The following is a 144,179-nucleotide window of genomic DNA, read 5'->3' as shown; positions in this document are numbered from 1 at the left end:
GTTTCAGGATATCCCACAGGGCAGCTTGATCAACTAAGTTGAACGCTTTATGAAAACTGACAAAGGCTGCAAAGAAACTCTGCCAATATTCACATTTGCACTCCATGAGAACCCTTAGTGCCAGGGTGTGGTTGATGGTAGACTTCAACGGCATAAAACTAGACTTCTTCAGTCGCTGGTAGGTGAGCAAGTGATCATAGGTCCTATTGAGGATGACCCTAGCAAGATCTATTCCTGACACCAAGAGCAGTGTTATCCCCCTGTAGTTGTCATAATCCAGGCGATCACCCTTCCCTTTCCAGAGAGGGATGACAAGTCCCATCTTGCAATCAGTTGAGATGAAGCCTGTCTCTCAAATGGAAGCAAAAATTGTTTGCAATGCTAAGAAGACAGTCTTAACCACCAGTATGAAGAAGTTCACTTTGAATACTACAGATCCCTGCAACCTTCCCTATACTCAGCTAATTCACCACCTGATCAATCTCAGCGAGACTGGGTGGCTCACAGCTAATTCGAGGATCAGCCTCAAAAACCGTGGACCCAAATATGTCCAACATCATAGCCGGAGGATCAGCTTTATAAAGCTGCACAAAGTAGCCAGCTCAGCAGGTCATCCGTAAGGACCCGTCCTCTCCGAGGAACAGATTCGGGTGTGTGTAATGCTTGTAAGTAGGATGTGGGTCATTAGACCATAGGTGGTGTGTCACTTGCTCACAGATTCCTCTAACAAACACCTCCTTATCTGCCATCTAAGCCCTTGCAGCCGTCCTTCTCAGTTCCTGGTTCAGACCAGAGTTGATGTTAAGCCGTGCACTATGGTTCCTCTGAATGATATCTGTGGTGTCCTGTGAGATGTAACACCTCCTTTCTGGGAACACCGGCAACACCAACACAACTCTCAGCAATCTTTAGGGTCTTGTTACAGAAGGTCTCCTATGTCACATTAGGATAAGCAGTTGAACCAAAGTTTGCAAGTTCCTCACACAATTTGTGTGCAAACTCATTAGAAACAGCCTGATCTTGGAGTCTGTTCAGCCTCTGATGGTTCAGTCTCATTCTCCTAGTAGGAGGTAGCCTGCTGGACTTAAGCTGGATCTTCAGAGTAGCAACAACAAGTCTGTGGTCAGAATTTACAAACTGGGCACATCTATAGCACCTGCAGTTTTGTAGGAGCCTTCAGCATCTGCCCATGAGGATGTGATCAATCTCCTTTACATCACCACCAGTATTGGAGTACCAAGTCCAATGATGCGGCTCAGGGCACGGAACCGGCTATCCTCAGCCCTCGACCTTTTGCAAAGTCAAAGAACATGGAACCACTTTCACCATGGTTGCCAGACCCATGGTGACCAACACAATCCTCATAGTCAGCCCTGTCAGTGCCAGTGGTCGCATTGAAGTCACTCATGTTCAGAGGAGTGTCACCTTGTGGGCACCTATCAACCACCAAGCGAAGTTGTGAGTACAACGTATCCCTCACCGTGACATCACTCATTGCAGTCGGAGCATACAATAAATTAATCTGAGCCTCATAATATACTTGTTGAAAGGAGCAACATATGACATCATCAGAAGGAGGCGATCTGCCTCAACAACAGCTACTCCCTGAGTATGATAGCCATCAGAGCGACCAGACCAATTAAATGTGCACCCACCTACAGAGATCTGGCCAGTCCCAGGTCTGTGCACCACAAAGAGTGTCTCCACTGAAATGCAGAGTTTACGAGGCTCCTCCCACAGCAGAGGAAAATGATCATAATGCCAGAGAGACAAATAATTCCATGTTCCTATCCGGATGGGCCTCCTCAAATTGGGATCCAAGTGCTGCTGTACAGGGGGTGACGACTCAGAACCACACCAGGTTCAATCCCCAACAGACCTGACCCAAATGGCTCTCTGACAGTCCTAGGATGAGGCTCCTGAAGGCTTTCCCCCATCCCGTTCATAATGGAGGCATTCCTATGGGAGGCTGCAGCAGAGCTACATCTGCAGAGAGCAGAAAGGAGTCCTGTCTGCCATTTTGGAAATGCACAAAGGTTTTACGGTGCTGGAGTGTCAATCCTACCACCAACCTGCAAGATTTACCTGCAAGTTTAAGGACTGCTTGCAGGGCCAGATGCAGTTTAATGTCATACCCAGGACCCATAATCAGCCTTGGGTATGAAAGTTATACAAAGTAAATTCTAATTAACTCTTTTTTGAATGTATATATGATTGTATTGTCAATTACTTGACATTACACTATTCAATAATTCTCTGCTACCATGTGGGCTCACTAACAGCAATATGAAGGGTGAGAGCCAGGTGCAATGCCAGTTGGGTAACATTCAAGAATAGGACAGATCTCAGTGGTAATTAACCTTGAGAATAAGAACTCATAATGGAGGATGAAAAATAACATTGTGATATAGTGAGATTCTAATATAACTTCAGCTTTGCCTATGAAACTAGACTTCTCATGGAAAAGTGGTCTCTTCTCTCACGTATTCTGTAAACATGACTGTCACGCACGAGTGCTTGGGGAACAGCGGATTGACCCGGGTTGTTATGGAAAACGTGCCGCGAGGGGTCTACGGCGGAGTATTAACCTCTCTTTCATTCCTTCTTCAGAAAGCCCGAGGCCTCAGAGACATAAGCAAACGGCATGACAGCTATACGAAGCACGCACTTCCGGGTCTATTTAATCCCTCCGATGACCCTTGATGACATCAGTTCCCAGAATCCGTCACCAGTACCCAGCACCCTGCACATCAATCTCCGGTCCGCCCTCATAAAAAGCCAGTCCATTTCTCCCCTCATTTGTCTTTTTGCTTTCTATGTTTGTAAAAGCGATGGACTGCTGGTTTTTTCTGTTTCAGTATACGGGGCGGAAGACCCCAAAACTTACAACGTGTCTTGTCTTATGTTACAGTTGCGTAGTCGTTGGATGACGAGGGTCCGAACTATGGCAGAAGGACAGGATCTGAATGCGGTTCTCAACACTTTGGTCGCGGAGCTCCAGGCCGTTAAGGTGGACCAGGCTGCAACCCAGGCGGAGCCGCGGAAACAAAGAGGCGGCTGGCGGCTGTGGAAGCGGTAAGACCGGAGCCTCCCCGACCGGCACATCCTCCCTTACAGCCTCTTTCCAGGGAGGACGACATAGAGTCGTACCTCTCCATATTCGAGAGGACGGCATCCCGACAGCGGTGGCCGCGGGCGGAGTGGGCGTCCATTCTGGCCCCGTACCTAAAGGGGCCTGCGCAGCGGGCATATCATGATCTCCCTGAGGAGGAAGCCGCCCAATATGAACTCCTGAGGGCTGAAATCTATCAGCGGTACGGCGTAACCTCTGGCCAACAGGCACGCGCTTGGCGTCACTAGCGCTTCGACCCCGTACTACCGGCTCGAGCCCAGGCCTTCGAGTACTGGGGGAAGCTCGGACGCTGGCTACGGGCAGATGAAAATCAAGTTTGCCGGGTGGTGGAGCAAGTAGCGTGCGAGGGTTTGATTTACGCGATGCCGGATTATCTCGCACAACAGGTCCGGAGGCACCCGTTCGCTGATATGAACGGCCTTCTGGAGGTTCTCGAGAGACAGCTGGCGGTGTCCCAACTCAGGAGATCTGAGAGTCCAACGTGCGGGTCGCGGCAGGGACGGGCCAGCGTCCCGAGCCCACTCGCCGCCCCAGAGGCTCCGGTCAAGCCGAAGGAACGAAGGCTCGCGCTGCCGCGCTGTTTCAAGTGCGGTGAGCCGGGACATCTGCTGCCGGCCTGCCCGCTCAACCAGGAGCCGATGGACTGCAGCTGGGCGAAGGAAGAGAGGTACTGTGCACTGTCTAACCCCCTTGCGGTCACAAATACGGGAGTGGTGTTGTTAAACGGGCACTTGGTGGTGGCAATGTTCGATACCGGGAGTAACATAACCATTGTTGCTCGCCGCTATGTCCTACCGCGACAGTGGCTCCCGCACCGTATGGGAGTAAAATGTGTGCATTGGAAGACCAGAACTTATCGGTCTGCGAGATACTTCATAACTTGGGAAGGGGCTCTAAAACAGCTGGTGGTCGCTGTAATGCCGGAACCCCCCTTTCCGGTCATCTTGGAACGCGACTGGTCGAATATTAATAGCGGTAGGACCGTCACCACTCCTCCACCGAGACTAGGTCTGCTCATGGAGGGTCAGGGGCCCCTCCCTGCTGTTCCCACGCCATGCACTTCGACAACTATTGATGACGTAAACGGGTCGGGGGAGTCCTCTTCGGGGGAAGACCTCGACCCGGAAGGCGTCCCAAGAGCCGCTCCGGAGCCAGCAAACGCTCCCGCGGCCCCAGTTACAGACATACTCGCCGGCTTGGACACCCAATACCGGTCCACGCCGGCTTCCTTTAAACGTGAACAATGCAATGATGATTCCTTGAGGTTTGCCAGGAATGCTATCGTCACCGGTGACGACATATCGTCCATGGCATCCACACCACACGGGCCCTACAATGTGTCAGGGAGACAGGCCAAGAAGACCTAAACAGGCAGTGAGGGTGTGCTAGGATGGAGTAGAGGATGTATCTGCTATGTGTCCAATTTAGGTTTGGTGTACCATGCATAGATGAAAGGAAGTATATTTGTGGTCGCACCTAGAGAAATGCTGGAGGTATTATTACTTTTAAAAGAATTCTGAGATTTCTACAGGAGACACTGGAAAAGGTTAATGGGAATAGGATGGCTTTAGCATACGGCCAAAGCAAACATCAGCAGAAAAAGTGGAGAGAAAATGAAATATGATTCCCTGAATCAGTAAAGGGTTGTAGAAAGTTGTAAACTGTCCCTGTGCTATACAGTCTCGCCAGCCATCCATTTACTGAAACCATCTAGACTCACAGGGAGCCACAGTCTTGTATGACAGCATCAAATTCAAGGCTCTGGTTTCTTGCAACTCATTGTATAGAAATCTCCATCCAATTCACCCATATTTCAGTATGTCCATCGTTTGAATCTGAATGTTGAGTACAAGGATGCATAATGTGTATAAACAAAAATAAATAAAATGAGTAAGAGTATTAAGAAGAGGAAACCTATTTACAGATGACAGACAGTCTGTCAAGCATAGAGAAAATTATTAATATTTGCTTCAGGGAGGTAATTAGTTCTTGTTTTACAGGACTGTTTGGTCAGCAAAAGCTTAGAGCCAGAGTAAATAAAAGCAATATATCAGAAGATAAGACGAAAAACAAGAAAAGGCCAGTTGATCCATTAAATTACGTTATTGACAGCTCAATTTGGGCTTTTCTGTATTTCCTCAACATTGCTCAAATACTAAATTTTGTAAAGGTCTCCACATTACCGTCAACTTTCACACGTTAACATATATAAAGGATTATACAATAATTAAGCAAATATTGAATTTAACAGCAAATTTAAGGTTCTATAAAAACCTAATTTATCCTATCATTAGTTCACTAAGTGCAGAATCTCAAGGTGAAAAATAAACTAAAGCAAAACATATGAAATGAATACCTTTTACTCTGAATATTAACCTTCTTTACTGAGGCAGAAATTTATCATGCTTCTTTTTCCACCAAAACCATCACATTCCAAGGAATATTACTTATTATTCACAAAAAAATTATATCACTGAATTGTTACATTTGTTCTGGAAAATTTTCAAAATCCTTCACCTGCTTTGAACCACAAATCTTCATAGTATGCTACATTTGCAAAGCATTGTTGTTTTCAAAAATAGATTTAATTTAATAACGATGTTACTTTTTTAGCTTTTTATTTTGTGTTTGAATGTTTACCTGAAATTGTAAATGAGATTCCTAAATGAAAAGGACTTCTCTGTCTCACTGATAAGCATAGACAGAACTTTGTGTACCATATGCTGCGTATTGGAAACTAATGCAACTGTACTGACTTTGTCAGCCAAGTCTTGTTGAAAGTGTACAATTGTGATATACAAGTCTCAGATCCATTTAGGATTCAGTGCACATACAAGTACTGCATTCAAGTTCAATGTCAAAACTTATCTCTCTACTTATTCTTCCTCTGTCATTTTTCCTCAGTGCTTCGTTTATGCACAAGGTCATTAGGTCACTTGTTAATTTCATATGGTCACATTTTCTGAATTTTAAGTCAGGGAGAAAACATCTTGCCAAGAGAGCACTGGAATAAATTTGTTTTTGTTGGAAAAATAAGGACATTAGGATTCAGTGAAGTTCACCACTAGAAACAATGTAACATCATATAGCCAAAGCTCCCAGACCAAAAAATGTAAATGTAGGTCATGCTCTACGATGCATGGGGGAATTGATTGTGCTTTCTGATCATTTTGTTTTGCTCTGTAATTCACATACTCTTTCACTATATTTCACAAGACCAGAAGGGAACAATATACAGTATAAGCTCAAAAGTGGTTACCTGAACTCTTAATATTTTGTTTTTGTAGTGTGATAAATGACCAGAGGGTCACTTGAAACAAGGACAGCACTGAAAGCATTATGGCTGTGTGTGATTGTAAATATGCAAACAGTTATAGAAATACAGTATATAAAGGTTGTTGCGAAAGGTTAAGAATTGAAGTAATGAGGTCCACACATAGGGACATTTTTCAGAGGACATTACTTACTTTTTTAGTGCTATATAATCAGGGTAATCAAAAAAATCTGTACCCAAAGACCCGGAAAAGGACACATATAAAAGGAACAAGTCAGCTACCAGATAGGATTGGGGATTTTTTGACAAGACTTTTCAGTAGCTCTGGGTGATCTTTGCTCTCTGGGAAACAGCTAACAAGAAGGTACAACTGGAAATGCTAAGCAGAGAAATTAGGGTTGTTAGTCACTTTCAGAAATATAGAATTTACTCAGTTAACACGTTGACTGCTGGATCGTTTATTACACAGTAACTGCAGTATAGGTCGATGCATTTGTGATAAATAATGTACTGTAACAAAACTTGGAAAAAATGTAAAGAAATGTATTAGAAAGCAGCATTTGTTTTTATTATTTTTTATAAAAAGTAACTCAGTCAAAATGCAAAGAAACTGTTAAATACCTTTGTGGTACATGGCCAGCAGTTTATCCCGGCCAATACCCCCAGGCCGCCAGATGGAGCCCACCCTGCAGCATGGAGATGCCCCGAATTCCAGCAGGGAATCATGGACAATGGAGTCTTTATTCACAGCCCTGCTGGATACCATGGGGGCCACCAGAGGACGCTGCAGGAAGGCTTAACGAATATTTTCCCTACAGCCCGGAAGTACATCCCAGTCACGGGGACAGAAAAAAAATGATGTATTTCTGGGTTAAAGAAAAAGGAGTTTTCATCCGACCTGGAAGTGTTGCAAAGTCACATGGATAAAGAGAGAGAAACACTTCCTGGTCAAGGACTTTTAAAAGGACTGTGGGAGATCTCAGCGTTGAGCTGAGTTGGGAGAAAGGGTGACAACGCGTCTAGGAGTGAAGGATTTATTATTGTTACTGTGTATTGTTTATTGAAGGAATAGTGAAGGTGAATGTGCTTTGTGCACTTTATTGTAAAAATAAATTTATTTGGACTTTTATCTGGTGTCTGGTCTGAGGGTTCAAGGGGACAACAGTGCCCCCTATCTGTCACAACCTTATTTTGACCAACTACACAACTAAAAGTCACCATTTGAATGACAGTCCCTGAAGCATGGCACCTTGTACAGAGCTGCCTCAGAAGAACATGTGCTGCAAAAAATAAAAAACATTTCTTTCCACTGTCCACGCTTCTTGCACATAATAAATTTGACAGTTGGTGACTGGTTGTGCTCAGCTGGCAGCAGACTGTCCATGTACTGCTGTCCTAACAGTCGTGACAAGTCGGACACCTTATGATAAAGAAAACCCTTTGGGGCAACAATCCGCATAAGTGTCAAAGCCTACAGGTTTCATGTCATCCAATTGATTGTCAATCAAAATATTCATCTTACAATTAATCAAAACATCAGCAGCTTTATATGTTTTTTGCAACAACATAACTACAGACTGTCTATTTATAGCACTATTTTCCGCAAGATGTTGCCATCAAAAATAATAAAAATATATACATATATATATATACTGTATGTCTATCCACTAGATGGTAGCTCTATAGTAGATAACAAAAAAATGGCTGCGCCTATATTGGCTATATACTGACATATGGCTTCTCACATATATCTCATTTTTACTGGCTCATTGAGATATAATTTAACTTTTACCTCGCCTTCAAAGTGTTAAGTGACTGGCATGGGGCAGTCGTTAGTATTGCTCGCTTAAGACTGAGGGCCAGTTTGTCGATAACGAACAGTGACAGTCTCACTTGTGCACTTATTACTAGTCTCTCACCAAGCTCTTTTGTCAATTTCTTGAAGGTTTGCAAGAACATGGGTGAGGTGAGTGAACCTTCCCTTTAAGAGGCTACCTGACTGATTCAAAGTTCTGATACATCTTGAGTAGCTCTTTGGCCACTTCCTGACAATGTTCATGTCTCAGATAATGTGTACATTAAGGGAAGGTAATCAACCTGCCTATTTTCTAAACCTGCTCATCCAGAACAGGGTCATGGGAAAGTCACTGTCTGTCACAATCACACAGGAACAGTCCCTGGATATGATGCCAGGTCACTGCAGGGAAGGAAATACTTTTCCATAAACACAAAATCGAGGTTCATCACTAAGGGATCTAATGCCAATTCATGTATCGTCGATCCGACTTCTCAACTACATTTGAAAACCCACAAAATTGCACACAGCAAAGTTGCCAGTGTTAAAGTAAACATTTAAAGGATGACTCATATTTACACATACATTTATATAACACTATTTCACTGTGCACAAAAACATCCTTTGAAATAGGGCCATGTTATATAGTAAGGTAAGAAGTTCAATTAGCTTGATTGAGGTTAGAGGCAAAGAAAACAGACACTAGCAAAAGGTTCTCTTCAGCATTTCATTATTGCAACGGCAGGTTCACCTTTCAGCCCCCAAAAAACTCTTTTTTATTTTCTGTCTCCACTATAATCCCAATTTCCTCAGGCACTTACTACCTTATAAAAATTGCCACTATTAAGATAAATCTAGCTTCAACCTTAAAACACAAAGAACATTCAAAATATTAAGACCTGCAAATGTATAATCATGTATAGTGTGTAAATTAACAGTTTATCTGTAAAATATGTTTCTGCCCTATGGTGCTTTGGCTTTCAGTGCATTGCAAGCACTCGTAACTGAGCAAAGCACTATGGAAGTTCTCAGTCCTAGTGTATCTCCCATAGTTTTGTAAAAAGAATGGGACAGGGTGCACTGGATGTCTGTTATTTTTAACAGCATATTGTAAATGTCTTATTTTTTAGATGAAACTTTTCACTATTTCCTCTTTACTTACTTTGTAAATATTTTATAAATACTTCTTTGTCTTCCATTCACTTCTGTGGTATGTCTTTGTCTCTGTGGAGGAACATTTTAATGTCTTAAGCAGATGGCAAGTGTTAAAACAGCAGTTTCCCCTCAGTCGACATGATGAGTACCACATACATTCAACCACTCAAAAGGTTCTCACCACCTGCTCAGCCAAAGAGAGCTCACATTGATTCTCACACATATCCACAAGTATCACCCATTTGAAAAAAAGCCAGTCAACATCTCGCATGCTATTCTCACGGGAAGTCCCTTTCTCACCAGTGAAAGGTATCTGAAAAACCTGCCATGGATTTTAATCACATCTTAGTCAAGGGCTTTGTGTAATTAAAAGGGTCTCTTTACGTTCTAACTTATTCTTCTCCATCTGCTTTGGATTTCTTTCATCAACATAATTCTTCCACTCCTTGCAGTCAAGAAGCTTTGGTAAACAGAACCTGCCCAGTTTTGCTTACATCCCACCTAGTTCTATTCCAGAAGAAGCACTGATCAGTCTTGAAGACTCAAATAGCATCTCTACAATTTATAAAAAAAAAAATTAAAGTCCCTTCCTTTCAAAAATCTCAGGGTAGATTAGGGAAAGGATCTATCACTTAATATTTCAGAAAAGGAGTGGAAGGCCGCCAGGCAGAGAATACACTCTAGCTCTGTATGCACAAAGCATTTAATCATTCAACTTAAAATATTTTATCGGGTGCATTTAACTCATTAAAAATTGTCCAATATGTCTCCAAGGCAAGATTCAACCTGTGAACGTTACTATCCGGCTCCAGCCTCACTGGGCCATATGTTCTGGGACTGCCCCAAATTAACATCATTTGAACAAAAATCTTTCAATGCCTATCAGAGAGCCTTGGTGTCATAATCACTCCTAATCTGTTAACAGCAAATCGTAAATTGCCTTTACCTCACTGCTAGCATGTAGACTAATTTTGCTCAACTGGAAGAATCCCTCTCTACCACTTGTCTATTCTGTGGGTAACTGATGTTATATACTAATTGAAACTGGAAAAAATCAAATTCTCACTTAGTGGATAAGTCCAAAACTTTTTTAAAAATATGACAGGATGTAATCAATAACATTTTAGAATAAGCTTCCATTTCTGGGAAAAGGATACTCATCCTTTCATGCTGCTTTTAAAGATTAGCTTTCATTACTCTCCACTCTTTCTCTTCTCTCTTCTCCTCTAATTTTTAAGATTGACTTGATTGTATGGAATGTTATCTGCTTCTAATTAAAATCAATAAAACAAAACAAATGGTTTTCTTCAGAGGTGAACTGGTGACTATAAATTCATGTATTATTTGCTTGATATTACTCAGACCTATTCTGGCATCTACCAAATATGAAATTTAAATTAGCATTAACTTGGACTAATAACAAAGACAGATACTGTTATGGCTATGTGCTAGCACTTAAAAGATTTAATAGTGTAATTTTATAATACCTTTGCATTATTGACAAACAAGTATATGACTTAAGTATTGAAAGATGCTATATAAATTAAATATCATTTGATTAAATAATTACTCTAAGATCAGCATCATTTGAATAAGTATTCTTTTTAACTCATAGAAGAATAACCTGCTCTTTTTAACAATATTGGTTTGTAAGGTATGATCTGAACCAAGACAAAGCGTGACCTTATGATTTAGCTAGGTTTTCAATCCTATAGAATAATAGCTCACAGAAATAGCAGTAGATGCAGCATTTGGTTTAACAAGAGCAAGCACCAAGATGGTCCAAAGATAGAAGATAGTGATGTATAATGCACTGCTTTAATAAAGGCAGTTTTAATGTCACTTTCATGGCTGTGATTTTCAAAAGATAATATTAGAAGTGAGAAAATGTTTTAATTGAGCAGCTGCCCGTTTGTTTTTAAAAGAAAAGCAGATTTGAGTTCTGTAATTTTAGGACAGTCTATATTTTTTATATTTGAGGACTGCTTTATTAAAATGTATCATGAAACAAAGCAGATAAGAAGAACATTTACACAGCTTTTAATTGAAAATTTTTAATAATATGTGTTTAGACACAGGCGATTGGTGTTGCTGAATGGCTCAAGTTTCATTTGTAGCCTTGGTCTGGATCTCTCTTTCTCTGTGTAGGGCTTGCAGGGATATGATATAAATTAATGTTTAAAAATATGTTCATTCATTCGAGGGGGTTTTCTGTAGAGGAATACTATGGACAATAAATTCAGCACAGAGTTGTGACTTTTACTATTTTTATTTTACATTAAATTTTGATCTCAATTAAGTAATTTCTCCAACCACAGAAAGAAGTATTAATAGAAGCAGCAGTCTAGCAGGCAAAACTAAAAAAAGAAAAAACAAACCCACCACTCTAGAAAGAACAATGAAGCAAGAAGAACGATTAGAACCTTAAATAGTAAAGTGGTCATTTTTCTGGACTTTCAACATATATAAATTACTTGAACCACAGGATACCTTTATTTGTGCACACCTCATGCATATGTACTGATATGGTCTGTCAAAATGACATTGGACAGAAAGAGGTTGGGATGTTCACCACAGCCCTGACAAGTTTTTAAAAGTCAACAGCTTCAAGTGATACAAGAAAGAAGGAAGAACAAAGATCTGAAGCTTTATGCCATGCAGAAGCTCAAGAGCCTCAATAAATGCTGAAACACACAGAGTTTTCCAGACAGAGCTGCCTGTGACAACTACTAAAAATATCCAGAGGCCTCATGTATAAAGAAAGTTGCGTACGCACAGAAATGTTGCATAAGAACTTTTCCACGTTCAAATCGCGATGTATAAAACCTACACTTGGCGTAAAGCCAAGCACTTTTCCACGGTACCTCATACCTTGTCGTATGCAAGTTCTCCGCTCGGTTTTGCAGACTGGCGGCACCCAGCATCAAAGCAGTGTTCCTGTTCCTGTGTGGTTACACCTTATTTTCCTGATGAGGCTTTATAAATACACTGAAACTAACCGCATATTGTTTATTAGTGTAATGCATTTGATTGTAATTAACTTGTAACAATATAATGGTCAAGGGAATAGCCATAGTATTCCAAATACGATAACTGCTTTAGCGTTGTTACTCTCACTGCACCTTCTTCTTCTTCTTTCAGCTCCTCCTGTTAGGAGTTGCCACAGCGGATCATCTTTTTCCATATTACTCTCACTGCACCACTCGGAGTATTTATATCACTGTATCTGAGTGTGAATCACAGCAGCAGCTGATCGGAAAGAGAATTATTGGTATACAGTTTGAAGGACACGCTACCTCAGTCACGGCAAAACGTTTCAAAGCCTTTCCTGTACAGACCTCGCGGTTCAGAAACAGTTTCATCCCAAGAACTTTAAATGCACTTAATCTGTAAGAACCATTTTCCAAGTTCAATAAAATGTATGAATATTTACTAGATGATAATGCATAAAATATGGGAGGTTCCTAAAACCCCCGTGAATAGAATTGAGTTGGTATTTTCCTGTCATCTCTTAACAGTTTTTGAGTAAACAATGTTCTTTAGTAAGTGTTTAGCCTTACCTTGTGTAAGGTATAGAGGCATACGGTTTTTTAACCGTGTCCTTGAAAGAATTTGTTTTATGCTCGCGTTCATGCTTATGCACGGTGAGCTTGGCGCATATCTAAGTGCCAACGGCCTAAGGGTCTTTTGAGTGTAAAGTAACTCGTAAATTAAAAGATCTAAGTTTTGAACCGTATGTTTAAAGCATACAGAAGAAGAAGTAAATAACCTTTAAGTACAGAAGTAACCAAAGCTTCATAAGAAAAACTAAGTTTATAGAAGATACATTTTTCCCTTTTTTTTGCCTTTATCCTTTGTGTGTAACTATTTTTCTTTTTATTCTTGTATGGATTATTTGCCTTTAACTTTCACTAAATATTTTTAAAACGAACTTTTGGACTGAGAGATTTCTTTGACACGCGTCTTACCCGTGCCTGACTTCACCTTACGCAAAGCGGCAACATAATCAATTGCTCCTTGTAGAACTGTTTGTACTTATAAGTACAATCACCTCACTGTAAACTTGCACTACAGTTATAATATCGCACAATCTGAGACACTTTATAAAGCGCGTATTTACATGACGATATCATTTTTAAGGTGAAATGCAGCAAAATATGTTTATTATATTATACAGATAAAACTTTAACTTCATTTAAATAATCTATATTCTTCACTGGGAGTGTCGTGAAGGATAGAATAATTAAACATGTACTACAAAGATATTTCAATGTTCCTTAAACGTTTTGAAGAATCGGTGCTCTAAGCTTACATATGGCTTAACTTCTATTACAGAGCTGATTGTGTGGTGATTGGGTATTTGGGTAAAGAAAAGCAAGGACTGCAGTAGCGGCTAAGCCAATATATATTGAATATAAAACAGAAAGAGAAAATAACAACACAGCTAAAAACGCAGTGACAAATTTCGGCAAAAGTTAAATGCTTGTGTCATGAGCACGAGGTGGCTATGCAGTGTCTGCAACGGATGTGGCCATCCACCGTGCATAAGCTACCTTACTCACATTGACAGGCGAAGGAGCCACCGATTCTTCCTCTACCCAGTGCCACCACAAGCCTAGAGCCGCCCCTGAGTATTGCTGCAATAAATTATTTCATCGAAGGTTGCACACAATCACTGCACCATGAAACTCATGTTTAATAACGTGCTTTAACTCCTATCATCATAAAAATTATATCACGTATACATCTCAGTATTTTAGTTATTCAGAGAGCTGTAATATCACGAATGTAATGGATTCTGTGTCCAGTTGGAGGAAGAGAGCCGGTTTAAGAAGCAAGTAATGATTCACACACATAAAGCACATAGAAGACCAAATACAAAACAAAGCATTAAATGTGCTACTTTAATTACGATGTGATTTGAGAAACTGGTTAATTAAACGATTTTAAGATGAAGTTTATGATGTTCTACTTTAATGACAAAATAAACTACGTGATTAAAGTGGAACTGTCGAGATTGGAGTTGACATTTCGTGCTTTTTCCCCACTGTGTGCCTTTTTTTCTCTGTACCCTAATAAGCTTTCATATGACACTCAGACAGTGGGCTACAACTCGCCTTTTCACGGCGACTTTGATATGTGACTTCTTTTTTATTTCCGGCACTGTGCGATTTTGTGAATGTGAGCTTTCAAGTTTCTCCAACACGCTATGTCACTCGATCAACTTCCTTTTGTTGATTATACCACGGTTTATTTGAACAAATAGTATGTTTTTCCTTTGCCTCCACTTGGTATTCGCTGAAATTCTTATATTTTCCCATGCTTTTCCCATTGTCTTTTCACAGAAGGCTGAGCTTAAGGGTGATTTATATTCATTTGCATATTCAATGAGGCGTAATTCTGGGAGGAGTTGGGGCGTTACATAAAGCGCGTGCACGAGCGTTACTTTCACGCTGATCGGGATTTATGTAGCGGAAGAACGTGGAAGTTGGAGTACGCACAGATTCCTGCATCTGGATTTTTCTGTGCATAAGCACATTTCGGCTTTTGTGCTTACGCCATGTTATAGTGCGAATTCTATGCACGGTGTTATACATGAGGCCCCAGGTTGTGTGAAGTGATTTTGCCAGATTTATTTACCTTTTTAATTTTTTCTACTTAATGGAATATTAAGAATATTATATCTAAAATGAATGAATAAAGGTTTATTACTTGCTCCCCACGCTTGCATTTAGTATTTGCTCTGTCCCGCCATCTGGAGTATAAATGAATCAAGAGGAGACATTCCCCTAGTAGGAGAAGTGAAGCACAGTAGCAGTCATGTCTGAGTGTAGGATGAATCCATAGTCCCAGTGGTGAGTGCATTGCGGCTGTTCTGCTCTTTCTCCTTCCGTGCCACGTTAGTGCAAGGATAATAGAACAAGAGCTGTAGAGAACATATGTATAGGTCTATGTAACAAAAAATCTAGGAGTGGAATAAAAGTATCTGTCAGTCGAAAACACTTCCATGATAAAACAAGAATATTCACTTGGAAATGTATTTTCTTTCCACATTCCAGAAGCATATGTTATTATTACTGGAGTTCCTACATTGACACCTTTTAGTGGTGTGCACGTCTGTATCTTAATCCATCCAGCATTGGTTTCACACAAAGTACAGTAATCCCTCCTCGATCGCGGGGGTTGCTTTCCAGACCCCCCCGCGATAGGTGAAAATCCGCGAAGTAGAAACCATATGTTTGTATGGTTATTTTTATATATTTTAAGCCCTTATAAACTCTCCCACCCTGTTAACATTATTAGAGCCCTCTAGACATGAAATAACACCCTTTAGCCAAACATTTAAACTGTGCTCCATGACAAGACAGAGATGACAGTTCTTTCTCACAATTAAAAGAATGCAAACATATCTTATCTTCAAAAGAGCGCTGTCAGGAGCAGATAATGTCAGAGAGAGCGCTAAGAAAAGCAAACAATCAAAAAATCAATACGTGCTTTTAAGTATACAGAAGCACCGCGATAAAGCGGTATTTTGTAGATGAGCCTCCGTGTCCTCTGTGCAAACAGCCCCTCTGCTCACACCCCCTCCCGTCAGGCAGAGAGAGTGAGAAAGATAGAGAGAAGCAAACAAGCACCGCGTGGGAAGCATATCTTATATCATTGAGGAGTTTTAGTTAATATGTAATACATGCTCTGATTGGGCAGCTTCTAAGCCATCCGCCAATAGCGTCCCTTGTATGAAATCAACTGGGCAATCAAACTGAGGAAGCTTGTAACCTAAATTAAAAGACCCATTGTCCGCAGAAAGCGGCGAACCAGCGAAAAATCCATGATATATATTTAGATGTGCTTACATTTAAAAATCCGCGATAGAGTGAAGCTGCGAAAGTCGAAGAGCGATATAGCGAGGGATTACTCTACATGTGCAATGTGGCTCCGCAATGACGCATTTACTTAATTTGGACCTGCGAGGCCGTGGACTATGAAATCTACCCTTTGGGCAGAGAGGGGAGTAACAAAGAAAAATCTGTCATCTTCATATCCGCTAAAATGGAATTTTCTTGTCATTTTAATCCTTTTCACGTGATTTCTTCACCAGCGATATGAGGTGCCCTTGTTATATTTCTGAGGTACGAAACAAAGAGACCACTCTGGAGCACCCTTCCACTTTGGTATTTTGAGAAACTGTACAACATTCCTGTCTCATTTTGGAAGAAGCAGTGCGCAAGGACGGTGCTGGTAGTGAGTCAGCAGAGTTTTCCATAGCAGTTTTTTCACCTATACGGTTGTGTTGATCTACGGTACAATGCCTTCTAAAATGCCGTTGAAACGGTCATTTGACATTGCCTATAAGATTCGTTCTGTGGAATACGCAAAAGAAACTTCTGGTGAAGCGGCCGCTCGTCATTATGGTGTTGATCTGAAAAGAATCAGAAAGTAGAAGAAACAATATGAGAATTTTGTGTCTGTGAAAGTGGACAAAGGTGCAAGCAGAAAGCGGTTAGAAGGAGGAGAAACAAAGAAAGTTAGTGAAGAACTTTAAGGCCATGTATTGTCCCGGATTCTCGAGCAGCGGCAAAAATCCATCAGCGATTCTAGAAAGATGATTCGTGAACAAGCAAAACTGAAAATTTACACCAGCTGTTACAGAATCAAATCAAATGTATGTTTTTATTGTATAATATTAAAAATAAGAGCAGCTCACTACTCAAAAAGGTAAATTTAGGAAGAAGCCAGAATCGAACCAGCAACCTCTTGATTATGAGGTCGCAGTTCTTACCCTTTCCCAATTTCTTTTTCTTTGGTTTTATTCCTGAATAAAAACACACTTGTTTTGTTATACTTGTACCTTTTGTGAAAGTTTTTATTTGATATTTGGACTTCATTCTTCATACATTATACACTTCATGTCAAATTTTTGTCATTAGTACTATAACATGAAAAAGGTTTCTGTTTTAGCTATGTGTTCACCATTTCTTGCCTCACATTTCCTGTCATCCTACATTTACATACAGTAGATCATTGTAGACACAAAGCACACATGAAATGCATGTGTTCCAAATAACGATATATTATTTACCCTATACAACTCCAGGCACCTCATACCCACATAAACAGACTTGAGTGGGAAAACTTTTTTGTCTGATTTCAGCTGCAATGGTGGGGGGATGGGATAGCAGGCTGCTTGTTGCTTGTGCTGATCGACACCTTTGCAAAATAAAAGACGCTGATGGAGAGTTTCGAAGGTATTTAAGGTGGCCCGAGATTACAACTTTTTTCATAGGCTTCAGGGATTGTAGTGTTAAGAGGTACAGTTAGTGCTACCAAAATAAGTTCCAGCTGGCTTTGACTCTGTTATGAAATATGTTTTAAAAGTTTAATCAATGCCTTTTTGCTTTACTGTATTAAGGATTCATTTATTAAAAGTACATATTAGTGTGCACTATGCTACAGCTAGGGTTCTTTCCCAGGCTTATAAATATTTTCATTTTTATGGCTGTTTTGTTTTTTTTACGTCCAAATTATTATTTTTATTGTTGTATGTTTTTTCTGTTAATATTTCTTAGTACTTGTTTTTTGTGTTCTAGTATTCTAAATATATCCTCATTTTCTGTGTTTTGTGGATAGAACCCCAGGCGGTAGGGTCATCCAGACATCACTGTTGCTGGCACTGGAATCATATTCAGTCAGAAAAGACGGCCTGTGCAGTGGAGCTCTGAGTTTCGGAATAATGTTATTCCTTTGAACCACTATGTTTTTGTGATTTGTTAGCTCTGATTTCTGATTTTGTGATTTGATGCTTTGTTTTCTTGGATTCAGCCTTCAGATAGTAACTTTGGAAGCTGAGATTGCCTTAAATATATCTTTAATTTATAACAATTCTTTCTGGGACTTTCCTCTACAAATCACAGTTTGATGGTTGCTCTCTCTTCTTAGGAATTTTTGATATTTTGTGGGACTCTTTTGCTATTTTTGAACATTTAAGCCTGCTGTCCATATTTGGGGACTGTTAATAATGGGGGTCTGGCTGTCTTGGGGTAAGCCCTTTCTGGCCAGTCTAGTGGTGAACTTAGCCTGCTTTAAGGGTATCTTCGAGGGCGTACATCCATTTCGTTATGTTTGTGATTCCAATTCAGAAAAGTGTGATTGCAAAGATAAGCTGTGATTGCGTAAAACTTTGGGAGCAGATGTACTAAGAATCTAGTAAGAAAATGTAAAAGACACAACTATTAAGCACGTAAATGAAAGTTTTGGAACAGATGCATGCTTGGAGCATTTTGAAAAACTATTCTGTTTTTATTTTATAGATTATTGTTAAAATACAAACATATTGCGGTCTGCCACATACTTTTTGAATCTTAATACTTGGTAATAAGCTGATGAGTGAATTGCAGCACACCCAATATACACCCAATATACCTGTGCTACATTTAAATTAAAGCCTCTTTATAGCATGTGATGTTTGTATGTTGTACCAAAGCACATTGGCACTTTAGGAATATAGCAAAACTTTAAAGGAATACTCCTCCCCAAAAATTATATTTTTGTTTATATGTTATTTATCTCTGTAGTATTTTTAGTGTTGGCTGAGAAAAACTTTAATTCCCATGTTTTCATGGAGAAAAGTTATAACAAACTTTCCGATAGAATGAACACCTATGGAGACCAGCTCTGGACCACAGCAAAGAATACAAAAACCTCAGTGAAACAATTCCACGTTACCCATGTCACATAATTCACACATCAGATCATTTAGTGGTATGTTTACAAAGTGAGAAATGTATTTTTGCTAAAACATTGTTATTAAATATTTATAGAAAATAAGAGCCGTGCACGTAGAGGTAATACATTCACATGGGATTGAGCTTGACCTGTCTGTTCCTCTCATTAATTGGTCAAGAGTTCTGTCCTGTTTCCTCTTTTAGCACTGCTATGATTTTCAGGAAGTATATATTTACAAGTGTTTTATCAAAATTGCACATGTTTTGCATGTTGCAAGCAAATAACTGGATAAGGTGATGTGTGGAGTATGCAACTCACGGAAAGCAAGATTTTTTTCACAAACATTTTTACACTGTTGCTGTGGTCCACCATTAGTTTTGATTGACATCTAATCTATCAGAATGTTTATCTCCATTTTTTCATAAAAACATAAGATTAATTTTTCTCTCAGCAATCACTACAAACTAAATGGGATGCCTAACATACAAAAAACATATATAATATTTGGGTGCAGTGTTCATTTAAACCACTTATGTATTGCACACTAGGAATAATTATGCCTAAAACACAATCTTCCAATAACACTCTGCTTTTACTATGTGCTAGAAACCTTGTTAAAAGAAACATTCCTCCTTTTCTTAATCTTCCATGTTTAAAACAGTACGGTCTAGTAATGATCATGATACATGCAGCTTTTGCAGACTATACTAACTTACTGTATTTCAAAGAGAGTACATCTAGAAGACCTTTGGCAATTTTGGGAATGACAAATTCTAATTAGAATCAACAAGTTATACTCCTCTTCAATTTGTGCAAACTATGGTGTAAATACAGTTAAAATTATATATCACACAACTATTTTGGCTAAACTTATACAAAAAAAAAATCCGATTTTGAAAATTGTGCCTGCCTCACTAGGTCATGTGTTTTGGAAATGCTGTACATTGTGACAGTTTAGGGCTTTGTCATCCCCTTGAACCCTCAGATTATACGTCAGACACCAGGTAAAAGTCCAAAGTTTGGATTTATTATAATAATAATGTGCACAAAGCACACTCCTCTCCACAATTCTCATATAAATAAACACAATAATTAATAAACAATAATCCTCTACTCTCTCAGATGCGTTGCCACCCTGCCACCCAGCTTAGCTCTTTTGTCTGGGATTTCCCAGAGTCCTTTATAGTCCGTGACCCAGAAATGCTTCTTAACCCTCAGTCCATGTGACTTCTTAGCACCTCCGGGTCAGATCAAAAACTCTTCTTTTTCATCCCAGGAGAACGTCATTCCTTCTGTCCATGTGACTAGGACGTACTTCCGGGGTGTAGGGAAAATATATGTCCTTGTGCCTCCCTGAAGCGACTCCTGGTGGTCCCATGGTAGCCAACAGGGCTGTGCATAAAAACTTCGTTGTCCATAATTCCCTGCTGGCATTTGGGGCACCTCCATGCTGCAAGGAGGTCTCCATCTAGCGGCCTGGGGGTATTGGCTGGGATGAATGACCGGCCATATCTCACAACATACAGGTCATATTGGGAAGGAATGTTTGCTTACATTTCATATAACTTTGGATATGTAGCTGCTTCAAATCTTCTACTAGCATTAATAGGAGTACCTGCATATGGAATAACATTTTGTTATTACCACTCTGTTATGATGTTTTGAACAACTCTGCTTAATCTTTTACTAAGCTAACATACTGTAATTGGCAGACTCCTGAACCAATCTCCATAATCCAGTGGGAAAGGAAATTTGTTTTTCTTAAAACTAGAAATGGTCCAATATTTTTTTAAAAATGGGTAAAAGTTTATTCATTCTATTGCAAAATAAATGATATGCTGATACTATAGGAGAAAGTTAACAAGAAATGGAGAGCAAATTTGACAGTTTTAAAAATTCAATGTTTTATTGGGCTAACCATTATTTAACCTTGATAAATAAATTGTGTAAACTGTGATAAACTCTATTAGCTGCTTATCTGCAAACATAGAGAGATTCCTTCCATGAAACGTTTTGCCATAAGCTGCAAGTCTCACTGAGTCACCTACTCTATCTAACGTATTTGCATAGCACATGAAGGTTAAAGAGTAAGAGACTTACTGCCTTGCTAAGACATATTTATGCATTTGAGATACTTGGTAGATATCATCAGGTGTTTTTACTTACTTATTTATTTTTTTATGTGAGGTAATAGCTTTGTGGCCTCATTAACCATTAGTAAGTCTGGCCTGTTGTCCAAATGGAATCTGGCAGTCAGCCTATTGATTTTCTTTAATAGGGTGAAGAAACTCTCTTAAAATTCAAAAAAGCAAAAATGGTTAATATATATTTTATATCCAAGCCAGTACTAGGAAACACTAAGGTGTGTGCTAAGATAAGTAATCCTAGATTTGGAGACTTCTTATTTTACTATCAAAAAACTTCATAATGTTATCACTGCTTACATCAGATAGAATTAATATTGATAGGAATTATTATTAACTCTTTAGTGTTGTGATTTTTTTTAAAGGGTATACATGGGCTATTATCACTTGAGCCGTTTAAATTAAAGTAGTAGTCCTTTCATGTTATATGAAAAAAAATTAAATATTTTGAATATTCTGTATGTATACTTAAAAATATGAATTTTAAAAATCAAGTCATAATAAAATATCAGTTACATGCCATTAATAATAGTAAATATAGATATAGATATAATACATTGTCGCACATGTGCATCAGTGGATCACCCTCAGGTCTCCTCTAAAGTATGTGATGGCATTCTGAGACAAGAGAGGGCATTAGCACTCTCCCATTCCCTCCATAGCACTGGGAAGACACCCATTGAGGGCACCTGACTCAGCACCTTCCTGGTCATCCACCTATAAATCATGGATTTGGCAGAAGGAGGTGTCTCTCTATAAGAAGAGCACACCACAGGATGAAGCTCCTACATACTTAACCTTCCAGAAGGAACCTGAACTTTGAAGCCCACATTTGGCTATCTTTTATTTTCTGTTTGTTTTCTCTACCTCTGTGACATAGAGCACTTGTACTTCTTGTTGGATTTTCAGTTTGATTTAAACGGGGATGACTGGATTGGCATCCCAACGTTTATTGAACAGATTTGTGTTTCCTCACTCAACCACATGATAAATTATAATATATTGAGATAAAATTCTCAAAGGTGTTTAATCCGATTCAGCATTTGACAGGACGACTGGACGCTAGCTCTGTATGAGATATCAGTCCATTGCAGGGTCTGCTAAAGCACACACCCAGGCTTCCATTCTCCCAACATGCATGTCTCTTTGGGATGTTGGAGCAAAACCACCATAGCCAGAACACAAAAGATAAAATTAATATAACTGACAATTACACAAAGAAATTTTGCTTTGACGAAGTATCAGTGTCTTGGTCTACACTAACTTCAGCAGCCTAAAGTGACAGGGGTTGTGTGTATATGCCCAAAACACCATGACTAGCTACTCTGTCTCTGGGGAACAACAGCTCCATCCCATGATCTCAAAGATGGCAAAGCTAATTGCCCTATCATGGAAAGTGAGTGCCCCAAATGTGTCTAAGAATCTTATTTTGGACTCTTGTGCCCACAACCTTATTCCTTCTTTCTGTACTCAAACCCCATAACCATACCTGAGAATCGCTGGTACGCATGAGCTGCTCCCTGTTTCTTTAAAAAGTTGACATTTTTAAATCATTAGTTACTCTTAAGGTATACCATTATACAATTTGGCTGTGTTGTTTCATCTGTTTTTTCTTCTATTGTTATATTTTTAATAGTTACCATATCACATTTTAAGCTACAGTATATTAATACAACTAACTGTTTAATATCACAAATCAGTTTCTTAGAAATGTATGTACAGCTAAGTTAACATACTTGAACGATTATGGGAAGTCCTAATAAAAAACACAGACATTTTATAGAATTCAGGATGTATGCTTTAATTACTAAAATGAATTATCTCTAGTTTTTGATCCCTCAGAAATCCATTGTCTCAAAGAGTTTGGCTTTTGTCTTATAACACAATATTTATGAACTCCTAAAGCAGCAATTATGATATAGCACTTATGCTTGAGAATTCAGTTATACATAAAAAGGAAGAGACGTCTAGGATGTTAAATGGTTATGGTTATAATCTTTTCACCAACTATTTCCTTTCACTATTTTTGTTACTCCAACTTCTGTTCCTGTGCTATCCCTTACAGAAAGTAAACAATTACTAATACACTGAATGGAATTATTCTGGTCCCAGTGAATACAATACTGTGCAGTTAGTTTAGCTGATTTGTTGCATTTTGGATTCTAATTAATAATAGCAGATTATTTCAAGATGGCTGTGCTACCCGTCTAAAACAGGTTAGAATCTAAGTAATCATTGTAGACCTCAGTGTTAGTGTTTGCAGTGCGTGTGTCTGTTATATGTCATTTGGCAGTGGTGGATTTAGGTATGGGCAACATGGACAGCTGCCCAGGGTGGTATCTTGCTGAGGGTGGCACGAGGTGTCCGGACCAAAAAATTCAAAATGACGATTACAGCCTTAGCCAGTCAATACGTATGGGGCACTGCTTATGACAGTTAAGGAGCGCGATCCGTAAAGTCCGAGTTATGTACACAGAGTAACGACACTTATTTAACTGAAGGGATTACGGCATGCTTGCTTTGCTGCTGTTTAGTAAATAACTTTTTTTGTTATGTAATTTATTTTTTGTTTCCTAGTTCTGTTTACTTATTTAAAAAATCATTTGAACATCATGAGAATATTTATGTAAAAGTGCCATGTTTAACTGGGGAAACCTCAAACATTGATTAGGTCCTCATGAGTTCTTGTCTAGTAGAATACAAATCTCCAGTGTACCACCACAGAGGGTGGTCTAGACTGGGAGATAACACTGAAAGTTAACCAAAGGACCTCACATTTATTCTATTTTTCTCCTTCAATAAACAACGTATTTAACGTTAGAAGACTTTGGGTAAAAAGTTATTCTAATTACTGCAAGAACAACATTGAGTATCTGCTGACATCCTCCCTAATAACATAAAACAGTGGCCTGGAGATTTCATAAATAATTTAATATATGCGAAAAAAATCAATGAAGCTAGACTTACAGCACCAACATAACCTTACTTAGTATCCTGCATAGTCATTTTATGTGTCAGAGTTAAATCAAATTGAATGTTTGGGTTAAAAAAAGAGAATGTGGCTTCCACAAGATAATTTTTTTCAGTATGCCAAGTGCTTTACAGATTTAGCTTCCTGGGTTCATATTTTGTGCCCAGTCTTTGTTAGTGCATATTATCATAAATTCTATTTATAAATTGGCTCAGTGTGAAGGCAAGTATGAGTATGTGAGTATTTGAATGAGCTCTGGGAAGGACCAGCACCCTGTCCAGGTAAGTGTTCCTGAATTTTTTGTTTCCAGGAGAGGCTTCATTCCCCCAAGACTATACATTGGCTTGTGCAGTTGTGAAAATGTTATGTTAGGTTACTGTAATATACATGCAGTATAGAATTACTCTGGTCATTGTTAGTTCTGTTTTTCAATTATCGACAGAAAGATGAAGGACACACTTTTCAATAAAAATCTTTTTTAGTGCACTTGCTATTTTGCCTGTTTACCTTAAGATGATTCATATTTTAGCGGATGACATTCCAACACTCAGAAAAGGGTAGCAGAAAACAAAAACATTCACAGGCGCATAATGGTGCAACTTCTGTTCAAGAAAATGTCAAAGCTTAAAGCATTTGTGTTCTGGATGGTAAGCACCTGGAAGATGCAATCATCTTGTCATCTGAAAGCTCTCTTACATTTGCGTGCTGGTCATTGTTTTCTGGCTATCTTTTATATATTTAAGAGTGTTCATTTTTATAATATTTTCAAAGAAGACCATTTTGCACATAAAGTATAAAAACAAGAAATGCAGTATTTGTTAATCAGTTTCATTGTTATGGCATTACTCATTGGAATGATAAAAAAACAAACAATTCAGAAGCAAGCCCTGTGCTTAACACTAATTACATTCTAAGCTGAAAATGATCTGACTTTTCTGTTATGTTTAAATTTGCTGCAATATTTAAATAACTTTGCAATGACAACACTGTTACACGTTCTAAAGAACTGTGAGATACATTCTGCCTTTGTCTGAAACAATGTTTCTCTTCATGTTTCTTCAAATGCATCTTTCAGTAAAAATTATCTGAAAAGGTCTGTTCAGATTTATAGTAGTAGTCTATTCAGAGTCTAATAATCAGTTCAGGAACTGAACAGTTCCTTTCTTGTAGTCATACAAAGTAAAAATGAGCCCTTATTCATCTCAAATTCAACCCACTTAAATGGGCATTTGATTGGACTGAATGCTAAGTGCCCTTATCACCAAACTCTCATCTTCCACATCATGCTGTTTTAGACTCTTATGAACTGCTTTGCCATGATTTAAACTCAATCTAGTGTCACATTTCAATGACATAAGGGCTAATACATGCTAATAGAACTATTTCATGTCATTCACTCGACAAAAATAGAAAACTGAACTTAGGTTTTTTTGGTTATCACTTTCTGCAGTGTAATGAGGACCAGTCCCTAAATTATTATAGATATAACCATTAATCTAATTAACAAAACATAACCTACACTGCATGTATGATAAAAATAATTACACATGTTTGCAAAATTAAACTCATAAAAAATTATTTTGATTCTAAGTAGGTATTTTTATACACATTCACATCACATTTAAGTGCAAAATTGTAAAGAAGTATAATTAATATTTAACAAATTATACATTGTATCCATGTATAGAATATTGTTCTAAAACAATTTAACACAAAAATATTTAATCAATCTAATATTTTTAATCATATATGTAAAAACAAAATCTTATATATAAATGTCTATGTGTGGAAGTGTGTGTGTCTGTCCGGCCCGGAAGTGAGAGGTGGAGTCGGGGTTAGGGCTCCACCTCCAAGGAAACAGAAAACTTGCTTAGCCACTAATAACACAAGCAGGAACAGCAAGTCAGCAAAACTAAACCTCCGAAGAAAGACAAAATCGCTTAGCTGCTAACGTTGGCAAAATGGTATCCCTGTTACTTTTCCTCCCGCCACTAATACACAAGCGATGAGAGCACGTCGGCAAAATGGATCCTCCTAGGAGAGAGATGCCCAGAGTATTTTCTTTCAATTACCTGACCTCTCTACATTTCAATTTTTTTTCTGACGATTTCAATAGTTTCGAGGATCTCAGGCTTTTTACAGAATGGGCTTAAACAGATAGTTTATGTATATTCATTGACTTACATAGAACTTCCCTGGTTATTTCTTTAGTTCTTAGTTTGTTTGATCCAAAATTTCGTTTGGTTTCCTGTTGTTTGTACTCTTTTTTTTGGTGCGTCCCTGTGAATCATATAACAGCAGTCCACCATCATACTGACCTCCCATCATCCCTGGTATTTTCTTTCCACATCCTTGACATCCTTCTCTTCACCCACCCTGCTCCTAGATTTTCAAGGAAAAATTCCAAATGTGAATCCAAAAAATGAATTTTAAGACTCATGCTACAACTCAAATCCTTACACTCAACTAATATATTGTTTAAAATTTCCTTATAATTTGAGTCTTTATTGTTACATACCAACTTAGAAATTACTTCATTGAATAATAACAAAGCCCTCTCATTCCAGGTTGTTGATCACATCATCAAATTCTGCATCAGAAATCACTTTTCTAATATCAGGTCCTAATATCAGAATTAGATAAACCCAGATACTTTTAGCACAAATACATAAAACAGGTTCCATCTTCTGATGAAGCTTTGACAAACTGCTTCATTAAAATTTGTTTAAAATGAAGCAGTGGTAGCAGCACTTTATCTGGATCCACCAAGCTTCGTCTGATGCTGATTTTGGCAGCAAGGTAGGACTCTCTTCTAGCTGGTCATTCCTTCTGAACCCAATTTAGAACACTTTGCTCTTCTGCCCCACTCACCGAGAAAACTTGGGAATGTTGTATGCCCTGACTGCTGACCAGTAAGATACACATAACGTTCAGGCACCAAGGTATGAACCAACCGTGCTCACTGTTAAAATATAAAGGTTTCCTTGAAACATAGATTTTAATATTACAAAATATGAAATTTAAACAAGTAGTAAAATAAAATGTTGATATGTATTTAACTATATTGTGACAATAAAAAAAAAAATATTTGACAGCTAAAAAATTTATTTTGTAACAAAATGTTTCATAATGGAAATCATTTTTAATTCAATGGCCAAAATCATATAAAAAGCACATGAACTAATTAAAACAATTTATATCAGTATTATATAAGTGTTTTTATTTTCTTCACATCTTATAAAGTCATCTGGGGCCTCATGTACAAACGGTGCGTACGCACAGAAATGTTGCTTAAGAGCTTTTCCAAGTTCAAATCGCAATGTATAAAACCTACACTTGGCGTAAAGCCACGCACTTTTCCACGGTACCTCATACCTTGTCGTACGCAAGTTCTCTGCTCGGTTTTGCAGACTGGCGGCATCCAGCGTCAAAGCAATGCTACTGTTCCTGTGTGGTTACTCCTTATTTTCCTGACGCGGCTTTATAAATACACTGAAACTAACCGCATATTGTTTATTAGTGTAATGCATCTGATTGTAATTAACTTGTAACAATATAATGGTCCAGGGAACAGCCATAGTATTCCAAATACCATAACTGCTTTAGCGTTGTTACTCTCACTGCACCTTCTTCTTCTTCTTCTTCTTTCAGCTTCTCCCGTTAGGAGCTGCCACAGCGGATCATCTTTTTCCATATTACTCTCACTGCACCACTCGTAATATTTATATCACTGTATCTGAGTGTGAATCACAGCAGCAGCTGATCGGAAAGAGAATTATCGGTATACAGCATCAAGAACATGCTGTCTCAGCCACGGCAAAACGTTTCAAAGCCATTCCTGTATGGACCTCGCGGTTCAGAAACAGTTTCATCCCAAGAACTTTAAACGCACTCAATCAATTGCTCCTTGTAGAACTGTTTGTACTTATATGTAGAATTAACTCACTGTAAACTTGCACTACAGTTATAATATCTCACAACCTGAACCACTTTATAAAGCACGTATTTACATATGATGACGATATAATTTTTAAGATGAAATGCAGCAAAATATGTTTTTTATATTATACAAGTAAAACTTTAACTTCATTTAAATAATCTATATTCTTCACTGGGACTGGCGGGAAGGATAGAATAATTAAACATGTACTACGAAGATATTTCAATGTTCCTTAAACGTTTTTAAGAATCGGCTCTCTAAGCTTACAGATGGCTTAACGTCTATTACAGAGCTCAATGTGTGGCGATCGGTTACTTGGAGAAAGAAAAGCAAGGACTGCAGGGGTGGCCACACCAATATATACTGAATATAAAAAAGAAAGAAAATAACAACACAGCTAAAAATGCAGCAGCAAATTTCGACAAAAGTTAAACGCTTGTGTCATGAGCACGAGATGGCTATGCAGTGTCTGCAACGAACGAGGCCATCCGCCGTGCATAAGATACCATATTGATATTGGCGGACAAAGGAGCTACCGATTCTTTCTCTGCCCAGGGCGGCCAAAAGCCTAGAGCCGCTCATGAGTACTGCTGCAATAAATAATTTAATCGAAGGTCGCACACAATCACTGCGCCATTGTGTTCCCATATTTAATAAAGTGCTTTAACTCCTATCATCATGAAATTGATATCACATATACATCTCAGTATTTTAGTTATTCAGAGAGCTGTAATATCACGAATGTAATGGAGTCTGTGTCCAGTCGGAGGAAGAGAGCCGGTTTACGAAGCAAGTAGTGATTCACACACATAGAGCACATAGAAGATCACATACAAAACAAAGCATTTCACATGCTACTTTAATTACAATGTGAATTGAGAAACTGGTTAATTAAACGATTTTAAGTTGATGTTTATGATGTTCTACTTTAATGGCAAAATAAACTACATGATTAAAGTGGAAATTTCGAGATTGAAGTTGACATTTCGTGCTTTTTCCCCACTATGTGCCCTTTTTTTCTCTGTACCCTAATAAGCTTTCATACGACACTCAGACGGTGGGCTACGAATCGCCTTTTCACAGTGACTTTGATATTGAGCTTTCAAGTTTCTACAACATGCTATGTCACTTGATCAACTTCCTTTTGTTGATTACACCACGGTTTAATTAAACACATAGTATGTTTTTCCTTTGCCTCCACTATTCGCTGAAATTCTTATATTTTCCCCTGTGCTTTTCCCATTGTATTTTCTCAGAAGGCTGAGCTTAAGGGCGATTTATATTGATTTGCATATTCAAAGAGTCGTAATTCTGGGAGGAGATGGGGCGGGACATAAGGAGCATGCACGAACGTAACTTTTCACACTGACCGGGATTTATGTAGCGGAAGAACGTGGAAGTTGGAGTATGCACAGATTCCTGCATCTGGATTTTTCTGTGCGTAAACACATTTCGGCTTTTGTGCTTATGTTATGTTATAGTGCGAATTCTACGCACGGCGTTATGCATGAGGCCCCTGGACTTTTTGTTCTGATATTTTGTAGATTCTGCAAGAGCCAAACAAGAAAATGACCTAATTGTGTAATTTATTAGAAACATTAATCCATCCATCCATTATCTTACCCGCTATATCCTAACTACAGGGTCACGGGGGTCTGCTGGAGCCAATCCCAGCCAACACAGGGCGCAAGGCAGGAAACAAACCCCCAGGCAGTGCGCCAGCCCACCGCAGTTTATTAGAAACAGTAAAGTTTAATTAGTTGTTATTGTTTTCTGATTAAGGATAATTAATATAGTCATTAAATTTAAGTATGTATGTTTAAGTAATAATCATATTGATTGCTAAGTGAAAGGAAATATGAAAGATGTTAGAATATTGTATAAATGACATTATTATAAGGATATTATATGCTGTCATTGTAGCATACCTTCTTGGGTCTGCTAAGTCTTTATGAACTCCATTGAAAAGCCAGGAATATTTTTACAGCAATACTAAGATCTTTCTGGGGAATAAGGTTATCTGTAGCAATTTATTGGGAAGAACAAGGTAACATATGTGTGACATATGTTATATGTGTAATACGTTTGTTTGGCAATGGATAGAAACCCCTGCTGTAATATGATACAATATTTGATTTACTACCTTCAAAAGCAAAGGTTTAGTCATCCCGTTTTTGTATGACTATGGATATCTGTCAGTAAAGGATTCTGGAGAGCATAAGTCTTTTTTAAAATACATAAACATAATTTTATATGTCTGAGGGGCTCTAGGGATTTTAGAGAGTAGAATTCTTTTTTAATGTGTTTAACGTGGCTTCACTGAATTGTGCTTTGAAAAACACAGATTTGTACCAATTAATATAGTTAAACATTCTAATATATTTTTATAATCTAATTCACAGACTTTTATTGAATTGGACATGAGAAACACACTTTAGGTGCTACAGGAATTCAAAGTGACTATGTGTCAAAGAACTCTTCAAGTACAGAAAGCCACACCAGGAATTGTGACTAAAGTTTTAGTAAACAGGAAGAAGGTCAAAGGTGTTGATGTGAAGTATTTTGCTTTACTGTCAAGCTCAATACCTTAAAGTGTTGCGGTAAAGAACTGGCCTTTGTAGTTGTACTTTTACTTTTCAACAGATTGCTTCCTTTGACGTCTATAAAAAAGGCTTTTCATAAAAATAATAAAATTATGAAAATGGACAGATGGATCGACAGGTAATGGATGGATGAATTAATTGATCTACTAGCATATATACTGTCATGGGCGCACTCAAAGCTCAGTCACAAATACACAAAAGCAATCTGAGCAATAAAGGCCAAATTATGCTGGAGCGCTGTTTAAACTGTGCTTTACAAAAAATTCAACTAAACTTTGTTAAACTGAAGGCTGCAAACAGTTTGAAGTATATTCTTGTTTTAAAATAAAAAAAAATCCTAGAAATTGACTTGGATTATTAATAAACTTGTACCTAGTTTCATTCTTTTTGGTTTGATGAATGGACTGCAGGTAGTTTGTAGCTTCACTGACATGTATTATCATTTTCTTTAAAATGTTTATTGTGAGCTGACTGCCTTTAAATCTTAATTTGAAAAGTAAATTATGATATACAAACAAATAAGAAAGAATGCTCAAGGACAATGATGCAGGATGGTGGTGTAAAACATGCTGCAGCACCCATTTTGATTAGGATAATAATTGAGTAGTATGAGGGTGGTGGAATATCTGCATTAGCTAACCTGGACTACAGTCCAGAGCTCTGCAGGCTACAGGAGATGCAAATGTATTAACATGTACGAAAGAAATATTTGTTCTTTGTTTTTCAGAGAAATATTCCTGCTTCACTACTGACTGATCATGTTGTCTCTAACCTCATTACTGTTATTTCTGAGATAGCTCATCCACTGTTTGCTGCATGCATACCGCCAGCCCAGAGTTTACTTATCACTAGTAAACTGCAACTCTGGGGCGAAGTGGTGGCTCTGAGGCTAGGGATTTGCACTGGCAATCAGAAGTTTGCCGATTCAAATCCTGTAAACGCCAAAAAGTAACTCTACTTCATCGGGCCCTTGAGCAAGGCCCTTAACCTGCAATTGCTCCATCCTGGGTATGATGCTAATCTGCATCTAGCCCTGCATGTAGGCCCTCCGAACTGCACGGAAAACCTGGGGGTTGGTGGCAGAATTGTCACTACACCCACCATAAAAAACCTCACACTGGTCACATTCCATCTGAACTAGTATGGTGCTGAGGTGTCACCCGTTGCATGGCTGTACTCAGGTCCTAATCTGGGATCTTGAGGGGGTTTGGCATGTGAAGGGTGTGTTAATGCGTTGCATCAATGCGTGCTCCTAACCTCTCTCTCTTGACATGGCTTTGGCACTAGCAGGATGTGCAGAAAGTGGGTTGTCAGAATGTGAACCATGTGAAGAAGAAAACCATTTCTCATGTTAGTGACAGTTCTTTAGAAATAACCAGTGACTGCACTCAGCAGTAGATTCCAGTTCTAGTGATAAAGAAGACCACGAAGGGGATGACTTTGCTCAAACGGTAAACTCTGACCACCACTTCTGAATGTGCACAGAAATATCACACACGCACTGCCCAGTCTGTAGCTAAACAAAGTTTGGGAACTACTGGTCTTGCACCCCAAAACACGAGGCTGAGTCTCAGTACTTTAGCAAAACCAGCTTTATTCTACTTGAAACAGGAACAGCACAGTTATTTATTGTAGTGGGATCTACCACTCTCCTATACACAGACACAGCAAACGGACAGGGTCAGGACCAGGTCAATGGCCAAGTTATACTGTTCCCTTCATTAATAATGTTCCTTGCATCACCCATTGGCACCAGGTGCTTAAAGTGCAACTGCAATTGGCTCGTAGTTGTTTCCATGGCTCTAAGCTGCTGCGCTGCAAACCTCCAGTTGCCTCAGCAATGGACAAGCTGCCCTCCACAGATGTGGGAATCGCGTTTCGGTGTGTGTTCCTGTTGAGGTTGGTCCCAAAAGAGTTCAGAAACCTCACAATGGCTAGTCTAAACATGCTTTTTATTAATGATTCATGTTGTAATGTCCTTTATTTTTTTAAATAGCTAGCAGCCTAATAAGTATCAGGTTCAGTATATCATCACATATACATTTTTCTATTACTTCATGTGTGAACTGGCTTTTTGGTGGGCAGAGTTAGTTAGCGACTTTTTTGTTTACTTGTATCTGGGCCAGTGTTTGGGTTGTGCCGGCACTAAGCAGCGCACACTTAAAGCAAAATCCATGCAGTTCATGAGCTCTGGTGTCATGATGAGCTTCTGACTTTCTTTGCACTCTTTGTAAATAATTCAGAAGGTTAAGGTGTAGATGTACTGCTCAACAAAACAATCATCTGAAATACCTTGTGGACAGCAGATCATGACTATAAAACATTTCATCTCATCTATTTGAATTTTGTTACCCATTACTTTGCACAGTATTGAGAAATCCCTTTTGAAAACAAATCGTATTTGATGCAGTGATATAGAGATTCACTAAACTGTATATACCTAAGCAGAATGTTTTTGTTGACAAATCATTTATGGTTTGGAAATGTCATTTGTCAATGATGCAATACAAACATCATGCAATTATTGAGTTGGCACCATTTCCAGGAAAAGTGTATTGGAGATTTAACAAAAGATTTTGCAAACTGACAAAATAATTAAGCCTGCTGCGCTCATATTTTTCATTTATTTAATTTAAATTACATAAAGGCAGTTGCTGCAGTAGGGCTAGTCATAGAAATTCATTTCTCAATCATGAAATGTGTTTAAGTAGTTTAGGCCTATGTGGATAATGTATGCATACTATGTAGTTTTTGTAGTCAGCAGCACCATTTGTCAAAAAATTGACAGCCTTCAAACTCTGAAAAGAAAGACATTTCAGCAGAAAAATAAGGATCTGTGGTATAGCAGGGTCGAGGCGATTGTGCCATTTAAAATAAATAATTAAAGTGGTGTGGCTTTGCTCAAGTTTATGGGTGTGGCACTCTGTTGCATGATTGTAGTGAGTTCGGTGGGGGAGCGCCTGCGCCCACAGGTAGAAAAGGGAGCCAGGAGGAATGAGAAACATGAAAGTCAGAGGCTAAAGGGACATGAGAAAGAGAGAGGGGCTGGGAGAGCAGGATCAGGAGGAGAGCAGATATGAGAAGAATTGTAGGTGGGCAGCCAGAAAGAGAGGAGATTGTGGCCACCGCTCAAGAGGGGACTGAGGGTCACTCCTGTCGAGTGATCTAGGGAGCAGGACTGACCAACTGCTCCGGGAAGGCTCCCGCGTAAGGCTGAGGAACGCTAGGGGGAAACAAGGGAGCAAGGCCCAGTGTGGTGCCTTGCAGATGCCAATGGACTGGCATCAAGGACCCGAGTCCACTCAAAGGGTTGGCTGTGCCTATCAGAAGGACATCTCTTTGGGCTGAAGAATCAGGGTAAGTAGCGGAAACATTAGATTTTAGAAAGCTGTACCGTGGCTCATGTTTGTTTTATTGGATGACCAGATTCCTGCCATGGATTTTCATCTTGTTTTAATGTATTTATTTATTCCTATTTTTGTGGACTTTTAATCCTTGTACATCACCCGTTTTTACTGAAATTATGTATTTATTGACTTTAGTCAGAGCAGTGTACTTTTTACACTGTATTATTTTGTTATTGGAGTAAAAGCACCGAGTACTTACACCTAATCTTGCTCATTGTATGTGTCTTTATTTGCCAGGCTCATCTTTAGTTTCATTATGAACAAGCTGCCAACAACATCGGAGCCAGCCTGCACCATCACAGGACCTTGTGCACTCCTTTCCTTATGATAACATGATTCATTTTTATTTTCTCTTATGGTAATTTTAAAGAAAATGTGTTATGTTAACTGGCAAACTAATAAAAGTCCTGGTAATTCTCAAATCCACTTACTCCAATTCAGAGCAGCAGGAAAGAAAAGCCTATCCTGGCAGCACTGGGCACAGTGCAGGAAAAGGGTCTACTCCTGCTCAGGCTCACACTTGCACTGGGACCATTAAACCGAACCTGCATGGCTTTGAGAATGAAGGGAAATAACTGGAACACAAAGAAGAACAGTATAGAGACACATGAAGAACATTAAAAATCCATGCAGACAATCAGGTGCTCGATTTTAAATGGCAGTGTTAATCAATGTCCACTATGGTGCGACTTAAGCTATGTTAACTATCTCAGATTTCTCAAATTACATTCACACCTACAGCCTTATGACTACTCAACTGTCTTAAAGCTACAGAAAAGTATACTCTGGAAGGAAAAACAATATGGTATGGATGAAAAAAATTTTAAATACGTATTTTCCTTAGCATAATTTATTTTACTTTCTGTAGATTGTTTTGTATTACTCTATTGTTGCAGTTTTTCCATGGAAACTCTCGTTTTCTGTCTAAATTCGGGTGGAAATCTAAATGTGCAAAATTTAAAAAAATATTTATTTAACATTAGAATAATAGAAATAACACAATATTTGAAAGACTGGATGATAACTTTATTTAGTAAATCGAACTTTTATCTACTAAAAAAGTTATAAACAAAATTAAACATGCAATGTGCTTTAAAAAACTGTGAGTTTCTATCACCCTGCTATTTTCTCCCTAAAAACTGTGAAATCCTCACTCATGTTAAATTTAAAAGGATATTTCCCCCAATTTCACAAGTGAATGTCAGTCCCAGTATAACATATATAAAATAATATTCCAGACCACCGTTGACTTAATTTTTTAAAATTCACACTTTCTTTTTGTTTGTGTAGATTATCTCTACTTTGGTGTTCCATTTGACATCCAAAGTAATTTGTGAAAAGTATATAACAACCATGAACATCCATTCATATAATGGCCATGAGGCTAAACTGAGCAGTTGTGGGACAAGGACCATGGTAAGAGAAGTGACCAAGATTCCTGAGCTCCAGAGAAACTATATGGAGATGGGGGAAACTTCCAGAAGCACAAGCACCAGAGCAACACTCCATCAGTCTGGCCTTTATGACAGAATGACCAGACAGAAGCCTCTCCTCACTAAAAAACACATGAAACCCAGCTTGGAATTTACAAAAAGGTACCTAAATGACTTTTAAAATGTGAGAAACAAGATTCTCCAGTCTGAAGAAACCAAGATTAGAATCATATCTGGGGGAAATCATGCACTGCTGTGCAGTACCATTTCAGCTTTTAAGTACAGTGGTGTCAGAATCATGTTGTGGGGTTGTTTTTCAGTAGCTGGAAATGGGAGAATAGACACGGTTAAGAGAAAATTGAACAAAGAAAAAGTACAGAGATATCCATAATGAACCTCTGCTCCAGAGTGCTCTGGACCTCAAACTTAACCAAAGGTTCAACATCTAAGAGGACAGTGACCCTAAGTATAAAGCAAAAGCAACACAGGAATGGCATAGGGGTAACTCTGGGACTGTCCTTGAGTTGCTTAGTTAGAGCCTGGACTTGAACCCAACTGAACGTCTCTGGAGAGACCTTGAAAATAACTGTCCACCATCAATTTCCATCCAACCAGTCAGAGCTTGAGAGGGTCTGCAGAGAAGAATGGCAGAAAACCACTAAATCCAGGAGTGTGAAGCTTGTCATATCATACCCAAGAATACTTCAAGCTGTAATCACTGTCAAAGGTGCTTCAAAGAAGAACTAAGCAAAGGGTCTGAATACTTGTGTCAATAAGATATTTCAATTTTTAATTCTAAAATCCTGTTTTAGCTTTGTCATTCTGGGGTATTGAGTCTTGCTTGATGTGGTTTTAGCACAAGGTTGTAACATATAAATATAACATACCATACACAATCCAAGAAATGGTAGACTGGATTAAACACTGAATACCAAAATTCAGAGTAGTTTGAGAACACATGAGGTAATTTAAATATTTGTTTATTAGAAAATGAAAAGATTTTGGTGAACCAAAAATAATGAATTCTAAAGCCTGCTTACAGTACATTAGTAGTACTGGCATTACACTTTCATGGCAGAAGAGTGATGGACAGTCCATGCAGACAGAGCTGTCTAAATTAACTGCCTGAGATAGAGTATGAAGGGGGGCTACAGAAACAGCGGTCAAGTCAGGAGCAGATAATAGCAATGAAAGCCAAGAAAAGACAAAGATTTGCTGGTTTGAAATGACCTTGAGATTATGTCATCTTACCTCTCAAACCTCACTTAATTAAAGAAGTGAAAAAACCTTCCTGCCTCAAGTGATTTTCCCTGATCTGTCATAACCACAGTCTTTACATACTTTATATTGAGGCTGAATAATATTCTCTAAGAAAGGATTGTCTCATAGTACTTGCATATGATACTGTTTTTTTTTATTTTTTAAGGTGGTGAAAATCATTAAAATAGCATATACAAGACTTTTTATTTATTTTCTGGCCAAAGGCACTATCTTGCTTTTCTCAAATGGTGATGGGGTTTGTCAGTGGAAAAATAATTATACAAATGAAAATGGAAAAGTCTCTGCTGGTACCTCACACTTCCAGGATCCTAAATTTGAAACCTGATCCTTTGACTTTTTGTGCTGTGTTGGTACAGTCTCTCCAAGTCCAAGTGTTTAATGCATTGTCTCTGGATTCTTCTCATATCTCAAAGACACACATGTTAGGTCAGCTGTTGGCACTAATTTGCTTTGATATAAGTGAATGTCGGTGTGCGTGTGGCTGTGAATGTGACGTGTTGTGAAGCTGCAATACTACATAGGTTTGGGGACTGTCATGTCTTCCGTGTTTTGTTCTGTAATGGAAAAAGCAATTTCAGAAAAAGAATGTAATACTGTCCATGATTTCTGTCAGGAAAAACTGCAAAGTGAAGATTAATGTGTAACTAGACAGAACCAAAGGATGTCCCATCAGCGGTCAGACTAACGTAGAATAAAACCATTATATGGTGGGGAGCAGTGAACAGAGGAAGAAACAGCAGAATTGACAGAACTCCCAGACAGAAGTTTGTAGTCCTTCTAGGTCTGACTGTAAAGCAGATGGGGTGGCCATCCCACTTTCTCACCTCCTGATTAGTGATGAGGGAACCCCACAGAGTTTAGGTTGGCAAAATTGTATAAATGTTTGGTAACATTGCAAAATATATTGAAGTCCATTGGAAAGAAGGAACTGAAGCAGTTTTGAATGGATTATAATGGTGCAGAGGTCTTTCAAGAGTCCCTAAAGGCTAGGCAAGTACCTGCCATCTATGCTGAACCAACTATTATGGCCAGAAATGTGACCTGATCTGTGAAGCAACAATGCTAACCAATGTATCACCGTACCTCAAACAACAAATATATATATTTTTTTAGCGCACAAACTAGCAAACACTTTACAGACTGTCCTTTTCAATCCAAAAGGCAAAAAAATTATCACAAAGACAAGAAACACAATTTACAAGATTCCATCCAATGCATGCCCAGCAGTATACGTGGGAAAAACATCTAACATACTCACAACATGTATACACATATACTGTACATTGCAATGCTGTCAGAAGTAAAGACTCACAGTCTCTGATTTACACACATACAAGTTCTACCAGACACTTGTTTAACTGGGATGCTGTGAAAGCAAAATTCAGGGTCAATACCAAGAATGCCAGAGAGCTAGCTGAATCTTGGCTCTTTAATGAAAACGCCATTAACAGACACTTGAACATGAACCTAGCAGGCTTAAAAAGAGGAACATCCAAATAATAAGAAAGTCTTTATGACCAACAAATTCCAAACCCCACCTTAAGAATCCTCCTCGCCATTACAACCCATCCATCACTTGCTATATATTGTCTATGATTCCTGTATGTCTAATCATTTTCCGCAGGTAATGACATCTGGTAGGAATAAAAAAAACTATTTTAAGATACGTCATTCATTTTCTCCCTTTGTGGATCTCTAGTTACACATATATCATTATGCTGATAGCGGTCCAATTTTGGGGGGCGTACTGGCCATGCCATAAAGTGGTGGGACCATGGGACTGGCTTGTTTCATGTTTGAAGTCCCATTTCCACAGTTGAAACGTCTTTTTTTTGTTTCACATGAATCTCTGCAAATGTTTCCCACTCTCTTCTTTCATCAAGAAACACTAAATAGTAATACATCTTTTGCTATTATTATTTCGTAGAGTCTGGTGTGTTTTTCACAAGGGGAGTAAGAGGGCTCATTTAAACCTTGTTTTGAGCCAGTAGCGTACAGGAATCAGTGTTATAAATCCGATAGCAATACTTATAATATTCTCATTATTTTCAGAAAATGTATCACTCAAATGAAAAAAACTGCAAATTATTTGTTTTCTTCTTTTGTTTGAAGGATGAAAGTACTGATTGGGTTCTGCTCATGGCTGCTACAGCTCTTTCATATTATGGTGACATCATGGGGAGCTAGGAAAAAAGCTGACCACATAGTGAATTTCCAGGAAGATATTCAGTGAAGAAGGACATTGGCGAGTACAGCATATTTAGTGCATAAAATGTTTAAGCAAGGGCGGCATGGTGGCGCAGTGGTAGTGCAGCTGCCTCTCGGGTCCTCCCTGCGTGGAGTTTGCATGTTCTCCCCGTGTCTGCTTGGGTTTCGTCCAGGCACTCCAGTTTCCTCCCACAGTCCAAAGACATGCAGGTTAGGTGGATTGGCGATTCTAAATTGGCGCATGGGTGTGTTTTTGTGTGTCCTGCGGTGGGTTGACACCCTGCCCGGGATTGGTTCCTGCCTTGTGCCCTGGGATTGGCTCCAGCAGACCCCCATGACCCTGTGTTCGGATTCAGCAGGTTGGAATATGGATGGGTGGATGTTTAAGCAATTTTCACTGATCAACACTACTCCTGATATGGAAGTACAGTTATGCTTTTCCCTCTCCCAATAAGCCATCACCCATCTTCCTTTCAAACTCTTGTTTCAATTAAACTAAACTGCTGAGATTTACAACTTAACACTTAAGGAGTCAAAGGAGAGTCCACAAAATCATGAGGTGTCCTGGTGAGAGGGTTTTGCTGTGGCTGTTGAGGGTATTTCTGTAATGTTGAATACCTTTTATACATGTGGTTTAGTGTATTTTTTTGTAATGATGATTCCATTTCAAAGATCAATTTGTCACTTTAAGTTGATTTGACAAAGTTCATTAGTATTTTGATTTTCTTTGCTTACTTAATGCTGTTTGGAAGCATCACATGATTATGCTCATTACGCTTGGGATGTTGCAGAAGTCACAGCATTTGTGGTGGTGGTCACATCAGGCATTATTCAGATTTTCTTTTAGTGTGACTAGCTTTCTTTCAAAGTCAACCTTAGCATCACGTTTTGACTTTTGGTTTTGGCTTCATCTGGCCTTCATCTTTTGAACTATGCCTTGCCCCTTTAATTCTTGGTTGCATGGTTGTTGTAAACCTAAGGCAGTAGACAAGAAAAGGTTTTGGGGATGGCCAACTCGTATACTGAAAAATCAGCAAAATAAAAGAAGCACTAATCTGAGTTCACAACTGAACTGAACTAACAGGATGAGTCTGTTCTATAAATATGGTGGATAGGAGGTAGAGGTGGAGTAAAGGTGGCAAGAACAGGAAGATATTACATACTAAAATATTTATTTTATTTAGTACACTTCAGGACAGGGCAGCACGGTAGCATTGCAGCCTCACTGTAAGGAGACCATGGTTCATGAGCTGGGTTCTCCCTGTGTGGCATCTGCGTGGGTTTCCTCTGGGTGCTCTGATTTCCTTTCACTGTCCAAAGATATACAGGTTAGGTGAACTGGTAACACTAAACTGCCATTAGTGTATTTTTGGTGTGAGTGAATGTGTTTGCCCTGCGATGGATTGGCACTCTGTCCAGGGTTTGTTCCTGCCTCACCCCCTATGCTTGCTAGGATAGGCTCCAGAACCCTCCAAGAACCTGGGCTGGATTTAGTGGGTTAGAAAATGACATGAAATTAAAAGGATCATTCTCCCAAGCCACTCTCTGGATAATCAGTCCTTCTTCAAAAGATGCAGTTCTGATCTGTTGGGCACTTCTGCAAATGCTTTCTTAAATGAGGTAAATGGCAATGCCCCTGGCAAAGTGCAAAGTTCTTTTGCTTCACACCAGACCCTACTGACTCTCCATCTATACACCCCCTATTAAGGAAGCAAATATTTCAGTCACCAAGGGACCCTTTATTCTCTCCAGTTATGGGACTTTATGACAAACTAGAGGTGTTATATTTGCTCTTATGTTTTTTTTTTCCTTTTATTTATTTATTTTTTTGTATTTTACCTTTAGCTGTTGATTATCACATACTGCAATGACTCATTTCAACCTCCAGTGTCAATCAGCCTAGGGGCAAAAACATTTAAACCTCTGGCTAAATATAAGACTTGACAGACAGCCAGTGCTTTCATTGAAATTATTAGTTTCTACTACTTCGATGTAACTGTACTATTTTAATTGTGTAAACATATTATTTTAAACAAAGTCCTTTTTTTCATAGTGGAAACCCAAACCCAGAAACACACACCAGTGCTGCCTACTGCTAATTTTAAGCTGGTGTCTTTTTAATTGTAGGAGATAATGAACAGTACACTTACAGCAATGAGACATAACTGAAAATGTGGCTGATTTTCACTGCTTGGCTTGCTCTGTGGCTCATCTCAGAGTCAGCAGGGCACCAGCGCTTTGACTAGGAGTATTATATTAATGGCAGATCAGGGTATTGTCCTCCCTTCTTAATATAAAAACGCAGGAGCGGAGAAACATGGGAGTTGCACATTGGTATTAAATTACTCAGCTCGCTGTGCTCTTTTATATGTGTAATTTTTCGGTCTATGTTAGCATGTATCCTTTTGTGATTCTCTAACTTTAAAAGCAGTAATGAGAAGATTATTGTTGTTATTATTATTATGATTTTTTACATTTTTTGATTTTGATTAACTGTTTCTGGTGTCAGTGCCAAAATATCAAGTAATACTACTTATTCTCATAACAATTCATTTTTTTTCCTATAATGAAGAGCAGTTGTTACAGTGAAACATCTAAGGTTATTTCCCTATTTGGATTTTATAGTCTTTTTGTCACCACCATTTTCAATGCAGTACCCTTTAATTTGCAATCTGTTCAATTACAGCGTGTTCAAAATAACATGCCCAAGCATTATTTGTACAAACACAAACATATAGTTTTACAAAAAATATGTTCTTGGTGTACCTCAGTGTGAATCCTTCCTCTTTAGGAGACAATACTTTTCTGTTTAGGAGTTGCTTGGTGCCAAATTGAGACAGTATCAGGGATAAAGCAGAGACCGGTCAGAGACATGACCTCATCTCAGGGCTCATCCACTCCCACTGAGCTAATTTCAAGTTGCCAATTGTTATGTTCGTCACATTAGATTGACATTATACTTATTTATCAAACGCATTTGAAGTTACCATCCATCCTCGCTCCTTGGAGTGATACCAGTTGCAACATTATTGAGCTGAGAGCTGATTATCCTGATAATTGTTTTTTACGCTGCTAGTCTTCCATCTCATCTTGATTAAATGGAAGAGTCCTTACCCGCTTACCAACTTACAGAAGATATAGTGTACTATCTGAAGAATTTTAATTATGTTCTCTAGTCACTCCAGTTATCAAAATTATTTAAATAAATGAATATTTATTCTTAAAGGGACACATAAGAGCATAATAATTAGGACTGCTGCTTCATAAAGCTAGGGATCTCAGTTAGATTCCCAACACAGTCTTCAGTTTTTTTTTTCCTCCATTTCTCCTGTTTCCTCACACATTGATAGCATGTGAATGTTTGGTTAACTGCATGAATGGTTGGGTGTGTGCTGAATGCCTCGCCCTGTGGTATATGGTTGATTTCTTTAGAGTTGGCCTGCACCCTAATCCCAACATATAATAAAATAAGTGGGCTCAGAGAAAGGACAATTAAAAATTGTGACATCCACACTCTTCAAAATAATGGTTCTTTAATGGCATTGTATAGTTCTTAACTGGGTTGTGTAATTCCTCATAGAGCCACTGCTTGACAAAGAACCATTTTATTCTGATAAGAGTTGTTTGCATGTGAAGTTGGTCAGTTCTGCTTTGAAAAAATGTTCTAATGTAAAACTGAAATCTTTAATGTATGGTAGGTTGTAGGACACTAACAGATTGAGACACTCTCGACTGTGGTACTGGACATAGGCAGCAAGAGTCCTTTTAAAATCAGGACCTATTGGTACTTCACAAATCTGTTAGTATTTATTTATGGTTATTCACATTCTGGAGCCTGTACCAGATCTAAATAAATAAATGGTTCTTTCTGGAATCTTTATATGGAAGGGTCTTTTGGGAACCAAAAGTGGTTCCCCTAGTGATTGCTGTGAAGAACCACACTGGCACCTTTATTTTTCAAAATGCAAGCAGGGGCGTTGCATTGTGCCAATTGATGTGAGAATAGTCTTCAGTTCCCTGCACTCTGGTACTGGAAACGTCCTTCTTGTTCTTATTGTAGACATGTTATTTGATAGTTTTTCAAAATGACATTACTCTGTTTATAATTAATACAGTAATGAAACTGCTGTGTCTTGTATTGGAAGCTGTACTTTTATTTTAAATCAGTAAATAGCCATGCCACAAACTAGAGCTTGCATCAGTGAAGTAGACATAAAACATGTTTTACCCATAAATATCTTTTATCTTGGTTCCACTCTCTTTACCTTCCTTGTCTCCTTCTGCCTCTGGACACACTTCCCCCCTTCTTCTCCTTCTTCAGACAATAGTAACCCAATTTCCACCAGCACCCTGTTGGCGGCTGTTGTTAATCCGGGCCTCAAACGATCTACTATAGAAATTTGTATTGTTGTCCGCACAATGATTTGGCAAAATTTTACATTGGATACCCTTCCTGATGTAACCCTCCCCATTTATCCGGGTTTGGGACCGTCATGAAGCAACACATTAGTTTGTGCATCCTCTGTGGCTGTGTGGGTTTGTTCTGCTTTGCCTAAAAACGTCAACTGGAATGACACTTGGAACAAAACATTACCACCACGAACACAGTGATCAGTAGCAGAAACCTCTAAAAGAACATCCTTGAAACCTCGCACAATTTGAAGATCTCTTTTTAAAAGTTCTGAAGTTACAAGAAAACAAAAGAGCTTGTGAAGGAATACCTGTTTAGTCATACTGGATCATCAAGCAAGCACAGAAATCTTGAGTAGTTGTTACTCTTAGGACCTCATTCTAACTATTTACGTATACATGAGTGATAATTAAAAAAGTCAAAATTTGACCTTTGTTTATTTTTTTTAGCTTTTTTCCTTGGCTTCAAAAAATAATGGTGATGTCTTTCTGGGTTTTCAGAGGTCAAGGAATTTTAGATTTACAACATTTTTGAAGATGTTACAGCATGTCTTCCCACTGTGCCATTTTGTTTTGTTATGGGTGCCACCACTATGTGCTCTTTGTGATGCAGTGTTGTTGGGACATTGCTAGGTAGAACAAGAATGTGTGGCTTGTGACAACTTTACCACAACAGTATAAAAGTCATCATCATAGATTTTCTAACTGCCTAAGCTTGTGGATAAATCAATAAAAACAAAACACCCTTGCATTATTTTCACAGCTGTATCACAGCTTTCTGAATAAGGGGCTCCGTACCCAAAGACCAGTCATGCCAATCCCTGTCCACTGCCAAAATCGCCTACAATGGGAATGTGAGCATCAGAACTGGACCATGGAGTAATCTAAGAAAGTGGCCTGGTCTGATGAATCAAAATTTGTTTTAGATCATGTGGATGGCCAGGTGTATGTGTGTCATTTACCTGGGAAAGAGATGGTAGCAGGATGCACTATGGAAAGAAGGCAAGCTAGCAGAGGCACTGTGGTGCTCTGAGCAATATTCTGCTGGGAAACCTTGAGTCCTGACATTCATGTAGATGTTACCTTGACACAACCCACCTACCTAAAGATTGTTGTAGACCATGTACACCCCTTCATCGTAATGGTATTCCTTCATGGCAGTGGCCTCTTTCAGCAGGATAATGAGCAGGACTGGTTTGAGGAACATGACAAAGTTCAAGGTATTGACTTTGCTCTCCAAATTCTTTAGACTTCAATCCTAATGAACATCTGTGGGATGTGCTTGAAACCCATGGATGTCACACCTCATAATTTATAAGACTTAAAGGATCTGCTGCTAACATCTTGGTGCCAAATATCAGAGGTCTTGCAAAGTCCATTCGTCGATGGGTAAGAGCACAATATTAGGCTGATGGTTTTAATGTTGTGGCCAAATTGGTGGAAAACCTTTGCAGCATTTCCTATACTTAAGTTAAAATTAACATTAATCAATTTATTATGTTGTGGCTAGTTTTCAATGTTCTGCTTGCTACTGCAAGGCCAATCCGAACAGTCTGTTTCCTATCTCATGCTCAAGCCCTGTAAATACATTGTACAATGTTCTATACCCAAGAAGCAATCACAAATTTCAGGTTAACTGTTCTTCCACATGCACATTACAACACAGATCTTGTTACTTTAAGTTTACAGCTCTTAGCCCTCAAAGATGTCATCCTCATGAAAAGCTCTGAAAGTGATGACAAAGTTAATGAAGAAGTGGATGTGAGTTTACGATTCAGATTGGCACAAAGAAAGGGGTGAATATTCGTGTTTTTCACTGGCACAGCACTGTTGATATTGAAAGAACTTATGCAGAAAAATGAGAAATGCAGTAAATACATCTAGTTATCGTGTGAATTTGTTCAAACAGTTCAGTAACAAATTACTAGCAAACCTCTGTGAGCAGCCCTTGTATATGAACACATACAGTCAGGAAAATCTGTAAACTCAACTTGCACTTCAGCAGCAAGTCTGTGCAGTTTAATTAGATTATGTGTCTCATTAGATTAGCCTTGCCTTCATTTAATCAGTGTAGATTTTTTTTTTTTTTTTTTATTACTTCTAAGTGAATGCATAGACTATAAAGCACATCTTTACATTTTTTGTGGTAAATGTTTTTCATCTACACAGAGATCATGATGGAAAACCAAAATGAATAAAGCTGGTCTTAACTCCTATCCGCCCTGAGGTCTGTAATAGACAAAATGCCAAATATTATCACTGACAGCATATATCTTAATAAATGAGGCTGCATGCAAATTAGAAGAAATATCTCACACAGCATTTATCTTAATTTCACAATATTCACCTTTTAGTGTTGCTGGATCCAATCCATAGATCACCTGTGAAATATGGCCACATTAAATATACAGGTTTTGCTGATGAAATATGATCCCATGAAACACTGGCAAATTAAAACACATAAAATGATTCATGCATTGAAGCCACTATGAGAAAGCATACTTTAGTGAAGACTTGCTTCTTTACAGATTTGCTTCAAGGTCTTTATATTTTTATTTAGCACAGTATGTGACCCTGCGTTGTGCCTGAGAGCAATGACATTGTTTAAAAAACTCCATGCATGCAATGCATCCCTGGGCTGCTGAGAGCAAACAGTGTGAAATAAATAAAGGCAAATATGTTTTAAATTAATTTCTAAATGTTATAACAATTAATTGACAAAAACATTAATAAATGGACGCTTAATATGTTTTTAGACTGAGGAAGTTCCATTGAGCATCACTGAAAGGACACAAGAGCTGAGTATTCTGTATTGATCTATTTTTCCAACCATTATCCAACCCACTATATCCTAACTACAGGGTCAAGGGGGTCTGCTGGAGCCAATCCCAACCAACAAAAGGCTCAAGGCAGGAAACAAACCCTGGACAGGGTGCCAGCCAACCGCAGTGATCTGTTTTTATTAATATAAAATATTATTACACAATGGCATTCATAGCATGTCTGTGCTTTTGAAAACTGTCTTGGAGTAAGCATCTTTGGAAAATGAATGAACAAAACAATGGCTGGCACAGTGATTAGTACTTCACAGCTTTGGATGACTGGGTTTGAATCTTTACCCATTGCCGATTTGAGTGGATCAAGCAGATTCTGACTACATCAGGGTTGGGTCTATCTCTGGTTAATGTCCCTGGTGTGCAGTTTTTAGTACCTACCAAAAGTGGTCCAAGGAAGGACAACTGGTGAACTAGCAACAGTGTACCCAAGGCTCATTGATGTATGAGGTGAGCAAAGTCTAGCCTGTCTGGTCCGATACCAAAGAAGACCTACTATAGCACAAATTGCTGAAAAACCTAATGCTGGCCATGAGAGAAACATAACAGAACACACAGTTCATTGCAGCTTGATGCATATGGAGTTATGCACCCAAAGACCAGTCATGCTGACCCCTGTTCACTTCCATAATTGTCTACAATGGGCATGTGAGTGTCAGAACTGGACAATGGAGCAATGGAAGAAGGTAGCCTGCTCTGATGAATCACACACTTTGTTTTAGATTATTTGGATAGCCATGTGCATTGTTTACCTGGGAAAGAGAAGGCATCAAGATATGCTATGGGAAGAAGACAAGCTGGCTGAGGCAGTGTGATGCTCTGGGCAGTGTTCTGCTGAGGAACTTTGGGTCCTGGCATTCTTGTTACTTTGACAAGTATTACCTATCTAAAGATTCTTGCAGGCCATGTACACCCCTTGGTGGCAATAGTATTCCCTGATGTCAGTGGCCTCTTTCAGGAGGATAACATGCCCTGTCACACTGCAAAAAATGTTCACGAATGGCTTGAGGAACATTACAAAGAGTTCAAGATGTTGATTTTGGCCTCAAAATCCTCCAGATCTTAATCCGATCAAACATCTGTATATGACTGAGAAAGCTTCATTAAGCACCACTGAAAGGACATCTCTGGTTAATCATGATCACATTTCAGTTGTAGAGTACTCTGGAATTCCTCCCTCATTAAAATTAAGAAACAACTCTAATATAGCCTGTTGTGATGCGAATCAGATTCTGCTGAGAATAGGCTACAACTTCCCATGTGCCTAAAGTTGGAATAAGCAGGTTTAGAAAATGGGAGAGCAAATGCTTCACCATGATTCTTCTTAACTCTTTCTGATTCATTATTAGACACGAATAGTTTACTTTTATGGCAAACGGAAACTTTATTTCCTTCTCTAGTTAAGGAACGATTTAAAAAATAACAAAGTCAAAGTTATTTGTTCAAAATCATGGTATACATTACCATAATTTGCCACATGAGATTATGGTCTAAAGTGAAGAATTTTTGGGAAATTTTAAAACAATACCCAGCGTATTCTTATTCGTGTGAAAGCAAAAGCCTTACAGAATACATCAATTGTTCAAGGTAATATTGTTATTGAGTATTGATCCACATCTTGAAATTGCACACTGTCACGCACGCGCACATGGATGGCAGCTAAAGGGCTCGAGTGAAGGCAGTTCTGAGGCATGCCGGGATGTGGCAGAGTGCACTAACTCTTTTTCTCACTTCCCTGTAGACCAAACCCGGGGGGCTCCACCTGGCTCTCTTGACATCACTTCTGGGACCGAACCAATGGAAACAGACCTTACCAGCACTGGCCCCCCTGATGTCACATCCGGGCCTGATCCAATGAATAATGAACACGTGCCCGATCCTTATGACCTCACTTCCTGTCTTCCCCTTTAAACGCCTACCCTTTTCCCTTCTCCCGCAGTCTGGTTTTAGACTCTGTTGTATGCACTTCAGTGCCAGTGCTTTGAAAACGACTTTTGCAGCCAGGATACCAAATTATATGGGTGGCTGCCCCAAACCTTTATCTGTCTTTGTCTCGTTTTGTGACAACACATATTGCAAAACAGCATATCCATCTCATTTTACAAAGGAAAAAAAGGCAAAATTTTTTGTTAGATTCGGCAATTTCCAGCTGTTTGTTTCACCAGGCTGATTATCTTCCTACATCCCAGGGGTGTGGTTTCACTTTAAAAAGTCATCTCCAAGCACTGTTACAGACATTATTGAATGTTGATGCCCAGATGTGAATTGCTGTCTCTTTTCTGTTGACAACTAGACAATAATCCCCATATCCTAAGCATGCACTATAAAATGTGATAATAGGTTTGAGGAGCTTCAGCCAGTTTCATAATGGTTTGGCTCTATTGCATAATTTGTCTTTATCATTTTCTCAGTTGTCGATGAGTAGTGGGGGAATGACACAGCTCAGATATGTGAAACTTGTGATGGCAGCCAGGTCTTCCTGTTTAATTGTACCAGACAAAAAAAAAAAACAGACTCAATTGGCAAGAATAGCCATTCCATGTCTTTTTGTCTTAATCAGAGAGATAGATAGATAGATAGATAGATAGATAGATAGATAGATAGATAGATAGATAGATAGATAGATAGATAGATACTTCATTTAATCCCCAAGGGGAAATTCACATACTCTAGCAGCAGCATACTGATAAAAATAATATTTAATTAAAGAGTGATAAAAAATGCAGTGCAAGGGAGCTCCGTCCTGCGGGTCGATTGTAGATGCCTTCTTTCTGGGGAGCCTGGGTTTTATAGCACTCTCAAGGGTTAGAGGCAGTTGCCCTGTCTTCTCAGAGCTGTGGAGGGAAAGGAAGACAACACAATTAGCAACAGTTCCTCTTCTTGTCCTGGGGTGGTATGACATACCTCTGATGAGACCGAGAGGTGATTCTCTGACATGCATTCGTAACACAGTATTCTTTTTATTGTACATGCACACAACACGCTGCAGAAATGGGCACTGTGAGCTTAAAATCGACATGCAGGTGGCCTTGGCTCCTTCAGAAATCTCTTTTATGAACAATCTGATTCATTATAATTAGTTCAGTTTAGCTTTTTTGTTATTTGTACAATGAAACTTTTATGTGGCCATTTCACAATCATTCACCACATAGTCACTCTGCATGAGTCTTGCTCTATAGGCTATGTAAAACAACAACATATGCAATAAGCACAAAGTATGCACCATTCAGGAAAATATAATGATTTGAGTGTGCATCTGTCATTGAATAACTGTGTCTATATGTGATTCAGTTTGTGTGCCAACATTGCCCATACAGAAATATGATTTGAGTATACATGACATAAAAATATGATTTGAGTCTCTGGCAAAGCCTCACATTTTGAACCACAGTAGATTCATACTTAAATCAGATGTTTTCAGAACACTACTACTGGTCTCCTGCTATATCAGACACTTGGCACATGTTTATTAAGAGCATCATTTGCAGAGACTAAAGCAGGTTAATATTCAGCCTGAAGCTGCTGACATTTTGCAAGCAGACAAGTGAACAAGAAAATAATAGCAAGAATCTGTGATAAAATGTATTATTTCCAGTTCACATATTCCTGACAACCAAACCTTTGGAAATACAGAAGTCATTCTTTGGTTCTTTAAAATGGACTTATTTAGGAAGTTTTAAGTCTTTTCTATTCTATTCGCACTTGCTAGAAATGTCTAAATATTTCTAAAATTTATAAGAAAATCCGCTCCTTTAGAACAAATAAACATCTGCCATGATATAACTTCAGCTAGAAAAATGTTTAATTTATCATTTTACTGTAACAGCATGGGAAGGTTTTCCTTGAAGAAGCAGGCATTTTGAGGCTGTATTTATTAATAAGAAGAGGTGATGATAGCATTTAACACTGTTAAATTACCACACATAAACTTTAATAACCAAGATCATTGTGAAAACAGCAAAAAATAATTTTATTGAGATTGTTTAATGTGTATACAGTATCACGAGAAAACAATACAGTTTTTTAAATACTGTATAATAAAACCCAAAGGTCTCTGTATCCAGTTTCTCAGAGCAATCAATTTGGCTTTGGTGATGCAACAAAAGAGGAAGTGTGAGAGTGAGATGCACAAAGAAGTGTAAAGGTGCATGTTGAGAGAATCGCCTTTAAAGGTGGAAAGTACAAAACTGGACAGGAGGTGAGAAAAGTGCCTCGAAAATAATGACAGGCTGAAAAGCAGGCTTTACAGGAGTGCGCCTGACAGAGATGTTCAGACACACACAAATACTGAGGAAAAGGCACTGAAGGTACACATAGGGCAAGAGATAAAGTAATTAAAAAATATTTGCTACAGTTATTGTGGCTAGTAATACAGGGCTTTTCAAAATGAAAGAGCAGATTTCAAAAATGTATTTCAAACAAACTCTATAAAACAGGAACACATTCCGCACATCGCTGGATAGAGGAAAGTTCAAAGTTTGGTCCTATGGTTCTTGAGGTTGCGAAACAAACTTCAAAACATTAGGCCATTTCTTGCCTCACATGACTCAACTGGTCCCTAGTTACTGAATTCACAACTTTCTCAATTTGATGTCGCCAATCTTGAAGATTTGCGGGCATAGGTGGAACAAACAGTCAATCTTTAATGTTCCCCCATTAATAAAAATCGCAGGGGGTAAGGTCTGGAGACCTAGAAGGCCATAAACAATGAGCAAGATTTTGTTGTCCACCTCTTCCAATCCATCGTCCTGGAATGGTGTCATTCAGGTAATGCTGGACCTCCAAGGAGAGATGAGGCGAGGCACCATCTTGCATGAAAATTAAGTCAGGGCTCAACGGCATTCACTGGTACTTTTATGCGGGCTTTTAAACTTTGAACTTTCCTCTATCCAGTGATGTGCAGAATTTCTTTCTGTCTTATAAAGTTTGTTTGAAATAAATTTTTGAAATCTGCTCTTTCATTTTGAATAGCCCTGTATATTAAATGTAGAGAAAAAATAAGCTACTGATTTTGTGGATGGCTCAATGGTTTGGACAGCTCCAAGGATATAGATTTAATTCCAGACCCCAGCAACAGTGTAGGGCATTTGCAGGTTAACAATGTATATTTTCTCTGGGTTTACGAGTATTTCTATACGCATGTGGGTGTATTTTTCATTATCCACATGAAGACAGACATTTGAAATCAATTGGCAACTCTTACTTTAACCTCAAAGTGTCATTAATGTCCTCACATAAAAGACTGGTGTCAACAATGCTTTTTAGTTAACTGACAAAGCCGACTATCCTCTGTAGTGATTTGTATTGGAACAAAATAAAGGAGGAGGCAGATTGCAAGGGGATAAACAGGAACATCTGTCTCTACACTGAAACATTTATTGAGTCAGACCTTAGTTTTAATGCATCCAAGCCGATTTAATTTTTTTCAAATTCATTTATTTGTTTCCCACTTTTCTTGTGGAACAAGCTATTAGGCCTCGTAAAACATATATTACTTTCAGCTGAATGGTTTTAAATTCTGGTACAGGTCCTTCACACTAAGGAATATTGATTCTTGGAGGCCACATACTAACCTTTCACCCTGCTTTTCTCCTGAAGCCCGTCCATCACAGATGCATTTTATCTTTTTTCCATTCATTTGTATTCAGACAGGCCCTCATTTTACCATTGTTAATCTTAATTATAATAATGGAAATCTAAATAATTTAAGTAGAACATTAGCCAATGTCTTTAAAGAACTGATCAATTATATGGGCAGTGGGAGGTGAGAGTGACTGAGTTAAAAGGAAAATGACAAAATGACAAAGATGTTTTATTATGTTGCTATACTTGTAACATTGTATTTGTTATATTTGTTAATACTTAATATCTTAGCCTGCATTTACTTTCTATATCTTAATATATTTATTTTATTAAGAGGTATTTACTGTCTTTATTAAGAGGTAAAATGGGGATTATAAATTCATAGATAAATGTCTTTATTTTATATAGAAATAAAAAATCTAGTGCATGAATATGATAAATGTACTGTACAATTTTTCAGACACATTTATATTACCTGAGCATGGGAAAGGTTCTATATCAATAAAATGTATTATTATTATTACATTGTTTACAATTATCTGATGCTCACTAGTTTTATTCATTTTTATCTGCTGTTTATTATATTTTGAATACTTAAGCAATATAAGATATAAAGTACTTCAATTTTTGTCACTCATTCCTCATTTTGGTCCACCTTGATTCCCTTACTATGCAAAAGAATCTACACTCATGGCCAAAAGTTTTGAGAGTGACACAAGTACTGGTTTTGACAAAGTTTGCTGCTTCAGTGCTTTTAGATCTTTTTGTCAGATGTACTGTATCTATTATATACTGAAGTAAAATTGCAAGCATTACATAAGTTTCAAAGGCTTTTATTGACAATTACATTAAGTTTATGTAAAGAGTCAATATTTGCAGTGTTGGCCCTTCTTTCTTTTTCAAGACCTCTGCATTTTGCCCTTGCATGCTGTCAATCAACATGTCTGATGGCAGCCCATTCTTGCGTAATCAATGCTTGAGGTTTGTCAGAATTTGAGGGTTTTTGTTTGTCCACCTGCCTCTTCAGGATTGACCACAAATTCTCAATAGGAATAAGGGCTGAGGAGTTTCCTGGCCATGGACCCAAAATATCGATGTTTTCTTCCCCGAGCTACTTAGTTATCACTTTTGCCTCCATCATGCTGGAAAAGGCTTTGTTCATCACAAAACTGTCCTTGGATGGTTGGGAGAAGTTGCTCTCGAAGGATGTTTTGCTACCATTCTTTATTCATGGTTGTGTTCTTAGACAAAATTGTGAGTGAGCCCACTCTCTTGGCTGTGAAGAAACCCCACACGTGAACTGTCTCAGGATACTTTACTGTTGGCATGACACAGGACTGATGGTAACACTCGCCTTTTCTTCTCCGGACAATCTTTTTTCTGGATGTCCCAAACAATCAGAAAGGAAATTCATCAGAGAAAATGGCTTTACTGTAGCCCTCAGCAATCCAATCCCTGTACGATTTGCAGAATATTAGTCTGTCCCTGATGTTTTTCTTGGAGAGAAGTGGCTTCTTCACTGACCTTTGTGACACCAGACCATCCTCCAAAAGTCTTCGCCTCACCGGGTGTGCTTATGCATTCACACCTGCCTGCTGCCATTCCTGAGCAAGCTCTTCATTGGTGGTGCCCCAATCCTGAGCCATGAATAAAGAATGGTACCAAAACCTCCCCTGAGAGCAACTTCTCCCAACCATCCAAGAACAGTTTGGTGATGAACAATGCCTTTTCCAGCATGATGGAGTAACTTGCCATAAGACAAAAGTGATAACTAAGTGGCTCGGGGAACAAAATATCGAAATTTTGGGTCCATGGTCAGGAAACTTCCCAGACCTTAATCCCATTGAGAATTTGTGATCAACCCTCAAGAGGTGGATGGACAAACAAAAACCCATAAACTCTGACAAACTTCAAGCATTGATTATGCAAAAATGGTCTGCCATCACTCAGGATTTGGCCCAGAAGTTGATTGACAGCATGCCAGGGCAAAATGCAAAGGTCTTGAATAATAAGGAAGGGCTAACACTGCAGATATTGACTCTTTGCATAAACCGAATGTAGTTGTCAATCAAAGCCTTTGAAACTTATGTAATGATTGTAATTATACTTCAGTATACCATAGAAACATCTGACAAAAAGATCTAAAAACAACAAAACAGCAGACTTTGTGAAAAGCAATACACAGTTCTTGTTACTGTTTTCTTCTGTATTGTGACACACCTTAGCTTTGAAGAACATCTCACTTCTCAGAGTCAGGGAATGTGAATATCCTAAACTGATTTCCTCTCCACTGGTCATTCACATTGTCAATTTATCATAATTAAGGTCAGTATCCAGCTCTTTAGCAAGGTTTTATAATAAGGGAGTACACTTTTGTCAATGTTAGCAGTGCAATACAGAATTTGAAACTGAGATCTTCATCATAGAAGCTAACGTTGCCATAACCAGTCAACCACAAAAAACAAGATGATCAAATTAATTCCACTTAAAAAGAACATTAGTAAACAAAATAAATAAATAAACACTGTTATAAAAATCTGTGTCTTCAGTTAAATACTAGACATTTAAAATTTATTGGGAAAAAGAACATAACAGATTTTACTCCTATTGTTTCAATGGAAAATCATGCTATGGTTCTTGGATGTATCCACTGTAGATACAGTATTTGTGATTCAGTTTTTATTTCCTAAAGTACAGAGTTAGCACGGGGTTGGGGGAGGTCTGAAAAACAAATATTATACTGGTAAGTGATGACATTCATGATTTGGGTAATAGAATAGTGTGATCATCTCACTTATGTGTTTAAAAAGCACCTAGAGGAGGATCAAGAAAAGAAAGGGCATCTGGCCATAAACATCATCTTTTGTGTCAGCTGGCCAACCAGAATTAACTTGAAAAAATGTCTGTTAAAATGTTTGAGAGGTATACAGATACAGTAACTTATAAAATTAAGAAAACATCTACATGAATTGTGTTAGTAGAGGAGTTAGACCACTACAAACTACGTGAACAGATTTACTATCTATCTTATCATAGATTCTAAAAAGTGTCTGGAACAATACTGAAGGCATGTCACTGTTCCAAGAAAATCGCATCATTTGGTGATATGATTGACATAGAAGACACTGTAATTCAGAATATCCTTAGAGTACTTAACTAGGCTGAGATGTGGGATGATCTGGGTATTTAGTAAACAATGTTGTAATGCTCTTCTAACCGCAAACATATGAATTGTGATACTGTAGTAAGTGCAGGAGACTCTGTTGGATCATAGGTCACCTGGAAGTGCTTCCTAGAAGGCTGGAGTGCTACTGGATTTAATTTCAAAGCTGAACTTGTAAGCACTTCCACCATCTCAGTTGAACAAGCTTACATTTTGGAAATAAATAGAAATATAGGGTTGTCAGTGGAGAAGGAAGAAGAGGAAAGTGTGTTGAGAAAGACAAAGAATATTGTGAAGGCTTTTACAAGTATCTTTTACAAGGTACAACTCATGTTGATGGGCATATTTCATGAGCTGGAACTCATTTATTTAGCTCCTCTTCTGTTCCTCTTTTGTACAGTGTCCTCCATTTTTAAGTGTATTCCCATATAATGTAAGAAGTACCTACTGTCGTTATCAGTTCTGTCTGTCCTCATGAAACAACTCAGCTCCTAGATGACCAATTTTGTTGAAATTAATCACACTTAGTTTTCAAAGAAATTTGTTAGGAAAGTTCTGTTTTTGTTGAGATATCTCAAATAGAGTGGTCTTTACAAATATCTGAAATTTCAGAAACTTCCATTAGAAAGCATTGGCAATTTTTCATTTTGTTCTTAAACCAGAGAAATGTTGCTTGTGACTTCAACTATCGACTAGCTTACTATTTCAAATTTACCTTAAGATAGGTTACTTCTACTTGTATAGTCTTATAATTTGTACATTTTCCTTTTTATTCATCTATCCGTATCCCACCACAAGGCAATAAAGCGTCAGCAAAGTTGTGCATGTGGCAGCAGCTTGTTGCTGAAAGTAACAAGCACCCTTAGTTTTATTTCTAGTCTTGATGGTAAATTAAATTTGATATTAAGAAGACATACATTCAGGTTGAGAACTGAGAAGCACTTTCTCACACAAAGGCTCATGCAAATCTGGAACAAAATGTCTGAAAGAGGAAAAGGGGCAATTTAATTCTGAATTACACTAATTAGCTTGATTAACCAAATGATCTCCATTCGTTTATTATTTTTCATGGTTCTAAAGCCATGGGTCAGGTTTGTCGGCAAGTTTAACTGCCTTGTTTATGTTTAATGCTGTAATTCTCAGTTTCCTGATGGCTACAATATCATAAAGATTTTAAATGCTTCTAAAACCACACTGCATATAAGTAGAGTATGTTGCTGTTCTTTAGTGCTGTTAGTCAGCAGAGTAGTCAAAGCTGGAGAAAATGTATAAATTAATTGTACATAATGTCTGAGTAACCCTTGTAAAATATGTTAAATCACCCCTTGCCTGAGCAGGCGTATTATAAATTAGAGCAGTGGATGGACAGTTCAAACAAAGCCTGGCTACTGTCTGTGTGGAATTTGCGTGTTCTTCTGATGCCTGTATGGGTTTTCTCTGATATTATTTTGTATTCCTAAGAAATGAGTTCTGGGTTCTGCAAATGGTTGTGACCAACAAAACAACGTTATCTCATCCAAGGCTGTTTTCTGCCTTGCGTTCAAAGTTACCATGATTGATTCCTCTCAGCTATGAACCTTTTTTTTAATTAGGAAGGTTTGGGAATTAATGAATGTTCTTTCAGGAAGAAGCTCTCTGGTGCATTGGCTAGTGATTTTGCCTCACATGTCCAGGAGGCTAAATTTGAATTCTGGCCTAGTGACCACTTGAGTGACGTATGCAGCATTTAATGTGAGGTTTTCTCCAGGCATTCACATTCTAATGTCACAATCTACCTGATAGTAAAAGAAGGAGTTTAAGAAAATAGACTTGTGCAAGTTCTAAATTATTTTATTAAGTGGTTATTCAATACAATGACTGGGGGTGCAGGGGTAATGATGACCTTAAATATGCACCCAATGACTCTTAGCAGATATTTTTGACTTCTCCTTTGTACAGCACTTTTATGTATAGCTGAGCAGGTGGTGAGATTTTGCAGTGTATTTCCCTGGGGAGCACTCCAAGTTTTTTTGAACCTTCTGCAATTGAAAGTGGAATAATAGGAGTCTTCTTCTATTATTCATAACAAGTCAACACTATTGCTAAAGCATAAGGGTGAACACAAAAGCCTCAGGAAGTTACAGATGCAAACTGTAAAATGTGAATGATTGTTAATTACAGTTATGAATTGTAAGAAAAAGAAATATGACTGACAACCATACAGAGGTATAATAACAGAAATGATGTTTATTGGTACAGAATTAATAATTATCTTTATTATACGAACAATGAACCTTTAGTGCTTACCTTTTACTACTGAATATGAATGACAATTAAAATAGCAACACAAAACGATCTTAATAATATTCAGAGTCCAATTTATACCTACTGTGTGATTTTTGGCTTAGGTTTCAACAATTATTAAGCAAACCACTTTCAGATGCAAAGTAGGACATTAATAGCTTTGCCATACCTCTCATTTACTGACTGAAACGCAAAAGTAAGCCGTTTCTAGTAATGTTTTTTCATGCTCTAATGCAGTAGCCTTACCCGAGTTTAAAGAGATCAAAAGCAACAATGTCTAGAAAAATCGGTACGGACATTCCATTAAGAAAAAGGCAATTAGGTCTTTGTACTTCCTATTCTCTTTATCATTGAGATGTGCTAGCCTAATTATCCATTCTGAATTTCAAAAGTTAAAAAATCTTTTCATTGTTTTTGTCTGCCAGCTTAAATACAAGAATGAATTATTAACGACATACATATCTTTAATATTCTGTTAGTTAGTTTAAACTAATTGAAAATCCATCTATGTTTTTTCCTTCACTTATTCATTTTATAAGAATATATTATAATTAGGGTAAAGAGCAATTAAGCATAAAATAACCAAAATAGTATTTCACATCAAGTTCAGATTCATCTGGAACCCATTCCCAAACCATCTGTGGAGTTAAGAAATTGGGATTCACGAAAGACCGACATTTAAAATTTCTTTCTAAATTCTAAACAGTGTAAAATTAGATTTTTTCTAATTTGAAATCGAATGAGATATCTTTTTCCCATTGCATTACAGTGGGTAGACTGACATTTTTCCAGTTAAACAAGACATGGTGACAGTGTAACGTAAAATATCACAACAGACACTTTTACTATGCCACCCCAGAACACTACTGTACACTGCTGTAAATGGATGAGGAGTAGCAGTGGTTCAAGTAACTTCTGTCCGTATGACCTGAGTGTGGATCAGCTCCAAAACACATGGTTGAGCATGATGGGTGTCTAGGAACTTTTCTCATAATTAATGTCTTAGCCTGGGTACATTTTCAATAACCAGCATGCAATGTATAATTTGCAGTTGAACCACATTCTGTTTTGTACTGAGTGAAGAGGAAGGCATCTTGTCAATTACTAATTTCCATCCTTTATCTAAAATTGTGGTTAAAGCTTCCGTTTCCTAATGTTACATTATGTCACCAAAAGAGTAATTTTTTAAAACAGAAAGAATAGAAATACTGCTTGTATAGTCATTAGTGCAAGACAGAGTGGTATCTTTCCACAATTTAAAAGAAAGATTAGAGAAAGCTGGCAAATATACTGTATTACAGTAGAATTTTTGACTTGCATATAACAAAAGAAATATGTTGCTTTAAGGTTAAATCTGAGGAGTACTCTAGATTTGTGAGGGATGGAAATGTATTATCAATAAAGAAATCTCTAAGAGTCTCAGGATTTTCCATATATAAACATCTTTGACAGTTAAGGAATGTGGGAAAAGATGATTATCATGCCATTTGTAGCAACACTTGGACGTAAAAGTGTATTCTTCACTGTTAACACCAGATATCTTCTTACCTGAAGTAAGGTGGTAGTTGTAGGTGCAAAGAACAAAACATAAAAACAGAACATGGAAAAAAAAATAATTTCCAAAGCTTTTCAAGCAATTACAAGTTGATTTCTGCTTCTCTCCAAAGTCTCAGACATTCTCAGGATACAGTGTGAATATGGTGTTTGTGAAAACACTGCACAAAATGAACGGAGACACTGCTCCACCAAGTAAAAGAATGAGTGCATATTCTGGTCCTACCCTACAGTCAATAGTGACTCATTGGAACTATTTTCACGAGAACATTCAGTCCAACAAGTTTGCCCATCCCACTAACCACAATACTTGGTAGTGTATTCCATGTGTCTATGGACCTTTGTGTAACGGAAAAACTGTCCAACATTTGTGCCAAATATTCCACTCTTTTGATTGATCCTCATAGCTCATACTGTTCAGTCCCGGAATCCGCAAAGTTGCTCTTCTCTGGACTTTTTCTAGCACTGCTTAGTCTTTTTTGTAATATGGAGACCAAAACTGCACATAGTACTCCAGTGAGGCCTCACTAGTACACTATAAAGCTGAAACATAACTTCATTTGACTTTTACTCCACACAATGTGCTATATAGCCTCACATCCTATTAGCCTCTTTTTAAACATAGGTATTGATGAGTCCACTATGGCTCCAGGGCCCTTCTCATAAGGTGCACTTTCAAATTTCAGATCCACAATTGTGAATTAAATCAGAAATTTCTACTTACTATGTGTGATACTTCACATTTACTCACATTGCATTTCATCAGACACAAATCTGCCCAGGCCCGTATGCTGTAACAGTTCCTCTAACGACCTGGACTCCAATTACTTTACGATAAAAATGTCTGTCAAAGACATAACAGAACCATATCTGCCAATCTAAAAATATCAACAGTAGAAGATACAACATGCATGATGTTTAAAGTCATTATTGGAAATGTGAAATGCTCTTGTAAAAATATGCCCTAAACATAAGTCAAATGGCATACAGTATCTTATAGTTCTAAAGTTAGAAGCATTATTAGCCCCCAAAAAAATCCAAACATGCTCCATAATATAGACAACTGCAATGTACAATGTAAATTGAAAGGAAATCTGAATTTAACAGTCTGAGTAGACTGTTCGCTAACACTAAGAGCTAAGATCATGGGTTCTCCAGGGTGAACAGCAGTGCGACTCTAATTTTATTTTGGTACTTTGATTTTCAGATTTTTAGTTTGTGTTTAAGCAGTGTTATTGTTAAAAAGACAGATCCAATGAACCATCTACACTTGTAACTGTTATTTAAATTAGAACTGTAACAGTAGGCTTTAGAGACATCAGGGAATCACTGATCTGTGAAACATGGCTCTTCTCATTTTAAAGTTGTTTGAGAGATAAAACTGGCATAAAAGTAATAATTCCCAAGGAAGTAAAACTGCAATACTACTGTAAATTGACTTTAAAATGTAAGACAAAAGTTTACAAATGAGTGTCTGAAAATTATTAATTTTCCTTCAGTTTAAGTCTCTTTGAGGTACCCAGACATCTCATGTCCACATGGTAATGTAAAGTTTGATTCCTGTATTGACTTAATACTAGAATCATACGAAGCATACGAAAAAACTTGTAATCCTGGGCCACCTTAAATTCCTTCGCACCGCGTCATCAGCTCCTTTGTTTTCCAAATGTGTCAAGCAGCACAGGCAGCACGCAGCCTGCTATCCCATCCCTCCACCGACGCAGCTCAAGTCGCACAGAAGATTCTTAGAGCTCAAGTCTGTTTATCTGGGTGTGAGGTGCCTGGAGTTGTGTATGGTAATTAAAATATCATCATTTGGAATACATACATTTCAAGTGTGTTCTGTGTCTACAACAATCTATGTAAATGTAAGATGACAGGAAATGCATGGTAGGAATTGTTGAACACTAACTAAAACTGAAACTTTTTTATGTTTTAGTAATAATTGACAAAATGTAGACATGAAGTGTATAATGTGTAAAGACTGAAGTCCAAATATTAAACAAACACTTTCACAAAAGGTAGACGTATAACAAAACAAGTGTGCTTTTATTCAAGAATATAACTGAAGAAAAAAAAAACGGGTTAGGGTACAACATGAATACAATCAAGAACTGCTGCCTCATAATCAAGAAGTACCGGGGTCAAATCTGCGCGCCCTCCAGAATTATCATTTTGAGCAGGAGCATCTCTTGTTGTTACTATTGTACAATTAAAACATACATTTGATTTGAGTCTGTAACAGCCGGTATAAATTTATGCTGCTTGTAAAGATTATCCTTTTTTTATTCTTCAGTTTTATTCTCTCAGTCACATTCACGCTCACCCCTATCTGACACTGCTGTTTTCAAATAAAGACGTGCTATAACAGAGGTGAAGTCAAATGAGGATGAGGATGAAAATTCTACGTCGCAGAAAGAGAACAGAAGCCCTCCCAGCAAGAAACGTCCACTCACACATAAGAACAACGCAGCTGCACTGGGCGTAAAGATGAAAGATGCCACCATTTGCATGCAGAAACAGGTCGGGCGTCATCCTGCCAGTGAATCTACCCCACACATATCCTTCAACAAAACAGCATGGCTTACAGAGCTCACCAATGTATTGTGCAAAGTCCTGTTTGTGATTGTAGTTTGTGATTGTCTTAGTATAAAAAAAAACATTTTTATATGTTATTTATATAAAAGCCAAAAAGTGCTATTTTTTGTATCTAGGTTAGTATTTTATTCTACATATTATATTGAATCTAGGTAGCATGAAACATATTGATTAGCACTGGTCTCTTATGGCTCAAAAACATTTGAATCCAGACAGCTTGTGTGGAGTCTACAGTGTCATCCTCATGTTTGCAAGGGTTCTTCTGTGGATTTCCCAGTTTTCCTCCCACATCTCAAAGATGTGCATGTACTGTAATTTGAAGTGGTGACTCATATTCAGTGCCAATTCACTCTTAGCACATCTCCTCTTGTGTTTATAGTATTCATGAAGTTCATTTTATTTGTATAGCTTTATTTAATTTAGATTACAATTTTAAGTCTTCTAAAGAAATATAAATGTACCATTATATAGTACTAGAATGCTTAAACAGACAGAGTCCTAATGCAATCTTGGAAAACGTGTGAATGAATAAAATTTATGTATGGCTGGCTGGCCTCTCCCACAGCTGAGTTATATCTTTGATGAGCAGCTTGTAGGGATGCGTGTTGAAGGAGTGCTGATACCAGCCATGTATTACAGTGGCTTCACAGAAGTAAATCAAACTGAGTCCTTTATTTTTCCACAGGGCGATACATTTCTCCCTTATTTATAACTTGAATGTGAACATTTTTAATTGTCTGAATTGGCATTGTTATAACCAAGGTAAAAATATGTGTTAAAAATGTAAACTACTTGTTATGTAACTTAATTTATTTAAAGGAAGTGTTTTAGGACGATTTTTAAACGTAACATAAATTGCAGTATTTGAATTAAACGCCAGTTCTGTTATAACCTAAAACAATAGGGATAATGTTGATTAAGGAAATAAATAAATGGGATGTGGAGTATGGAAATGTCATAAGAGGCCCAGCTTCTAATTCACTTTGCTATTCATCCTGCCAGGCCACAATCTTTATTTTATGTAGAACTTTCAGCAAGTGCCATCATTGTAAAATGACACATACTAAATAAAGGCAGTATTCCCTTATCAGTCTAGTTTGTTTCTATAAAGTGTCATAGGGCTTTGAAATCTGTCCTAAAAGCAATGTGTACAAGAGGCAGCCAAGCAAGCAGCATGTTCTCTTGCACACGCATGCACACGCATGCACACACACATCCGACTTATATTTTTATATAGAGCTCTCCACTCTAGTTCTCTGGTAAAATGCAAGTACAGGTTTTACAAATTGCTAAATTCAGAATTAGTACATATAAAGACACAGATTTGTGAAAATACATAGAAAAAAAGTACAAACTGATTAACATAATTGGAAACCAACAATATCTATCCATTATTTAATTGTTCAACTTGGCCAGTTTGACCATAAAGGAGAGGAAAACAAAAACTCCTGTCAAGCAGCATCCCTAGAGAAAGTAAACCTCTAGGATGGTCCACAGTCAATTGTATTTAAAGAAAATCAAAGACAAAGTCAAACACAGTTTCTCTGTCCTGGAGACCTTGGCCAACTAGCCACCCACCCTCTCCTGGGCATTCTATAGAAGAATCTGTTCTGGGCGGTCCGATCTGATAATGATTTCCATCCGATGATTCCAGCGCTCTCAGTATCTGAGTTAAGAGGAGATATGCACACAGACAGTGCATGGGTGGTGATCTGAACTCAAGACCCTGGAGCTGAGTATTATCAGCTTTAACCACTGTGTCACTCTGCTAAGCATGACATAGCGAATTAATATGTAGAAACAAGACTATTTAAATTAAGGGTATTTTGAGACTGTGTATGTAATGCTAACAAAAGTTTAGTAACCAGCCATTTCTTCCATCCATCCATCTATCTGTTTTGGAACATGTATATTCCATTACCTGTTTGTAAGGTGCATGAATTTAAATTAGGCCTCATAAGGTACAGCAGGAACAAATCCTGGATTTGACACTAGTCCTCAGGATGCACATGAGCATACATTCATATAGATACAATTTAGAGCTGCCAATCAACCTATCAAGCATGTGTTTAGAACATGAATATGTGGGCTGGACTTGGGTCTGTGCTGGGCACTGGAGCACATTGAATATATACCATAAAAACATAAGAAATTTGACAAACAAGAGGAGACCATTCAGTCCATCAAACTTATTTATCGAATTGCTAAGCTGTCCTAATATTTCATCCAGATTCTTCTTAAAAGTTTTCAAGGTTTCTGCCTTAAGTACTTGTCTCGGTAGGTTGTTCCGGATTCCCAAGACCCTTTCTGTAAAAATGTAGTTGCTGGGTTCAATCCTAAATGCACCTCCCCTTAATTTCTATTGGTGTCTTTGAGTACGTGATTCACCCTGCTGGATTTCTAAAGCTATCTCTAAGGTTGAGCCCAGGTACCCTGAAAAGGAAGCTAATTTCTGTCACTTACATCTGTGATCTAGATATTTCAGTCACTACCCAAAGCTCATGACCATGTGTAAGGACAGGGGTGTAGATCGACTGGTAAATTGAGAGTTTTGCCTTTCGGCTCAGCTCTCCCTTTACCATAACTGACAAGTACAAAGTCTGCATGACTGCAGAAGCTGCTCACAGTGCTGTCAGTCTCCTGCTCCCTTCTTCTTTTACACGGGCACAGGACCCCGAAAACTTAATCTTCTCTGTTTGAGGCAGCACCTCAACTCCAACCTGGGAATGAGGTGTAATTAACCAGTGTAAATAAACTGGTCTACTTAAGCAATTGGTTGAATCCGATTGTTAGAAAATTAATAATGTGATTTTTTCATCTTCATATCATTTTAAAGACGTCATTACTGACAAAACCAAGCAAAGTACTAAACTAATTGCATTGTGATGAAGCTCAATATAAAAAAGAAAACTTTGTTGACTGATTAGTGTTTTTCTGTTTTTTAAATTGTTTATGTTACACAAAACTTTTTAAGTGGAATAATTTCATATGCCTAGGCAACTGGTTATTAAAACTGTTTTGTATTAGATAATAATCAGCGACTTATTTCTGATGCCTTGAAAAATATCACAAGGCATGATTAATATGCAGTTAATTTTCAATAAAAATACATTACCCTAAAAACCAGGATGTAAAGATAAATTCATATACTGTACAATACTGTACTGCTATGTCTCCCACAGTGCTAGAATATAAAATACCGATGTTACCCCTATATGTACTGTAATTCATGCAAGCGCATTTTCTTTTATATAAGTAGGGTAAATACAGTAATAATTTAATTTAATAAAAATACAGTAAAATGTATGGATACTCACCAATAATGAATTATATTGATGGAAGATGATGATGATGAAGAATTAGCTGTGCAGTACGATGAAGGTATGTAATGAAGATAATGACTGCACAGCAAAGCAGAGGATTTACAGCTGAATGGCACTCTACTCCGGCATAACTTTTTAGTTCCCAGAACAAATCCAGTAGTTCACCCTTCTCCTGGAGTGTCTTAAACATCTTCTGGTGCTCTTAGGGCTTTAAGAAGAACAAAACGAAAAACATGAGAACACTCAACGAAACCCTCGAGATAGCTACATGTGGTAAACTGTTATGATGTGGGAACTGCAACTTCATGGGGGTCGACTATATATATATATAAGGTGCACGGGAGGCATGTCGCTGAGTGATGGTCGCTGGCTCAGGAGTCCCAAACACAGCACCCCCTGGCGGTGCCTGCAGGAACCAACAAGGCTGCACCCAACTCCAATTCCAATGGAGCCCTGTGGGAAACCGAGGTACTGCACCAACCCAGGGTGGAGGCCATCTAGCATCCAGGGGGAGGTATCGCAGTGTCCAGGGCTACTCCCCCTGAATATAGTGTGCAGGGGCATCCTGGATAGGCTTGAACCCCAGACGCCTGCCACAATATATATATATAGGGACGCCCCTGCTGCATATGTTCCGGGGAAGCCACCATGGACAGCGCAATACCTCCCCCGGGACGCTTGATGGCAGCCTCCCCGGCCGTTATTCATTTCCCCGTCTCCCACGTGGTTCCATGGGACATGGAGTCCTCCACAGCCTGGTTGGGAGATGGGGTGGCCGCTAGGGGGTGCTGCCGAGAGCCAACAAACCAGTTGGACAAGTTATCAGCCCCACCCGGAGGTGCAATCAGGGCCAGCTGGTCAAGCATCTGGAACACTTCCGGGTGGGCTATAAAACGGGCCAGCCTCCCTTCATTCGAGGCCAGAATCGGGAGGAAGAGGACGAGGTTGCCTGGGAGGAGTGGTGGTGCCAGGAAGGGTTATTTCAGCTGTGTTTTGTGCTTTTGAGACTGTGTTGTGGCTGGGGGGAGTATGGGGAAGACGTGCCCTCCAGCTGTAGAAAACTAATAAAAGCCTGTTTGTTTGAAACGTGCCTCTGCGTAAGTCTGTGCCGGGTCGGGCGCTATATAGCGCCTTTTACTAAATATATATATATATATATATTTGTCACGCACATGCGCTTCAGAGGCAGTCAACAAACCTGCGGGTGAGTAAAAGATCGTGAGACGAAGGGCTACCGAAGGGTACTAACCTCTCTCTCTCTCTTCCTGCAGAAACAAAGATGAGAAGTAAACGCAGAGCCAAAATGGCCGACTTGTCCTTTCGTCCCTCCTGGATGATGTTACGTTCAAGTCGAAGCCATGATGTCATTTCCCGTTCTTAATTTCCTGTAGCCATCTTTAGTTCTGTATAAATACCTCTATGTTTGCACTGTTATTTTTTCAAATGTTTTGGTTGTTCCCTATTTTGAGATTACTTTATTTTGACCTGTCCACTGGACATTGTACGGGGCAGTTCACCAAAACTTTGTGTTACTGGCTGTTGTATTTATTTATTTATTTATTATATATATATATATATATATATATATATATATATATATATATATATATATATATATATATATATATATATATATATATATATATATATATATATATATATATATATATTGTGCTGGACGGCTGGAGCCCTTTCCTGGCTGGGACACCTCCACGCTGGAAGGGCATATCCAGAGCGTTACTTCCCCCAGAGCGCTTGGTGGCAGCCCTTTCTTGGTTGCAGCGGTGCCTCGGACTCCTGCTTGGCTACATGGGAGTTGGAGTTGAATACAGCCCTGTTGGGATCCATTGGGGTTGCCAGGGTGTGCTGACCTTATGGGCAGCTCTTCCGCCACACCCGGAAGTGCTACTGGAAATGTGTCAACGAGCACCTGGAGCACTTCCGGGTGCCTTATAAAAGGAGCCAGCAGCCACTACTCCGGATGCCAGAGTCGGGTGGTTGTAGACAAGGATTGTCCAGAGGAGTGGAGGAGGAAAAGAGGAAGATAAAGAGAAAAAGAAAGAGGAAAGGTTTGGTATTGTGCTGTGCTATACTTGTGGGAAATGGGGGAAGGCGTGAGGAAAAAATAAAAAATAAAAATGTGTGTGCTTAATCTTGTGTCCCATGCCTGTCTGTGTTGGGTTTAGGCAGCGGTATGCCCCCTGGTGGTCCACAATATTTATATTGACAAGCTTGGGTCACTAAGTTGCACAGGGGACTGGAAAAAAGGGAATAGGTTTCCGAGGGAAAAAATATCTTTATTGCCGAACTAGCAGGTACACACAGACCCAGATGGAGTTTATCAACAGCAGAAAAGCACACAGGAAGTGGCTGTCAAATGTGGCACTTCAGCTCCTGTGCCCAGGTCAAAAGAACACAAAATCATACTCATCAAGTAGGTTTAATGGCTCAGAGGTAGCAACTGGAGCAGAGGCAATCTGAGGAAGAGAGAACAGGAGAGTGAACTGTTAGGGTGGCTGGGGTCATAATCTTTTAAATGTTCCAAACCTCGTGGGAGGCTTTAGTGAATGTTATCCACAGATCCAGGGGTTGGTATATCTATATATATTAGCCAAGTACTACTGACTCACTTATCACGAAAGCTCCCAAACCATGAGGACTTAGGACTTGAAATCTGGAATGTAGGTTTACCCTTGGCCCATAGGTGCTCGCTAAGAAACGGTTTTAAAAATTTCATGGTCCAAGCGCAAAATTTGTTATAGTTTTTTAGACCCGTTTGTATGTCTGTCCACTTTTCACATTAGAACTACTCAACGGATTTAGATTGGGTTTTTTTTTCTATAATTTGCTTGAAGATTCTATTGATTTTGCAACTTTCTCATAGCGCCAAGTATCATAGTTCACTTGCAGTACCGATTTATTAGCGCGAATCCGAGAGAGACTCATTGGGCTGCAGGGAGGGGGACAGGGCCCTCCTCACTCACGCGTCTGCCTCAGAGCTTAACCTTAACTGTGCTTAGTTAGCAAACAAAAGAAATACTTAACAAATTTAGATCTTCATTTTCTATAATTTACTTGAACATTCTGGTTGATTTTGTGACTTCTCTCATTGTGCTAAGAATCATAGTTCGCTTGCAGGAGAGATATATATTCGCGCTAATCCAAGACAGAGGCTGTGGGCCAAGGGGAGGGGGAAGAGTGACGTCAGGAGTAGAGAGCTGGGCAGGGCCCTCCTCACTATCCTGTTTCACTAATATGCGGGTGAAGCCACGGAGGATGGCTAATACAGCATATATATTGTCACTCATGTGTGCTTGGGAGACAACCTCAAGGCTCATATATATGTAATTTCATTCCCAACCAGGGGCTGACACTGTTGCCTAATGCATTTTCTCCTCCTCCCTCCGCAGAAGCAATGATTGACAGTTACAACACCACTGATATCATTTCTGGTTCCCGACCGCCTGATACCACCACTGTCCTCCCAAGTGAAAACCATCTGTGACGTCATCTTGGAATCAGTCAAACGAAGACTTGCATCTAAAAAGACAAATTTCTTTTGTTATCACCAAGGTGCCCCAGTTCTTTATCTGTTTTTCTAATTTATTGTTACATTGGTGTGTAGGGCAGGATTTTCTACAGCTCAAAATAACCGAGCATGTGGACCTGACAACCATTGTCTTCAAAATGGAGGTGAGGTACAGGTCAGGGAACGACGAACTCAGCTCGCCAAGGCAGAGGCACAGAAACCTATTTTTTGATCTTTGAGCGAACAGCAACCCATAATACCTATGAATGAACGGAGTGGACACACATACTAGCCACCTTCCTTATGGTGGAAGCTCAGTGGGCTCACTATGACTTCTGAGTGGGCTGCCTCAGATTACGACACCCTGAAATATGAGGTCTTGGTCAGTACAGAGTTAATGCTAACCAGCATCCGAGGCAGTGCAGGGAGTGGCATTATGACCCAGAGGAGTCTTTTTGCTTCCAGGCATATGAATTGTGGGGCAAGATGGGCATTTGGTTGAGACCAGAAAGCAACGGCTTCAAAAAAATAGTGGAGATTGTTACCTGTGATTTCCTGGTAAATGCCCTACCCGAATCTCATTCACAGCTGGTCGGCTGACAGGCCTAAACTCCAGATGAGACATATTGATAAAAATGTGTCAATATGTCCTGTGTATTGTGGTATAGCAGGTCCACAGCTCACGTGAAGAGGCCAGTTTTAAATAAATGATCGCAGAGCTGAGGGGGCGTTATGGTTAAGTGGCTGAAGCAGTTCCAGGGGGATTCGTGGTGTGGGGGTTTCTCACCTAAGTGCACAGGTGAGAAACCGTCCATATCCGTAATTGTTCCAAGGAGCTGCTGATTGCTACAGCTGCCACGTCCTCTTCATAGAAGCGGCTAAAAGAGGAAGAAGAGAAAAAGAGACGGAGGTTGTGGGAGGAAGAAAGCAGGAAGCTAGAGAGAGCGAACGTGACCATTCTAACCTGTGTCCATGGGGAAACCCAATAGTACGGTGCAACTTTATGTGTAATCACCTTTATGGGGAGGACTCATTCAATTAGAGTTGCGAATATGCGCAGTTCTTCCTATCTAGTCATATTGGAGAGGGACTGGTCTCAAAGTAAAAGTTGAAAAGGACCTAACACACGTGATGGTTCTACGGGCCTAGCAGTAGATGGCGAAACCTAATTTCAAGTTGTTTCCATGTCACATTTAATGGCGGCTCGAGAGAGAGATTTGGACACTCAATATGCCTTAAAGTCTAGCAAGGTCAGGAGTGAGCCAGCACAGGGCACTGGCAACTTTCCAACATCTGGTAGAGAGAGTGTTAAGGTCCTACAACACATACAGTACCGCCTACATGAATGACACAGTCATCTATTCTGGCTCATGGGAGGAACACGTACAGAATTTTCGAGCAGTGCTTCTCGCACTACTGTATGTAATGCCAGTCTTTAAATTAATCCAAAAACATGTCATTTTGGATTAACCAAAGCCAAATATTTGGGCTATATGGTGAGATGTAGTACAATTTGACCACAGTGTGCCAAAGTTAATGTCATACTCAATCGGCCCCGTCCGCAACCCAAGCCTTCCTGGGACTTGTAGGGTATTACCACCAGTTTGCACCTCACTTTTCAGAAAGGGTTGCACCCTTGAATAATTTACGAAAATCTGGTGAGTGCTAGGTTATTATTTCTTTGAAAAGAAAGAAGAGTTAAGTTGTGGTGCTGAGGAATTGCACTGATAGATAGATAGATAGATAGATAGATAGATAGATAGATAGATAGATAGATAGATAGATATGAAGGCACTATATAATAGATAGATAGATAGATAGATAGATAGATAGATAGATAGATAGATAGATAGATAGATAGATAGATAGTGGCGGAAATTTGGCTTTTTTGCAGAAGCTCTTTAAATGAATACAGTTTAAACAGATAGATAAATAAATACATGAACACACACACTATGGTTTGAACACACACCAGAACAACTAAACATGAAGAAATTTTAAAAACAAAGAAAATGTTTGACTTGACAGTCCGAGTCAGAGTGATGCATCATATAGATGTATTGCTGTTTGTATAAAGGTGCCCCAGTAGTGTTTCTTGACAAACGTCTGCTGAGTGATTTGTTGGCTAAAAGTACTCAGTGTTAGTGTGTCGGGGAGAGGATGTGCATCATTGTTCATAATGGCACTTAGCTTTGTTTTAATTCTCTCTCTTGTTACTACATCTAGGGGGTTCAGTATGCATCCCATAGTTTAGCCTACCCTTTTAATTAGCTTATTGGATCAGAGGGCCTCTCTTAAAGTGATGCCACCAGTCCAGCACAATTAAGCACAATAAATTGCACTGGCCATCAGAGCTATAGAAGATTTGAAGGTGAAGGTGTTACTACCCACATTAAAGGAACACAGTCATCTAAGGAAAAAGAGCGTGCTCTTCCCTTTCTTGTATAGTTCTTTTTTGTTCTGAGCACCAATCCAACCTGTCATTGATGTGGACCCTGAAGTACTTGTAGGAGTGCACTACTATTCATTCACTCCCTGGAACTATGAACTGGACATAGAGGCTCTTTGGTGTGGTGAAAGTCAATAACCAGTTGCTTGGTTTTGTCAATGTTAAGCTGTTGACAATTCTCTTTGCACCAAATGAAAAGAGGAAAAAGAAAAACAAAACCTTGAACATGTGTATTTAAGATAAATTCATTGGTTACGTGCACTCTAATATTTAAAGGGTTAGGGTTACAAACGAAATAGTGCGCAAAGTAACAGGGAAAATCTTACACCTTAATTTGAGAAAGCGACATTTAGAAATAAATTCTGGTGAGCTGAGAGTGATAAATTGTATGCATATTTGCCAAGAGTAATGGACTTTAGACTAGTAAGGGGCTCATCATCAGAAGGCCTCAAATGGTTAATCAACAAAGACAGATACTCTGCTTCACAGATTTGCAAGCAGAATCCCACTTTAGGTAAAATTAGGGAGGTGCTGAAATTTACAGTGTCAAAGTTACCAGTGAGGCCAAGAAAAGGTTGCAAAGAAAATATGAAGAACCTAACAAACACAGAAGAAGAGGTGGAGGTCAATCAACAATGAATGTTTCACTGCCATAGTAGGCTCTCAAACGTGACTTGAAAGATTCAAACATACAGTTATTAGTTAGCTGTTGGATTTGTATTCATGTAGCATCAACACATTGTGCAGATAATCTTCTAATGGAACATCTCAAAAGTTTCCTAACATCACAAGATACAATGGAAGGCAAGGCTAGGAAACACCACAGCCTTTTTTATTCTAGCAAGGTAAAGAGCAGGAGTGCAGTACATAAACAAAAGCAAAAGCAAAAAATAAATCAATAAACAAAGCACAATCAAGCAAAGGTCAAAATAAGCAAATCTGCAGGTTACAGTGGTTTAGAAGCAGAATGGCATAACTCCCAGTGAGGAATTTGTGCTACTTAAAAGAACACGTTCCTGAGACTCAACTAATGATAGATAATTAAAAGAGACCAGGAAAAGGATGTGATTATATGCCTGCCGTGCATTAAGGGAGTGTCGGAGTCAAGACAGTATCCTTATGCTGAATATGTTGTAAAGAAACATCTAAGGGCTTACACAAGGAATGTTTTTTTTTCAGTAAAGAGATCAGTGACATTTTGGTATAGATTATTCTGTTGCAGCCACATGGATAAGGGAGAGAGATGCTGCAAAGATCTCAGGTGACTTTCCCTAGAAGCTGGCTGTAATAGGAGCACATTCAATGTGGGAGTGTGTGTGTGTTCATGTGAGTAAGACAGAGAAACTGAGATGATCAGGCACTTAAACAACAGAACGTAGAAGACCAGATGTGCTGCTTACATCTATCAACCTGGGTACATGACTGCCGGCAAGTCCTAGGAAAGATCCTGGATTAAATAAGATTACAGAGTTGGGGAAAACAAGTTATATTGAGTTGTCCCTGCTACCAGGCTGGCAGCGTGAAGTGGACCCAGCAGAATGAATATGGAGGCAGTGGACACTGTAAAGACAAGATTATAGGAGCTGCATGGAAGGAGCTGTAGAAGATCAGAGTGGCAGCAGTGGTGTTGGGCAACTGAGGAAGGAGATGGCCCCTAGTAAATGTTATATGAGGAAGCAAAGGAGAGACACTGCATACCAGCGGTAAAAATGATGATAAAATATTGACAGTATGATGTCATAAAAAACACAAAATGAAGAACTATCAATATATGATTTTGTCATATAATACAGTCACCAAAGGACAGTATTAAAAGATATCTCAATATCAACATCACATACTCAATTTTGAAGTCACACATGCAAATGAATATACGTACGTTTCCAATATATAACATTAATATAAAAAGTACCAACACTCCCTCAACCCCTGTTAAGTTTCCACATCTTATATAAAAAAGTTTACTTGTGGAAGTGTATGTGTCTGTCCGGCCTGGAAGTGAGAGGTTGAGTCAGGGCAACAGAAAACTCGCTTAACCACTAATAACACAAGCGGAGCCAGCAGGTCAGCAAAATGAAACCTCAGAAGAAAGACAAAGTCGCTTAGCCGCTAACATCAGCAAAACAATATTCCTTTTACTTTTTTTCCTGTCGCTAATGCACAAGCAATGCACACACATCGGCAAAATGAATCCTCCTAGGAGAGAGATGCCCAGAGTAGTTCCTTTCAATTTCCTGACATCTCTACATCTCAATTTTTTTCCTGATGATTTCAATAGTTTCTAGGACCCCGGGCTTTTTACAGCACAGGCTTACACAGCTAGTTGAATTATAATGGATTTAATTTCCCTTTTTTGAAACTGATCAATTGAAAAGGACTCTGTAATGTCAAAGTGAAAAAAAAATCTCTGCAAAGTTGTGTAAATTAATTACAAATATAAAACACAAAACAATTGATCACATGAATATTCAGCCCCCTTCAGATGACACACCCAAATCATCACTGCTTCAGACAAATGATTTTAGAAGTCACGGAATTAGGTCAATGGACCTGTCTGCAGTTTCAGATGACTTATCTGGAAGACCCACATTGTGGTGAGTTACTATCACAGCTAAACCTGCACAATGAAGACAAAGGAACACTACAAAGCAACTTATGAAAAGATGAATGAAAACAAGAAGTTAGGGGATAGAGAAAAGAAAATATCCAAGTCCAAGTCACTGAATATACCATGGAGTCCAGTTAAATCAATTGTTAAGAAATGGAAAAGTATGGCATAATTGTAAATCAGCCCAGAGCAGGGCTGTCATAAAAGCTGAGTTATCGTGAAAGTAGAAGACTAGTGAGGGAGGCTACCAAGAGACCTATAAAAAATCTGAAGACGTCACAAGCTACAGTGGATGAGACTGGAGAAACTGTATGGGCTACTACTGTTTCCAGGGTTCTTCACAAGGCATAGTTTTATGAGGGAGGAGCAAGGGGAATAAACACATGACATCTAGGCTAGAGTTTGCAAGAAAACACATGAGAGACTCTAAAGTCAGCTGGAAGAAGGTTCTGTGGTCTGACGAGACTAAAATTAAGCTGTTTGGTTATCAAACCAAACATATGTTTGGCACTGCACATTATTAAAACACACCTTCCACACCATAAAACATGGTGGTGGCAGAATCATCCCATAGGGATGGTTCTCTGCAGCAGGCCCTAAAAGGCTTGTAAGGGTAGAGAGGAAAATGAATGCAAAAAAGTACACGGAAATCCTGGAGAAAAACCTGATAGAGTCTTCAAGAAACCTGTACCATGGGAGAATATTTGTTTTGCATCAAGATAAAGACCCTGAGGATAGCAGCAAAAATACATAACATAGGAATAGCTTGAAAACAACATAGTTAATAATCCTGGAGTGTCTGAGTAAGAGTTTAGATCTCAATCCAATTAAGAATTTGTGGCTGGACAAGAAATAGGCTGTTCATTTGTGGTCTCCATGCAACCGGAAAGAACTTGCCAAACATGCATAAACTCAAAACTGATGTGTCTCAATTATTTTTTATGTTTTGTATTTGTAATTAATTTAGACCACTTTGCAGAGATCTGTTTTCACTTTGACATTAAAGTTTCTTTTATTGTTGATAAATGTCAAAATTGTCAGGTTAAATCCACTGTGGTTCAATGTTGGGTAATAATAAAATATGAAAACTTTTTAAAGATACTGTAAGTAATCAACATGATTCATGATAGTGATGATGAATACATTTCAAAACAAAGAGACATGCAATTTCATGTACCCTTTAAATTGTGTCACAATAAAATCGATCAATGGATTGCTTAAATGTTTCTCGCCTTGAAGCCCCAATTTGAAACTGAAAACTTTAGGCTGCACATGAGCGAACACGAGCAAATATATCCTGAGAACACTGCAGAGCTGAAAGGCCTATCCAAGAAACTTTGAAGCAGTTTAGTGGTGTTAGGCAAAAAGAAATTTCATATACTCTGTCGTCTATGGCCGGCTTGTCATCACGGTCAATATGCCCAGGCCGCCAGATGGAGCTCTCCCTGCAGCATGGAGGTGCCCCGGATGCCAGCAGGGAATCATGGACTATGGAGTTTTCCCTTACAAACCTGCTGGATACCCCAGGGGCCAACAGAGGGTGCTGCAGGGAGGCATAGAGAATCATTTCTGCCCTATAACTCGGAAGTGCGTCATAGGCAGAGCGACAGCATAAGTGACGTACTTCTGAGGTGAAGAAAAGGACTTTTGATCTGATCAGGAAGTGATAGAAGATCACATGGACTTTGGATTGGAATACTTCCGGGTCCGGGACTATAAAAGGATTGTGGGAGCTCCCACACTGCGAGCTGAGCTGGGTGGAAGGGTGGCAATGCATCTGGAAGAGGTGTAGAGTATTATTGTTAGTGATTTGTGATTGTTATATGAGTATAGTGGAGGAGAGGGTGCTTTGTGCACTGTGGCATAAAAATAAAGTCAACATTTGGAATTTTATTTGGTGTTTGGAGTCTTGGAAAGGGGTTCAAGGGAGCGATACAGCCTCTATCTGTCACAACTCTAAAAAGAGATACTTTTTCAGATAAGAAATTCCATTCTGCATTATCATATCTTTCATACCCATGAGTGTGTTTATAAGTGCAATAATAATCCAGTTATTCACAGAAACCTGGGGCCTCATGTATAACGCTGTGCGTAGAACTCGCACTATAACATAGCGTAAGCACAAAAGCCGAAATGTGCTTACGCACAGAAAAATCTAGATGCAGGAATCTGTGCGTACTCCAACTTCCACGTTCTTCCGCTACATAAATCCCGATTAGCGTGAAAACTAACGCTCGTGCACGCATTATGTAACGCCCAAATCCTCCCAGAATTACGCCTATTTGAATATGCAAATCAATATAAATCGCCCTTAAGGGCAGCCTTCTGTGAAAAGACAATGGGAAAAGCACGGGGGAAAATATAAGAATTTCAGCGAATACCAAGTGGAGGCAAAGCAAAAACATACTATTTGTTCAAATAAGCCGTGGTATAATCAACAAAAGGAAGTTGATCGAGTGATATAGCGTGTTGGAGAAACATGAAAGCTCACATCCACAAAATCGCACAGTGCCGGAAATAAAAAAGAAGTCACATATCAAAGTCGCCGTGGAAAGCCGAGTTGTAAGCCCACTGTCTGAGTGTCATATGAAAGCTTATTAGGGTACAGAGAAAAAAGCCACACGGTGGGGAAAAAGCACGAAATGTCAACTTCAATCTGGACATTTCCACTTTAATCACGTAGTTTATTTTGTCATTAAAGTAGAACATCATAAAATTCATCTTAAAATTGTTTAATTAACCAGTTTCTAAAATCACATCGTAATTAAAGTAGCACGTTAAATACTTTGTTTTGTATTTGATTTTCTATGTGCTCTATGTGTGTGAATCACTACTTGTTTCTTAAACCGGCTCTCTTCCTCCAACTGGACACAGAATCAATTACATTCGTGATATTACAGCTCTCTGAATAACTAAAATACTGAGATGTATACGTGATGTCATTTTCATGATGATAGGAGTTAAAGTACGTTATTAAACATGTTTCACTTGATGAAATAATTTATTGCAGCAGTACTTAGGGGCGGCTCTAAGCTTGTGGTGGCACTGGGCAGAGGAAGAATCGGTCGCTCCTTCGCCCGCCAATGTCAGTAAAGTATCTTATGCACGGTGGATGGCATTTAACTTTTGCCGAAATTTGTCGCTGCGTTTTTAGCTGTGTTGTTATTTTATCTTTCTGTTTTATATTCAATATATATTGGCGTAGCCGTCACTGCAGTTAGTGCTTTTCTTTCCCCAAGTAACCGATCGCCATACAATCATCTCTGTAATAGACGTTAAGCCATCTGTAAGATTAGCGCCGATTCTTTAAAACGTTTAAAGAACATTGAAATATCTTCGTAGTACATGTTTAATTATTCTATCCTTAAAGACACTCCCAGTGAAGAATATAGATTATTTAAATGAAGTTAAAGTTTTATCTGTATAATTTAACAAACATATTTTGCTGCATTTCACCTTAAAAATGATATCGTCATCATATGTAAATATGCGCTTTATAAAGTGGCTCAGGTTGTGCGATATTATAACTGTAGTGCAAGTTTACAGTGGGGTGACTGTACTTATACGTACAAACAGTTTTACAAGGAGCACTTGATTGGTTGCATTTAAAGTTCTTGGGATTAAACTGTTTTGAACCGCGAGGTCTATACAGGAAAGGCTTTGAAACGTTTTGCCGTGGCAGAGACAGCGTGTGCTTAATGCCGTATACCGATAATTCTCTTTCCGATCAGCTGCTGCTGTGATTCACACTCAGATACAGTGATATAAATACTCCGAGTGGTGCAGTGAGAGTAATATGGAAAAAGATGGTCCGCTGTGGCAACTCCTAACGGGAGGAGCTGAAAGAAGAAGAAGAAGAAGAAGAAGAAGTGAGAGTAACAACGCTAAAGCAGTTATGGCATTTGGAATACTATGGCTGTTCCCTGGACCGTTAATTACAATCAGATGCATTACACTAATAAACAATATGCGGTTAGTTTCTGTGTATTTATAAAGCCGCGTCATGAAAATAATGAGTAACCACATAAGAACAGTAGCACTGCTTTGACGCTGGGTGCCGCCAGTTTGCAAAACCGAGCGGAGAACTTGCGTACGACAAGGCATGAGGTACCGTGGAAAAGTGCGTGGCTTTACGCCAAGTGTAGGTTTTATACATCGCGATTTGAACGTGGAAAAGTTCTTACGCAACATTTCTGTGCGTACGCACCGTTTATACATGAGGCCCCTGGTGTCTAAAAAGCCACCTAAACTCTTATTTGCATTCGAGAAACCAGGATAGGGTCTCTGTGAGTAGCCCAGGTACTGGACCATGTAAACCCTTAATCTGGTTATAGCTAAGAAAGCATACATACCAATACAACACTCCATTGCAGAGTTCAGTCAGCCAACAATGCAAACATTTGTTTTGTCTGTAATCCAGTCTTTGTTTTGTCTGTAATCCAGTAACAAAAACATATTAATAAAGTTTCATTTAGTTTTAATGAAGCTATTGTGACGGTGCAGGTCCCCTCCAAGCTCCTATTTCCAGAATCGGGAGCCCTTGAACCCATCACCGTCGGTAATGTACCCAGATGAACTGGTCTGATGAGGACAAATCAAACTGAGCAAGGGGATTGTGTAAAAGGTGCACATGTGCTTCTATTAAAAACAAAAAAAAAAATCCCTGGCTATGTACCAGCCAGACCGAGACTCAGGTTCCCCAGTGACCAGGGCGCTAATGCTGGGACTCACTCTCCCAAGCTTCCCTGACTCCAACCACCTTCTTGGTCACTCCAGGAGCGACCGCTATATTCAGTCCCCAAGTCTTGGCCAAACACTCATTCCAGGAGCCCTCTTACCAGCTGCCAGCATTAACCAGCGAGCCTACTCTCGCTCACTCCTGCACCAGCTCTCCTGCTTTCTTCTTTCTCTAACTTCCATTGTTTTTTTTTTTCTCCCCTTTGGCACTCACGCTTCTCCTGTTTACAATGGGGACGTGGTACAAGTGTGGCGATCAGCAGCTCCCAGCATCAATTATGGACTATTACGGATATCAATTACGCACTTCAGCGCGGAGACGCCCACGCCCGTATCGAACTGCTCCGATCACACTACCATGCCCCCTCCTTAAGCCGTAAGTGCAGCGATTATTCGTTTAAAAAACTGTCCATTCGTTTCGAGGCACGGACCCGCTATATTACAGCTATTTGCTATACATATGTTAAAACTGTGATTGGGTGATGCAGGGCCAGTGTCCATTCATTGAATCTTCGGGGACTCAGGCCAGTGACGTGAAAAAGGGATGGGTGTTATTTATTTCACACCACATGAACGATTAAAGACATTAATAAAACACAAGAAAATGATCACAAGCTCCATGCTGGTTTGCGGATCCATGATGGCCATTGATGAAGTTTAACTTATTTTTGCACAGTGTAATAACGGAGCGCTTTGCAAAAGGAGAACTTCATAAGTGGACTTGCGCATAAAAATTGAGGTTTTTAAGAAACCAAGTTTCTGCATTTACTGGAGTACTCACCGGATACCGGTTTTGTCTGTACCTATAAACACATTCAGTGACAGCAAGGCAGGATAGACTATCAGCTTAACATGAGGTGACACCTGTAGGTGACCCAGTGCCGAATGCAGGCCAGTACAGATTCAACATTTCCCGCTTACTTCATAGTTGCTACAATGAAATCATCCTTTCAACAGATTTGATTATGGTCACTATGTTGAGCTTGCTACAAAGAAATTGAGACATTGGTCTACATCCAAAAAAGATGAATAGTGAGGGAGCTGGGTAGGGAAAGGGGAAAGAAGACAGGATCAACTGGAAGGGGAAGGTGGTGGGAAGAAGAGAATAAGCAATTCAGACAGATGAAAACATTCAAAATCATGGCATATTACAAACAGTAAGATGTCAGACTTTTCTAAGATGAAGGTATTGTTTCTGTTTCCTGCTGTTTAGTCAGAAATTGTTTCCAACAGTGTAGTCTCAGATTACAAACTTGTCAGATACAGACTACACTGAGAGCTATTTCTATTTTACCTCAGAGAGCACTTATTTCAATTGGAAAAAAAATGTAGCAGGTATCAACAACAAGCACGGTATTCTTTCATATCAATGACACCAAGGCAGAATAGACTAGCTGCCTAACGCAGGGTGAAAAATGTGTAGGTGACCCCAGAAAGAAAGCGGAACTGCAAAGATTCAACACATCCATCTTACCTGATAGCTGATATCCTTCAACACTGATGGTTTATTTAGCAAAGTGGAATGAGTTTGCAAAAAAAAAATTTCAATGAAGAAAATACTTTATAACAGTTATTCGGAAAATGAAAACTGGACACCACAGTCAGGGATCTGTGTGTAGTTTAAAAATGTCCCTGTGTTTTCCTTGGTTTTCTTCAAGCTACTCCAGTTTCCTTTGACATCCCAAAGATATTTATCTTAAATTAACTGGTAATGTTGCATGGATTTGAGATGAAATAGGCTAAACGTTGGACCAGCAGGACATTTAAGATTGTTTCAATCCTTGCTTGTGGCTACCTATGCCTAGATCTGCATCATACTGTAATGGAAGAACTCCATCTGTCCATTTTTGTCCCTGTTGATCCAGTTTATGGTAACAGGAGACCACGGGCCTATCCTGTTAGTATTGGGTGCAATTCAAAAACCAGTAACACTTTAGTTTAGGGACTGAAAAAGTGCATCTATTACTCATTTACCCCTTAACAAAGGCTACTTTTGATTTTCATAACACTTATAAAACATCAGTAGATGGGTTATTCATCTCTGTGAAGTGTGGCATATTGATATGCAGGAAGAATTGCTTGTTAATATGAGAGATTCATAGGTCTTATACAAAATATGTAAAACCAAGAGAAATGGTGTCTTAGTTAGGCCACCTCAGAACACACCAAAATGAAGGTCAGATTGCAGAAATGAATAAATATTTTACTGATGCTTTGTAAGTGTTACGGACATCAGAAGAAACCTTTGTTAAGGTCTTGTTACGTAAGAGTAAATAAGTAATAGATGCATTTTTCCAGTACCTGAACTAAAGTGTTACCTAGAAACCTATTCTGGACAAGATGCCAGTCCATCTTGGAGAACATTAAGACACACACTCACATGCACTATAAACAACAATTCTTAATTAATCTTATAACCTTGTTTTTGGGATGCATACTGGAAGAAAAACTATACAAACACAGGGAAAATGTAATTTCAACACAAACTGTGCCCATAGCTGGAATTCAAGCCCATTCGTTTGGATCCGTCCTAATTGAAGAGTGTGTCCCCTAAATAATTGAATCATCATAAACAAAGCAACATAGAAGAAAAGGCAATGCAGATACAGAATATTCTATGGAACAGTTTTATTGAGTTTAACAACATCATTTATTTATATAGAATAGTACAAAAAGTATAGCTCAAACATGGGCAGAGTTTAAAGTGTGGTCAGGGGAGCCTAGCTCCCCTAACAGACGCACTGTATTCATAAAATAAATCTCAATTAAAGGGCATTTTTTCTTAAAATTTTTCTTAAAATTTTGTTAAGGCTACAGTTAATGTAAATATGTTAATAACCAACCAGTCTTGCAGTCTGGAGTTTGCATCCTGGGTGCTCCCTGCATGGAGACTGCACGTGGGTTCCCATAAGTTTGCTCTGGTTTCCTCCCACAGTCCAAAGACATGTATGTGAAATGAATAAGCATTGCTAAATCATGTCCTGATGTGTGTGTGTGCTCATCATGCGATGGGCTGATACCCTGTCCAGGGGTTGTTTCTGCTTGCACCCATTGCTTGTGGAGACAGGCTCCAGCTCCCCCTTGACCTGAGTAAGTAGATTTATAAGTGGATGGATCAATAAGTAAAGCAGAAACCATGGCAGTTCTAATGCAGAGTTAGGAACTGATGCATTAAGCCTTGTCTCCACAAAGTAATATACTGAAGAGAGAAAATAATCCTTACTTGTGGTAAGAATAAGATTAAGTTCATCAGTTTTGTTCCATAGAGAACTAAAGTTGGATAAAATTAGTCCAGGAAAGGGCGCTTGAAAAGCATTTCTCCTGAGCTGCACAAGAGACCCTTCGTGCTTCCCCATTCTCAGTTTCAAGTGTGTGCTACCTGGCTGGGGGTCCAAGTTTGTAATAGGAGGGTTAAGTGGTAAATCCGTAAATATAAATGACCTTAATCAGTTGTGGATAAATGAAGTACAAACCCAATAGATAAGAGCTGATCTCATGTGTGAGTAATCTTTATATAGTTGCAAAAGTCAAAGTTAACAGACAAAAACAACAGACACATAAGCAGTGACTAAACTACCATGGCTGACCTGATCTGCGCCTTCATTCAAATTTACACCTTCATTCAAAATGGATTCAATGGATCAGGAGGCCACTGCAGAAAAAGAAACTAAAGACTTAGTGGTTGGCATCTTGTTTAACAAAAGAAGGCCTTCTCACCATACATTAATGTTAGTAAAATTTTATATATGTAATTTAAAGTGTACAATACATTGACTGGACCATTTTATAAAATCAGATGAGAGTATTCTGATCAGGAGATGAAAGTTGCTAAACAAACGCAACATTTTAAAGTATATGCAAATCTTGTCCAAAATAGCAATTTGTAACATGGGTTTAGCCCATACACATATACTGTATATTAACACACACATGAGCATGGGAGACAGTTTACAGACTTGAATAAAGGTGTTTCTTTACCAGACCAGGGGTTGGCATTGTACTCTAACTCTTTCTTCTCTTTCTCTCTGCAGACCATAAGAAGAACCCGCCTCATAACAATGTCACTTCCTCTTCAGCCCCATAAAACCTGCCTACCTATGACATTATTTCCACTTCAAATCCCTCCTCTGCCTGTCAGTTGACTATACAGTATGTAGGCCATCTTTGTCATTGTATCTCAGTTCTGTTTTGGACTCAAGTCTGTAAAGACCGTATATATATTACTTTTTTGCCTTTTTTCAACCTTTAGTGTTTCAAGTACATGGAGTGTATGGAGCTATGCCAAAACTTCTTCTGCCTCCTTCGGTTTATTTTTATTTTAATATCCATCCATCCATTTACTAACCCGCTGAATCCGAATACAGGGTCGCAGGGGTCTGCTGGAGCCAATCCCAGCCAACACAGGGCACAAGGCAGGAACCAATCCTGAGCAGGGTGCCAACCCACCGCAGGACACACACAAACACACCCACACACCAGGGCCAATTTAGAATCGCCAATCCACCTAACCTGCACGTCTTTGGATTGTGGGAGGAAACCGGAGCGCCCGGAGGAAACCCACGCAGACACGGGGAGAACATGCAAACTCCACGCAGGGAGGACCCAGGAAGCGAACCCGGGTCTCCTAACTGCGAGGCAGCAGCGCTACCACTGTGCCACTGTGCCACCTTATTTTAATATGTGTATATATATACAGTATATATTGTGAACTGGGACCCGGACACAGGCAGACGGACAACATAGTTCCACCCCACACTATTTATTTACAATATTTACACAGTTCAGTGCACTTGCAAACCCCAGTGCCTCTTGCACCAATTCCCCAAAGTCCAGGCCACACTCTCAGTCACTGTGCCTCTCTCTCAACCACCTCCCGTCCTCTCTCCAGCTCTGTCCTCTTCCACCCGACATCCACTAATGACTGGAGGGAGGCGGCCTCTTATATGGGAACCCGGATGGGCTCCAGCTGCATCATGGCACCCCCTCTTGGACACACCCCTATGTGGCGGAAGTGCTGGCTGTGCACCCGGACCACACGGGATATTCCGGCATCGGGGCGCCGCCTGCCGTTGGCCACGTGTCCCTACAGGGCTGGGCTTCCAAGCCCTGTACCCGAAGCCTTCAACATAACCAGGACGGACGCCCCCTCGCAGAGGAGTAGCGTCTCTACTCTGAGCCCCTCCCGGATGACTGAGCTTCTCACCCTATCTTTAAGGGAAAGCCCAGACACCCTGCGGAGGAAACTCATTTCAGCGCTTGTATTGCGATCTCGTTCTTTGGTCACTACCCATAGCTCATGACCATAGGTGAGGGTAGGAGCGTAGATCGACTGGTAAATTGAGAGCTTTGCGTTACGGCTCAGCTCTTTTTCACCACGACAGACCGATGCAGAGCCTGCATCCCTGCGGATGCCGCACCGATCCGCCTGTCGATCTCACGCTCCATTCTTCCCTCACTCGTGAACAAGACCCAGAGATACTTGAACTCCTCCACTTGGGGCAGGATCTCTCCCCAACCCTGAGAGGGCACTCCACCCTTTTCGGCTGAGGACCATGTCTCGGATTTGGAGGTGCTGATTCTCATCCCAGCCGCTTCACACTCAGCTGCGAACCGATCCAGAGAGCTGAAGATCATGGCCTGATGAAGCAAACAGGACAACATCATCTGCAAAAGCAGTGACCCAATCCTGAGTCCACCAAATCGGACCCCTTCAACACCATGGCTGCACCTAGATATTCTGTCCATAAAAGTTATGAACAGAATCGGTGACAAAGGGCTGCCCTGGCGAGTCCAACTCTCACTGGAAGCGGGCTCGACTTACTGCGGCAATGCGGACCAAGCTCTGACACGGTTGTACAGGACCAACAGCTCTTATCAGGGGTCCGGTACCCCATACTCCCGAGCACCCCACAGGATTCCCGAGGGACACGGTCAATGCCTTTTCCAAGTCCACAAAACACATGTAGACCGGTCGGGCAAACTCCCATGCACCCTCAGGACTCTGCTAAGGGTGAAGAGCTGGTCCACTGTTCGCGACCAGGGCAAAACCACACTGTTCCTCCTGAATCCGAGGTTCGACTATCCGGCGGACCCTCCTCTCCAGAACCCCCGAATAGACTTTTCCAGGGAGGCTGAGGAGTGTGATTCCTCTATAGTTGGAACACACCCTCCGGTACCCCTTTTTAAAGAGGGGACCACCACCCCGGTCTGCCAATCCAGAGGCACTGTCCCGATGTCCATGCGATGTTGCAGAGGCGTGTCAACCAAGACAGTCCTACAACATCCAGAGCCTTAAGGAACTCGGTATCTCATCCACCCGGGGCCCTGCCACCAAGGAGTTTTTGACCACCTCGGTGACTTCAGTCCCAGAGATGGGAGAGCCCACCTCAGAGTCCCCAGGCTCTGCTTCCTCGTGGAAGGCATGTTAGTGGGATTGAGGAGGTCTTGAAGTACTCCCCACCGACCCACAGCGTCGAGTGAGGTCAGCAGCGCACCATCCCCACCATATACGGTGTTGACACTGCACTGCTTCCCCTCCTGAGGCGCGGACGGTGGACCAGAATCTCCTCGAAGCCGTCCGAAGTGTTCTCCATGGCCTCTCAAACTCCTCCCATGCCCGAGTTTTGCCTCAGCAACAACGAAGCCGTTCCTTGGCCTGCGGTACCTATCAGCTGCCTCCAGAGACCCACAGGACAAAAAGTCCTATAGGACTCCTTCTTCAGCTTGGCGGCATCCCTCACGCCGGTGTCCACCAGCGGGTTGGGGATTGCCGCCACGACAGGCACCGACCACCTTGCGGCCACAGCTCCGGTCAGCCGCCTCAACAATAGAGGCACGGAACATGGCCCATTGGACTCAATGTCCCCACCTCCCTCGGGGCGTGGTTGAAGTTCTGCCGGGAGTTGAAGCTACTTCTGACAGGGGACTCTGCCAGCCGTTCCCAGCAGACCCTCACAACACGTTTGGGCCTACCAGGTCTGACCGGCATCTTCCCCACCATGAAGCCAACTCACCACCAGGTGGTGATCAGTTGACAGCTCCGCCCCTCTCTTCACCCGAGTGTCCAAGACATATGGCGCAAGTCCGGCGACACGACCACAAAGTCGATCATCGACCTGAGGCCTAGGGTGTCCTGGTGCCAAGTGCACATATGAACACCCTTATGCTTGAACATGGTGTTCGTTATGGACAATCCGTGACAGCACAGAAGTCCAATAACAAAACACGCTCGGGTTCAGATCGGGGGCCATTCCTCCCAATCACGCCCTTCCAGGTCTCACTGTCATTGCCCGTGAGCATTGAAGTCTCCCAGCAAAGCGAGGGAATCCCAGAAGGTATGCCCTCTAGCAACCCCTCCAGAGACTCCAAAAGGGTGGATACTCCAAACTGCTGTTGGCATACGCACAAACAACAGTCAGGACCCTTCCCCACCCGAAGGGGAGGAGGCCACCCTCTCCCACGGGGTAAACCCCAATGCACAGGATCCAAGTCGGGGGGCAATAAGTATGCCCACACCAATGCTCGGGATCTCTCACCGGGGCAACTCCAGAGTGGTAGAGAGTCAAGCCCCTCTCAAGGAGATTGGTTCCAGAGTCCAAAATGTGCGTCGAGGTGAGTACGACTATATATAGCGGAACGTCTCGACCAAGCGCACTAGCTCAGGCTCCTGCCCCTTCGGAGAGGTGACATTCCACGTCCCAAGAGCCAGTTTCTGTAGCCAAGGATCAGACCGCCAAGGTCCCCGCCTTCGGCCACCACCCAACTCACACTACACCCAACCTCCATGGCCCCTCCCATAGGTGGTGAGCCCATGGGAGGAGGACCCGTTACCTCTTGGGCTGTGCCCGGCCGAGCCCCATGGGTGCAGGCCCGGCCACCAGGCGCTGCCGCCAGCCCCACCTCCAGGCCTGGCTCCAGAGGGGGGCCCCTGTGACCCGTGTCCGGGCAAGGGAGAATGTTGTCCAGAGTTTTTGCTCATCATTGAAGGTTTGTTGAACCGCTCTTTGTCTCATCCCACACCTAGGACCAATTTGCCTTGGGTGGCCCTACCAAGGTCATAAAGCCCCGGGGAACATAGCTCCTAGGATCATTGGGACATGCAAAACCCTCCACCTCAATAAGATGATGTCAAGCGATCAAAAAGTTTAATCATGATTAATCGCATGACTTTGTGTAATTAATCGTGATTAATCTCAATTTTATTTTTTTTTAAGTTGAAATTTTACCGCAAAAATTTTTAAGCGCAATCAGACCATATTAAGAAGAATGGACACAATACAGCATAATGGCATTTAAATGTACTTCACATATTCAGGTAACTGGAACAAGAGGAAATAAAGACAAAACTTCAACTGTGAGAAGGCTTTATTCACTCGTACTCTAGGGCTGTGCAACACTGAACATAGAAAACAAACAATTGGGCTTATGTTGTAAAATAGATGATATATTTAAGACATGTAGTCTCATACTGCTGTCTCTATGTATTTCTCAATAATCTATACTAATAAAAGGCAAAGCCCTCACTGACTGACTGACTGACTGACTCACTCACTCATCACTAATTCTCCAACTTCCCATGTAGGTAGAAGGCTGAAATTTGGCAGGCTCATTCCTTACAGCTTACTTACAAAAGTTAAGCAGGTTTCATTTCGAAATTCCAGGCGTAACGGTCATAATTGGAACCTACTTACGTACATATATATGGCCATAGCCTGCAGCTCGGTTGCCGTGTGCGGCGGAGTTGCGTCCCGCATCATCACACCTCCCATGTAATTGAGTGCCTGCCCATATAAGACCACCCGTCAGCAGCAATCCAATAGACACGCTGCCGCTAAATATTCGCGGGCGAAGGACTGTGCTTATGCAAACGAAGATGAGATGGTCGGGGATAGACTAGTGTTTGGCACAAACTCAGCGAAAGTGCGAGAGAAACTTTTAAGTGCAGGGTCTTAGCTAACATTAAATAATGCAGTGGACATCGCAAGATCGCACGAGATAGCACAAGCACAGCTGAGAACCTTCGATGCATGTACTCCGAACGGCTCACGTAACAACAAACGCATATCAAAAAACGCATATCTCAAATGAGAAGGCAGCAAAAGAATATGAAGCGAGTGATGCATACAAGCATATTCATAAGTGCAGCTACTCTGGAAACAAAGCACATGGTGGAAAAAGTCAATGTCCAGTTAAAGGAAGACAGTGTAAAAAATGTGGTAAATTGAACCAATTCGCTAAAGTTTGCAGAACTGGGAAAGGTAAACCCGTGCATGCAGTGTGTGATGTCTCAGATAAAGAGGAAGACGAGCTGTTTATTGATGCAGTAAGAGAGGAACAACCCTCTGAAGCTGAACAAGCCTTTGAGGACATATCAATAAGAAAGCACGGTGTAAAGCTTAAGTTTAAATTAAGTTCATAGACACGCTGCCGCTGGCGTTTGTCATGACTAAGAAGATATTCGCAAGATGCAAGTTTATTAGAGGACGCAGGGTATAAACAAGACTTTCGATCACTTTGTAACAGAGTTAAAATTGCTGGTGAAGGACTGTGCTTATGCAAGCAAAGATGAGATGGTCAGGGATAGAATAGTGTTTGGCACAAACTCAGCAAAAGTGTGAGAGAAACTTTTAAGTGCCGGGTCTGAGCTAACATTAAATGAAGTCGTGGACATCGCAAGATCTGTAGGAAAGCAAGGTGCACAGCTTAAGTTTAAATTATGTTCATAGACACACTGCCACTAAATATTCGCAGGCAAATCCACAACTTAATTCCGGGAATGCCTGTTAAACATCTTAGATTCACGAGTACCGATTTGGGTAGTGATCACTTCGATGAATGAAACCTGTTATCTTTACAACGTTTCACAACAAAGATGAGATGGTCAGGGATATTACGTTATGTTTAAAATGTTTCCTTTTCTTTTTCATAACTTCTTTAACACACTACTTCTCCACTGCGAACCATGGGTATTTTGCTAGTGCTTAATAAATCTCACTCAAAAGCCATACAAAAACTCCAGAAACAGGATTTTATAAACAGAATACAATTCAAAATTGTTAATGAAGTTAGCCAAGTTAATTTCTCAGCAGAAACAGCAGGTTGGCCTTTTGAATTATTATGAATAATACCCTATTTCTGTTTTCTTAAACCAAGCCAGTTGCTTAAACATATAAGTTTGGTCACATTTCCAGAGGAAAAGGCAGCTCGCTTTTTCTGCACAATATGCCCAGAAAGTGAAAACAACCTCTGGCAAGGCACTGATATGGCAGGTGGTGCCATGTACTTTCGAGCAAGGCAAGCTAGCTCTTTGTATACCAGAGCAAGTGTGGACCACCACTTTAGGGGGCAATCCTCCATGCTGATGACAGGCTTTGCTTTATAGTGCTCCAGACATTTTTGAATACAGTCCTCCTCCACACTCCCACTAATGATCAATGGAGATGCACATTTTTCAATGAAAGTGTGCGAGATTGCTAGAAAAACAAACGCGTATTACATGCAGGGCTCGAGCAATGCCTCCAGCTTCTGAAATTTCTGCAGCTAAGCATTTGTTGGTATGACCACGTAAGTTTTATGTAGGGCTAGTGAATCTCTTAGTGGTTGCTCGTTTCTTTGCACACACTTCACTATCTCCAGAGTGGAGTTCTATCTAGTCAGTACGTCTTGTATAAGTGTCTCAGTCTTCAGGCCATGCGCGACTTGCTGTTTCTCAAGTTCTACAGTATTTGATGGACTGTGCCTGAAGTGCCCCACCACCTTTCGGCATTTGGAAAGTGTGCCGTCAAATGCACTATTCTACAGAGACACTGTGACAAAATGTTGAATTCTGTGTGCGATGCATGGCAAGTGTTCGAAAGGCAGCTGTCTCGCCGCTGAAATAAAATTTTGTGCACTATCTGTACTGAGTGTGCTTACTTTATTCTCAACGTTCCACTGCTTTGCTATATCCATAAAATGTTCGGCACATGTTTTGGCATGATGATTCTGTGATGTTTTCAAGACCGTTAAAGCATGTGAATGCAGTTTCCACTGTTCGTCGATATAATGGGTTGTAACCCTGAGGTAGCTATGATTTCCAAACGATGTCCAGTAGTCACCAGTAAGGGCAACCATCTCCGTGATCTACAACTCCTTAGCTAGTTTTGCCCTCTCTGAGTCATATAGCTCGTGTATCCTAGTTACGACTGTGGCTCTCGAGGGTAATTCCTAAGTTATGTCATTGGACACAATCCGAATTATGTCGCGCAGACCTTCGTTCTCCACAATGTAAATCGGCCTGCATGCTGTGACTATCCATTTAGCAATTGCTACCGTTAATTTGCTGGAGGTTGACGCATCCATTGGTTTCTGCCAAACACTGTCGAGCATGGTCTGTCGTATATTAGCTAATAGCTAAAGCTATTAGTGTAAAATGGATGTTTGGCTTGCATGTGATATTGTACTGGTAGGCTGCTTGTAGTCCGTTGATAACTAAACTCGGCTTGACAGTAACTACACACAACCTTAGTTTTATTGAGTGAGCCATCGGGCAAAGTTTTGAAACTGAACTTCCCATTTAATGAACCTTTTTCCATCGTTCAACAATTAGCAATATGGAGTGACTTCTACGAGAAATAACTTGAAGGCTAGAGTGGCATGCATTCAGTTTAAAGGCTCAGCTTGAACTACGGAAATTTCGTAGGGTCAAAAAGAACCCGCATTAACTTTGACAGCCCTAATATATATATATATAATGGACTGGGTAAGGTGTTAGGAACAAAAAAGAATGGCACGTCATTTGATGGAAATGAAAATTATCAACCTACAGAGGGCTGAATTTAAAGACACCCAAAAATCCAAGTTAAAAAATGAAATTTCATTGCAGTAGCTCAAAATCGTACTCAGTAGTTTGTATGGTCTCCATGTGCTTGTATGCATGCCTGACAACGTCAGGGCATGCTCCTAATGAGACGACGGATGGTGTCCTGGGGGATCACCTCCCAGATCTGGACCAGGATATCACTGAGCTCCTGGACAGTCTGAGGTGCAACCTGGCAGCGTCGGGTGGACCGAAATATAACGTCCCAATGGTGTTCTATTGAATTTAGATCAGGCGAGCGTGGGGGCCAGTCAATGGTATTAATTCATTCATCCGCCAGGTACTGCCTGCATACTCTCGACACATGAGGCCAAGCATTGTCTTGCACCAGGAGGAACCCAGGACCCACTGCACCAGCATAGGGTCTGATAATAGGTCCAAGATTTCATCCCGATACCTAATGGCAGTCAAGGTGCTGTTGTCTAGCCTGTAGAGGTCTGTGTGTCCCTCCATGGATGTGCCTCTCCAGACCATCACTGACCCTCCACCAAACCGGTCATGCTGAATGAGGTTACAGGCAGCATAATGTTCTCCATGGCTTCTCCAGACCCTTTCATGTCTGTCACATGTGCTCAGGGTGAACCTGCTCTCTTCTGTGAAAAGTACAGGGCACCAGTGGTAGACCTGCCAGTTCTGGTATTCTATGGCAAATGTCAATTGAGCTCCAAAGTGCCAAGCAGTGTACACAGGGCCCTGTAGAGGATCGCTGTTTCTGATTGTTTGGTCAGAGAAATTCACACCAGTGGCCTGATGGAGGTCATTTTGTAGGGCTCTGGCAGTGCTCATCCTGTTCCTACTTGCCCAAAGGAGCAGATGCCAGTCCTGCTGATGGGTTAGGGACCTTCTATAGCCCAGTATACTATGGTCTGAACATACATCAGAATGACTAAAAAAGAAGAAAGTTTTAAAAAGAAACAAAAGGACAGTTCTGACTTGGCAGTCCCAGTCACCGTTAGGCATTATGTGGACTTATTGCCATTTTTATGATGGAGCCCCAGTTGTGTTTTTGACACACTTTTGCTGAATAAGCCATTGGCTGAAAGTTCTTGATGTTTGTGTGTCATGTAGGGAGGATGTGCAGCATTGTACATAATAATGCTCTTTTTTTTATTTCTCTCCCTTTTCCTTCTACATTCAGGGGTTCCAGAGTGCATCCCATAACTGAGCTCACCCTTTTAAGTAGCTTGTTGATTCGGTGAGCCTTTCTTGAAGTGATGTTACCAGCTCAGCACACCTCAGCATAGAAAATCACAAGGAAGAAGAGTCTGCTCTGCCCTTCCTTATATAGTTCCTCTGTGTTCTGAGACCAGTACAGCCTGTTATTCATGTGAACCCCCAAGTACTTGTACAAAAGCACCACCTTTACATGCACTTCTTGAATAATGACCAGACACGGAGACTCTTTGGAGTGTATAACCAGTTGCTTAGTTTTGCTTATGTTAGTTTGCAGACATTTCTCTTTACACCAAAACACAAAGTTCTCCACCTGACTGCTAAACTCTGTCTCATCCTTCTTTTAAATATTATAGGCATACCACTCTTTGTGTGAATGCAGCCTAAGTAATATACATAGTATTTATTATTGGTGAGCAAGCCTTTCCTGTTCAATCCAAAATGAACCATTAAACATTCTCAAAAATTGAGCATGGGAAAGGCGCTATATAAATAAAATGTATTATTATTTTTGACAAATGCCAAGCAGAGAATTGTAAATCTCTTAGTTTAATTGTGGAGTTTGGCATCCCCATTTTAATACATTTTGATATGGAGCCACGATTCTTCTCCCTGCTTTATTGCTAAATTATTCACTAATATGTTTAATTACTTTATTGTTTAGAGCTGTGGCTGCCTTTGCCAATCACCAGAAGCGACATGGAGATAAAGAAGCTTTAACTGTCTAATTAAATTAAAAGGAGAGCTGCTTGGAATCATGTTAAGTGTCTTTGGAAAATGTGTGTGTTTGGTCTGTTGGATGACAGTGTTTTTAAAGGAAGTCATTCTCAAATTCAATTCCTGGTGACCGCACTGTGGCTGCAGGTTTTTTGAACCAGACAAGCTTCTGTTTGTATTTGGGTCCCCTAGCCTAATTAAGTAGACTGGGGCCAAAGTAGAAATTACAAAACGTATTAGAATGTACAAAGCATTTAAATTACATGGAATAGTTTAGTGGGTTTTGTTTTTAACTTGGTTTGTAAGATTCTGCATCATCATCATGATTTTCATTCTGCTTTTCCAGGTGTTCTGGTTATTTAATCCATTATTTATTAATGAGCACATTAGTTGGGCTGACGCTGAAGAACTTGCAGCCTTTCAGCATTCAGTGTTGTTTGACAGGGTGTCTGCTGTGCTCGCAGTTAAGAACAGTAAACTACACAGAAAAAAATGCAGATTAACAGAAAAAATGAAAGAGCGGTATTTAAAGCTTTAACAGAAATAAAAATGTTTCAAATTCCTTCTAAATGTAAAAATCACACTCCTGTGCTTTTCTCACTACAGAATACGAGAAAAGTAAATCCAGAAAGAGAAAGGCTGACACTAAACAGAGGTGACATGATTTTGAAACTGGTTTGGACAAAAAAACTGCAGCTCTGAGGGGACTCCGGGATTGACTTTGAGAGACATTATTTTAAGGGCTTGGACTCTGAAAACTGAACAGTAAGGATCATTAGAAAACTCACGGCTTGTTCAGAAAGTGGACGCCATTTGAGACGGCCATCCCCACACCCAAATACTAACCTTAAGGTCAATAAAATAGGTCCCTGATGATAAGTCACTATTTTTGGGCTAAAATGATAACAGAAATTGAAACCTACTTATATACATAATCTTAATTATTGTGAAACAGCCAAGTGTCTTCCATGTGAAACAACCAAGTGGCATCCGCTTTCTGAACAAGAGCCGGAAACTCAACATGAGGAAAAAATATGCAACTTAGCATGGTGTTTTTATATCCTTTGTCAGATAAGGGGAGCAAACCTATGATAATACCCATTATTCAATTCACCTACTGAGAAAACATACTGTATGTGTGTGCTTTTGCTGGTTAGGAAGAATTACTCTTCAATATGGGGTGGCACAGTGGTAACACTGTTACCCCTCAGTAAGGAGATCAGGGTTTGTGTCTCTGGTCCTACCTGCATGGAGTTTGCATGTTCTCCCTGTGTCTATGCTGTTTTTTTCCAGGTGCTCCAGTTTCTTCCCACTGTCAAAGGACAGACAGGTTAAGTAAATTAGTGATGCTTAATTTGCCATGGTGTGTGTCTTCAACCTGTGATGGACTAGCACCCTGTCCAGGGTTTGTTCCTTGCCTTGCACCCTAATGTAGCTAGGTCAGGGTCCAGCAAAACTGCCACCATCACCAAGTGTGAGCCTGGTCTTGGTAAAGTGGGTTAGAAAATGACATGACAAAACGACTCTTCACATACATGATTGGAAATGTGAGATTAAAATGTAGGGTGTCAATGGAAAAAGAACCATTTTAAGATGCTGTAGATCAATAAATATGAATGAAAATGTGAAAGTGTAGTGGAAAGATAAGCCGCAATGTGAGCACAGCCCATGGCTCGGCAGACAGAAAGGTGATGATCTAATTTCTCTCTATAGCTTGTCAAACCTATCATGTGTGGTAATTGCTGTAGTTAGATGATTCTGCCTCACACATGGTTCATGGCATGAGCCGTTTAAGTATAGCCAGTATTCTTCATGTATCCTCATGCAGCTCAAGTGAATAGATATGGCTGGTCAGGTCCCATAGTAGTGAATCCTCCATCCCAGAGTAAAACTGGGAAAAAAATGAGAATTGCTATCTTCAATATGTTGTTTGTAAAAACTTACCAATTTTATGGAGGTTTAAGTTGGCAAGAGCTATATGAAATTTAACATGAATGCTGATCCAGCCATCTAATACTCTCAGTTATTCCCATCAGAATCCTTTTGCCTCTGAGCGTATTTTAAGTGGAATTTAATGCACTCTATCTATCTATCTATCTATCTATCTATCTATCTATCTATCTATCTATCTATCTATCTATCTATCTATCTATTGTCACACACAGGTGTTTAGGGGACAACTAAAGGGCCTGAATAGATGTAATTCCACGCCGGACCAGGGGGTAACGAAGTGCACTAATTCTCAGTCTCGATTCCAAGCAGACCATTCTAGGTATATCCCGCCTGGCTCTGGGGCAGCCAACGACGCCACTTCCGGTTCCGGTCCTAATGACATCAGTTCCCATACTGGCCTTTAAAGCCGCCATCTTGTGTCTAGTGAATCAGTTCTGTTTTGGACTTAGTCATGTGAACATGTCTGTTCTTCTTCATCAATTTTGCAGCTTGGAAAAATGATACAGGTGGCTGTCCAATTTTTGTGACACTATCTATCTATCTATCTATCTATCTATCTATCTATCTATCTATCTATCTATCTATCTATCTATCCGATTTCACAGCCCAACATTACATAATCTCAAGCTCCTTTAGATGTGGATGAGAATATAAATGTAAAAATGGAAGATAGGTTTTTAATTCAAATGTTTGTTCGTTTCTGAACATGTTCCATTTTGGTTCCTGGGAGCGTTTTCTGGAAGTGGTTTAATATTTTAGAAAAAATAAATGTGTTTGGGACATTGTGGGCATGTGTCTGGGTGAACTGTTGTGTGAAATGAATAAACTGAGATTTTTTTCATTGACATTTTTTTATATTGTTGCTGTTGTCCAGTGATGTTCACTATGAATTCCTAATCTTTAGAAATTCTGCATGAAAACATGACATTAAAAATGTTTCTTGGCCGTCATTACAAATTAAATGGGGTAAGTAAAATATAAAAATAAATTGGTTGGAGTGTTCCTTTAAAGCTATAGCACTGGGCAGGTAGGTCACAATTCCTGTTGCTTCTGCTGAAACAAACAGGTCAGTTAGTGTGTGAGATCTTGGCTCCACTCTTCCATAATCCTATTTAATGTGCAACTTGTAAAGTGGTCACACTCTGACCACTACCCATCAATGCATTTTATGATCTCATATGATTTGACAAGAAGAAGATCTATACTTGCAGGAATGGTAAAAAGTAAGAAACAAAAGTGAATGTGATGCAAGTAAATCACTGGGTATACTCACATTTGCTTAGTTCAGTGCATTTCACAGACTGTGGTCATAATGTCCAGCAGCCATATCACATGTACTTCAGAACAGGTCATCCACAAGAAGCCAAGAATGTAAGGGCCCGACTAGTACTAGGATGGGAGACTAACCAGGAAAAATTTGAATTGCTGCTGGAAGAGATGTTGGTGAGGCCAGCAGGAGGTGCTTACCATGTGGTCTGAATGTTGATCCCAATGCCCCAGTGCAGTGATGGTAATACTGTTAATACGGTGCCATCCTTTGGATAAAACGTAAAATCACACACCTGACTCTCTGTGGTCATAAAACCTCTGTGGGCATTCTTCGTACAACATGGCGTGTCCCAATGTTATAGCTAAATTGCCCACCACAGCTTAGTCATTCTGGTGCCCTAATCATCCCCTTTCTCTAATGACTAATTGTATCTCACCTAACAGTTACTGTGTGGTGAGCATACTGGGGCAAAAATGGCTGCAGTCTCATCATCCAGGTGCAAATTGGTGGAGGTTGAAGTAGCTCCCCACTAAATGTGTAAAGTGCTTTGAGTAGTGAGAAAAGCACTATATAAATGTAAAGGATTATTATTATTATCATTATTATTACTAGGGCGCTCCACCCCCAGCTTCCTTCACTTGCCAACCCAGTACCTTCCTTTAGAGAAAGCTCTTGTATTTAAAGAGTTGGTATATAGAAGAGTATACGAGGCACAGAAGGAATATGGTTTGGTTTTTAGTTATTGTAGATAGAAAATCAGTTACTTGAGTATTTCACTACAGTTGTCTGTTTTAAACACCAAAGAATAATAATAAAACAGTAAAAAGTAAAAATAATAAAACGTAATTAAAAGTAAATAAAAAATTTAATTACATGAACACTCATCAAAAACAATATTATGAATTACTTTATCTTCTAACTTACATTGTATAAAAACGTTGCTTTTTCGCAATTTCTGTTTGAATATTGTTTAGGATATTTTTGCCTTTCTCAGTTCTCTTTGTTCTTGATTATTCCTATATGCAGCTCTTTTTTCTTCTTTTTATTTTTTTCGACATTCATTATCAGCTCTTGCTGCAGTGTTTCTGTCTCAATCTAAAATTTGATGTTCTTGAATAGATAATTTGCTTTTCTTCCTTGCCATTATAACAAACTGCATTGAAGGACAAGTTAGCAGCACTGAGAGTGTCACATGGTGGTATGGAGAGAGGATGTGCGCAGTAGGAGTAATGATTGGGCGAGTGGTATGGAAGGGAGTGGTCAAGGCTGAATAACGCGGATATGACGGAAAACTTTTTTAACACTAGAATCCTTGAAACCTCAGCTGCATCAGTGTATGGGGATGGGATAGCAGGCTGCTTGTTGCTTGTGCTGATTGGCACATTTGCAAAACAAACATGCTGATGAAGAGGTGCGAAGGAATTGAAGGTGGCCCGACATTACGATTTTTTTCGTAGGCTACAGGGATTCTAGTGTTAATATAATAGAGACATTATTAATGAGAAGTAGACTTTTCCTGCTGAAGCTCTGAGGAATAAGCTTTAATCACCGCAGCACCACACTGCACAAGAATATATATGCTATTAAAACAAAACATTGTACGTGTTGAACAGTCTGTGAATTCATGTTGGGTCTTAGCAACATCCGAAGGTGCCTAATGTACTGTATTTGCAAAACTCAATTTATACTGTTATCAAAGATTATATGTACGGTAAAGGTAATGTACTTAATACTTAAACTAAACTTTAATTGAACTTTACAGTTTAACAATATTTATTTGGAAAATTCTAGTAAGTAAAAAAATCAGCATTTAAATTACCAGCTCTATATGATAACCTTGACAAATAGCCAATGTGTACTCCAAGAGGTGGGTGCTTTTTAGGCAGGAGGGGGCTGTCATTCTAATGCATTTTATTTGCAAAGTCTTTACTACTAATGCACTGAGTTACTGAGGCATGCAAAAGTCATTTCCACATTAATTGAAACCAGAAAGGGCTTCAGTGATAAGAATTGGCCTCAGCAATAAATCCTCTGCTTCTCCTGTTGCTGCAACTGTAAGGCTAATTGCGCCAGTAACAATCGCAAATCTAACTGGGGACCAGTCATTTTGAACAAGTCTTTAGTTCCAATTTTAAACAGTGTTACACATTCCTGAATGGGTGCAATAGCTGACATTTGCTAGCAGTAAGCAGTGTCAAAAGTGATTGCCTGCGCTCCTAATACACCTGAATCAAGCTGCCATTTGTTCTTCGCTAACAGCCATTACACATATTACAACGAGTGGAATATTTTCATAAGGCACTGACAATTTTCGCTTCAAATCAGTAACAATGAGGGCTGCTGCAAAGCCATTTAAATCAGTGTGTAACAGGATAATTAATTTTTATAACCAGACAGTTTTGGGATTTAGTTTGAGATTTCATTTCCCTTGGTAACGTGGTACTAATTTTTTATTGAGTTTTAAATTTTCCCATTTTTATTGTGAGTGCAGCGGAGTGACAGCACAATGATAATGTGTAATATAACATATATTGCTCTCATTCAAACGGGATTTGTATTATATCTGTTCATTATGCCTTGAATTTTAAATTTGAGAGGTATTATGTAACACATAAGGCATTCATCATGTTTGCTTTACTACGTCTTTGAAGTACTTGTGACAATGCCATCTCCTGCACTTAGGTATATTTTGCATTGTATGTAAATTTAACTTGTTGAATATTGTTTTGTATTTCATTTAATAATTTCTTTACGTGTTTCTCTAGAAAACTAGGGGAATACATGCAGGTTATATAATCTGCATAAAGCTGTTCTGAACCCCAGCTGTTTCTCTTTCTTATCAGCATGATGCGAGTTCCTGGGCAGTCACATTTAAAAGGATCTTTCATAGTCCTTCCACACATCTACCATGGTCAAGAAGACAAAAAAGCATCTTTACTTTCTAAGAAGACTGAGAAAAGTCCAATTGTCTCATCAGATTCTAGTGAACTTCTGTTAATGCACCATCACCACCATTCTGACCAATTGTATTTAAGTATGGTATGGTAACTGCACACTCTCATACCAGAAGTCTCTTCAGCAAGTGGCAAAAACTGCACAGTACATCACTGGTGCCTAATTACCTGCCATTTTGGACCTCCAGCGCAAATGTTGCCTGCAGGGAGCACATAGTATCATCGTGGATCCCTCTCATCCCAGACATGGTATCTGAATCCTTTTATCTTATGAGAGACGGTTTAGGAGCCTACATGACAGCAACAGAAGGCTCCATAACATCTTCTACCCTGTAGACATCCAAGTGCTTGGCCACCTCCATCCTTCCCACCTCACCTTAAAATCATTGTTCAAAACCTTGAACTCTATAACCACCTCAGGTCTGTCAAGTTTTCTCAATAGTTTTGGATGGTTCCTACCTCAGGACTATTAGGGCTCTGCTAAACTTGTACCTGTGCAACTGTGTGCATGCTACAGATTCTCTTAGTATTAATCGTTTTTATACAGTAATCCCTCGCTATATCGCGCTTTGACTTTCGCGGTTTCACTCTATCGCGGATTTTAAATGTAAGCACATCTAAATATATATCACGGATTTTTCGCTGATTCGCCGCTTTCTGCGGACAATGGGTCTTTTAATTTAGGTTACATGCTTCCTCAGTTTGATTGCCCAGTTGATTTCATACAAGGGACGCTATTGGCGGATGGCTTAGAAGCTACCCAATCAGAGCATGTATTGCATATTAACTAAAACTCCTCAATGCTATAAGATATGCTTCCCGCGCTGTGCTTGTTTGCTTCTCTCTGTCTTTCTCGCTCTCTCTGCCTGACGGAGGGGGTGTGAGCAGAGGGGCTGTTTGCACAGAGGACACGGACGCTCCTCTACAAAATGCCGCTTTATCGCGGTGCTTCTGTATACTTAAAAGCAGGTATTGATTTCTTGATTGTTTGCTTTTGTTTGCGGCTCTCTCTGACATTATCTGCTCTTCACGGTGCTCCTTTGAAGATAAGATATGTTTGCATTCTTTTAATTGTGAGAAAGAACTGCCATCTCTGTCTTGTAATGAAGCACAGTTTAAACGTTTGACTAAAGGGTGTTATTTCATGTCTAGAGGGCTCTAATAATGTTAACAGTGTGGGAGAGTTTATAAGGGCTTAAAATATACAAAAATAACCATACAAACATATGGTTTCTACTTCGCGGATTTTCACCTATCGCGGGGGGGTCTGGAACACAACCCCCGCGATCGAGGAGGGATTACTGTACTTTACTTATTTTATTCTAATCCATTTGGGCTATATTTATTTTTATTTTAACTCTCGACAATCATTCTTTATATATTATCGACTTACACTTCTTATATATAAATGTCTACACGTAAAAGTGTGTGTGTCTGTCCGGCCCAGAATAGAGATGTGGAGTCGGGGAAAGGACTCCACCTCAGAGGAAACAGAAAACTCACTTAGCCGCTAATAACACAAGCAGGGCCAGCACGTCAGCAAAACGAAACCTCATAAGAAAAACAAAGTCGCTTAGACGCTAACATCGGCCAAACGGTATCCCTTTTACTTTTCCTTCTGCCACTAATACACAAGTGAGGTAAGCACGTCAGAAAAATGAAACCTCCAAAGAAAGACAGTTGCTTAGCCGCTAATGCACAAACGATGCGAGCACGTCGGCAAAATGAAACCTCCTAGGAGAGAAATGCCCAGAGTAGTTCCTTTCCTGACATCACTCCGTTTCATTTTTTTTTCTGACAATTTCAATAGTTTCTAGGACCATGTGGTTTTTACAGGACAGGCCTTCACAGCAAGTGTTTGTATAATCCCTCACAGCTGGATATATTTATATTTATCTGATTACTTGCAATTAACTTTGATTTGAACTTCTGGTTAGTCGTAAAACTGCATTTCATTGTCACAGTACTTGTACTGTGTTCAATGGCAATAACGTTAAATGTAAACAAATCAAATCCAGAATCTAATCTAATGCCATTTAATCTGATGCTTTCATTTGATGTATTCTTCCAGGTGTTCACCTCATGCTTGCCTTTATTTTGGGCTCTACATTTTCACATTATTCACATGGGTCCTGCCCTTTAATTTTTGTATAAAACACAGAATTTACAAACTATGAGAACAAAGTAAACCCTGAAAATTACAGATATCATCTAACTTCAGTCATATCATGTTGTGCTAATAAAGTACAAGTTCTTATGAATGGTACAGTAGAAAAAACATAGCATAATACTTTATTTGTTCTAGTAAAGGAGGAATTGTAGTGTAAGTACACAAATTAGAACATTTTTAATTTGCATCTTGTCACGCATGTGTACCGGTGGATCTCCTCACGGACTCAATCAAGGTATGTGATAACCTGCTGTGGCAACAAGGGGTGCTGTTGCTAATGTTCTTTTCTCCCAGCAGCACCGACAAAGCGATGAGTGAGGGCCCTTAGCCGAGCCCCTTCTGGTTTGTGCCATATAGGAAGTGTCATTTGCACTAAAAGCGACCCGTTGGACGGAGCTTCAATGATCGATTCTTGTTCTATGGCTAAGGACTGAATACTTTGCTGTTTTGCGTGAGAGGCTATTTGTTTCAACGCCAAGATACATGACTTTTGTTTGGACTTCTGTTATTAAATGGGATGACCCAGTTGGTGTCCCATGCTTTTCATTTGTGTGGCAATTTGTTATTCCTGCAGCCGACCACAACCAATTAATATTTTACATAAATTTTTAATGTATACTTTTTAATTTAATTGCAAAGTACAAGCTGCTCACTGAGCTGCATGTCACTATACAGCTTTGAGTGAAAATGGATGGATGGATGGATGGATGGATGGTTACATGTGACAAATAAATAAAATCTAAAATGCAATTCTAAAGTATTACAGATGGTTTTCAGTTTTCTGTTGTTGGCTTTTAAGTGAATACATTAATTTACCTGTTGCTCTTTCTCTTTCAAATGAGCAATATTGTGCTTGGCACAATTATAAGTTTTGAATGGATTACAACAGAACGCTTAAGGACAATATTTTTAGCTTTCTTAGCCAACATTTCTTTGGGTTTACCAGTTTTTACAATAGCCATCTGGTTTCTAGATTTTTATAAATGAAGTTGATTTATACTAAGAGCGCTAAAGTATTTACAAACTCATTTAAGACTGCACTGCTAATATAGTGACATATATATAGATATGCTGTATATTATGGCGGACGTCTGGGGCCCTTGCCTGTTCGGGATGCCTTCATTATGGAAGGACTCAAGGACTGCGAGAGAAGCAATACTTCCCCCGGAAAATGAGAAGGTAGCCCCCCTGGATTACATTGGGCCATGGGCTTGTAGCTTAGAAGTTTAACAGTGTGGGGGCCCGTTGCCTAGACACTATCACAGCCCTGGAATGCAGCACTTCCTCAACACTTGGAAGTACTGCCGGATGATCGTCAGGAAGCACCTGGAGTACTTCCAGGTGCAATATAAAAGGGGCCACCTCACTCCAATTGAGGAGCCGGAGTCAGGAGGTGGAGGATAGATTTTGCAGGAGAGGAGTGGAGGCGGCAAAAAAGAGAAAAGGAAGAGAGAGAAAAGCGACTACGTTATTCATAGGTGATTTGTGTACTGTGTGATATATAACAGAAAAGGCAAATTAAAAGCGTGTGTGTTTGCACTTGTGACTCTGTGGTCGGGTTAATAGTTCACTATATAAGCAGGGCTTCTTGGGAGATTGAGTTATCTACAGCCATGTTGGGATCCAGGGATGCTGCACCTGTTCTTCCGGTACACCTGGAAGTGTAGCCAGAAGTGGGGCAACAAGCACCTGGCGACTTATACAGGGGGCCAGCAGAGACGACTCGGTGAGCCTGAGTCAGGAGAAGGGAGACAAAGCTTGCCGAGGAGGAGTGGAGAACAAAGAAGAGAGATTATAGAAAAAGAGTATTGTGTTGAACTTGTGCTTTGGGACTGTGCTGTGTACTCGTGGGAACGGGGAAGACATTCTCCATGAGGGAAGAAAAGAAAATTAAAAACTTGTGCTTTTTTAAGTTTGTCTCCTGCATCTGTCTGTGTCTGGTTTAGCGCCATCTGCTCTATCTATATATATATATATATTCATGACATTTTGTAGTCTGAATCACAGTCTGATTGTATGGGTGGTTACCTACCAGGTAACACTTGTGGTTGGTCAGCAAGTCGGTTAACATCCGCCACAGTGCCCTCTTTCAGTTGTGAGAAGCAGATCATAGAATGGTTGAAAATGTTAGCCGACTTGCTGACCAACCACAAGCGTTACCTGGTAGGTTACCACCCATACAATCAGATTGTGATTCAGACTACGAATGCCATGAATGTAATTACCCCGATCTACATACAGTCAAATAAATGAACCACACAGTGTGGCGCAATGCAAGAGGCTTTGCCTCTAGCGCTGACGTCCGAGGTTCGATTCCCGAGAGGGGTGCAGTAAGTGTGTACGCCTGATGAGCCCAGAATTAGGGCGAAACATGTGTCGCGTACTCTTTGCATTATTTGACAGTAAACTATTTTCATCCATATATATATATATATATATATATTGTCAGGGATGCCAGGGGCGACGACCTGGCCGGGGCACCTTGAGGGACCGGAAGAGGGCGTGCGCCCACCTTGGATCACGTGGGGGCCACCACCCTGGTTGCTTTGGGGGCCATGGGTTAAGGGCATGGATGCCCAACCCTGTAGGGGCCCGTGGTCACCGCCAGGGGGTGCCCCAATGCCTTGGGAACCCTGGACCTCAGTAATTCCGCCACACCAGGAAGTGCTGGGGGAAGAGAAGCAGGGACACCCGGAGGGCTTCCGGGAGTACAGCCGGCACTTCCGCCACACAGGGGCGTGTCGCGTGTGATTGCCGGAGAGCACCTGGAGCATATCCGGGTGAGGATAAAAGGGACCGCCTCCCTTCATTCGAGGCTGGAGTCGGGTGAAAGGAGGACTAAGCAGGAGAAGAGAGTGTGGAGACGGCCTGAAGAAAGGCATTGTGTGTGGCCAGGACTTTGGGGGTTTGTGTGTGCACTTTTGAACAGCTGTAAATAAACGTGTGGTGGTGGAAAACAACATGTCTGCCTGTCTGTGCCCGGGTAACGTTCACAATATATATATATATATATATATATGCTAGGGGGTTCCCCTCGCTCACCAACGACTTCACGTCTCTGCCGCTCGCAATGTGAAGAAGGGGGCTGAACACACAAGGAGATGGTTAAATCTTTTGGCACAAAGTCCCATCTTGGGAGACATGAGTTCTTGATATTTTTTAATTTAAAAAATAAAAACGGATATTATATAACATTACTTCTGTTTATTATTTATTTTGTTTATGTTCATATATTGTATTTCTATTTATGTTATTTGTTTGTTTTTCTTTTATTCTATTAAAATAAGGCCGATTTAAAGCGTGACATAAAAAAGTCACAGTTGCACTTTTAGGCTTAGGATTTTATATATATAAAGTAGATATATGCAATGAAACAATATGCCATTACAAACTTAAGAAAAACATGCTGATGTTAAACCTGAAAGTGTATTTGCTGGTTTACTCTGATACCAAATAGATTACATTATAAAGTGTAAACTAGTTCAATCCCAAGTGTTAAACTGTAAACTGAATACAATTAACTGCACTATGCCAGTTTCCTTTATAAAATAAAAGTTGTTTGATTTTGCAAAAAATAGTAGCATATCATATTTCAAAACTGACCTCAGAGTGCTGTAGTGTTACATGCTATGGAAGAAAAATAAGCCTCAATATTTAAATTAAAAAAAGGAAGTCTTTATTAGCATTAACTTTAATATTAATACCCTGAATACACAATTAACGCATTGCACACTATATAGCTTGAAAATCGTCTCTTAGCCACGCCACAGATCAATCCAAAACCGCTTAATTTACACCAAACAAGAGTTAGGTCATGTCTGGTGACTTTTTGGTGACCCTTGGTTAGCAAACATATCATCAGCTTAATTGCTAACAGAGATCATTCATTGTCTTATCAGTAATAGCCTATCTTTAAACTGCAAGATACTCCATTAACAAAAACTGGACAAAGTCACATCAACTTGACATAACATTAATGTCTGCCTTTGGAAATATTTTATGTGTATAATATACTTATTAAATACCTATAAAGATACAGATTGGGTTAAAATGTAAAGAAAATAACTATAGTAGCAGGGTGTTGTACCATGTTAGCCATAATGGAAGCAATGAGAAGTCAAACAAAATGACACCTTTTATTGGCTAAACTGAACAGATTACAATATGGAAGCTTTGGAGGCAGCTTAGGCGCCTTCATTAGGCAACTTGTAAAGATTATAAATTGCCTAAAGAAAGGGCCTAAGCTGCCTCAAAAGCTTGCCTATTGTTATCTGCTCAGTTAGCTCATTAAAGGTGTTGGACTTCTCATTTCAAGAAAATATCTAGTAACATACATAAAACCCATTTCAATTCTAATTGTTAATGAACAAAATATATGTTGCTAGTGATTGGACTTAAAGTTAACAGAGTACAATGCAAACCCTGAGTAGAGAAATATATCCACATAAATACAATACAAATTGAGCATATATCTTCCACAATACAATACACTAGTGAAGCTCCTAGCTTGCACAAAACAGGCTGATTCCAGAATGATATACTGTAGAGCTAACAGAGTGTCAGCTAATTCAAAGATTTACCCAAGGGACGTGGACTTGAAGTGGTTGATGGAAAAAATGTTGCTTTTTCCAGAATTAATTGTTGTGGTGCGTGTGGATGGGAGGAAGGAACATAGGATGCCCATATGAAGTGTTGGGGTGCTAGCATGGTTGCCCCTTTTAATTTGTTGTGAGCAATAAATAAAACAGGAGCTCAAGGGCGGGAAACAGAACATAAATCGCCTTTTTTTTGGCTTTGTCAAGAACCGCATGAAGGAATCTCAGAGCTCGGTCCTCAAAGTTGTCCAGGTCCAAATGAGACTTTGAAAACTCTGTAGATTTAATAAAAGTATAATTCTAGTTAAAATGTAAGATGTACTTGTTAGTTATCTGAACTTTTGGAATGTGCTATTCATTTGTTCACTTTGAATGAGTATATGGCACATTAAAAACTCTTGAAATTAAACTGCATGAGTACTGTCATCACTTATCTCTGGTAATGAAACTCTTAAACCTTTGTGGCTGGGCACAGGAATGACATGTCACAAAAAATAAAACTTGGGACACCAGTTGGGTCGTCCTGTTTAATTAACTGAAAATGTCCAACAAAAGTAATGCCTCTTGGCAGTTGTGCTTTTCATCCCCAGGCTTAATCTAAACAAATGGGGTCGACTCTAGCCACAGATTCAGGGTCTTTGTGGCAGGAGGTCTGTCTGGCGGGTCGCAAAAGACGCCTCCCTCCAGGCAGCCTGGTTTCTCCTATCTGGGGGACTAGAAGAGATGGGGCTAAGTGCCCTCACTGGGCAGTTTCTCGGTGCTGTAGAGACAGAAGGAGAAGAGAATGTCAGTGACAGCACCCCCTCTCATCCCGGTGGACTATTACATACCCCGACTGAGCCTGTGTGGACATCCATCAGCACGCATGTATGACATGTCCCAGTATGGACCAATTGGCCCATTGTAAAATCAGTGAACTAATAACAACTGATTAGGGGAAATGTTTTAATTACATTTCAAATAAAATCATTTATAAATCTAAAAATCATTCACAAAGAATGTTCTGTTCACATTTATGCAAACTGAAAACTTATTTGATGGGAACATAAATATAATCCAAAATAAAAAAACAGTAAGCAAACACATACAATCAGTCAGTACACAGTAATGCATTAAAATATCAGCTTCACTCCAGTGTGAATAATTACAGCTCATTTATCAATAAAATGAATCCATTTTTGCTAATGGCGCGTGATTCAAATGCTTCTCTGTCACACATTAGAAAAATTGGTTTCAGATTATTATCAATACTGACAGTATAAGTCCAAAAATTGCATAAAATTGATATTGGTACAAAAGCTAAGAATTTGTGGAGTGTTCATGTCAGTTCTGCTCGACACAGATCCATGTTGCATACCCACATTTCATTTGGAACTGAACCTTGCATACATTCAAAAAATTGTTCTCAAGATATGTCGCCTTTGCACATTTGCCTTAAGGTGGTTTAATGAATGCGTTTCAGGCTTTTACATGTTTTGTTTCTAATACAATTAAATCAAATCTCTTGGTTGTCACATTAACAAGTTTAATTTATGCTGAAACAAAAGCAACAAATGTTACTTTTTTCTTGTAGCATACTGCAATTACATAACTATAGCAGATTATTATTATTCAAAATGAACATGTTGTTAAACTTTAAATATTTAATTTAGTAAATTCCTTAATTTGCTGAGGAGGCTATTAAATGACATATACAATCTGACTTTTAATAATAGTTTGTTAACTGACTAAAAACAGAAAAAATCATAAAACCTCTCCTGTTATAATTTAATATGTAACCTCACAATCTACAGAATCTTCATGAAATAAAATGTAAAAGCTACTGTCCTAGGATCATTCAAGTCAACCACATAGGATATTGTTATTGAGTAAAATGCCCTCAGATTAGTGAATCCACACATTACTTGGATTATTTACTCATCCATCTGCCCACACATTATAAACCCATTTAATCCAGTTACACAACCTTCTATTGTTAGAAAATCCTACAGATACAGTAACTGTCATAAGACTTTGTGTAATATCATAATTACATAATCAAATATATATGATCTTACACCTTCTTTAAATATTTTAGTATTGTACCCTTAGCAGCATGGAAAATTGGAATAAAGCAACAACAGTCTTGAAACTCAGTTGCCAGTGTTAAAATACAAAAGCATGATTGTAGCGTCTACAATGAAAAATGTAATCATGTCAAAGATTCTAAGTTCATTCACAGTTTCCCACTAGACAACACCATGACCTTCGAATCGCCTGTGCCATTTTGCATGTTTTGTAGCATTCAAAATATTTAAAATGTTAAAAAACACAGAGGATTCCAGCTACAGTACCTTTTAGGTAATTCTTTGTGGTCAGCAAATAGCTAAGTGAATAATGTGACTGGCAACAAAAATAATCTGATTGAATAATGTCAGTGGGCTGCATTTATTCTGTCAACATTCTATAAAGCACTTCAGCACATGATTCCCACACTTGTTTGTTGTGAGCTTCCTTTTAAAGTATATTGAGTTTATCATTTTTCCTAGTTTTTCTTTTACTATAAAATACCCATGCTATGCCACTCCTACTGTACGCTCTGTTCACTCAATTTGTAATCATGAAACTTTTTGACTATTGCTTTAAATTAAACAAACGGGATGAACTGGAGAGGAATTGGTAGAAATTATGAATGGAATTTTTAAAGAGGCGTACAAGAATAATTGTTTACATTTATATAGCAAATGTCTCACTACTTCAAAGCACTTTAGTGAGAGGGGAGCCACATCAACCACCACTAATTTGCAGGATCCACCTCAGTTGTTTATGTCTCATCTGAAGGACGGCTCCATTTGTACAGCACAGTGTCCTTGTCACTGCGCTAAGGCACTGGAATCCACATGCAGACCACAGGATAAGCTCCCCCTGCTGGCCTCACCAACACCTCTTCCAGCATCAACCCAAGCTTTCTGTAGATGATCTCCCATCAAAGTACTGCCCAGGCCCGGACATAGTGAGCTTAAGGTGGATGACCCCTTCTTAGGTGTAGGTGGTAAGAAATTGAATGAGCAGTAAAACAAGTACACAGAGGGAGTGCTTTGCAGAAATGGATGTTGTAACTGTATATTGCCTAATAGTTTTTTTTTTTACATTCAGTTGGTTTTTTTGTACTGTATATATACATATTTGTTCTATATATATATATGTGACATGTGAGTCACTATCCTACACCCCAAAACACGAAGCTGAGTCTCAGTACTTTAGCAAAACCAGCTTTATTCCATTTGAAACAGGAACAGCACAGTTATTTATTGTAGTGGGATCTACCACTCTTCTATACACAGACACAGCACTCAGGCAGGGTCATGACCAGGTTAGTGGCCAAGTAATACTGTTCCATGCATTTATAATGTTTCTTGCATCACCCATAGATGACAGGCACTTACAGTATAACCCCAATCAGCTCGGTACTGAGCCTGTGGTTGCCCCAGCAATTGATAAGCAAACTTCCAGAGATGTGGTGATTGCGCTTTGGGACGCTTTTCGGCATGTTGTCTCTTTGGGGGGAATCCCAAAAGAGTTTAGAAACCTCACAATATATATATTGTCACACACAAGCGCATGGGAGGTAGTCAATGGGCTTAACTGAGGGCAAAACACGGAGTCAAGGGGTTGACGAAGTGCACTAATGTCTTTTCTTCTTCCTCTACAGATCATCAGAAGGTAAGACTAGCCAAAACTTCCTCATCCCCCTACAAAGCCACGCCCTCCTACTGACCTCACTTCCAGCAGTTCCCTCTCGGACACGCCTCTTTCTGCCCACCTCCAGTAAAAGACCAGCCAATTCATCTTTCCTAGCAGTTCCATTTTGCCGTTTTGGACACAGTCCTTTAAGACTACTCGTTTGTTATAATAGATGTGGTGGATCCCCAAACCTTCTCTGCTTTTTGTCTCTATTATTTAATATATATATATATATATATATATATATATATATATATTGTAAATGTGTGGATGCTTGATGGCACTGTTGCTCACCTTTTCCCTAAGACAAACATACTGGACACAGGTTAAAATCACCAAGAAGTAATTTAATTTCTTCTTTTCTCTGTGATGTGCCCCAAAGCACTTCCACCACAATAAACAGCAATATGTCAGCACAACTAATCACTAATTTCTCCTCCACACCTCCCAGCAAGCTCTGTCACACTCCCTCCCAACTCTGGCTTGCCTGTTGGGTTCCCATCAGTCCTTTAAATAGTCTTTGACCCGGAAGTGCTTCTGCCCTTCCGACCATGAGACTGGCTGACACCCCTAGGTCTAGAAAAGAACAGGGATTTTCTTCAGCCCGGAAGTACTTTGGGGCTTCCGACCTTATGACTACCTCGTACTTCCGGGCCACAATGAAAGTATATGTCCTCAGGTCCTTTGACAGCTTCTCTTGGAGACACCCATGGTCCCAAGCAGGGCTGTGTGTCTGAACTCCATGTCCCATAGTGCTTTGCAGGAATCCGGGGTACCACTGCACTCCAGGGAAGCTCAAGCCCAACCCGGCCATCCATTACAATATATATATATATATATATATATATATATATATATATATATATATATATATATGGGTTTGGAACAAAGTATTAATACATCTCTCTTTTATTTAGCAGAAAATCAAGTGAATAAACGCATCCTCCTGGAAGACACGCCAACGATCCTTCCTATACACATATATACATACTACGTTAATCTTTCTAGAGTTGTTGGAATGATCATACCATTAACCTTTTCATTCCAATGTTAATCAGACAAGTATGTCCATAATAAACTTAACAAACAGGAGGTGATGTTTTACCAAAGGAGGTTGTGTTTTGCAGGGGAAGTTGTGTTTTACTAATAAGATGGAATTCTATGAGGAAGCAACAAAAGGATATCATCTGAGTGGGGCATATAATATTATTTATCTTGACTTTAAGAAAACATTTGATAAGGTACCACATGAGAAGCTGGGCATCAAACTAAAAGAAGTGGGAGTTTAGGGTGTAGTGAGTAGATGGGTGCAGAAATGACTAAAACACAGGACGCAGAGGGTTAGGAACCCTATCAGAATTGAGTGGTGTTAAAAGCAGTGTGTCTCAGGGGCCAGTGCTGGGGCCACTGCTATATTTATACAGTATATATAAATAATCTGGATAGGAATATGAATAGAAAGATACCTAAGTTTGCAGATGGTAAGAAACTAGGTATGATAGTAGATAATTTAGAATCTGCTGAATTATTAAAGAATCATTAAATCATTAAAAATACTCTTTGGCCGAATACATACTTATGTGGAATTTTGAAAGTACCCCTTATGAGACGGACATAGAAGTCATAGGGAACTCATCATGATCTATATAAAGACAGTGTACAGAAGCAATCATGAGGCCGGTAAGCTTTATAAACCACTGTTGAGGCCTCACCAGGAGTAATTACATGCAGTTTTGGTCTTGGGCTACAAAACAGACATAACAGCACTAGAAAAAGTACAGAAAAGAGTAACTAGGCAGAATCCAGAACCAAGAAGTATGAGCCATGAGGAAAAATTAAATGAGTCATACCTTTTCATTTTAGGCAAACAGAGATTAATTGACATTTAACGTTTATAAAACTGTGAAAGGAATCAGTACACTGGATCCAGGTTGTTACTTTAAAATAAATCCAATAGGAACACGGGGACACAGTTAGGGGCAAATATCTCATAACCATTGGAAAAGTTTTTCCTCACACAGTGAACCACAGACACATGAAATAAATTATCTTTAACTAGTGTGGTGGACATTAGGACTTTAGCAACATTCAAACTCAAGTTGGTGTTATTTTGGAGAAATGTTTTGGGCTGAATGGCATGTTCTTGTCAAAATGTTTCTAAGAACCAAATATTCTAAAGCCTTGTGACACAACAGGTATTAAGTCACCTTGGACCCTAGTGCAACTACTCTGCCCAAACAGCCTAAGGTAATGCCAAAGCTCACAACTCTGAGGACCTTGACTTGAATCATAGACCAGTCAACTTTCTTTGTACGTTGTGTCAGTGTCTTCTCCAGGTTTCCTCCCACTTTCCAAAAATCATGCTGTTAGACTATATTGTGTTTCCAAGCAGGTCTTGAATAAGTGAAATGGATATGTACTTGAGTGTGGACTAAAATATTTTTAAGCTTTGTGGTTGATAGTTCTGGGCTACCCACTGGCTCTGTTTGACCCAGTGTTGGAATAATGAGTGGACGGATTAACATAGGAATACAGTCATGTACAGCATAGCTCAATGAGTCATTTGTTTATCTTATGTTGTGTAGTATTTACTTTATACATTGTATTTTTTTATTTTCCATGCATATATAGAGAAAACTAAAAAATAACTTTTCCATCTCAATATATTTTCCTGTGCTGTCCTCTCAATAGCAATTATTTCATTTCTAGGAAATGTCTAGTGTCTAGTTAGCATGATTTAGGTTATCGGAGTTGATTTTATTTATTTCTGCCTGCAGGTCTTGCATTGCTTTCCTTGATATGACTGTGATATTCATTGTCATTTTTCATGGAAATCATTGATAGCAGTTTTTGAAAGTTACTTACAGTAGGCCCAGTACATTTTGTGTATAATTAAGATGTTAAGCACATGAAAGTTTCAGATACCCCACAGATACATTGATACGTTGTTTTACTGAATTTGAGATCACTTACTTCGACAATTTAAACATAAAATATGTATTTTCAGGGTCCAAAGGTAATTATGTAAATTGCAAAATGAGAGTAGATTACGAAAAGAGTTAGAGCTGACTGTATCTCTTTACAAGAGCCAGACAATGGAACTGTAGCTAATCAAAAATGTTTAAGAAGACAATTTAACTGAATTTGCCTATAACTTCAGTAGAAATACCAGTGTTAAAATGTGCAATTTGTCAAAGAAGCATCATTTGAGAAATGTTTTTTCTTTGAAAAACTGACAAATAGCTTCAAAAACTTCCTATTCATGGATTTTATGTAAACAAAGTAGAAGTTAGAATTAAACATAACGAGACGACAAAGTACACAATGAACAAAAGAAGAAAAGAACGCCTAACTGCCTCATTCACCTTGGTTGGACAATCCGTTGGTTTCTAAGTGACTCATGTAGTGGATTCGCCACTTTAACTACTTGCGCCATCTATTGGTGTTAGTCTCTGGCCTCTCTACTGTCCTGTCTGTGTGTCTTTGAAGGAGCTCACATCTCGATTCTGAGTTTATGTTTAATCATCAACGTATTTTAAGATGACAAAGGCTTTAATTTGTACCCTGTATTTACAGGTGGTACAACCAAATTAACCGTAGATAAGTAGTGGCAGTAATAATAATAAAAATATTGTTATACCATTCTCAAACATACTTAATTAAATCTATGATTATGAGAGTTTTGGAGCCTTTCTCTACAGCAGTGAGTGAACTAATAATAATACATTTAATAACAAAGTCACCACAAGGTGTTTCACAATGGTAACCATTTTACGTGTATAAATAAATAGAACATAAATGAGGTTTGATAAGACAGCAATAACAGAGTTAAAACGAACTCTTTAGATATAGATAAATAAAACATTAAAATTCCAGAGAAAATGTTGATGACAGTGACATTGATTAATGTGAGTCTTGGAACTTCTTTTAAAGTAGCCATTGTTGCGGTGGTCCTGATGGTTTGTGTACTCTTGATGTACAAGAAAGGAATAAACAAACAGAATGCACGGTCACTTACTGTATAGTATACAGCTTTATCTGTAAAACATTAAACATTTCTTGATACAAGATGTTATTCATTTTTGACACATTCAGTATTACCTATTGAAGTAAGCTTTTCCAAAAAAGCAACTGCTTGTGGAGTAAATTGCCTGAATTTTTGCTGTATCATGTTCTGGTCGAATTTTCAGTTAGTGAAACAAGAATACATAATTTTGGCTAAAATGTAGTTAAAAGAAACAGGTCTGGACAGGCATTTTGAGTGTGCTCCACCTTGTTTATATCTGTCCTATGTGCATTGAATCTCTCTGTTCAATATACTAATAAGTAAAAGAGTAAAGCACTGCCCTTCATAGTTCCATGAACACCAATGTAATTTCTGGCCTCACCACCATCTTTATGAAGTTTGCATATTATCCTTGTGTTTGTCTGAGTTTCTTCAGGAACTCTGGATTTATCCTACATGCCAAAGACTAGCATGTTGTATACTGTATACCTGTATAAAAAACATAATTTTTGGGTGGCATATGTTACTTACCATAAGTAGTTTGTAGTGATGGCGCAGAAAGAATTGTAATCTCATGTTTTCATGCAGAACAGAGATAACAAAGTTTCTGATATAATAATGGTCTGTGTTGACCAAAGTTGAACATCAGCAAAAAAATCTCATGTTATGTGTGTTGCATAATTCACATGATTTCAGAACAGACAATCCACCTGAAACTAAACATGTTTGGGCCCAGTCAGTATTTGGATAGGAGACCAACCTGGAAAAAGCTTGGGTTGCTGCTGAAAGAGCTGTCGGTGAGGCCAGCAGGTTGCACTTACCCTGTGGTTTGAATGTGGATCTTAATGCTCGAGTCCAGAGATAGGGACACTGCACTGAACAAATGGTGCCATTCTTCGGATGAGAAGTAAAAAAAACAAGGTCCTGTATATCCCGATGTCCTGCCTAAACTGCCCACCACTGCCTACTCATTCTGGCACCCTAATCATCCCTTGTCTCTATCTGGCTAACCATCTCTTACTCCTTTACCATCTAACAGCTAATGTGTGGTGAGCATGCTGGTACAAAATGACTGCCGTAGCATCATCCAGGTGGATGCTACACATTAGTGGTGGTGAAAAGGCCTCCTACTCTCTGTGTAAAGAGCTTTGAGTAGTGATAAAAGTGCCACAAAAATGTAGAGAATTATTATTATGGCAAGTCAACAAGTCGTATATTCACAATGTCTCAAGTACATGTTTTTTTACTCAAAATATTGTTAAATTGACTACTTCCAAAAAACGCTCTTGTGAACGAAAATGAAATGTACTCAGACAAGCCCACCTATGCATTAGAAACTTTGTTATATCCGTATTGCATGAAAACATCACCACAAACTATAGAGAGAGGTTGGGAGCATGTAACTCAGCACCACAGTACGATACAAAAGATATAATTTTCAGGTGAAGTATACCTTTAAATAAGCAGGATATGATATGTGCATGAATGTGCTATCTAGGATATATTCTCTAGCTCTATACAACCTTCTACTGACCTATATAAAAAAGGATGGGAAAAAATGTATTTATGTCCACAATGGTTTTTTAAATATGATATTTTTAAAACCTAACTGTTCTTTATTTCAGTCAGTCATTATCCAACCCACTATATCCTAACACAGGGTCACAGGGGTCTGCTGGAGCCAATCCCAGCCAGCACAGGGCGCAAGGCAGGAACAAACCCTGGAGGGCAGGGCGCCAACCCACCACAGGGCACACACACACACTCACCCACACAACAAGCACACACCAGGGACAATTTAGGATCACCAATGCACCCGATCTGCATGTCATTGGACTGTGGGAGGAAACCCATGCAGACACGGGGAGAACATGCAAACTTCACGCAGGTAGGACCCAGGAAGCAGCGCTACCACTGCACCACCGTGCCATCCTTTTCTTTATTTGCAATAGCTAAGTAATTTTGATGCAATTTGCTTTTCAATGAGAAGAATCTTTCTATGAAAATTATACAGGAAAGTTTGTCATTTGTAAACATTAGATAAACAGAAGTAGTGCCATCACTTATTGAAAGGAAAATTTATTTAGTGAGAACTGAATACACTTTCCGATAATAAGGAAATGGAAAGAGGATGGATGTTGCCCATGGCTTAAAGCTAAGATCAAAAATAAATGAAAAGTGGTTAGCTATAACTGACCTAAAGCTTATAATGACAAATAAAAGAAAAATTGAAAACAACCAAAGACATTTTTATTTTTTTCTTGCCAGCATCTCTTTATGAAACATCAAGATGTCCCTTGTAACAAAATTAGCCACTGTTTAAGAGAATATAGGACACACCATTTTTTATTATATTGAACTATTTATGTGTAGAATTATTTTATATATAACTTTCTTTTCTTCATGTTCATCTTTTCAACTAAAATCTGAACTGCTTATGTTTAAAGCAAAAATTGTAATTCTGATATCATTGTTCCAGGGTTTATGGAAGGAAATAAAAAGGATTTGTGTAAAAAAAAATAGTCTCTCTTAAAATACACTGTAATCAGCCCTGATATAAATAGCATTTAATAACACTTATATTCTAATAATATCTGCTTATGCATTTAGCTGACATATTACAGCAGCAAATCAAGAGCTTCTATTTAATTTACTTAACTATATTGCAAGATAGCCATTTTCTAGTACTGACTACAAATACCAAATAATACCATTAGAATATAGGAGAGTGAAAATGAAAGAAAAATATATTATGGTAAATTGCACAGAATTCCAGAAATTAGTGCTGCAGCTTTATAGTTTCATATTAATGGGTTCAAATTCAGGTTAGAATGTTACATGTTTTTAATGTGACTGTGTGGACTTTCTCTTTGTAATCTGGGTTCCTTCCACATCTGAAAGACTGAGACATGTAGACTGAGCCAATCTAGAAGGAGCAGTTAAACCAACATACATGCTGCCGGAGATTGGGAGGAAAACATGAATATCTGGAAGAAAACCCGAAACAGACATGTGGGTATAAACAAAATTCAAACAGATATTGACATCGGTGCAGAATTCAAACCAAGGACACTGGAATCTTGAAGTTGTCACAATAACCATTACCCCCTCACGTCTGAACTAAGCAGAAATGTCTGAATTTATTACAAAACTGTGTGCAGGTGGTTTTGTGATTGTGAGTACACTGAAATGGACTGATAGATAGATAGATAGATACTTTATTAATCCCAAGGGGAAATTCACATACAGTGGTACCTCGGTATACGTTCTTAATCCGTTCTAGGTCCTTGGACTTATACCAAACAGGACGTATACCAAACTAATTTTCACATAAGAAATAATGGGAAAATGATTAATCTGTTCCCCTGAAAAAAAATCCTATTGCTATTGGCATATTATACATTAATGGGGTTGTATAAAATAATTTAAACACTGCTTAATACTAAAATACATAAATACAAAAGCAATTAGGTGAAATAAATGAAAATTTTACCTCACTTTACTTTTTAATAATGTCCGTTTTTCACAATCGTATATACCGTCGTTCTCGGCAAACGGTATGCAACAGCCATGTCCTGGACATGCATGCCACCTTCATACTTTTCAACAATCAATTCAAATTTATGTGAAAAAACACAAAATCACGTTGTGACGATGCGGGTTTGCTGTATGCTCCCATCTGCTGTCGGGAACCCTACACCGTCGGTAATGTTCCTCACTGCTAAGCTCATCGGTAACATCAAAGCAAGGGGATGGTGAAAAAGTGTAAAGTGCTTTTATTAAAACAATCAACAAAACAAGGTGTTCAAATTAAAGTGCAGTCTCCAAAGTTTCAATGAATAATCTATAAAATCAGAAGTGAAACGTGGAGGTTAAAAAAGTCTTCTTAAAAACAACAAGGTTAATATACAGCAGGAAGCATTCTTTAAAAAAAACAAGAAGAAGCCCGGCGCCTTTTTACCTGGCGGCCCCCCTTCTTCCCAACAGGGGAGTCGCCCTACTTGCAGCTGACCTTAACTCTGCCTATTTCAGCTAATTCATTCGCTCGCTCTCTTTCTCTCTCTCTCTCTCTCTCTCTCAGCCTCCCGTCCGTTCTTTCTTTTTCCTCCCCTTCTAGCCGACTCGCACTTCTATTTATCAAGATAAGCAGCCCCAGGAACAATCACAAATGCGGATGGTCACTCACCTGTACACTTTGGTGAGAAACGCCCACATCACAAATCGCCCTGAAAACCTTCAGCCACACAACCACCACGCCCTCTCACCAAGCCGCGAGCGCGGTGATTATTTATTTTAAGGCTGGCCTTTCACAGGATCTGTGGACCCACTATACCACACACGTGAAAATTCACAGAGAGTTATAGTGCGGGTTGTTCACTGATAGCAACCGGCGTACTGACGCTCGTCAGCAGTCATGGCTTTGTCTCGAGAGGTAAACAAGGGTAGTGCGTGGTGCTCTAGCACGCGAGTCATATTACAAACAAAGGTCATATACCAAGCAAAATTTTTAGTGTCCAAACAGGATGTATACCAAGTTGGACTTATTCCAAAGCAGACGTATACCGAAGTACCACTGTAATCCAGCAGCAGCATACTGATACAAAAAACAATATTAAATTAAAGAGTAATAGAAATGCAGGTAAAAACAGACAAAAACTTTGAATAATGTTAGCGTTTACCCCCCCGAGTGGAATTGATGAGTCGCATAGTTTGGGGGAGGAACGATCTACTCAGTCTGTCAGTGGAGCAGGATTGTGACAGCTGTCTGTTGCTGAAGCTGCTCCTATGTCTGGAGATGACACTGTTCAATGGCTGCAGTGAATTCTCCATTATTGACAGGAGCCTGCTCAGTGCCCATCGCTCTGCCACGAATGTTAAACTGTCCAGCTTCATTCCTACAACAGAGCTTGCCTTCCTCACAAGTTTGTCCATGTGTGAGGCATCCTTCTTCTTTATGATATACAGAGTGGTCCAGATCTAATCATGCAATTTTCATTACGCTATAACTTAAGTTTATTACATAGAGAATTCACAAAAAATGTATTCTGTTGCCGATAGATGGCAGCACCTGTCCTGCATTCCAAAATGGCGGGGAGACGGTTGTCAGTCGAACAGCAATTCTTTTGTCTTGTATTGTTTTCCTGCATTGCATTAAAAGTTGCATAATTAGATCTGGACCACCCTATACCCTATATGTGGCTTCTGCCCTTTGCCTAACGCTGCTGAAAAAGTGTTTTACCCCATGAAACTCTTTATAAGAGCAATCGGTTTGGGAAAATTACTTTATGCATATATGTTGTGCATACTCAATAATCACAAATACTACAATTTAGTCCATGTGATCCTCAATCACTTCCGGGTCAAGTAAAAGTTCATTTCTTCACCCCGGAAGCCTGTCGCTCTTCCTATGACGAACTTCCGGGTCATAGGGCACAAATGAGTCCTCGGTCCTCCCTGCAGCACCCTCTTGCAGCCCCTGAGGTATCTAGCAGGGCTGAGGATAAAACTACAGCATCCATGATTCCCTGCTGGTCTTCGGGGCACCTCCATACTGCAGGGAGGGCTCCATCTGGCGGCCTGGGGGTATTGGCCGGGATGACAAGCCGGCCACATCTCACAGTATTCCCCCAGCAGAAAACCAAGGTTTTGCGCGTCTTGTCCCACACAGGACATCTTCCCCCAAGGAGATCCAAAGACCAGGTCCCGGCGATGCAGTTGCCACTCCCGTGTGAACCTAGGAGGAACATTGTGAAAATAAATATTTTGCTTTTCTGCCCTCCTAGGACAACCTCTCCACTCGTGTCCCGGTCTGCGGTAATCATAGCACAGCTGTGGTCCCCTTGGTAGTCTCTCTCTGTGGGACTTGAAGCACCTAGGTACTTCTGGCGCCGCCCCTTTCTCTGCTGGGAAGAATCCCCTGCCGCCTTTACATTCTTAAGGCCCTTTTCCACCTTGTCAGGAGACTCCTACTTTATTTGAGAAGTCTCCTGTTTCCTCTGGGGCTTATATACAGTCTGGGTCTCTCTATTGAATGAACAACAACAACAACATTTATTTATATAGCACATTTTCATACAAACAGTAGCTCAAAGTGCTTTACATATTAAAGAATAGAAAAATGAAAGACATAATTATAAAAAAATAAATCAACATTAACATCGAGTAAGAGTAAGGTTCAATGGCCAGGGGGGACAGAAAAACAAAAAACTCCAGGCGGCTGGAGAAAAAATAAAATCTGTAGGGATTCCAGACCATGATACCGCCCAGTCCCCTCTGGGCATTCTACCTAACATAAATGAAACAGAGAGACCCTTTACTGTCTGCACCCCTTTTACTTTATAAATGACCGGTTGCGGCGTCTTAAGGGCCACCTCACTCCGGGAGTCAGCACTGTCTAGCTGCCCCGGATCGATTAACCCTTCCGCCGGCCACTCGGTTAACGTACCAGCCTCTCTTGTAGGGCACGTAGTGTACTGGCACCCGCTATTTATTAAAAGCGGGCCCGGATTACACTGCGTCCCTCTTGTTTTATATACGGTACAGGTTTCACATACCTGTATCACCGCATCAAGACATACGGGAGGCTCTCCACCAAACCGCCGCACGTAATCTCGCACCTTCTCCAATGGCGTTTTGGCTGCAGCTCCCAATTCCCCGACGATCTTTTCAATGGTCGTCAGGACCTGTAAGAAACTATTTATGGGCTCGATCAAGCCGGGAGCCAATGAACATGTCCGCTTCTGGCACGTGCTCTGGAGTGTCTCGCGGAGGCTTCTGGGACTTGGAGTTCTTTACTTCACAGGTTGAGGATCGAGCCGCTTCTTTTAGCAGGCTGCGGTCTGTCTTTATTATTTTTGTGACCTCCCGATCAACCATTTCCCGACCCTCCTTACCTTTTTGTGGGGTGAGTGGCGCCTCACTCGCCTCCCCCTTCCCCTTCGGAATGTCCGAGTCCGTTCCTTCGGGTTCGAAGGCGCAAACAGCGGGACGCGGTCCTCCTCCTTCCCAGCCAGCACCGGGTTTGTTGCCGTGTCCCTCCTCGGCTACCGTCATGCGGAAGTCGGCTCCTATGCGCTCTGGCTTCGACAGGAGCAGGCCATCGTCTTCGGGGCAGTTTCCTTTTTCCCTCGGAGCCTCCAGGTGGTCATCTTCAAGGTACATGCACGGGACAAAGTGAGTAACAATAAAAGGATTTTTAATGTCGTTCCCGGCACGTACCTTAGAGTGATCGTTGCTTCCTGGAGGTTTCTCCAGATTTGTAAGGCCTCTCCTTGACTCCTCCCAAGCGTCGGCCATTGCACCTAAGGCACTCCCACTGGCGTTGTCGCTTTGCTTGCCCTTTCTCTTCCCCATTTTGGACTAGTTTTTTTCGGGTTTTGGCGATGCTGTGACGATTCCTGACTCCGTCATCTTTTCAGGGTTCTCTACCCACAGAAATTTTTTATTCAGGTTCTCCGCAATAGACGCTGGAGTATCCTGCCGGCTACGCCACTGTGGTAGATAGGGGGCACTCTCGCTCCCTTGAACCCCTGTCCACGACTCCAAACACCAGGTAATAGTCCTCAAATCGACTTTATTCAATTGCCACAGTGTACAAAGCACACTCTCTTCCACAATACTCATATAAATACTCAATAATCACAAATACTACAATCCTCCAGCTCCCAGACGCGTTGCCACCCTTCCACCCAGCTCAGCTCGCCGTCTCCCACAGTCCTTTTATATTCCCTGACCCGGAAGTGTTCTCAATCCCCAGTCCATGTGATTCTCAATCACTTCCGGGTCAGGTAAAAGTTCTTTTCTTCACCTTCTTCCTATGACGAACTTCCGGGTCATAGGGCACAAATGAGTCCTCGGTCCTTCCTGCAGCACCCTCTTGTGGCCCCTGAGGTATCCAGCAGGGCTGAGGATAAAATTACAGCGTCCATGATTCCCTGCTGGTCTTCGGGGCATCTCCATACTGCAGGGAGGGCTCCATCTGGCGGCCTGGGGGTATTGTCCGGGATGACAAGCCGGCCACATCTCACAATGTGTATAGTTATAGGAGGCGTAAAGACAACATAGACAGATAACAACAAAGGAAAACAGACATCTTGACTTCCACAATCACGTTCAGAGTCAAATTAAGCTGATTTAGACAAACTGTACTATCTGCTCCTGCATGGCTGCTCTACAGCAGACAATAGTAAAAAACAGTGTCCTAAATTGTGGTCTTGTCTGATGATATGTCTGTCACCATTGGTGTAATCTTGTTTCATAGGCCTGGGTGACTAGATGGGAATGATGAATGCTACAGTTTTAATGCAGACAGATAACTAATTTATGTATGTATCTCTTAATGAGAGCAATATCTTTATTAGTAGTACTGTCAGTAGTAGAAGATTACATTAAACTCTTATTTGCATGTCCAACTAACATGTAACATGTTGCCACTCTCTGGTGAAATTGTAAAAAAGAAAGTATTAAGATACATGCGTTAATTTTATTTAACAGAAACCACAGCAGTTTACATAATGTACTCCTTATCCGTGGTTCCATACCACTTGCTCATATTCGAGATAACTTGACACAGTATGTCATCAAAGTCAAGATTTTTGCTTTATATGTGCAGGTTATGCCAAAGGATTGGGTATTTAGTTTAGACATAAATGCTGAAACTGAGTGGGAATCATTTACATAAGCTGGAAGATCATCTCAAAGTTTAAAAGCTAAATGTTTTAAATCCAATATTATTTATCCAATGGAATATTTGCAAGAAGGCTTATCTTGTGATTGCAGCATTCGGTACATAATGGAATAGTTGGCGTCTTGAATTTAACCTCAACTTTTATTCTCAATTGCCTGTTAAATTTACAATTTCTCATCAAAACCAAAATAAATTGCATATATATATATTTTTATTTCTTTTAAGGCATCTTTGGTAAAGGTGTTTGCTAAAAAAACAATATGTAATTTTCTATTTAGCATTTCTGACATCTTTTGATAAAACACAAAGTAAGCATATATGGATACATAAGTCTTCTTCTTCCCCACTGTTATGTGAGGTCAATGTGCTTGATCAACCTTCCCCAAACAGCTTGGTCCTATACCTCCTTACCAGTCAAGCCCCCTTTCTTCAGATTTTCTTTTACTTTGTCCATACTCCTCCGCCTTGGCCTTCCTTGTTTTTCTCTCCCCTTGTACTTCCATTTCCATTACTCTTTTGCCCACATATTCATTGTCTCTCCTCATTACACATCCATGCCACTTCATCTACTTTCCTGTACTTTTCTCAGATGTTTCTCCCACTTTTGTTGTACCTCTGGTTGTTTCATTTCTTATTCTGTCCTTTTTTGCAACTCCACACACCTATTTCAACATTCTCATTTCTGCCACATCTAACTTCTTTTCCTGTGCGCCCTTTACTGCCCATGCCTCAGGTCCATACATCATTGCTGGTCTTACCGCTTTCTTAAAAACCTTACCTTTGCCTTAATTCTTCTATCACACAATACCCCTGATACCTTCTTGCAATTGTTTCATCCACACTGCACTCTGTGGATTATCTCTGAATCTAGTTTTCCATCTTGAGCTACCACTGATCCTAGAGATTTAAACTTATCCACACTTTCCAATAGGTCTCCCTGCAGACTAACTTCTGAATCCTGACCATCATTAAACCTCATATATTCTGTCTTCTTCCTCCTTATCTTCAACACTCTTGTCTCCCAAATCCCTTCTCCATTCTTCCAACTTCCTCTCCTCTTTCTCTTTTCTGGTGCTAGAGAACAAAAAGTAATGAGCAATCTGAAAATTCTAAAATATAAGAGTGTACACACAGAAGAAACATATAGTTAAACAAGAAGAATGTGGACAGGATGCCAGCAGTCATGCTGCATTTTTTTCCCTAGACATTTTAAAGTGTCATTTTAATGCAGAGGTCCTACTTTACAGCTGCATTTGATGAAACTTACAACTCAAAGTTTCAATGTGAAATTACCTAAAACATTTTTTGGAACTACATTGCCCAAGAGCAGCAGTGTCATCTGTCCAAAATTTTAATATATTTCTTTGCATGTGAATATTCCTATTACGTTTCTTTACTGGTGAACAACAACTAAAGGGTAATATCCCTCCATCCATTTTCCTAATCCGCTTATCCCGTATAGGGTTGCAGGGCAGCTGGAGTCTATCCCAGCAATCAAAGCTCGCACGGCAGGAACAATACCCGGACCACTGGATGGTGAACACACACAAAAACACACACACACACAACAAAGGACCAATTTAGCAGTGGCCAGTCCACCCAACCTGCACTTCTTTTGACTATGGGAGGAAACCTCAGTAAATGGAGGAAACCCATGCAAACAAAGGGAGAACAACAGAGGAAAATAAATCATGGCAATCTACTCCATGCATACTCCACATATACAATGACTGGTCTGGGATTTCAAACAAGAACTTTACAGCTGTGAGGCACCCATACTCATATCATCCATACTGCACTTGTTAATTTCACAAAATCCACAGCAATCATTAGTGGAGAGGAAATTAGAATGGAATTTCTTGAAAATTGAGAAATTCTGTAAATGTAGACATTCTTCAGCAACCAATGTGACATTGTGTTGTACAAATTTAGCAGTATGTGTAGAATAATTTATGCAAAACTGATTTTTCAGAAATCATTTCTCTGAGCTTATTTTTTTTTAGTGAAATGAAGTTAAGCTCTTTTTTACTTGCTTTTAATTAAACATTTAATATGAAAACTAAGAAAAATAAACTAAAAAAAACATTATTTCAGTTAAAAAATCTTTACTCCTTCTTTCCTCCCACCCAGAGCACATATACATCAATGGATTTCCACTGACCCCATGAACCCACCCACACCTACCCACGCTGTGGAACTTCAGTTACATGACTAAGAATGATGAAACTGAACTGGAAAATAAAACAACTAAGTGGATTAAACAGAAAGACAAAAACAAGTACCCCTTACCAAATCTTTAACCAATTAGTAAAGGATGTTAGGAAATTAACTGCCTTTAGCCAAAAATTGTATTTTCTCAGCATTATTGATTCTTTCAGTGGAGGGCTCCAAGTGGACTAGATTTTAAAAAGTTACCTGCCAATGTTGTATTTTTACTGGCCCTTGTGATTCCCATCAGAAGGTGAGAATAATTTTAATAGAAAAAGAAAACTTGACAGAAAGACTCTTTCTTATGGAAATAGTTGAGAGAAAGAGGCTAACCATCTAATCTGAACAAATGAGGAAGAAGAAAAGATGAGATCAAGCAAAGTTGAGAAAAACTAACAAACTGCAAGTGATAAAAAGTAGATTTTAGTACATTCCCAAACTTCCTGTAGAAACTAAGAAAAATGACAATGTAATAAAAATGATGACGTGATGATTGGTCATGATGTTGTCTGGTTATGAATGCCATTGGAGACGTCATTCACTGATTTTCTTGGAAGATAAAAGTACTGTATGTTAAAGCCGTATCAAATGCCTGCATTTTAGAACAAACTATAATTGTGGGTTAGAGTCATAGGCAGAGATTTATATAGCATTTACAAAGTGTAACTTTTATTTATTGCCTGGATGCAGCTGTCAGACAACTTGCTAAAAAGCTGCCATTGCCTGGTCTCATGTGCATCCTAAAATATATGTGATTATAATTACCATCCTCTGTACTTATCCACTGTTTATTGTTAAGTGTCTGTTAATAGCTAAACACAGTATATTTAACTAAAGTAAAAAAAAGTTATTTCATTCTAACCAGAGTTAATCCATACACTCACTGGATCACATTGTCTTGAGGTTGTCAGATTAGAAGATTAGGAATCACAGGAGATGTTAGATTGTACAACTTCCTCATGACTTCTCATCACAGTTTCAGATTTCCTATAATACCACAGAAGTATTGTGAGGTTGATGTATTGTGACAGCCAATCAATGTGAACCATCTTTTTTCTTTCTCCCCTCTGTTATGACAAAAACAAGATGTTAAATAGACATCTGTGTTGGGTCCCAAATTTTGTTTGTTCAATCAAGAACACCTGTTTTTCCTTCATTTCTTGTACATGTGATGGGTCTCTTCTCTGTTGTACAAAATGTACTTCAGGCTGAGGGTTCTTTGGTTCTGAGCTCTCACACACCGGAGCTTATCCCAGTGACTTGTGAGTTCATGACTAGCCACAGAGCTCTATGACAGAGCTAATGGGGATGCAACATAACATGGCTGGTGGTCATGGGCAACCACCCCAAATGTACACTACATGTTAAGATTATGTAAAGGAACACTACAATTGAAATTCGCTGGAAAAGTTTTGTAGTGTGATGAAAGTTTTATAAGATTACAGGTACTCTTTTTTGGTATGAAACTTAAGTGCAGCATTTGACACCATTGACCATTCTATTTTACTGCACAGGCTAAAAAATGATGTTGGGTTTACAGGCACTGTCCTTGCCTGGTTTAGTTCTTGTTTATGAAATCGATTCTAGTATGTGCTGACAGTACTCCATCATTATACATAGAACTGAGATATGGTGTCCCGCAAGACTCAGTACTGGGACCTTTACCGTTTTCACTTTACATGCTTCCACTGGGATCTATCACTAGGAAACATAATGTTAATTTTCACTCATACGCAGATGACACCCATTTATACATTTCTATATGACCAAATGAAGTTTCTCCGATGTTGTCTTTAATTAGTTGTGTTAATGAATTAAAGAAGTGGATGGATGAGAACTACTTGTTTTTAAACACCGATGAAAACAGAGATGTTAATTGTTGGAGGGAATGACACTGATCGCAACAATATTTTGTCATCATTTAACCCAGTTGGAATCACCATTAATTTTACTGAATCACCCTGAAATCTAGGAGTTATCTTTGATTCTAATATGTCATTTAAAGTGTGCATTACAAAGTTGTCCAAATCATGCTTCTTTCATTTTAAAAATGTTGGGAAATTTAGGCGTTTTCTAAATAAACAGGATACTGCAAAATTAATTCATACATTTATTTCTTGTAGGATTAACTACTGCAATGCGGTGTTCACTGGATGTTCCAGACGTTCTTTATACATCTCCCAGTTAATCCATCCAAAATGCTGCTGCAAGAATTACTACAAGAACAAGAAAATACGAACACATTGCTCCAGGTTTTAAATCCTTACACTGGCTCCTCGTCAAGTTTAGGGCAGACTTCAAAATTCTCCTTTTAACATTTTATAAAGCCTTAAATGGCCAAGGTCCGGCTTACTTATCTGAACTTATCATGATTTATAAACCAGAGCGCACATTAAGATCTTATGATGCCGCTCTGCTTATGAATCCAAGGATTAATAAAATAACAGTGGGAGGTCATGTTTTTAGTTACAGGGCCTCTAAACTGTGGAATGGTCTGCCTGCTACTATAAGAGAAGCCCCTTCGGTCTCAGCTTTCAGTTCCTGGCTGAAGACTCACTACTTCAGTTTAGCATATCCTCACTAGAGCTGCTGATTAACTGTACAGACTGCATCTCTGTTGTTAGTCATTAGCACTAATATAATAGTTATAATTTGTTACTAACCCCCACATGTGCTGTTTCTCTTCTTGGTACTCAAATGTGGCACTTGGTGTCACTGCCTAATTGCCAAATTGTCTTGCCTGCCTAAGGTAAAGTCATCTCTGATGGAGGATCACAGGAATCGTCTTGTAGATGGGTACTTTCATCAGACTGCCTGTCCCAGCGCGCTGACTCAGTTGTGGAATGGCCAATAGGGGGAGGCAGTCTCCAGGACTCTGAACAAATCCAAATCTTACGTGATATTATGTGATATCAGCTACTGTTAAATTATGTTCTGTACTTGGAATATTTCTATTTCACTACTGTATTGTATCAAGGATTACTTGTGTTCTGTTCTGTGTACTGAATTGCATTTACCCCCTTTTGTTTGGCTCCCACTACACACCCAACCTACCTAGAAAGGGGTCTCTCTTTGAACTGCCTTTCCCAAGGTTTCTTCCATTTTTTTCGCTAGAAGGGTTTTTTTTTTTGGGAGTTTTTCCTTGTTTTCATAGAGAGTCAAGGCTGGGAGGCTGTTAAAACGCAGGGCTTGATGAAGCCCAGTGCGGCACTTCTTCTGTGATTTTGGGCTATGCAAAAATAAATTGTAATGTATTGAATTGTATTGTATTCTCTAATTTACTTTAATTGAAGGGTCTCTCACCTAAAATTGTGTTCTTATGAGAACAGCAATTCTGTTATCAACCACAGAGCAGTTTTTCATAGTTCAACAGCATGCATAACTACACACCTTAAATATATTTGATAATCAAGAAATGACAAATATATGTGATGAATAAACACACCTTCTGCCCCATTATAAGAAGGGTATTTTTAAAATGTACTATTGTACATTTATTGTACACATTGTACACATGTGTTACACATGATTGTACACATAAACAAGTGAAAAAGAATAAATGGTTCACATTTACCTTAATGATATCGTTTTCACATCACCACTTATCAATGCATTTGTGACAGTCATTTTGTAAGTATTTTTATCTATAAATGTACCTGGTGGTTTATAGCTGTAAATAGTATGGCCAGCAAAATTTAGATTAGATTAGATTAGATTAGATACAAATTTGAATAAAATTTATTTAAGAGTAAATTACATTAATTAAAGATTTCTCAAAAAGAATACATTGTTTTAGGACATCTGCCAGTCCTTCTAAAATATCTAGAAATACATTTAAGGTATCTTTTTTTAGCAAATTTGCGGAAGCTGGTGGAATGCTTTGTGTATTACTATGGTCTCTGAACAAGTTATTTTATATAAGACCAGGAAGACTGCTGTTGGAAACATGCATGGAAACAGAATGGGACAGGTGACACACTTCTAGCAACATCTGTGGATCCTTAACAGGCTGGATGGGTTTTTTAAGTTGCTTGAGAAAAAAAAAGTGTTAGTCTCTACAAAAGACAGCAATATATGTATGTTAGTTTTAAAATGTGCCTTTACCTGAATGGGTAACTTTAGGGAAAATAAATAAATAAACAAATATGTATATATATATATATATTTATATATATAAATGTATAAAATTATTTATATACCGTATTTACTCCTGTACCACGCGCACATTTTTTCCCGAAAATGAGCATTAGAAAATCAGGTGCGCGTCATACACGAGGAAATGGTGCGCGTCATACACGAGGAATACGGTAGAGTTTGGTGCTGTCATTCAGCATGGATAGCAGCAAGCGTTTACGCTCCTTCACGGCGGGAGAGAAACTAAAAGTGATTTTGGAAGCAGAGAAGATAGGAAATCGGGCAGCAGGTCGCATGTATGATGTTCCAGAGTCTTGTGTTCGAGATTGGCGAAAGAAGAAAGAAAAACTTTCGTCTTGCAACATAAACAGACGGGCATTTCGCGGAAAACGTGCCCAGTTCCCAGAAGTTGAAGTTGCACTCACTGATTACATTCAAGGCAGGCGTCAGCTTGGATATGCAGTGTCCACGGAAATGATTCAGGTGAAAGCTCGTGATATAGCGAAAGAACGTGGAATACCAATCACTCAGTTCAAAGCAAGCCGTGGATGGGTAACGCGCTTCATGAGAAGGAATGGCTTATCAATAAGACGCCGCGAGCATTTCGCAGCGTCTACCAGACGCATATGAAGAAAAGCTACTAGCTTTCCAAAAGTACGTTATTCAGTTGAGGCAGCAGAAAATGTATTTAATGGGGCAAATCGGTAATGCTGATCAAACACCAGTTTATTTTGAGAACCCTTCAAACACTACTGTTAATGCAGTCGGAGACAAGAGTGTCCCGGTACGCACGGGAGGCAGAGAGAAGCAGCGGTGTACCGTGATGTTGACAATTCTTGCAGATGGAAAGAAACTACCTCCGTACGTAATATTTAAAAGGAAGACCTTGCGAAAAATGAGAAGTTTCCTCCTGGGATCATTGTCAGAGCTCAACAAAAGGGTTGGATGGATAATGATCTGTAATCGATTGGCTGAAATGTGTGTGCAACGCGTCGCCGGGCAGTCTCCTGAAAATGCCAAACATGTTAGTCATGGACAGCTTTCGTGGCCATTTAACTAAAGGTGTTAAAGAAAAACTGAAAGATGGGAAAACAGATCAAGTGGTAATTCCTGGAGGCATGACTTCGCTCCTCCAACCTCTAGATGTCTGCATTAATCGACCGTTTAAGGCTCATGTATCTAGAATGTACACCGATTGGGCTGCAACAGCGGTACACGAAACAACGCCAACTGGCAAAATGAAAGCCCCAACATTGGCAGATGTGTGGCTGGATCATCGCTGCTTGGAAGCTTATTCCAGAGGAATTGATTGTAAAAAGCTTCAAAAAGTGCAGCATATCCAACAGCATCGATGGAAGCGAAGACGACACCTTATGGGTAAGCGAAGACGACACCGTATGGGACATCAGTAGCGGTGGCGAATCCAGCAGCGAATCGGAAGATGATGATTAAACTGGATTCTGGTGAGCACAATAATTTTCCACTTGCCGTTACAGTCCTTTACCGATTGTCTCTATACGGTTCTTTCTTTTCTCATTTCACAGGGCTATTTGTGATTCCCACCTGTCGCAGCATGGTGTGACAAACACTGAACGTTCTGCAGTAGGGATACTGCTTACAGTTAGTACAATATACTGTATCATGTGCAGAAAGAATTAAATGAGACATAATTATTCTCCATTACAGTTATTTACGTCTGTGTCTTACTTCAACCTCACTCGCTTCCTATACAATCACAATGCGTGTCATACACGGGGCAAAAGATTTTTTCCCAATTTTCTTTGTAAAAATTAGCGTGCGCGTCTTACACGAGGGCGCGTGGTACAGGAGTAAATACGGTATATACAGTGTCACGCATGCACGAGTAGGAGGCCACGGACAGATCTTAAAGTGCTTCGAAAGGCGTTCGCCGGCAGGGAGTGGCGGGTACTAACCTTTCTCCTTTGTCTTCCAGAAAAAGAGACGCTCCGCCATCATAGCCTGCCCGCAGTACGCCCACTTCCGCCCTTCCTCCGCCATCTTTCCTGACGTCAGCAGTCCCATCCTCCCTCACGGTTCCTTCCCAGCATTCCTCCACTTCCGGCTCCTCCTCTATAAAATGGCCGCCGACGCCTCTGAAGGGCGTCGCGCATATGAACTATTTTGTTTATATTTTGACCTGTTTTCTTTTGCAATATTGTGGATTGTCTGCAATATACGGGGCCGGAAAACCCCAAACCTTGATATTGTCTATTGCTTCATCTTTTACAACAGTATATATAAATTTTAGGGCCTTTACAATTAAAACATACATTTTCTTTGAATAGTCAGTTATTGATATTCCTGTTTTTTTCTTTTTAACCCCAACATTATTTCACATCTCTTGACAAGCTTACAGTACTTTTCAATAACACATTGTGGAAGATTTTATGCTGCTTTGGACTTCTGGAAGGAAATTCAAATGTTTTACTCTAGAGAATATTAGCATAGAATAGAAATTAGTGTGAAAACACAGGAAACAGTTTTCGTTCAAAACAATCCATTTCATGCACAACATACTGAGATGCGGAAGCTGACATGATACATTTGAACATTTCACTATTAAAGCAATAAATCTGTCTGCCATACAAAATATTTATCATAGTCACCATAATTGGCATCTGATGATCACCCAGGATAAGCCATGTTCACATCAGTACTGCTAATTTGAGCACACAAAGCATTGTCTGCATCTCAGCATCATGCAGTTTAATGCAAGCTTGTTGAATTTTTGCCCAAGGCCCCAATGTCACAGTGAAGCTGAAGAGTGCTAGTATTCACTTTCATTGCATCCTGCAGGCTTCAGAGGAATTAATGAAAGTTTTCAGTAAGCTAAAAGAAGATGAACTGTGTGGCATGTTGTTGCCACATGAGGATGTTTTAAATGCGCTTGGACCAAAAAAAAGCCTGTGTCACCTAAATTCACTGCTTACCGCATTACCTGACAGATAGTTAGATAGATCGATTAATCAATCGATCCAGGGAATATCATTAATGCATCTATAATTCACTGGAATTGTAACATTTCAATACATTCACATTTTCACATGACAGGAACTTTACCTTTCTCCTCATTTACATGGAATCAGTAGCAGAAGACCTGAATAGAATAAACCTTAATTTCTCCTAAAGACTGACAGTGATGAACATTGAGTTATAATCACACTATATGTCCTGTTGAGCAGTCATCGAATAAGCAAGAAGCAGGATGAAAATCATTAGACTGAAAGAAATACAATTTTTTCATGAGAAATTGTATGGCCTGGTATAATAATGCTTAAAGGAGTCTTTTCTATAAATGGAAACAAAAAAACTATGTGATTGTATTTAAATATGCATGCCTATTATGGTTGAACAGGGAGCAATTACTTCAATTAGAGATTACAATGGTCAAGTGTATAAGGCTCTCCCCTTAACCACAAAGCATGCAGTACAGTCCATGCATTCATCACCACCTTTAAGTACTTTTATACTAAAGCACAGGCTTTAAAGACATTTTGAATTTTATATTTTGTTATCATTCTCAAAGCCTGACAGCCTTATTTTACTATCTGACAGTCTTGTATTAAGGCAACCAATTTTAATTGAACAAATTTCACAAATATCATCTTACAAATAAAATAACAAGCTAAAAATAAAATTTACTATCTTTAAATAAATTAGAAATCTGAAAAAAGTTAACTTGGGTCTACTCTGATAAGTAGGCATACTAAAGAGATGAAATGATACATTGAATTAGAAGTAGGTGATACTATAGAAGAATTAGGATAAGTAAGAAAGTATTTGTTACATAAAATCCAAATGAAAGCATATCTGTATAGGTTCAATAAACTAAAATGCCGGGGAGAAGAATGTATGATTTGAATGTGTCCACCAACAGAGCTCCCCGATCAGAATTCCCTGACAAAAACAAAACAATATTCTTTAGCCAGTGGTAAAATGAGCATAGCATATAATAAGGCGTTAAATGTGGAAACATATGATTAATATTAACTTAAAATAACGCAGTTCTTCATCTATCTGTCCATATTAAGAACTCACTAATCCAGTACTTGACTGATGGCAGCCAGGGCCTAACCTCTGCATGTTACTTTCTTCAAAATTGAAAACAGCCTTTAAAGTCTTACATGAGTGGCACTATCTTTAAAAGCTTCCTCACTCGCTCTAGTGTTAATCCGGCTACTGCCTAGTTATTTCACTAATACATGTTGAAGCAGGGATGGTGTGTTGGCCCAGTGGTTGGCATTGTTTTTTTCATGGATCCAGAGTCCCTGCTTTCATCTAATTCGTGGTCATTGCTTGTGCGGAGTTAGTTGGTAGTTCTAAAATTACCCTTTGTGAGTATGGATGCTTGTGTAACTGGTTCCTTTGACGGACTGATTGGTTGCAATCCTGAATTGGATTAAGCAGACTTGACAATGGCACGTATTATGTTTTGTTACTTTTAGGCAGAAAACATGAAGTTTACTAAGGTCTTGTTTTACAGTAAGATGCACCTTCCAAGCCTTGTATGTTTAGTGATTTAGTGACAGTATATTGTGGGACTCACAGCTAGCAAATGAAATAAGGTATTGATCTGCAATTTTATTATAGTAGGAAATCTGCTCCACTTTCATCGACAGCAAGTCAATGACTCTGTGTTGGCTGTTGTGGCACAGCTGAAAAAAGAGAACCAGATAATAATGTGGAGGAGAACGATCTGCATTAATTTTGTTCTGCATACAGTATATCATTTTTGAGAATGAAAAAAGAACATGCAATCAATAAGTGCATGAATTCTTTAAATGAGACATACTTTACCTATATACAGTATATTAAAGTAGCCTAATTAATTAACTGTATTTATAACAAATGTGATACGTTTAGTGTCTTTAATCTTACAGTCAAACTTTATAGCTTCATAGGTAAAACAATAAAGTGGTTAATTAATAAATCTACACTGGACCACCTATATAGTAGCTATATTTATTGTGTTCTCCAAATGACTCTTCTGTATTTGGTGCATCAATATTTAATGTGTTGTGTAATTCTTACAGTCAATCTGTTCTTGTATACATTTATTTGCTTTATTTATGTATACATTATAAATAGGTCAGACATAGATTATTACATCTTATTCAAATCGCATAAAATATTCCTGCAATTGACAGGAATTTAATTACAACACTCTGCAAAGAATCCTGAAAAATCTAATGAACAACAAATTCTAGAACACTGTCAATTCACATACCAGAAAAGTTTTTGAAAAAGCCCGTTGGATGAAAGTTGGATTTAGGTGAACAATTATTCTATGAAGTTCAGGAAAATCAATTTTATTAAATGAGTCTAATTCAATGTCCATAATTGCAGAGTTTCAGCAAGGTTTGCTATGTGCTGTGTTATACCTTATTTTATTTCTCTCTAAAAATATTGCTTTTTGGATCCATTCTGTTAATTAAACTGGGCTTAAAAAGGCAATTCATCATTTAATAAAATATTCTCAAATTTCCACATTATCATTTATAAGTTTAAGTAAGACTTTCAAGCTGAACTTCCATGTTGTGTTTCAAGTACTTTAATGATTTCTTAACAAGTTTTTCATGGCTAATATGATCTTTATCTTAGCATACACATTTTCACCTTACTATTAACATTGTCAACTCCCCTCGAATAATCTCTAAATTAACACTTTCTATTAAGAAAATTAGTAAACCTAGAAGCATCTGTGGTATCAAAATAACATCCGTTACCCAAATGTTGCTATTTAATTCTAGTCTCAAGTCTCTTTAGTTCTTACATCTCACCTGAAGAAGGGGCCTGAGTTGCTTCGAAAGCATCCATATTGTAATCTTTTTAGTTAGCCAATAAAAGGTGTCATTTTGCTTGGCTTTTCTCCACATTCATAATGGCTACACGGTACAACACCCTAGTTCTAGTCTTGGAAATTGTTACATCAAAGTAAGTACAATAATGATCTGCAATGCCAAATTCTAGGATCGATGTTACATCCCTTTGAAAAAAACTAAATATAATACATGACTCTCCTTGTCTGTTCACTGCGTAAAATGATGACTAAGATCAAAAATAATGCAGAAGGCTAATAAACTGTCTAGCTGGGGTCACACTGATTATTTACATGAAAATTTAAATTTTATTCTATTAAGTACCACTTATAACTAGGTATTACAATAGATAAGAAGCCAGAAAATATATTGATAAAAGATATATTGTATTTTTCAGATGAAAAATGAGTAAAACAGAATGTGACACTCTGTGAATGACTAGAACAAAATATTCAAAGTACACAAAACTAAAGTTACAATTGACTTCCATTCATTACCTAAAAATCTAATTGAAAAGGCCTGTTCTCAAGCCTGTCCCAGATTATCTAGAGGTGACTGCTTTCAAAAACACTGCTATAGATGAAGATACAACGAACAGCTTTATCATATCAAAAAAGTATAATAGTAGACAGAGAGGAATGGTTTGGTAGGGTTCCTACATAGTAAAAAGATGTATTTCTTGACATATATTGGAATGCACTGTAAAACGTTAAACAAAGGATTTTCATTTTAACAGTTTCAATTCTTATAGCTAATATAAGATGAAGATATGATCACTTGATGAAGTATTTTTTAACACGCTCCCTCAGGTTGCTGAATTTAGATTTAAATAGGTCTGAAACTTTGTGTAATTATAATTCTTAGGTGTGTGAATTGCTGTGAGGTAGTTAATGGAAAATGATCAGATTTTAAATGATGTGCAGGGCTATTCACAAGAAGTAATATGCTTTTACTGAAATTAATCTTGGGCTTTGAAATTTGATGGAAATCCTCAAATACGTTTAGTACAAATTTCCAGAATCCCTGATTGTTTACATAGGTCGAGGGAGAAAAACTCAAAAACAACAACAACAAACCAAACTGGGTAACAAAGAATACCCAATCTGTTTTTTTCTAAAATAAACAATTTATATTATTTCATTTTTCATGTTCTGGACACTACATTGCTCAAATGATTTAGCAATTTTGAATTTTTCAGCAACAAATAAAACAGAAAACTAATCTTCAATAAAATACAACTTTTTTACATTCTCCTCAGACTTAATAAAAATTCATAACTATCTTCTTCAGAGCTGCCCCACTAGGAAGACAGATGCCTTGTAGCTGAAGGAAAGCCAAGACATTAGTGAGAGGGACACTTTTAATCTTTTGACTAGTGTTATTAAGAAAGTGTGTTTCTTTGAAACTAAACCCTGCCCAAAATGTAAAAGTTCATTTTTTCTGCCCCATACATCAAAATATTTACTGAAACTTCTGGGACAGAGTGAAATACTTTTTGGGACGGGGTGAAATACTTTAATCCATTAGATTGTCATGCATACGTGTTATGGGATTGTGTTGGAGGATCTTTACAAGAATCAAAACAGGGGACAGATTTGGGTGAGATCCATATACTAACATCTCTTCCATCCTTTTAATGGAGGAGGAGACCTCAGAAGAGCAGTGGTGTTGCTTTCATACCTACGTGGAAGACCTGGGGCCTCATGCATAACACCGTGCGTAGAATTCGCACTATAAAATGACGTAAGCACAAAAGCCGAAATGTGATTACGCACAGAAAAATCCAGATGCAGGAATCTGTGCGTACTCCATCTTCCATGTTCTTCCGCTCCATAAATCCCAGTCAGCGTGAAAAGTAACGCTCGCGTACGCGCCTTCTGTCCCGTCCCCAACTCCTCCCAGAATTATGCCTCTATGAATATGCAAATCAATATAAATCGCCCTTAAGCTCAGCCTTCTGTGAAAAGAAAATGGAAAAAGCAAGAGGGAAAATGGAAGAATTTCAGTGAATACCAAGTGGAGGCAAAGGAAAAACATACTATTTGTTGATTTAAACAGTGGTATAATCAACAAAAGGAAGTTGATCGAGTGACATAATTTATTGTAGCAGTACTGTCTCTTTCAAACGTACTAACCTTCAATTCCTGTCCTTAATTTTCTTTCCCCAAATACCCAATTGCCACACAATCAGCTCTGTAATAGATGTTAAGCCATTTGTAAGTTTACAACGACGATTCCTCCAAACTTTTCGGGAACATTGAAATATTTTCATAGTACGTGTTTAACTATCTATCCATCTATCCTTCCAGTGTCGTGCAAGCCTCAGCAAATATACAGCGCAAGGCAGGAACAAAAGAGAACTTGCTAGCGCTGCGGCACCATGTCCTCAAATGTTTAATTATTAACAATACAGATTATTTAAATGAAGTTACAGTTTTATCTGTATAATATAATCAACATATTTTACTGCATTTCATCTTACAAATGATACCATCATCATATGTAGATACGCATTTTATAAAGTGGTGTAGGTTGTGCAATATTATAACTGTGTGCAAGTTTACAGTGGGGTAATTGTATTTATAAGTACAAACAGTTCTTTGTACTGAGTACGTTTATAGTTCTTGGGATGAAACTGTTTCTGAACTGCGAGGTCTGTACAGGAAAGGCTTTGAAACGTTTTGCCGTGGCTGAGGTAGGGTGGGCTTGATGCTGTATACCGATAATTCTCTTTCCGATCAGCTGCTGCTGTGATTCACACTCAGATACAGTGATATACTGTAAATACTCCGAGTGGTGCAGTGAGAGTAATATGGAAAAAGATGATCCGCTGCGGCAACCCTTAAAGGGAGCAGCTGAAAGAAGAAAAAAAAGCAGATGGTGCAGCGAGAGTAACAACGCTAATGCAGTTATGGTATTTGGAATACTATGGCTATTCCCTGGACCATTATATTGTTACAAGTTAATTACAATCAGATGCATTACACTAATAAACAATATGTGGTTAGTTTCAGTGTATTTATAAAGCCGCGTCAGGAAAATAAAGAATAACCACACAGGAACAGTAGCACTGCTTTGACGCTGGGTGCCGCCAGTCTGCAAAACCGAGCAGAGAACTTGCATACGACAGGGTATTTCGTACCGTGGAAAAGTGCGTGGCTTTACGCCAAGTGTCAGTTTTATACATCGTGATTTTAACGTGGAAACGTTCTTATGCAACATTTCTGTGCGTACGCACCGTTTATGCATGAGACCCCTGGTCACAATGAAATTTAAGTAATAAAACACCTAGAGGTCTGATGTACATTTATGGAGCTCTGTTGGAGCCACATCAGTCCACAGCAGCAACAGACCCCTAAACCAGAAGAACAAAGAATACTGACTTTGTTGCACTCTTTTAAAACAGCACTGGTGCTATTAAAACAGTGTGCTCCATGAAACCCCAATTCTTAATGAATGTCTTCTTTCAGTTCTTTACAAGAATTTATTAGCAAATTATTGAGTCTAAACCCAGATTTGTATGATGAAGAGAATAAGTAGCTCCATGTAACTCAAAAGGGTCTGTTGCTGTAAGGTTTAAATTATTTTGATCTTGTGAAAACATTTCCATGGTAATTGTCTGTCTTTAACAGTTTTTTCTTTACAAAACAGTAGAAAGAGACATGTACTTTTTCTGTTTTTGGAAATTTTGGCCAGAATCTTAACATCTGAGTTTACTTGTAGGATGGACAATGTGAAGGTTTTTTTATTTTCTTTAAGGACAAAAGCAAATGACATCTGACATACTGTTTTAGGTAAGAGTTTTTCCAATCTGGTTTCAGTGAAGTTAGACAGCATTAACAATTCTATTTTAATCTTGTGTTTATATTAAAGTATTTCTGCATAATTATCTGCAGCTATATTTTTTCTGTTTTGCAGAGATTTTGTAGCATCCAAAGTTTCGCAATAAGTCAAACATTTTTCCAGATCAATTAAAAATTGGAAATGGTATTTGCTTTAAAAAAATGTTTTTGATGGCTGGCTGTAATAATTAGCATGCTTTTTATATGTGTATGAGGTGAGACACAAAAATAACCGGATTGGTACAAAAATATATTTATTGATGAATTACAGCATTCTAAAAATTGTCACCTTCTATATAATCCCCCTCCCGATCTCTACACTGCTCCATATGTATCTTCCAGTGATTGAAACAGTGCTGGGAGTCTCCTCTTGCTTGAGGCTCTTCAACAAGCTTGCAGTTTTTGTCTTCACTTTATCCGTTGAAGAAAAATGTGTTACCGTCAGGTCACTTTTGATTTTGTGGAACAAGTAAAAATCACAGAGAGCTAAATCGTTTGAATAGAGAGGATGATTGAGGAAATGAATGTTTTTGTCAGTCAAAAACTGATTTATGGAAAAAGAGAAAATTCGCAAGAAATTTGATGTTGAGTTGCTGCTCGAATTTTTTCCCCCGACATTACCAAGGCAACTTGTGTAGTGATTGTTGTGCAAATATTGACTGGGCTATTCAAATGATACACCTCTGGCCGACCACCACACAGTTTTCCAGGAAAGCCCCAAACCCAGTCTGGTTATTTTTGAGTCTCACCTCATATTTCATTGTGTTTTGTGTTTTTTAGGTGTGGGATTTCAGAAGTCTTTTTCATTTTAATGCATTTCCACAAAGTTTATTTTTTAAATGCCTTTATTGCTTACGTGATACCTCAAGTAGTCTCACTTGACCAGTTTGGTTGCGTTTCTGACGACAGAACAGTCAAAACACTTGCTGTGCCTCAATGGATACTCTTGCAATTTATAACTCTTAGGGATCGTTTACACTTCACGCTCAGAACGCATACACGCCCGCATTATGGCTGCCACGCGTTTCCAGCGTTCATTTGATGCGTTCTCTGAGCAGGTCCTCAGAAATTAACGCGACACATGTACGAGTTACAGTACCAGCAAAAAGTCGGGGGACGCAATGTTCAAAGAGTTGGAATGTGACATCAGAGCCTCTGGTTACTATCTACATGTGGCAGAAAGCCGCTTTGCGGATCCTACAAGATCGGTATGCACGCTTCGATGTTTGATGAATGGTTCGATGTGGTGACGCAAAATGCCGACATACAGATACATTTGTGGTGCTTTTATATTCAAGCATTGCATATTCCCGATCGTACTGACACAATACATTTTAAAAGTCTCACATGCTGTCTTCAGTGCTGTCTTTTTTTCTAGGGCTTCCTAGAAAAACAGCGGCAAACAGCAATAGATCGCCACACTGAGCACATTAAATGTATGATATTCCAACTCTCTGCACATTTAGAATCTTTAGATTTATACTTGATATTACTTTCATGATGAAATGCATTAAAGTATGCATGTTACATTTTACAGATAAATCAGTAATTTTGTTTAAATAATGAATACAGTTAATAATTACATACATAGGGGTGACACGGTGGCGGAGCGGTAGCGCTGCTGTCTTGCAGGGAGTCATGTTGCTAGTATTCCCTGCCTGGTGTTTACATGTTTTCCTGCTGGGTTTCCACAGTGTGCTCCGGTTTCCTTCCAAAAATATGCAGATTTGGTGACACTAAAATGATGCCAGTGTGTGTGAGTGCTTGTATTCACCTTGCGATGAGCTGATGCCTCATCCAAGGATTGTTTCTGCCTCGTGTCCAGTGCTAGCTCAAATGGACAAATCCCTGGACTGATGGATTGAATCATTAAAGATCCCTTTCAGATATTTTGTGGTCAGGTGTCATCGGAATTTAATGGGTATTCCAGGCAATTTACAACACAGTGAAGCCGAACCTGTTCTCACCGTGAGATCTCTCACTGCTACCTGGCGGATTCATTCAGATTTCCGTAAAGTACGCGCACAAGTATAAACAGTACAACTCATGCATAGCAGGTGTGTCCGCTGCAGCATGCGTCACTTCACGTGAAGTATAAACCCGGCCTTACGGATAGTTAGCTTGGATTTCAAGTAGGCCCTAGCATTAGATTTTAAACTCCTTTTTTGTCTGTGACTTTTGTTTTCGGTTTTGCCATTTTGATTTTTGTAACAAATTTCTTGAAGTCTCAGTAACAACCACTACATGTTCATGAATACAATTTTTGCCTAATATTTTAATTTCTTTGCTTGATTCTACTCACAGTAATCTCAGAAGTACCTGTGTCTTGTTATACTAGCATCTTATTACTGTTTTCCCCATGTGTTTAATGAGAATAATGAGATTTCTGGAATAGCTGCTTCATTTCTGTGTATTGTATAAACGTAATTCAGTTCACAAAGCCAATCTTATTTGTACAGATAATTATCTTCCATATTCATTGTCACTTTTGGAGCTCTAACTCATTAATTCCTTTGCCCTTTCAGTTTGCAATTTATTTTTGTTATTATGATCAACACAATAATGCCCACGGCTGGCAAATAAAATTGCCTGACTAGGAGGTGGTAGTACAAATGGGAGCTGGCTGAATGACAGTAAGAGACGTAATGAGGGTTTGTGTACCAATAAGGAAATGATCATTTAAATCAGTATCACAAAGCAAATGCAATGCCAAAGAAACTTGTGAATGTGTCCTAAAACTAAATTCTTCTTAGAAGATCCTTTTGCTACACTAAAGAAAGCTGTCAGCTGAAAGGATCCAGTACAAGGGCAGCCATGTTACTGTGCCACCAAACTTTTAAAGGGGAATCATGATGATACAACATGTCTCGACCTTGCTATTCACGTGGTAGTAACAGGCACAATTGATATAAACAAATGTTTTACGTGTTTCTAAGAGTGTTTTTGTAGATATCTCTGGAGAAATGTTCAGCAGAACAAAAATATCAAATTGTGTGGAGTAAATTTATTAAATTTTTAATCTACCAAGATTAAATTAATCTATTAATTTACCATTGTTAAGCGTTAAAACCAATAATAATAAAACTTAATACCAGCAAGAGTCAACATAAAAAGCTAATAGTAAAATTGTTAATGAATAAATTACTTTATACAGATAAAATGCTTGAATATGCTAACAATTCAATATTCCTCATATTTTTTAACACCAATCCTTGTCCAAGTTTAGTGATAAATAACATTTTCAGTAATTATCTATACTATTATTTAATATTGGAGCCATTTTATAATAACATTATTATTATGTTTCATTATTAACTATAATATTGCTAAACTGTAAAGTACTAAGATCATATATTTAACCACCTTAAAAAGGATACTGTTGAGTAAGAGTATTAGTACAACTGTGAAATAAAGAGAAAAGAGCTTTATAATATATATTCATAATATAAATACAGTGTTAATAAAGTCAAAGAATCTAACTGAAACAGTGTTGCTTCTTCGCAGTCTATCAAAATAGTGTCAGTGATACTGGATAGAGTTTATTTAATACAATTAACATAGTTTTAATATTATTTCTAAGTGAAATTCCTCACAAACTTTTTTTTAATCATTTTCTTCTCTTTCTGCCATAAAAAGAATGTCCAGGGGCCTCATGTATGAACAGTGTGTACGCACAGAAATGTTACGTACGAATGTTTCCACGTTCAAATCGCGATGTATAAAACCTAAACTTGGCGTAAAGCCATGTACATTTCCACGGTACCTGACACCCTGTCGTACTCAAGTTCTCCGCTCAGTTTTACAGACTGGTGGCACCCAGCATCAAAGCAGTGCTATTGTTCCTATGTGGTTATCCTTTCTTTTTCTGACGCAGCTTTATAAATACACTGAAATTAACCGCATATTGTTTATTAGTTTAATGCATCTGATTGTAATTAACCAGTAACAATGCAATGGTCCATGGAATGGTCAAACTATTCTAAATACCATAGCTGCTTTAACGTTGTTACTCTCACTGCACCTTCTTCTTCTTCTTCATCTTTCAGCTGCTCCTGTTAGGGTTTTCCACATCGGATCATCTTTTTCCATATTACTCTCACTGCACCACTTGAGCAGCTGATCGGAAAGAGAATTATCAGTATACAGTATTAAGCACATGCTGCCTCAGCCATGCTTCCTATTTGAACTGCTTCTCATAGACAAACGCTTCAAACCTTTCCTGTACGGACCTCGCAGTTCAGAAACAGTTTCATCCCAAGAACTCTAAATGCACTCAATCAGTCCATTAACTGCTCCTTGAAGAACTGTTAGTACTTATTAGTACAGTTACCCCACTGTAAACTTGCAGTATAGTTATAATATTGCACAACCTGAGCCACTTTATAAAGAGTGTATTTACATATGATGACAATATCATTTTTAAGATGAAATGCAGCAAAATATGTTTATTATATTATGCAGATAGAACTTTAACTTAATTTAAATAATCTATCTTGTTAATAATTAGAGGACACGGTGTCGATACGCTAGCAAGGATCTGGCGCTCCGCTCCACTCGCACTGTATGCTTCACTGGGACTGGCGTGAAGGATAGAATAATTAAATATGGACTACGAAGATATTTCAATGTTCCTTAAAAGTTTTGAAGAATCGGCGTTATAAGCTACAGATGGCTTAACATCCATTACAGAGCTGATTGTGTGACGATCGGTTACTTGAAGAAAGAAAAGGAAGGACATGAATTGGAGGTTAGTACGTTTGAAAGAGACAGTACTGCAGGGGCAGCCTTAGGCATGTGCAAACTGTGCACCTGCACAGGGCCACCAAATCTCAGGGGCCACCACACCAATATATATTGAATATAAAACAGAAAGAGAAAATAACAACACAGCTAAAAATTTCAGCAAAAGTTAAACAGTTGTGTCATGAGCACGAGGTGGCTATGCAGTGTCCGCAACGGATGTGGCCATCCGCCGTGCATAAGATACCATATTGACATTGGCGGGCAAAGGAGCCACTGATTCTTCCTCTGCCCAGGACCACCACGAGCCTAAATTATTTCATCGAAGGTCATTTCATCATAATAAATAAATTATTTCATCGGAGGTCGCTCATAATCACTGCACCACCGTGAAACCCATGTTTAATAATGTGCTTTAACTCCTATCATCATGAAAAATGATATCACAGTTGCATCTCAGTATTTTAGTTATTCAGAGAGCTGTAATATCATGAATGTAATGAATTCTGTGTCCTGTCAGAGGTAGAGAAAGCTGGTTTAAGAAGTACTAGTGATTCACACACAGAACACATAGAAGAACACATACAAAACAAAGCATTTAACATGCTACTTTACTTAAGATGTGATTTAAGAAACTAGTTAATTAAATGATTTTAAGATGAAGTTTATGATGTTCTAGTTTAATGAAAAATTAACTACGTGATTAAAGTGGACATTTCGAGATGGAAGTTGACATTTCGTGCTTCTTTTCCATTGTGCGCATTTTTTTTTCTCTGTGCCCTAATAAGCTTTCATATCAAACTCAGTTGGTGGGCTACGACTCACCTTTTCACGGGGACTTTGATATCTGACAACTTTTTTTTTATTTAGGGCACTGTGCGACTTTATGACTTTTCCCATTGTCTTTTCACAGAATGCTGAGCTTAAGGGCTATTTATATTAATTTGCATATTCAAAGAGGCGTAATTCTGGGAGGAGCTGGGGTGGAATGGCACATGCGTGCACTAGAGTTACTTTTCACGCTAACCGGGATTTATGCAATGGAAGAACACGGAAGTTGGCGAACACACAGATTCCTGCATCTGGATTTTTCTGTGCGTAAGCACATTTCGGCTTTTTACATCATGTTATAACGTATGGCGTTATGCATGAGGCCCCAGGTCTGGTAATACCTAATTTATTCTGGAAGATGAGTTTTCAAGGTCTTCTCAGCTTCCTTGTGAAAAATGTATGTTTGATTGCTAATCATCATTTTCTCTCTGGTTGAACATATAAGGCCATAAGATGTTCATGACCTATGTAGGCCCTACATAATACCACTTTAGGATGTTCATTTTTTGTGCAGTTTTATTGCTGAAATCAGAAAAAGTACTGACTCAGGTCTACACTTACAGGAGATACCTACATACAGTATTGCCCTATCACATTTCATCTTCTTTGGCAGAGTATGGCAACCTTCTGCGGATAATAATAATATTAATAATACATGTTATTTATATAGTGTCATTACAATGATGAGAATGAAGATGATCAGCAAACCACTGTTGTTGAAAAGCACAAAATTGAAGCATGGCTGTCACCTGGACTCCCACCTACATGTTACACATGTTGCTTGGGCTGCATCTACTAATCTGTGGTGTTGGGCTGTTCAATGTCTACATCTGCTCCACTGGGATCCACTTCCATGCTGAATCAGAATGGCCAAATCAATCAATTTTTGCCAGTTTTGGTTTTTTTTTAGGGTACCATATATTCTGTTCCATGCTAAATTTAAATGCATGATATCCAAAAGGTATCTTAAAAGTGGAAAAAAATTATTTTGTAAGAGGGGATAGATTGTGTCTGTCTGTGCCAGACAGCCTGATGAGACTAACCATTTATTTATTTAATTAGATTTTGTCTGAACACTTATAGATTTTCTAGTGTGTCTGATTTCCCAGTGATTTATCAAGTGATTGAGTTATGCTGTCCTTTATCAGTGCAGACACTTCAAAAGGATCACACACCAGTCTTTCTTATTATGTCTACCTCTGTAGTTTCTAAGGTCAAGTGCAAGTCTGAGTGATACTGTCTTATAACGGCCTTTCATTACACACATGAACCATTCAGCTCCCTTCACACGCAACTGATCTGTGCTGTGGTTTCTTTTTGATTGACAGGCTGGTTCAGTCTC

This window comes from Polypterus senegalus, chromosome 16, assembly GCF_016835505.1.
Source record: "Polypterus senegalus isolate Bchr_013 chromosome 16, ASM1683550v1, whole genome shotgun sequence".
Lineage (NCBI taxonomy): Eukaryota > Metazoa > Chordata > Cladistia > Polypteriformes > Polypteridae > Polypterus > Polypterus senegalus.
The sequence above is the reverse complement of the archived record's forward strand: the minus strand, read 5'-3'. Positions refer to the sequence as shown.